Below are 144,179 nucleotides of genomic sequence, written 5' to 3' on the forward strand. Positions count from 1 at the left end.
TGCTGCAGTTTTTGAATGATGTATTTTAAAACTACCAGTGGACGTCGGAGCCGAGCACAGGAAGTCTTTACATTTCCAGGAGGGCTGTGGACGAGTGCAGGCCTCGGCTTTGTGTCATGCTGAGGGTGACAGGGGAGTGATGGGATGGTGGCAGGCCTTGGACAACAGGATATCCTGTTTGGCTGCTCAGCATGGAAATCCTACACAGCAGAGACGCATTCTCCACCTCCAGCCTCGTTCCCTGGTCATTTGTGAATCAGCAGAGTTGATCAAATCTGACACAATGGTCTTTTTTGGCAACATTTATTTGGAAACCAAAAAGATTCAACACTTGATCGACAAATTCAGCTTGAAGTTAAAAATGTGAGGAAAGGATTGAATCTTGCCGCACAACTTTAGTGATTTTCCATGATGTCATACACAAGTCTGCCTATTTTACAGTAAACCACAATCACCCAGTGTTAACTCTGGCCTCACTTCTCTCCTCTGTAATGCATGTTATATCCCTATTAAAGTATCAAATCTCTAAAAGCGTTACTTTCTTCTTTCTACTCCAGCTGCTGTGCACACCTTTCCATTTTCAGCATACAAAGTGCAAGACCCTCTGTCAACTACATGATTTAGGAAGGACACGTTATTTATCTTAAAAACATTGGTGCAATCAAAAGTTTGCTTTCAACAGTTAGGATTTTGAAGCTAGATTCTAGAATCCTACTGAGAGAGTGGGAGGTATTTAGCCTCACTTGTGAAATCAGACTAATCTCTGTAAATTGTAAACGGCAACATGAATGGAATAATCTATTAGCGACTCAAGTAAACATCACGTTATAAACAATGTCTAATGTCTACTATTGGTGTCCATGTATTTAATTAAAAACAAAAAAACGGAAAATTGAATCTTCTATTTATTTTATTGCATGTACTCTGCATAAAAATGAGAGTACATGCTAAGAAAAACATGTGAACAGACGCATCCGCCTTCTCTCTTCAGTCGTTTCCAAAGTCACCTGATCTCTGCCCATTTGAACACTTTAAAAAGTCTGTTCAGAGGAAAACAGACATGTCCGTGCTCACGTGCACACACACACGTGCAAACAAAAATCGTATACAGCACAAAAACCAACTAACTGTGACATCAGCAAAACAATGAAGATGCACATAAGATAAAATCAACGAGCACATGGAAAACAATAATATTTAATATCTATTATTTTGTCTACAACATTTCCCTGATTGCTGCAGCTGTTAATCCTCCAGTCATTAAACTGTTCATTGTTCACTGTTGAACCTCCCTCCTGTCACACAGACACCTCCCTTGCTCTCTGTCGATGCAACACTGAGTTGTAATCGTATTATCTGTATTAAAATGTGTTTTTTCTTAGATGCTTTTTGTTGCGTTATTGTTGTGCGCAGCTGCCCTCTCGTTCGTGCCCCATCCAGGGTCACTGCTACTGCCCTTTAGCAAAATCTGTCAGGCCCTCTCTGACGCAGATCCCTTTCCTGTCCAAGTGAGATTTTTATTGTTCCAAGGGTGCAGGCTCCGCAATCTCACTCCCACAGCCTTTTCCCGTTTCCCCTTGAAGAGGAAGTGCTGCTATGCTTCAGTTTTTTTTGCAGTTTTTTTCTCCCACATCTTCGCTGGGACAAATCTGGAACAACGACTGCGAAACTTTGCTTATGTCAGCCAAGTCTTGATTTCAAAGAATGAAAAGAGTTCCTTTAAAAGAGGAACACACACACCGATGCATTCACAAACAGGCAAACACTGATTTTGCATCCTATATTTTAATGCGGTTCTTCAGCACGTAGTAGCTCATGCAAATAGCTCCTGGAATGCAGGAAGGGTCAGACTGTTGGTCACTAAGAGCACTATTATGAACACTTTAGATACTCTAACAGCAGACACAGATGTAAACCTTAAAAAAAGACAGGTCTTTTAAGTTGAGGAGCCGCCCGTGTTCTGGTTCATGCCCTCTGAATCCCAGCCACTGAACCAGAACCAGTTACCACACATATGCACAAAACAAGCCTCCCGTGAGTATGTGTGCACGCTTGCTCACACTCACACACACACACTCAGATTTGAACCGTGTGAGACTGAGCGCCTGTTCTGCACGTACTTAGAATGACAAATGAGTCCTGGTTGTCAGACTAATCTTAGTCAAGCTCGGCTTCAAGGCAGAGGAGGGGCAGCCTGTCTGACTTCGGTACATAGCAGCTACCACTGCTGAAAGCTTTTCTACATTAGGTACCTGATCTGAACCTAGAGGGCCTGAAACCATCAGGACAAGCTCCACAACTCTTAACTAGAATGGTACTCAAAGCACACACACACACTTTCACCACAGCCCAAGAGTCTCCTTATGAAACCACCTTTGATTTCACTCTATGATTTTTATTTGCATCTGCACGGGGAAAAAAACAACTCATATATATATGCCTGGGTTTTTTCATCAGGATCCATGAATTATTCTCTGAGAAATCAATAAAAATGTTCAAAAACATCTCACAACTTTAAAGTAAATATGGGATATGACCCATACTTGTACCAAGACCTAACAGTTCCCTTAAATTCTACCAAGCTGCACCATATTTCACATCCTCCCTTCAATATGACTGATGTCATCAGGATTAATGAATATAACCTGTAAAAACTCCCTTTTTCAAAAGGTTTAAAGAACATTTAAAAAAAACACTCATCAGATCCGGGTTGCACCAAAATTGAATGGGAACCCATCCTTCAGCTAAATCTTGTGGAAATCCGTCCTGTAGTTTTATGCGTATGTGTAAACAAACCAAACAACAAACAAACGGACGGGAGTGAAAACACAACATCCTTGGTGGAGGTGAATAATTTGAGAGAATTTGTGAATCTGAGAAGCACCATCTGACCACATGTTTTTTTGACAGCTCTTTGCTTCAGTTTGAAAGCGGCAGAACAGCTAGAACATGTTGAAAGAGTGTTTTTGATTTTGAAAAATGAATTCACTCTCTATGGAAACTGCACTTTCATGAGTGTGAAGAGGTATTCCGAGCAAACAATGAACAACAAGCGTAGGCCATTATCCAGATCAGCACATGAATATCTTTTGCAATCCACAAAAACTGTCTGAGTGTGGATGAGTGACGGACGGTCTGTCTCTGAGCTGCAACAGAAGCTCACAGCGGGAGGAGGAGGGAAACCAAACTCACTCCTTATCAACGTGTTTGGCTTTAACAAGCGGCAATTTGACAGATTTGATCTCCCAGTGACCTTAAACGCTGTCAACATGAGCCTATACGAGCAGCCGCTGAGCCATTAGCGTCAGTATGTGAGACTACAGTGAGTGGGGTTCTATCCAGCTCAGTTAATAGAAATAAACAGTTTATTCCTGTGTGTCCTCTCTGGACTGTGAAGGACTGTGAGGAGCCTCTCGCTGCCCTCCTTCAAGATGTCGGATTGCCCCACAATGGTGGTGGTGGTGGTTGTTGTTGGGGGAGGCAGAGACATGCTTCAAAAAATCAGATTTGCGAGGCGGTTTGAGCAGGATGGAGAGTGTTTGTGCAGGAGTGGGGTTTTATCAGCGGCGAACACTCACAGGAAGTCCGCTTTGGGATTGTCCGTCCAATTCCTGCGTTCCACAGGAAGCCCTGCATAAAAAGCAAGTGAAAAACGCCCAAAGACATTTCATTTGCCACCAGTCCAGTCACCGGCAGCACCTCGAAGCAGCCCGAGAGCTCCTTTTTCCACATGAAGCCACCGAGAAGAGCTTTAAAAGACACTGGCACCATGGAAGAAGCCTCTAATGCACCGCTCCGGCGGCTCGAGCCCAGGGCCGCCGCTCAGCCTGCCCACGCACCCGATGACCCCATACTGCGAGGGTAAGATTATTCTCTAATTTACTGTTTATTCATCTTATTTCACGCTTTTCAAAGACTTCGTTCATCTCCAGGTTCATATGTCAAGTACAATTTTCCTTTATACTCAATTTTCAAGAGGTTGGAACGTTTCATTTTGGCTCTCGATCAATTATTTTGATGGAATACTGTTTATTGATACATGATTAGGAAACAATCACATGTTCAGCTAAACAAAACTAACAAGCTGATCATATAAACCTATCCACAAAGGTCAGATACTATAATGTAGGGTCAGTCCTACAGTGCAACACTGTTGTATATAATGCTGTCGATTTAGACTCTTGTGTAACAGTGGAAGAATCATTATGTGCATATTCCTGCACTATGTGTGCTACTGTAAAATATACTGCTGTGCCACAACAGATCATCACACATTTCTGTACAAATGTGAGAATTGACATTTAATTCAGGGACTGTGAACTGTAATCCTTTACTAATGGGACTAACAACCAAGTAGTATTAGTACTCTGCACGGGTTAACTAAAGTATGACATAAATACAGGCCTAACTTCTTCTTCTTGGATTGGTATTACATTTATTCATTAATTCCAGCCTGTCTAATACTAATTGAACTGATTGACCTTAAGCATAATTAAGGTTAAGCAAGGAGAATGATGGGCACATCAGCAATGACCACAAAAAAAAAGGAAACACCATAAAAGCTATTAATGAAATTAATTCAAAATAAGAAATTGACAACAAGGAAGTGTTTTATTCTAAAAGATATGTTTCTTAAAATTCACTTTCCAAGCAACAAAAAGAGAATTCAAAAAAAGTACGGTAACTTTGAAAAATACTCACTTATTAGATTGGAGGTATTTTAGGAAGGAATCCCATAATGGCCAGTAAGGTCAAGAGGAGTGTCCATACTGGTCATGCATACATGTTCAACAATTACAGCAGAATCATTCTGTATCAGTGCGACACAGACACATGTCCAAGAAAATATTTTATTTTATTTCTCTCTTTTGATGTATTTTCTAAATGCACCGGGATTTCCCTCTCGTTGAGGGATGAACACACACACACACACACACACACACACACACACACACATAGACACACACACAGATGAACTTTTCTGATGCTATTGGCAAAAGTGTTATTGCGATGCCAGAATTGATATTTTTTTATTGCTCAGTCCCATTTTACATCAGCTTCGTGCGTAAACCCCCCTCTGCAGTGACTCTGTACTCGACAATCAGCCCATAAACTCAGTGCTGGAAACGTCTCCGCAGGCTATAAATAAAGAAGTGAGGTGCTGACGTCACAGGGGGGGTCCTCAGTACAGGCAGTTTGAGCTGGGACCCTCAGCTGGAGCAGCACTAGTATAGTAGTAGTAGTAATAGTAATAGTAGTAGAAGTAGAAGTAGACGTAGATTTAGTATCAGGAGGAGGTGCTTCCATCACCCCCCACGCTGTGTGAGTGTGAGCCGCAGGACAAACCTGAGGAGCAGCGGACTCTTCATCACCGGACCCTCACACTCCTGCAGCGGATTAAACCGGGACCCTCTCTCCGCCTCATGCTCTCAACCCCGGGGTTCGGGCTGGATTCACTGTAGGTGAAGCTGATCGTTCACGTGCACGGTTTGTGTTCATTCATGTCTCCATGCATGCGCACCCGCGGATATTATTGGCATGTGCGCGCGTGTCCTGCAGCATCTCTTCATGGTCAGTGAAGGAACGTGTTTGTTTCTTTGTTTGTTTGTTTTTACAATTGCGTATATTTCTTTATTCGAGTTCGAGTGTGCATGTAACTTTGCGTGCGTGTGCGTGAGACGATGCTCAGAGTGAAGTGTGTTGCTCTGAAAGTATCCTGGTAGGCAATGTGCAGGACTGTAAAACAGCGCCCACTCGTGGCGAGTATAATGAGTACATGTGTCTGTAGAATTTGCTCCTTATGAGTCATTAGGCAAGAAGCCAATTAATCCAATGTCATTTAAAACCAAAGTCAACAAATTCTATAACAAAAAATACAAAACAAATACATAATAAAAATGTAAAGTCATGGAGAGCAGATAAAACAATATCACTTAAACATAACTGCTCGAGTAAATAATAAAAGAATCAAATAAAAGCCCTTTGGTAAAAGTACATTTGAGAAATCAATAAAAAAACTTCAGGTCTGATTTCATTTTGTAAAACTATTCCAAAAACTATTTAAAACTATTCTTATCCCCTAATTTATTAGGCTGAGCAACATTAGTTATTTGATTTGTGAAGAGTCACATGAGTTTTTAATGTTTGCACAGCTTCACATTACATCATCATAATAAAAACGCCTTAATCCAATCACACAGCCGAGGTATTTTTATACGCCACACCCATATAGTATAATCTTCTCTGGGGAAAAAGTTTCGCCATGCAGCACCTTGTGACACTGCCAATTGTAACACATGTGCACTCAAGCGCCGCACACACACACAATCACACACACACACACACACACACACACACACACACACACACACACACACACACACACACACACACACACACACACACACACACTTTGTCTTCAAAGCCCCCTCCCGCCCCTCAAACTCCCACTCGCTGCAGTAATTTGTCAATGAACACCGGCTTTAGATGTGCGTGTCTCCAGGCGTCGTGTCAGAATGGGATCAGAGGGACATGTAGACTCGTCCACTGAGGCTCAGCATCACCTCAGATGAGTCAACCTGCCAGCACACCGGTTTGCCTTAATGCCGACGGTGGAGGTCATTCTGTTAGGGGTTCTGTTAGGACAATATCGGAGCAGGTCCAATAAGCTGAGTGTGACACTTACTCTCCCTCCTCACAAACAGCCTGCTCAGCACTTCTTTTAATCCTGTAAAGTATGTAGCAATCTAATGTGGAGTGAAGGCATCCGGAGAGTTCTCTGTCTTTTGTCCCTGTCTTTTGTCTTTTCGTCTCGGGGTCGGTGCAGGTACAGGTCAGCGAGAGTTCAGCCTCCTTTTTGTCCACAAGAATTCATGACTGACTCAGGTTCAGCCACTAAAACCAAAGTTCTACATCTTTTACTCTTGACTTTACTCTAACTCAGTCGATCCCAACAAGTGTCCCCAGCAGCATGTTATCTTCTGCTGGGGTCCTGTGTTGCCTTGTGTGTGGTGTCAACATTAACCTCACCTAGCTGAGCTGTGGACCTCTCCTGAGATCAGCTCAGAAAACAGATCTTTACTGCTGCTCATAAAACGCTTTCAGACTTGAGGATGTAGTGCAACTAAACACGTACGATCACGCCTCCTAAAACACACTCTCCGTTTTATAGACTTTAAAATGGCTCACGAGGGAAAGACACTGAATCTATGATGAAAATAAAAAGTTAGAAAGAGGTTAGAATTTCAGAAATGAACAAATGATGGCAAACTGTCAAAGATTATAATTTAAGTGTAAAAACTAAACTAGGTATGACCAAAGCAGGGAATGCTAATAAAAATAGTGTTGTAATTCAATTGTTGGTTGGCGTTTTAATTCAAAGAAAAGTCCCACTTTAGAGTATAATCAAAATAATAACTTAATAATAAATTTAGTTTTATAACAGCTTTAAAAAGAGGAATTACAAAGTGATGACACAATTGATAAATAAAAGATCTGGGGCTGCAGGCTTCGGTTCATATGGGGCCAACACTTCTGCTCTTTCTTTTAAAGTGATCAGTAAAAACTGACAAACCACTGCAGCTCTTTTTAATACCATGGTGTCACACTGCACAGCTCAAATTCAACTAATGTGAGCCCATTTTTCATTTCACAGTGTGACGTGAAGACTCCCGCCTCTTTCACTCTGATTTAATGTGCACTCATGCTTCTGAGAGTGGTTGCATGGTCTCACAGACATGACACAGCTGACTGTCACTGTCCATCTCTTCACTGCTCTTCAAAAGAAAAGGAGTTTTGAACTGTGGCTGCAGAGGAGTGAACTTTCCATTTATGTTTCTGTGGGAACTTTTTAGGAGCTGTCCACTTGTTCACCTCATTTCTCAGCTCAGACCCCTGATGTGCCAAAATCTGTCCTAATCTCTCGCCTCCTCTCGTTTACAGGTAGCTGGAGTCGTAATCCTCCTGGAGGAAAACGTTAAGAGACGTTAACTTCTATCCAGCAACCCCTCCCTCCTCCTCCCTCGCCTTCATCCTCCTCCTCTCCTCTTCCCTCCAACTGGCCCTGAGACGAGTGTGAGAGCCGGAGCGAGGGGGAACGTGGGAAAGAGGAAGACGATGTACCAAGCGCTGCTTCTCTCCTCCTCCCTCTTCATCCTCCATGTGATGGGCACTCCCCAGTTCTTCGCTCACCACGGGTAAAGGCTCGCTCACTCACTCCTCTTCCTGTGTTACTTTCAGACTCGCTCTGTTTGTTTCAGCAACGTCTTCGCTCCACTCAACATTCTCTCCTGCCGGGAATGTATACAAATCGGTCAAATGACATTTAGATATTTAAGAGTGCGTTGTCTCTCGGGACCACAGCTCCGGCGGCTACAGGGAGAGTCCGCGGGCTCACGCTGTCACTTTCAAAATAAACCGAAAGGTCAAGTGGAGCCGAAGAGGTCAAAGATCAGCTCTTAACTCTGACACATTCAGGAGTGATAACATGGGTTAGTCAGGAGCAATTAGGCTAAAATCCAAAAGAAAAAAAACATTGACAGTTTAATCTGGACTTTCTCAAGCTTTCTGAATCCTACAGGAACGATCTAGGATCCAACCGTCCCTCACGAAACGTCTCGTCTCAACCCAGATGCTATTTGCAGCCCAAACTCTGAGCTCCAGGTCACTTTTTAATGTTTGATTCTCACGTCTCCCGTTATTCTCTGCAGGAGGAGGGTGTGTGGCCGAGACCTCCGGCACAGCGTTGTCATGGCGACGGAGTCCTACGTTGAACCGGTGCACAAGCCCTACATCACCGTGTGTCAGGGGCATCGCCTCTGCAGCACTTACAAGTAAGACGAGCTTCTCTCCCCATGCACTAGCACAACAAACACAACAAACACACACGGAGGTGGACACACACACGGATAATGTTGGCTGAACCGCACGTTCAGGCGTTCAGGGCACATGAGGACTGCGGTCAAAGCAGTGTCGAAACTCTGTTCTGATGAAGCCGTGATAAGATGTTTATTTGATGAAGAGGTAAACATTGCTCTACATGTTTAGGACGGGAAAGAAGCCATAAATGGATCTTGACTTCCTCACACACACAAACACACACATCCACATACACACACAGGTCTGCTCAGCTATCCTTATTAGGACTTTGCGTTGTCTTTCTTGTACAGTCGAACCAAAACCTTATCTCTAACCTTAACCAATTCAAACCTAGCCTTATCCTAACCACAATTCATATCTTACCATAACTTTAACCAGGACCTCAGATATTATGTTTTTTTGCCTCTTCAAAATATGCGATTTGTAACCAGTTTATGCTGGAAAATGTCTTAAGTCAACGCAAAGTGAACTTATTTGTCAATTTTCCTTTATGTTCAGGACATAGACAGGATTTAAATGCTGTTTCCTTGTGATCTCAGGTGTAAATATATCAGTAGACATAAGTACATAGTATGAACTCATTGTACAGTTCAGAGGACATTACATTGGCATACATTGGTAACATAGTTACTATTTGGCTATCGTTAACATTACTAAACTTAACCTTTACCTGAACCTGAACATAACCTTAGCTAAACCAGCACCTAACTTAACCTAACTTTTAAAAATGTCTTTACATTTAAAATGTAATGATTTGCTTGTTGTCCCCATAAGGAAGTCCACATATGTGCTAAATAGATTCAGGTCCCCACAACATGAGTAAAACCTGGACCACACACACACACAGACACACTAACGTGTTTCGCTCAGAACTGGGTCATGATGGCACATATTTGGGAGGAATCTAAATATTGGGTACTTTGTGTAACTATGGGAAATGAAGGGCCGGCCTGCAGAGACTGCCGCTCTGTTTGTTTTGGACTGCGTCTCCCTCCATACTTACAAACTCTCAATCTCTCTCCAGCTCTGATGCTTTCTAGCTCCCCCTCCACATTCCCTCCATTTTAATCCTTTTTTTTTCTTTCTAAACTCTTCCCTGACAAACCAAAGTTCACTTTCACTTCTGAGTTCTTGTGCACACTGTGTGGCCAGGTCTCAGACACTTACTCTAATCCCATCGCTTTGCTGAAACGGTCACTTTGACTTTTAGTTTTTAACCTCTTGCCTCAGTTTATCACCCTGCATCTCCTTTCGCTAACCAAACATACCAGAGTCCCAGCAGCCTGCAGCAAATCTCACATTTTACTACTGACTTTGCATCTCTCCTCCTGCCCCCCCCTCACTCCCTCCCTCCATTAACATTTCATCTCTGAAACACTCAGTGGTTTCTGGATTCCACTGAATTCCAGTTCTTTCATCAGTGCCCTGGCAGCCCGACAGAGCGGGGGGGGGGGGGGGGGGGGGGGACTGGAAGGGTTCCACCTCACACATGGAGGCGCTGATAGCGTGATTACCCAGAAACCCCCTAATGTCTGCTGGTGTCTGTGTTTTGTCTCCGCAGGACTGTGTACTCGGTGGCGTACCGGCAGGTGAGCCGGCTGACGTCACCTTCCCATTTCTACCCAGAGTGTTGCCCGGGGTGGCGGAGACTTCACTCTCCCAACTGCAACCAAGGTAACACAATGCTGATCCATTTTGGGAAATTCACTTGTACCTTAACATAAAGACTGGAGCCAGAGACAAACTGCTAGCCTAGCTTTATCTCAAGGTAACAATGAAAACTCATTTCATTTTAAAGCGTACATTTTGACAGGTTATAGTTTGATGTTTGCCTATGACTATATCTATTAGCAAATTAGCCATTCTTCAGTTCCCATAATGTTCATCCAGCTGAGAGACAGTCAACCACATACTCCCAGTGAAACCACAACTTTCCCACACTTCCCTTCAAATGTGTCTTACAGCCGTGTGTGGACAAACCTGCGTGAACGGAGGAACCTGCTTAAGACCCAACCAGTGCGCCTGTCCGCTGGGCTGGACGGGCCACCAGTGCCAGTCAGGTAAACACACATTTACTTGCACAACCACATGAGTTCCGTGTGCATATTCCCATACAAAAAAACTATTTCCCCATCTTTCCCTTTCTATCAGATGTGGACGAGTGCAGCGAGCGGAGGCCGTGCGACCAGGAGTGCGTGAACACAGCTGGCAGCTATCGGTGCACGTGCAGGCACGGCTTCAGGCTCGACGGAGACGGCCGCTCGTGTCAAAGCCTCCCTCCTCCGCCTCCTCCTGCGACGCCTTCCTCCCCCACCCAGGCAACAGTGGGTGGCCACACCGACACGGGTAAATGATCTGACGTGTTGCGGCCTTGGCGTGCGCTCACACAGTTTGTGTCTTGCAGCAGCAGCAGCAGAAGAGAGGAACCCAGCCAGCTTCGCGGTCCATTATTACTTTTGGTACGCGCTATGCCACTCTCAACTCGTACCGTGAGTAATAATGCACTGCGACTGGTGCAGACTCCAGACAGATGACTCGTGGTCTCAGGGACCAGTCGGACTCAGCGAGGCAAACATCTGCCTCTAATAGAGCTCCCATGCTAATACAGACATATTTCCATCCCACACACGCCATAAAATGCTGCAATGTTGTCTCCGACCTAGTGTCTTAGCAACAACACAAACCTCTCCTCCACCACGGCTACGTTGACCCCAGGTCAGACTTCTTTTTTTAATCCCTGTTCTCAGTCAGCTTTGTTGCTCTTTTGGGAATTTACTCAGCATGAAATAGAGAAGACTTCTCTCAAATCTTTTTAACCTCACAGGGATGTTTTTTTTATTGTGAGTGACTGTAAATCTGAAGGCAAGGCTGACTTGGGTAATGTCAAAAACAGAAAGATATATTAGTATATAATAGTGCCAGAGCGCCAAATTTCTCAGGCTTGGCTTCAAACTCCCTCATATTAATCAGCGTTAGGATAAAATCACACAAAATACAACTCCTCAACTGTAATGAAACGGCTCCCCCCCCCCCATGACTCGACATGATCAGTATTGCGGAGTCATCAGAAAAGGCACACAGAAAGAAGGGGGTGATGAATATGACAGATTTCTCTACTTGTTGAAAGCGGTGGATAGTTATCAGTTGGAGTTTCACCGCTCAGCACTCCGTAAAAAAAATGCAAAGCTGGTAAGTGGAGATGTTTCGCTCGAGGCTGCAACACTTTTATCTGCTCACAGATGTTTGAAGAGATGTAAGAAATGTAAACACAGGTTTAAAAGCAGACCCGACGCTTTGACACTGCCCCGAGCTGCTGCTGGAGGAGGAGGAGGAGGAGGAGGAGGAGTGTTGGACAACATTTCTGTCTCTCCATCTTCCTCTTTTTCACCTCCACGTCTCCCTCCTTTTCACCCTGCTCTTGGCCAGCGCTTGTGTTCTCATTCCAGCTCCGTCAACCCCTGTCTGCTGGGGGTCACTTCCAGACAACCCCTCCTCCTCTTTCTACGTTCTTTTTCCTTCTGACCCTGTTTCTCAACTCCTTCTTGTCTCATTAATGGGCCACATCTGGGAGAGATTGAGCCACGCTCGGTCTGCTTCCCTGCAACCGAAAGAACGGACGAGTCCTCCTCTATTTCTAGTGACCCCTCTCTTTGGGCTTGTGTATCAGCTTTTTTCGGCCCGTTCACATATCCGCTCTGTGCCCTGAATTTCTCTCTGACCTCCCTGCAGCTCTTGGGGCCTTTTTCCTGGTTTGTAGTTTTGAAACATTGCAGTGACCATGAATCAAGAAAGAAGACGGATTGCTGAACACAGGGAACTTCTAAGATTTAAACCTTGATGTATATGTCTGTATTTGTTTGGTCTGCACAGATGGAAGTTTCAGACAGGTGGAGAACGTGACGGAAGAGGTACAGAGCCTGAGGGAACGAGTGGAGCTCCTGGAAAAGGTAATAATACATGAACAGGTTCACACACACACACACACACACACACACACACACACACACACACACACACACTCTCACACTCACACACACACAAACAAAGCCACCCACCGTGATTCCCCCCAGTCGTGCTCCCCATGAACACCTCTGATCCTTATTTGATGGTCTTATGTAAAATTCTTGTTTCAAACCAAAGATTCTTTGAAATGCCAGACCAGCCTTTTAAAAAGTTTAATGGCTTTTTTTCTTTCATTGAAATCCCGTCTGTGTTCAGTGCCAGAAGCACAAAGGGTAATTGAGTTTTTTTTTTTTAGCTGCTTTAGATTTTTTATTAGTTGTTTCTTCCTCTCCTCCTCTTCCTCACACCGTGCAGAAGTTGCAGATGGTCCTGGCCCCCTTCACTAGCTTCTTCCCACTATCGCTGGACGAGGGCGTGTCCGAGAGGCCTACCTTGCTGTCCCACTCCTTCCAGCAATTGGACCGCATCGACTCCCTCAGCGAGCAGATCGGCTTCCTGGAGGAGCGCCTTGGCACATGTGAGTGACCGCGGGCTGATCTTCGGTGGTGCACGGATGAAATCGTAGAAGTGAGAGGAGGGAAAACCCGAATTTTAGTTGAGCGCCATTGAAACTTTGTGTGCTTCCAATTTAAAAAAGATCAGAGAGCAACCTTAAAAAAGATCAGTGAGTAAAAAGTCAAATTCTTCAGTTGTCTATAATTGAATTAAATCAAATGTTGTAAAACTCAGATTAATAAAAATCCAATAATATGATAAAATATTGTGCCTGCACTGTAAAAACATTATTTTGGCTGTGATTCGTCAAACGGTTCAATCAAAGTGTATCAAACTATTAGTGAAATCAAATATTTGCTTCTTAATTTGAACTTCAGAAAAAACATTAAAGATTCTTTTATATTATTTTTGGTCGTAAACCAAAAAATATTGGAGAAGTTCGACCTGATGAAGTCACCAAAAGAAAAGACTCACCCTGAGGAGTCTACACAAAGTTTCATGGCTTTCCATCCAGTAGATGTTGAGACATTCACAATATACTACAATTATCAACCTCATGGTGGCGCTAGAAGAACAGCAGAGGACCACCAGGTCTGTAGGAAAACACTATGTTTCAAATGTTATTCTGCATTCGGCTATTTCACCATATTTTCAAATGATCACCAGACAACATAAAAGCTGTGTACTACATGTGAGGATCAATGGCACTTGATCTGACCATGTTATATCTTGTGTCTTTTTCTTTTATGAATGTTTTCCTTATGCACCAAGTGGAGTGGCTCTATACATTCCGTTATATCACTATAACAATAAAGCTTTTCTATTCTATTCTATTCTAACTATAGGGGAAATTTAAATAACTCTGGGACTGGATAATCCTTCAGGTCGGTCGTATATTGAATTGGACCTAAATTTAATTTATTATGGTCTTTAAAATATCTTTATAATTTGTTGCAAACGTGTGAATATATGTAACACAGGCCATCTAGTTGGAAAATCTGTTATCAATCATCTTTAGACCATTTATAGTCAGAACATTGTTTGGCTGCAGTAACAACTGAAGCTGTGCTCCCAGCTCAGCCAAAAATATGAGACATCTCATCCCACAAACAAACATGTCTTGACAGTCAGAAGCAGAGAGGAGAGGAATCTAGTTTATTACATGGTTCAGGGAAATAAAATACCATGGTCATTTTCTCACTGACGATTTGAAAGAAAATTTTATCCACAGTGTCATTATTATGTTCTTCTGTGAGAGATAAATATGAATTATTGCCTTTTGCACGTTTGGCGGCCGCACCTCATCTGTGGAGAACTTGCATGCCCAGGCTCATGGTTTGTGCCTCAGGTTCCCAGATGGCGTCGTGCCAGGCCACTGTTCGTGTTCTCTGGCGTTGCATCGCGTGAGGCACCTCCGGGACATCTGATGTAGACATTTCACGTGTCGCTCGGATGAGTCAGGGAGCAGCATCGTCATCGCTATCGCTCAGAAAGAGATGCACCCGCGACTCCTCCAGGCTCAGCGAACACTGGAGTCCTACATATGAGCTGCCTTTTGTAAATGAAATGATAAATTATAGTGGGTTTATCTCGTATATGTCTTGTTTTTCTTTTAAATGCTGTAAACCCTTTGGGATCCTGAAATAAAGTTTGATTGAATAGGTATGTAATTCATTCAAAAAAAAAAAATTAGCAGAATTCATTGTGTTAACCTTTTCCCCCCTTCTCCCCCTGCAGGTTCTTGCCAGGAGAATTAGCCACAGAACATCATCATTCTCAGACGTCTCCCCCCAACTCATGGAAGAAGCACCACAGCATCCAGTGTGTGTTTGTGTGTGTGTGTGTGAGAGAGCGAGAGAGGGGATGGCAGAAAGCCGACACACAGCCTTGGTCTGTGTGTGTTAACACTGTGACGCAAACGATCTGTGATTTTCCTTATTCCCAACAGATTCATTTTACTTTTCTCATTGAATCACTGTCAAATGTGTGATTTGGTAACTGTATCTGTATCTGGGTCAGTTTCTCCCCCTGACATCATCCCTGTAATGTCTAAATCAAACCTGCCTGAGGGGCCAAAGGTGAAAGTGGCCACTTTGTCCCTGTGTTTGTTTTGCATCGGTGCAGCTGTGTCCTCTGTCGGAGCGCCGGGGCAGATGTGGACATCTGTATTTATCTATTTAACTTATGATTATGTTCAGTTAGACATTTGTACCTAGTTTTGTAACATTTTGTAATAAAAAAAGTCTTAATCGAAACATGTGTGTGGATCACTGAATAAGGTTTGCAGATATGTGATCATGTCGATGCTGCTGATATAAGATAATACAAACTCTCCATGCAGCTAACACAACACTGCAGGTCTAACACTGAACTCGACTATATATTCTCTAAACAGAGGTGGATGAAGACTTCAGATGCTTCACTTAGATAAAAATATCAGCACTGCACTCTAAATTACATTGTGGCTCAGGAGGTAGAGCGGTGCGCCCACAAACCATAAGTTGCCAGTTTGATCCCAGTCTCCCCCATTTCCTGTGCCTAAGTGTCCTTGTGGAACTAGAACGTCACTCAGTAGACTGCATACCTCTGCCAAGGCCCAACAGTCCCCTAATGAAACCAGATCAATATCGACTCCTAAACCTGCCCCAAGTTTTTTTCATCAAGATCCATTAATTATTCTAAGAAATTAAATTAAAATGTTAAAAATCTCACAATGTAAAAGAAATAGGGGGAAAAAAAAATCTCCGGGTCACGTCCCACCCCTCCACAAATATTTATGGGAGTCAATCAGTAGTTTCTGCATAACTTTTGTGTGTGGTGCTTTAATGAGAAAACATTCTGGTGGTGTACAAATCAATTGGAAATAATAACAGAGAAACACAAAAGACGATGCTTTGAATATTTTTAAAGGAAAATGTCACAACGTTCTAGTAAATCCATAAAACTTAATTCTTGTGAAACAGGCATTGGCAGACATTTGGAACTTAATAGAAAAGTAAATTAGTAGGAAGGAAACATTTGCAAAGTTTGAAGGATGCAAAATGTTTTTTGTACCGATTTTTTCAACCTTTCACACAGTGCCTCCATGGGCAGCCCTTTCTTTTCCTATTATGGGCAATTTGAGGTTTGGTATTTGCCCAAGGACACTTCGGCAGACTAGGGAAGATTGAGTTTGTACCAGCGACCTTCTGTTCAGAGGACAACCTGCCCTAACCCGAGCCATAGTCTTTAGAACTATGAAGTAGCAAAAAATCTAAATGCTCAGGTAACAAATTGACATTGTGCTTAGCTAGATTGTACCTGTCACTGATTTGAATATAAACCAGAGCAGAGAGCAAAACAACTTAAGAAAAAAAAGAAAATCTTTATTTATTCTTTTGCAAGGCATTCACGTCTACCCAGAAGAGCTGAAAATCAAGAACACTACATCATCAATGTTAACCCGATAATATGAGTGTCTATACCGTGTGTGTATTTACACACATATACAGTAAGGGACCGACCACACACAGACACACACTAACGGCTCTGCAGCATGTCAGCTCAGTTTCTCAAATCCATCTAAAGCTACCGCTAATTACACTTTAATAGCTTTGGTGAAAATCATAGATAAAAAAAACTTTGTCATCTTTTTGTTTTTCAACCCAAACTCAGCATGAAAAATGCTTTATTAAGGTTCATAATACTTTAAATCTTTTTCCCTACCAATATCTTACATATTAGCTTGTTAACAGGAAAAAAAATGAAATACAAATTGCAGGGTTATTGCAGAGCCGGTTTGGTTCAAGCCCATGACACAAAGCTCACAAATCACATGTTTGAATTACAAAAGAACAATGAAATTAATGGATAAAACACTCCATAAGCAAAATGTATATGGTACAATTCATATTTTTTGGAAGAAACCAATTTGGTACTTTTTAGACATTCAAACCACTTGTTGCAAAGGTCAATTCTGTTATTACAGATAAGAAAAAGTCAATAAATATTTTCAAACTAAAAGGGGAAAAACTAAATTGTTATAACAATTTTGATTGTTGTGGGTATATTTCATACCAGCCTTGAACTTAAACAAAGCTCGGTCCGAATGGGAGCTCAGAAGGTATCAATAAAACTAGTGATGAACAGCAGTGTACAGTATTGATTAAATCCATTCACAAGATGACCCGTGTGTACATCATCGCGTCAGTCCAGATTTAACAATTAATGCTGAAATAAAAACATTTCCTCGATTTAACGACAACTGTACTGAAGACAGTGCTCCACATTAAAAAAATTATAATACGTACATAAATATCCTGGATGCCGAAATACATTCTCAGAGGGCGTTTGATGGGCAAAATAAGGGATTTTACAAACATCGTAAAGGCAGTGAGAAATCTGAAATATAAGACCTGGATGAAAACTTAAAAAAATGAAATAAAAACTAATGTCACTTCTATGAGATAGACGTCATTAGTACAAATTAAAAAAAAAAAAATTGAAAACGATTAAAAGCAAACAAGCAGAACAATCCAAAGTACAACAACAACCACCAATCAAACTTAAGGCCAAAATGTCAACAACTTTTTTTTAGTTTTTTTTAATAATCTGATATTTTCTATAAGGTTAGGTAATTACTAAATCAGAAGATCACAACCAAAACAACTCTCATATTAATTAGTAAAAAACATTTCACATTTCCATTTCACAAAATACATTTGATGTAATTAAACTCTTCTGAGATGTCGGGGCGTTAGTAATTAGTGAATCTTCAAGTTCAGACCAAGTTAAAAGGATTCTTGAGATCTAAATAACTCCATATACTCTTTACTTACAGCAAGAACCACATCATATTTTGGTAAAAAGGTAAATATATTCTTGGTAAAGGGTCATCAGTCAACACACGACTGATTCAGAAGGTCAGTCAGTATAAGGGTCTTTACATCGGAAACCTCCCAGAAACCACTTTGTCATGGCACAGCAGGTGGCTTGCACTTTGGAACAATAATGTTGAAACCGTTGGACATTGCACTTTATGAAAATCACCCTTTTTTTTTGACACTTCTTAAATAGGTTCACTTGTGAGTTCCCTGCGAGGAGCAAAGAGCATGTGATCACTTCTTTGAAAGAAAAACAATAACCAACAAAAAAAATGTAAATGATTAGCCGACATGAAAATAAATAGAAAAACAAAAAAAAAAAAAATTCAGCCAGAAGACACTTTGGAGCTCGGTGCTGCACGCACGTCATTTCTAATCTTTTGGAGACATACTGAAAGAAAGCACAATGGTACATCAACCACGCACAACACTGAAAATGGATCAGTCCATTAATCCAGTGCAGATGGGTGCTATTGTTTATGCACTGGATCTCGTAACCTTGAATTCCTCGCCTGCTGACATCATTAGGTATGTCATGGAGCTAATGGTCTCAAGAGTTGAAGAGACAACATGGATGCAGAGTTTAATTTATAGCGACAGAACTAAAAGGAGTCCATGGTCAACCGTTGTCGACCTCTCACCTCCACGCAATCCAACGCTCGGAGAGACCCCGCTTCCTTTAATCTTTAGGCAAGAAACTGGAATGCAGAAAGGGGGAGAAGACACTAAAAGTAAAAGGAAGGAAGGAGATAGGGGTATGTTGAATGTGTCTGTGAGCATTCAAAGGTAACTAAAACAAATGCAGCATGAGCGAAAAACATAAATAGCCGCTGACGTTTATGAACAGATATAGAGAGAATGCAAAGTTCATCTGCGCGAGAGAAAGCCAAAAGACGGAGGGGAAAAAAAGACAAAGAAAATGAAATGGCGGTCAAACAAGACCTGGCGTCCGAAGCAAGAGAATAAAGCCAGGTAGAGGGTGGAGAGAGCCATCCAGAAGGCATGCATGAAGAACGACACACATCCATACTGTTCGGCTTGTCCGTCCGTCACTCCGCTCACGGCGTGCTGCTGCAGACACAGTGAGGGTCGGGACTGACTGTGCTGTATGGCCAGGCCAGATGCGGACTGGACCAGGCATCTACGAGACATTTCATGACAAGGGACCTGTGTCTTGTTGTTTCCTGGCCAGGTAATGGGTCAACCTGGGGGTGGGGGAGAGCAGGGAGGTCTGGAGGGGGGGGAGGAATGGGTCTCAGACAGGGACACGGGAGGAGGAGAGGCAGGAGTACGGTAAGTGTTCAGCGCATCGAGGGCCCGTTGCTCTGGGGAACAGAGTTGCAGGTGTCGAGGAAGACGGAGCGCATCGCGTTGAAGGATTTGTCGGAGAGGGACGCCACGTCATCAGTTGTCATCCCTTTTGTGTCGATCTTTGGAAGGATCTGCAATCTGATGGTCCCTGTGGAGGCACACAACTTTCCTGTCAGACGTCTCGCAGAACATCAAGTAACTGTTTGCATGAAAGTCAAACACTATGGGGGGTGGGGCACATCAGACTGGCAAATAAAAAAAGTTTACCTGATTTGAACTGCTTTTCTTTCCGTAGGTAGAAGCTGTTGTAGGAGGAGAAAACGATGGGTATGACGGGCGCCTGGAAGACAAAAAGGAAAAGAAGACTTACAAACTATTCATATATGTACGATCACCTCTAACACCCAAATGTATACTATCATCTCTAATCCCAACATATGCACTGTATTTATTATCACATCTTATTTTCCTAATTCAGAGTGGATTTGATTGTTGGTTTTTCCTTAGTTACTCAAAATATGAGAAACAAACAAGAAGAAATGCTTCACTGAACCAACATAACATTCTCACACACACCCATACACTCAGCACGACACTAGGAATCTTCATCTCCTTCAACACTGCTAATAGAGGCCGAGTTGCTCTCCCGAGGCACGAGTGGCCCTTCCACGGGACAGGCTGAGCCAAATGTGGCTCCCCCTGGGGGCTGTCCTGCTTCCACTCAATCAGGCCGGCTGGGTACAAATGGAAAAGGCTGCACAGTAACTCAGCAGAGGAGAATGCTAAGATCGCAACCATCAACATTCACACAGAAGTGAAGTCTGCCTGAAACACAGACCGTTTAGTGCAGATCTCAAATGAAGTTGTTCTGCCACCTAACGCCAACACATGAAACACATCCAAATCAGGTACCAAGATCAAGTGAAATGTACCAGATGGAATGAAATTTGAAGACATTCCCTCAAGCTGATCTTAAGATATTATGTTCAGGAAAAACATATACACTTACTTCATGAGGCCAGCGTGGCCTTGACCATAGGCAAACAAAAATGAAAATCCAAAATGAAAAGAGTGAAAATGGCTACTGAGAAATGTGAATATAAAATATGTTAGGCTCATTGTGAAACTGCAGTGGGTCCTAAGACGTCAGCAGGCAGAGCTTCAATATGGCCCTGGATGCATTTAGGTTCACAAATAAAAAAAGAATGTGTAGACATTGTCCCAGACCACCTCTGAACGTGGAGTAATCGGTTCTAAACTGTTAACTCAATGTGTTGTGCGTGCGTTCACACCTGAACTTGTGATCGGATCACCAGAGACAGATGTTTATACCAGGGCTAAAGTTGGGCCATAATGTGTTTGGTCATGAGGAGCAGCCCACAAGTGATATTTATCAGCAAGTCGTAAAATAATGGCCTCACAACTTGAAACACAAACACACGTCTGCTGGAGGTTAAACAAGTTGCAGTTTGTAGCCAGATCAGAATCAACAGGTTTTTTTTTTTTATTCGTCCCACTTGTCTGACCCTGAGTGTTCAGTATGAAACATCAGCTGAAGAACTGAAACCTTCCCATGAGCTGTCAATTAACAATCTATCACTAATAATCTGCTTGTTGGGAGCTAGGGAGTAAGTTACATTGTTTAGAATGAACAACCATTTCAGAGAGAACAGAAACACAACTAACAGAACCAAAGAGCTGATTATTTTTGAAAATAGTCTAAACTAATAAAACTATTCTGACCATTTCAACTCATACCGTTGTTGATTCCATTCCATCCATAGTGTGTAGTCAGTGGAATGCAGTCATCTTTGACTACCATCATTTTTGTATTAAACATGGTGAACTCCCACTTTTGCCTTGCTTGTGCCACATAAGGTTGCTAGCTCCCCCATGTGTCTAGAAGCAGCACAATGCTGACAACATGACCTCTCACTCTGTCAGGAGACAGAAGTTTCCAGAAGACTAAAACAAGCCACAGTATCATCAGGGCTGTTCTGCCACTGTAGTAAAGTATGAAGAGGATGACATCTTCATTCACATGTATCTTTAGTGATAAAGATAAAGTAGCTTTATTGTCAATTCCTTAACATGTTCAGAACATACAAGGAATCGATACAACGTTTCCCACTCTCCCACAGTGAAACATATAAATTGCACAGGCACAACAGATAACACAAGACATTTCCTAATACTAAGTAAACATACAGAATTTTTAGTACAGCAGCATAAGGTTCTCTAAAAGTGTAAACGTATTGATTAAAGCGATAAAGTGCAAACAGTACAAGAGACGACTTGGCATGTAGGACAGCTTAAAATCACCCTACTCAGGGTAAGGAAACCCAAAAATTAAAGTGATAAAGAGGAAAAGTACTTACTTGTGCCTGCACTGCCAGGTGGAAAGCGCCTTTTTTAAATGGCAGCAGGTCGCCTTTCTGATTTCGCGTTCCTTCCGGGAACACCCACAGACGAATCTGTGAGGGCAACAAGATTTAGTCATTTTATATCATCCCTTTATTTATCTTATTTAATATAAAATAATATTAAAACCCCAAAACAGATAAGATATCACCCCCGAAAGTGTAGAAATTGTATCTAAAATCATGGTTAACCAATTCAAAAAAAACGTAGCAACGTAAAACAAAACATATTAAAGATTAAACAATTAAATACACAAACAATATCAAATTTACTCTTCAAGATAAATGAGGCCAGAGGAAACTGATTTCAAGTATTCTGGCTTTTCAAATAAGCTTCGAGTCTGAATTTAAAGTGGTGCTTCCCTCAATTGAACACAGTACTGACTAAGAGTTGTTCTAAATCTTGAAAATAAATGATGCACACGTCTGTTCTTATATATGTAGATCACTGAACTGGCCTAACAAAAAAACGGAAAAAAAACGGGAAAAAAAACGATCAAATGAAAATGAATTGCATACTATTATATTATAGAAGGAATATTTATAATTCAAACTGTGAACCATTCTGATTTAAATGGAGCTTCATGCATTATTACATTATTGTATCTGGTTTTGACAACAGGCAGGTTACCTGGTCGTCCAACATGGTTTTGGCAGCCTCAGCCATGACACTCTTGGCATCGCTCGTCTTCTTGCGGTTGATGAAGACGATGCCGCCCAGCCAGCAGATGAGGCCCACTGTGCCGGCGTAGATCAACTCCTTCTTGGCGATCATGGTGCAGCGGTCTGGTAAAATCTCCATCAGGCCTGAGGAACAGAGGATAACAAGTCATCAGTCAGTCATCTTAACTTTTAAAACACATAAGTGTGTATACATACAGAGCTAGTGTATATAGACAACACTTTATTTGTAAACTGTGTCAGAGATTAGATAAATGTGATTTTATACATGTTATTTGACATAAAATTACTAACAAAATATATACGTTGTTTCTATGAATTAAATACATTCTGCATTAAAATAGCAAGAATAACAAAACGAAATGAGATAAAGATAATTTATAATCTAATTATTACAATGAATTGTATGCACCTCTCTGCTCTGTGGAGAATAATCTAAACTTTTAATTTACAAATATGTTATTAGGGTATGTTCAGGCAAACTGTTCCAAAAACTCTAAAGATATAAAGTGGATTAGAGAAATGTGATCTTCTACATACTACAGCTGGTTTATCTTCTAACCAGGTAGAGAAATAAAGTCATTCTAGCTTTGGATGGAATTTCATAAGCAAACAAGCTATTACAAACAAATCTGAAATGTTGTTTGGGAAACATTTTCATGCACAATGTTGGCCAATCATGAGTAACCCCTACCCCATCTCCATCTAGTCTTACTTACACAATAACTGCTTCAGTAATTTCTACTACCAGAAAAATATTTCAATATACTAGTTTAATCACATTCACAATTTTCTGTATTTCTATATATTCCTTACACTTAAGTCTTGCATGTTACTTATTACTTGCTGCTGTAATACTGCAAATTAATTATTATTTTTGTTTTCATTCCTGACAGGATGTTCCCTTAACAGTTTCATGTGACAATATAGAGCATTAGCAAAATGAATGAACCAAGTGTGCATAATCTTGGTTCCAGCAGTTCTTCAAACGGACTGATATCCTGAAATCCATCCTGAAGAAGTTGTGAACAAATTAAAGCTCCTGAACAAACCGGTGACCTGACCAAGATCTCCTCCCTTAGGTATATGGAGGTGATTTGTCTTTTATAAAGTAAAAGGACCAGTCTCGATCATCATGACTTTATGGCTTCTCTTTTTTTTAATCTTTATAATTTATCCTTATTATATAAATTATGCAGAACACCTAAATCACCACCCTAAAAAGAATGACCTTCACAAATGGACGATATATTTATGTAAGCTGCATTCACTGCATTTATACTAGAAGTTATCTTAAAGTATAAATCCTATCAGAAAAAGTGCATATAAGCTAGACTTAACTTTAAAGGTGATGTGAGGATTTTAATTCCGAACAGTCTCATCACATCAGCTCTACGATGTGCAGCTATTAATGTCTGGGCGTGGCTGTTGGCATGGTAACTTGGACGCCGAATCAGACTCCCAGCGAGTTTCTTCAGCACTAATTAGAAGCCTCTCTCTCCCCCTGCTGTCAGCACCCTGGCCTTGAGCCTGGCCTCGTCACTCACCAGCTCTGAACACAGACTCTCTCGTGTGCAAGTGCTCTCGCTCAGGCGCTGAGGACAAGATTACATACCTCCGCTAATTTACTGTCCTCAACAATGAGCTTCATTAGTGAGAGGAATGACGCAATACTGAAAGACATGCCCACACATGCATAATTGAAGATGAACACAGGATGAACCAGGAGTCAAAACCTTGCTACAACTTGATCCTATTCAATCCACACTGGTGTTTAATGGTATCGTGTAAATGCAGAACTGGCCAGAGATGCATTCATTATTTAAGCGATGTACATATTGATCAATGTGTTCTGTGCCAAATCAGAACCAACAAATAAGATGTTAAAATCATTTTTGTGGATGCATGTTACTCTTCTGCATGTTATTCTCCATTTTTCAGAAAAGTTTAACGTTTGGATGTGATTAATCTGATTGGCCTCACATGGTAAAGGTTCTGTCCTGACCTGCCGCCACTGAGTGAGGAAAAGTATTAACAGCGTTTTTGCCTTTGAAGGTCAGAAACAAGGTTCATGTCTCTGATGCATTGTTTACATTTGAAGTAGGTTCGGGATTCTCATTGTAATTTAATTTTACATAACTACGTCATCACTTCCCGGCTGCATCTACCTACACTTGACTTTGATTGGCAGGTAGACGGTAATGCGTATGATGTCCAAATGTCTTTCCATTTGAACAGAATGGAGCTGCGGCTTTGTCTTGTTGGTCAGTCAGTGGTGGCCACGGTCACTTGTCCAACTGTCTGACAAGGGAGTGCAGCCATTCTCTGCTTCATGCTCAGACAAGCCTGAAACAGGAGGTCAGCACTGACCAAATTGAAAATAAGGTAAAAAAAAACTAAATACTTCCACTGTATGACATCGAAAACATACAGTCATTCATGTAGGAGCATTTTCTCCCTCCACTTGCTTTCCTTGACACGAAAACTGTAAATGTTAAATGCACTGTATTCATGTAGCACTTTTTAAGTGTTATTGACTACCTTACAGTACAAGTTGTTTACATCTATTCATGCACATATTTATACAGCGCCTCTTAATGCTACTGTGAAATATTCACTTCACCAGGTTTCCATGAAGCAGGGACCAGCTGAGTGTAAACCATCCGTGTTAGTTTCACTGAACAGTAGCAGCTTGTATGTTTTATTGGCCATGGAGAGGACACTCGCCCTATGTGTGCTGTGGAACATATTTATGTGTAGGCAGATCTTTCAAACCGGTTCACAACTTCTCTAATGTATGTGCACCAGTTTTCAGTTCACCATTTATAAGGTTTCAAACCTGGAAATCAGACCAATGCACTTGGAAAACGGTGACAGATTTGAATTTGTAATATATTTTTAAAAAGAGAGCTGTGGTTTTGAAGAAGGAAAACTCAAGTACAAAGCAATATTTGTCAGGCCAATAAAACATGATGCAAGGCTTCATTCACCTTTATAAGATTTTAGGCTTTCAAAGCCTTTTTTACAGTTTCAGAATATGACATGATATTTGTCTCATACAAGACTGGAATGTTTGTATGCTCAAATTAAAGTGGACAGTAGCACTGTAGCCTAAAAGTTAGTTACATTCCATTTGTTTAATGTGTGTGTAGTACGGGACCCACCCAATACATCCAGGGAACTCTGATGGTTGGAGATGATGACATAGGGTCCCTCTGTCTGCAGATGCTCCCAACCGCTCACTTCAAACCGCAGACCCAGGAAATACTTCACGTGACGAACCAGGACGCGGATAATCCTGTAGGGAGGGAAAGGTTAATTACCGTCCTGAATTTGTATAGGTTACTGTTCACAGTCATGTGAGTGCCGTAGGCTGTGTGTTATTAACTAAAACCCTCGCTGGAAAGGTGAAGAGTTTAAGAGGCTTTTAATAATTAAAACATTTAATTTGACTTTGTGCTAGTCATTATTGTCTCAATGTGAAAAAAATCTGTTAAACAGCTTAACAACGTGCAATACTACAAACATCTGCTTTGTTGGTTACATGGTTGGTTAGTTAGATAATTGCCTGTAGTAAGTACAACGCTCCGATAACTTTGAAAACACTGTTTTAACATCTGCCTGTTTTATAGGGTTGAGGATCATGATCACAATATTTAGCCCAGATTGGGACTTAAAATAAAATAAAGACCTAACAGTTGATTTGATTGATTTGTGGCCACTAGGGTGAATAACAACGTTCAATTAGGCCGACAAATTTACCACCACCCCAACGCCAACGTATATCCTTGCTATGGGAAACAGCTGCCTAGTCGTCAGGAGGAGTTAGTCAGAATATTCACTCTCTGCTTTGTCCTCAACAGCTCTTGCGAAAAACAAATGGGTATTTAGCTGCTCAATGTTCAACTCTTTACCAGTTGTATTGCAAAATTTTCTGGAATTCACAGACTAAAGCTGTTGTGACATGTTGCGGATATCAAGTTACTTTGTCAAGGTTACAAAAAGAAAACGTCAACATTATCAGTGGCATTGTTTCCTGTTTATATCACTCTGATCAGGGTTCATCTTCTTGGACTTGATGAACCTTTGTAGAGGCAGAGATAACATCTGAACTCTGTTAAGACATATCGAAGGTGAACTCTGCCCAGACTTGGAAAGTTGTCATAGAGATGGTAATCTCCAAACTCAATACTTGTTTTTTAAAAGTGTTTCTCACCCACCAATCACTTTGGGACTTGATCCGGTCCCATTACGGCCATATCCAAATGAATGTGTTCATTTGAATATCTAAACATTCGCCCTCCACACAAACATTTTTGCTCAATATCAGAATAATCCCTGTCCATACTAACACACCCGAAAAATAATATGATGTGACCCTTCATTTACACCGGGCATATGCATGACAGTGTAAACAGAAAGCAGATGGATTACTCTGCAGTCGGTTGCTTACTCAAAGAAAATACTAAGAATGATAAATAACAATGTTGACGGTAAGACAAGTTATTTCTTTCCTGGGGCGGACAAAGAAATGGAAATGTAAGTCTTCATAAAGTTCTGTCCTCTACTTTGGTAGAGGAGTTGTGACTGATAATAATCTGTCGGAAGGCGAATGCAGGGGATTGTATCATAATCTTAAAGCCTCATAGTTTTGCCGGTCTATACTACAATGCAGCCCCAGACTTTCCAAACGTCTCCAGTGATGTTGAGGTCAGGTCTAAACTTAACAACTGTAATGCATTTTAAAAACTTAAACGTACATTTGTGGATGCAGCCTTAAATACCCGCACCTCAGCTCTATGGCATTTTCTCCTCAGCCCCTGCAACACTTTCAAAGGTCTGCCTTGTTTTCCCACTAGCACACCGTCTCACCTCCGTCACACAGAGCACAGCTGCTTACAGTAAACTCTGGAGCTGGAAAGACTGAGATGACAACTGTGACATTTTATATCCAGATCATTTCAACACTATAATGAACTACTTGTGTCTCCATTAAAATCCATTATCTGATCATCTGCTGTTTGTGGTTTTACTCTTATTCCACTTGGAGCCAAAGGCAGTAAAATGGTAGCAACAAAAAACAACTACTTCCAAACTGTGGTCCCACACAGTGCTTTAAGCAAAGATTAATGAATCTGCCGATTTACCCATTAAATTATGGAACATTTGAATTAGGCTCAAGAAACGTAAGTGCAAAACATTGATTCATTCAATTTGTTTGTAATTTGCCACTAACCCAAATCCTGAATGTTCCCAGGTATCAGCTGAATAAAGATTTTTCCTCTAAGTGAAGGGACATTCAAAATGTACAGATCACATATGTAAAAAAATTTAAGATCAACTGAAATGTAGAGATGCTGAAACGTTTTCTTTATAAAGTATACTTTTACTAAGAACGCATAAAACTGATGGTATTACATAATGAATAAAGAATAGAAACAAGATCACAGAGAAAATAGATTAAAGCACCGATATTGAAACTCATTGTCCAAACTGGAATGGCAAGAATTTTCCCATACAAATATGAACCACAAACTTTGTATAACAAACTAGCCGTTCTACCCACAACGGACTCCTACACCAGCAACTTGAATGACCTTTCCTTAGAGTCACTCCGAGAGAAATCATCTGATCAAAAAATAACCCTTGTCCCTTCCTCATCAGTGAATCATATCCCCTCTCAAACCTGTTCCTGATGTTGTCCCAATATGCCCTAGTTAAAAAAATGCCTTCCAACAACTCCTTTAAGTTTTTCCTGTGGTCATTTGCTTATAAGTTAGCTATCTAAAGCCGTTTTCGGACATGTTATGGAGAATTGGCTACAGAGTTTAACCAGAGTTTGCCTTTCACACATGCACAACACAGCGGGAGGTTCTCTGCACCGACGCGTTCACAACAGCAACACATCCTCCACATTATTCAGGCGAGAGGTGCATCAGCCGGGTGCAGCTGGCAGAGACAGGAATTGACGTATTGACACCACTATGGAGATCACGTGATTTTCTAGGCAACGCACAGACATCGGTGTCGACTCTTAGCACCACAAACTCTTTTGACATCTTTGTGTGTGTCTTCTATGTGACTGCTTTTTCAGCGGGAGATATTTGTTTTCCTTTGGTCGATCGCAGTGAATCCAGCAGGACAGCCCTACTGTGATCACACATCAGATTCTCATGGATTTCTCAGGAAAATCCACAGAGAGGGCAAAGCTTCTCACTCGGAAATTTGCGTTCACACATGCACCTACTGCAGAGTTCAGTCGGTGTCTGAAAGCAGCTTTAGAAGTTACCCTGAGAAATGCTTTCAATTTCTAACTTCAAGAATGCATGCTGCTACTCATTAATAAGAATCACATATTTCCAATATCCTGCTCCGGATGAAGGGAACCAAATGAGTGAGGTTGCGGTAATTCTGTGTGGTTTGGCTCACACTAACTACAGGATTGGAAAAAACACTAAGCACATATCAATAGACTTTACATCCTGATGCCAGCGCTGATAATGTTTTTAGTCAATAACTGAAGACGTACAGACAACTGCTAAGGGCCATCTTCCCTTATACCGCTCTACATCAAAATTAGCAGGTAAACGTCAGTGGGTAAACCGGCTATATTCCCATTGCCAGAAGAGATATTTAATGTCCAACGTGATGAATGCCCTGAAAACCAACTGAAGTGGGAACACAACAGAAGAAAGCACCATGGAGAACAGTGATAGTTACGGTGGTTTCACGTTCTCTCTTTTACTTCACTCCCTCTATCAAACTTAACATCAACTGAATGATTTTAAAATCGACGGAAGTTAAAACGCGTTATAACGCAAAGGGTGCAGCTTCAGCATCTAGACGGGCAAAATACAGAAAAGGAAGAAGAAATAAGCACTTTCAGGTTTCATGTTTCCATTTCTGCCAATTGAAGCCTTAGCAGATAAAACGTGAGTCTCCTGCAGAGTAATTTGATCCAGTAGTGAATGCCGATTGTATCCATTCCTATTGCGGACAAAAGCCAGATGGAAGTGCGTTATTCGACCAGTGGGCAGGGGGCCTTAGAGATTCAGTCCAACAAGTGGTTGGATTTTGAACTGGTCTGACTGTTTGTTTATTTGGTGGCAAGGACTTCTTGGGGTATCAATACATTTAATTTGGAAAACATATATAAATCTAATCATATCCAAACATGAAAAGGTTCTTTTGGAGATTGAGCATAAATCTCATCACTTGCACTCCGGAATTAAAGTTGAAATAAACTACGTTTAAATAGCCAGTTCCCTTTGAATAATGTCCTTACTATACATCATTTGAAATAAATTAATATGTGATGACCTTTCTAACTTACAAGATAATTTCTTCTTAGATATGGCAATTAATGATGAATTTTACAATGCTTTCTATTATCAGGTAGTAACTATGACAGATTATCACAATAGTTTCAAGGTCTGAACCCTTGTTTCAAGGTTCAACTCACTTTAAGCAAAGCTTGCACATATATATATATATATACACGTTTGATTGTCTCCCTATGGTAATATAACTTAATCGTTAGGCCAGAATATAGTTTGGCTTATCTTTCAACACAGACATACAGTGATAACTCAGTCAAGTGCAAAACCCACTGGTTATGCAATGACTCATCCAGTGTTACAGCAATTGTAAAATTGTTCAAGGGGAATTAAATGTTCTCGGTTGGATTATTTTTATGACCAATCCACTTGACTTTCTTCTAGTTCATTCCGTTATCAGGCTCTAAATAAGTTCCTTTGGAGCCTGCAGAGCATGATGACAGATTGATTGATCAGATACCAGGACAGGTCTCGTGCAACCTGGCTGCTCACAGATAAAAAGGCGAGTCTGACCTATTATGCAAAAAACATTACACCAGCAGACAAAGACACCAGCAGTGAATCTAAATCAAGTGTTAAATGTTCCGAGGGCTGTTCAGGACATGGGGATGGCCCCAGGATCAGAATGACACTGCAGAGGATAGATTCACTCAGAAATTCAGGGACAATGGGGAGAAGATGGGTAGTTTTTACAGTGTGGGTTTTAAAAGGTTAGTACAACAGACAAAGTGACAACACCACTACTTGGTCCAACAGACAGCAACACTGACCGTCTCCCACTCGTGTTAGAAGTCATTACACAGTACGGAATCTGAGCTCAAACTATTGTGAGTGAGAGTGTGTCTGTCCGTTATCTGTTGTCATGAGATCCGGACTGATAAATACCATTGGAGCCCTGGCCTCAAGTATTTGTTAACATAACTGACTGATAGTGTGTCACTGCATTTGCCAACAAGAGTGTTCAGGGAAATGCAAACACAAATGACACCCGAGTTCTTTGGCTCCCTTTTACTAACTGTACATGTAAACGCTTGTTACTTATTCTCATTCAAGTCTTCCATGTCAGCTGAGAAGCAACTATTCCATCCCAGAATACAAGTGTTTTACGCCCTTGTTTAATAGCCAACGCCTGGGACAGACTCCACTGTCCTTAAATACGCCTCCTTTTGCCAGAGCTGGCTACTGTGAAGAAGAACCAAGATCTATTCACCCCGGTTCAGTTACTTTGTCAAAGTCAACAGGTCCTGCTAACCTTTGAGCCATTAGAACGGTACACTGGGGCAACGTGACACCGCGACCACGAGTAACAGGACTGCGAAACAGTTATTCCAAAAGCAGCGCGGGCTACTGTTGTAGCTGACAGGCCTTTTGTCAGCAGATCCAATGCCAAGTGAGGTTGCACTGAGGATAGACCTCATAACTATCCCAAGTAACCCAGGGGAACTTGCCATCTGGCATCCATCTATTCAAGGTAATTACTGGAATGCAGTCATCTGTGTTCAGCAATTCATCCCTGCCATCTAGGCTTAACCACAACAACAAAAATCCCCACCCCCACAACAAAGTGGGCACTAACCCTCAAGGCGTGCTACATTTCTTACAGGACAGATATCGGTTGACTAGGTCAGTGTACATGTCAAGTATGAAATAATCTATTTCCACCTGTAGTAAGGTGGAGGAGTCTCTCATGTAGAGCTCAAGTCGCCATCTACAGCAGATGTTTTCAAACTGGGGGGCATGGACGACCGTGGAAAAACACCAAGTTACAGTCATGTGATTTACAGAAGAAAGAAAAAAGAAAATAAATGCTGCCATGTTGACATTTACCTCACTACAACTCAATTGGTATCCTTTTTTGTCAATCGCTTCCCCTGTTATTGTTAATGAAAACCCAGAATGTTTCAAGGGGTTTGAAGTTTTTGCAGCTTCTGAAAGTGGGCATGCAAGAAAAAGTTGGAGAACCACCGATCTACAGTATCGTATCGACCATTGGAGAGATGTGGTTGTAAGTTGTGCTGCATTAGACCGGATTGTATAAAATAAGAAGTTCTTATTAATCTGCCCCTCACATACAAGTAAGTTAAGGCTGAGAGACACATGTAAATATGACCTAACACCAACACATAGCCTCAAGGGCTCATTCAGACACTTTGAATAAACAAAACTGAACAAACTTAGGCTCCATAGAGGTCCGATTTACTGGAGGGGTGTTGGTCTGATTGTTTGCTAGTTTCATTTCGAGGTGACAGCCTTGCTACTATGTTCAAACTGATTTAGCTAGCATGCTCTCCAGTTTCACCACATGCAGCGCCCGTGAGAGTGATGGGATGTGGTGGAGTGGTGTTCAATGGGCAGATGTGGTGAGCTAACACCACCGGACATTCCTGGTAGTTAATTGGCGTTATTTAAGGGAAGCACTGTCAGGAACCCATATTGGGACTAGTCTGAGCTGAGCCGGTTTCAACAAGAGTAAACACGACAATGCTAGCAGTGTTGTTTTCAGCAAACACGGTGCTACAGCCGGGGAGTCGGGGGGGGGGCTAATGTTAGCATGTGTGTGATTTAAAAGCATCAAGTATTTGACTTGTTTGGTTTTCCTCTACAATGCGAGACATGCATATAAACTACAGGCTCCTCGTGGGAGAAGTGATTTACCGTCATGTATAAGCTCTGCGATGAGAAAGCCTTTATTTCTAGCTAATATCTTAAATGTATATTTATGAATGTTTCACACCAACCCGCGGCTAGCCAGTGAACTCGCCGGCTAACAGGCTAACGCTGGGGCTAGCAGCTGGACGTGTGGCATTCATTACGCCAAAAACCACCCCCCCCCCAAAAAAAATCTCACCTCATGTTCTCTACGTCTCTTCCGCCGCTCTTCAGTATGCACATAGGGATGGCGACCAGCCCCAGTACCATCATCCAGGCCACGTAGAAGCACTTTTTGAAATAGAAAACAAACGTGCTGCTGGTCCACATCAGCAGCGGCACCAGCAGCAGCGGAATCGCCCACAGCGCGTCCATAGCGAGTCGCCGCCACACCGACCAACTCGCAACTGACAGCGGGAACACACGAGGGGGCTCTGGAGAGGGAGAGGGGGGGGGGGGTAAACCGTTAGCTCGCCGGTAGGCTACGGTGCGAGAGGCGAGGGAAGCGCCGGAACCCTGGCGAACATCACACCGTCGAACAGCACTCCTTTACGGGCACGGCGGCAGCAGCTGTGCCGAGGCTCGTCCGCAGCTGCCCAGGAACGATCGCGAAGTTCATCTGTTGCTGAACGTCATCAGGAGGAGGAGTCTACACTACGTCATCAGTTGTATTTTTTTCTTCTATTTCCGGTTACTGGACCATTCTGACGTCAGCACAACTATCCACTATCAATGCAATCTGGTTATTAGAATATATCGAACTAGTTTGAACGGTTTGCTTTAACTAGCAAGTCCTCCTTTTCCAGGATACTTGATGTTGGACCTAAGTGTTTGACCCAACATCCAAATGTCCCTTTGCCTTATTCAGCCCATGTGGCTTCACTCTCTCCAAAAGGGCTGTCCAGACCAGATTGACGGCTGATTACTTATGTCTAAATGGATTAGCAGTGATAATCCAATCCTTGGCTGTAATCTCACACTGTCCGGTAGTCTTGACTATGTTGTTTCAGCCCATGTGGAGGAGCTCTACTTGACATGATTAGGAAGATTAGGATGAATGGGTCGTTAATCCTGTTGTAATATGTGTAGTTACCCTGATCATTGGCTGAACCCAGTCTACCTAGAACAGGCACAGCTGATGTGTAGCTCTTTGTGAAATAATCTGAAGCAAGAGCGTGATGGAGACTAAAGAAACAGGTTTTACAGAGGGCCCTTTAAAAATCAATCAACGGATCAAAACCGTTTAAATTTGATTCAGGCAACTTTTTAATCCCGGAAGGGTAAGTCACTGCACAGGCTAACCCATTCATGTGAATAAATAAGAATGAATGAATTAGTAGTCACAATCAGACATAAACATGCCCGTGACCAGAGAACAAATCCTCTACTTCAAGCATTTACTAACTTGATAGCAGAAGGAATTAGTTTAATGATTTGTTTTAGAAGCTCATACATAACAGCGCCAGCCTGTTGGCATGACATCCACCCCCTGATATTGATCTGCAACCAAATTTAAAGAGTTCTTCCCTAATGCATACCACATCCTACCTCCAAGTTTCATGGTTTCCTGTGATTTTTGTGTTATCCTGTCAGACAAACACACTGCCACACCGGCCCATGTGGACCTGTGTGACAGATATTGAGGATGGATTAAGTGATTGACCAAACTGACATTACAGTTTGTGTCTGTGCCAGTATAGAGTTGACATGTCTGACAGTGCTGGTCTTGTAAACGGTATGTAGTGGCAATGTGAATACGTTTGTTTAATATATTGGTGGTTTTGTGTATAAATGCGCTTGAATGGAGATATGATCAAGTTTGAACAAGGTTACTACAAGGAAAATACTAACTTTGACGTCAACTCTCTAATAGCGGCATATGTGAGTGAATATCAAACATAATGCACAAAATGAGTTGCTGAAATTGAGTATACAGTGTCAGTACAGGCAGGTCCCAGCCCCATCCAGTGCCTTAGCAGACAGCAGCAGATGTCTGTCCCCGCCCACATCAGCTGACTGCTCAGCTGACCCCCTCCTATACATTCATTTGGCAAAGCTCAGATTGCAACACTCTATTTAAGCTGCGTTAGCTGTCTGCTCTTCATTCTTCCACTGCGAAGCCAGTTCGCAACCCACCTCCACCCCAGCACCTCCTTATCACACGGAATCTGACATGATCAACGTCATGTAACTTAATTGTTATCATTGTTGCCTTCCTCTGTACCAGAGTCTTCTAGTTGCTGCTCTCCATGCCCTTACTTTTCATGAAGGCTCATGGAAGTTTAGAGGGAGATCCAAGAACAGAGTCATACTACCAAATATAACTTATTGTAATAATTGAAATCAAATTGATTTAGACTAAAGTGATCACTACTGAAATAAGATCCATAAAACCTAATTTATGCAGGGAATTTTTTGAACAGAAAACAGTTTTTAATTAAGTTAACGTTGAGTTAAAACCCTTGTTTCTTCTGAAAACATTTTATTTAGGACATTTAGCATCAATTGCCATGTGCATGTGTAAGTTTGTGGACTGTATTTCTGAACGGAGGGATCAGTCCCTGTCTTAATGTAGATAGCTGGCCCTGGGGGTGCATGCTTTGTGGGCCCGTAACTGACAAAGTATGCACCAAATCTTTAATGAACCGTTACAACTATTGTCTCTCCACCACACATTCATGACAAAGCTCCCTGTCTAAGCATGTGGGTTCGCTGCTGACACAAATGCAAAGCATATACTGGAGACACTCATGTTTTAGGTCGGTAGTTCCCTTGGGGGTCACGATATATTTAAGAATGGTCACAAGATAATGTGCACAAATAAAATAAAATTTGAAAACTCATTGAAAGGTCTTATTATTGCTAGTATTGTTTAAAAAGCTAAAGATATTTTAATTAAATGTAAAATAAAACCATGCAAATAATCACTAGCAATTATTTTCTTTATCTCCATGATCATGGTGATGACAGATTAGCAACGGTATCAGTTACATCAGGTTTATTTACAGCACCACATGAAACACTTTGTGAAGTGGCTCCAATCAATATATTTTTGGATTATTGGGGTCTCGGGGACGGTTATTTTGGGGGGTCATGGGTTGAACTTTTTGGAAACCCCTCTTTATGTAATACAAACTTTTTTAGTCTTGATAAAATATATAATATCTTGCCTGAAAATCATTTGTTTGGATAACTTGTAAACTAGTGAACCCAAGCACAGTATCGAGCTGGGAACATGGACTGGGAATAAGTTAATTAGGTATTTATGGAAAAAAGTTGTGGGCAGGGAATCTGTGTAGACCCTTGAGAGCCAGGGGTTTGTGGCAGGCAACAAGGAAAATCTGAATTAATAGCAGGAATAGCTTCAGAATTAGCCAGAGAAACACAAGGCTGGAGCATAACAACACTAACTGGTCGCAGAGAACATGATGTGGAAGACTGGAGGTGGTGGAGCTGAGTATCAGTAGGAGGTTTGGTTGTGGAGATCGGGTACAACACATGTACACACACGAACACATGCACGAACACACACACACACACTTGCTTTGATTTCCTGGAGACTTGCTCTAACCTCCTAAAGCCTAACCCTAAACAAAACCATAACTTAACCTTAGAACCTGTCTTCACCTTAAAATGTAATGATTTACATTATGGGAACTCGCTCTTTTTCCATAAGGAAACATGAGTAATGCCCAGAGCACAAACACACACACACGCGCACAAACTGAAACCACATGCTATGGAGATTTAACAAGAAGGAAACTTGATACACTTATACACCTATACTATAATATATCAACCAGCATGGTAGTGCTTATGTCATCTGTGTGTTTGTCTTATTGTTGGAGATGAAAGTTATGATACATGTGGTTGTGATGTATTTGTGTCTATGATGGTGATGATTTTTGTGGAAAGATTTATGACATGTATATTCTTTTTCAATGTGTGATTATATTGTGTATTTTATATGCTTATTTGGTTTTATCAGATTTTTGTATTTGTTTACAAAAATCCTATCAAAATCCTATGTAAAGTGTCTTAGAGCAATGCGAATCTTTACAGACAGAAATAAAAGCGCTATTCAAATAAAATATGATATTATTATCATAGTGCATCAGTGCATCTAATGCACTTTCATGCATTTTAGAGGATCATAGCGATACGTTCACCTGATGTAGCATCAAAAACGAGCTTGTTGACCGATTAAACCAAAATATGACTCAAGTTGCCATTTCCTTTTTTCCTCACCATAAATGGAATCTGCTGTAACACCTTTCACTTCTGCTTGCACTTTAGCACCAAACCACTAACCCGCAATAGTTGAAAACTCGCTGGAGGAACTAGATGGTTACGTAGCATCCTGAATAAATTAACAAGATATATCAGATTGAACTTTGAACGCTACCATTGATATTTATCACACCAGCATTTCTGCAGAAGGGCTTCCTTTCCACAGTCATTATCAGATATACCTCTGAGTGTCCATTAATGAGGTGTAAATGTGCAGTTTACCTGATAAAACTAAATCCCTGTCCGTGTCAGCTGGTGCTCCGTTAAACCAATTACGTTTTCCTGACAGCACTGTGAAGTAAGTGCTGATTCATCTCTACCTGACAGTGTGGAAAGTGTTCTACAGGGGAATCAAACGGGGATGCAGAGATAAATGCTTTTCAATTTTCCTCTGCAGATAAAATATGTTCTACAGAGGCCTTTAAGGAACAAGCTTTAACTGAGCTAAGACAGTTAAAAAGGCCCAGCTTCACATTCGACGACTAATTCAACTAAAACTTCTGAATCCCCAGGAGGAAAGCCGGGTGAAAACTGAGCGTGCACTGCTTGCTGGGAAGCTGTCATTTTCAATGTGGAAAGAAACTTCTGATAGGGGAAAGATCCAGCTGTTGTGGTTGGGTGTCACATCCAGGTTCTAATCACCAAAAAGAGTGTAAAAACCCAACAGCTGTATGGAAAACTCAGCAGCCTTCAGTGCCCACACAGGAAACTCCTGATAATCCTTGAGAAAGGCGATCCATCCATCCATGGTCATCCGCTCATCTGGGATAAGGTGGCCGGCCTAGAAGGATCTGAGGTGTCCCCAGGCCAGATCCTCTCCCTCCAACAGGTTCTCTGTCCACAACTGGGTCTCCTCCTGGTTTGGCGTTGCATGCAAACCTCCAGCAGAAGGTGTACTAGAGAAATCCTGATTAGATGCCCCAACCACCTCAACTGTCCTCAACCTTGTGAGAAGTGATCAACAGAAACAGGTTATTCATGAACATGGCTTGTTGTGATAGGACATGTGTCACATGAGGATTCACAAATGTTCATTGTATCAGAAACCTTTACTTTGGAGTTGTTTTATGAGATCTGTGCAATTGGAGGATTACAGAAGCTAACCTGAGGGTGTGTTGAATCAGAGGAAGAGCCACGACTGGTAAAAGCTGTTGATATGATGAAAGTATCTCATGTGACCCAAGTCACTGATCCTCCTGCTCTCGTAGGAGCTGTTTCCTCTTTCTTCTCAACATCTCAAAATACTCAATTTCAGTAGTTTGTGGTTTTGTGTTACCACACCTGGTGTCTGACGTTGACAGCGCGGACGATCCTTGAGCACCCCCTGCTGGTAGAAAATGTGTTATATCAAATGACCTGATGTTTCTATATGACAGCACAAACCAAGAAATGTAGATAAAACAAGTTGGTCTATTATACCAATGACTCCCAAATAACCGGGCTGACGCTAAGACAGCAGAAAAATCCATTTAGTGAAATATTTGTTTCTTATTGACGTTTTATTTCAATAATACTTGTGGGCTGTAATATGTCTACAGTTTAAGTAATCAACAGATAGAAGATGGCAAAATATATGTATTTTTAAGTTTTCACTAAAATCTTAATCTCCAATTATAAATACAAATACAGTTGCAACATGTACTGTACATATAAACATGTCTTCATTAGGATGATAATCAACATTATTGCCAACCACACTTATGACTTCTTTGGTTGCACGTGCTCTGCACATGTATATACATTAGCAGCTAAATGGAATCCTGCCAACATTCATTTAATTATTTACGCATGTTTTCTTTCCCATCATCACGTGTTAAAATGTTTTCCATGAAAAATGGCTCTGTAACCCAAAAGTTATTACTTGCTTATAGAAAACAGTCTGTGCCAAGTGAAGTGTTGTAGCAAATACATTTTGCAGTTTGACTGCATGGAAACAAGTGGCTTCCTCAAACAATGTAGGTATAAAACGAGTATATAGTCCCCTTTGGGAAGTGGTAAGCGGGAATATGAATTCAACATGATTTCTTGTAAATTAGCGGGTATGTGCAGAAACATGTTATTATCGTAGGTCAGATCTAATGCCGTACAGTTTTGGAAGCAAAAACCATGAAGTAGCTGTACATCTTCCAACTGTCAACAGGCCACTAAAGGGGAAGGAACACTTCCTCTCAGGTTTTTATGTCTCACCCGATGAGGTGAGCTGATTCAGGTAGTGAGTAATTTCAAAAGATCAACTTACTTAGCTTTAAGTTGGTGTAATATTCACCTTAAGTTGTGTAGTTGTTTATTATTTAGTTGTGTTCTGTCTTTATTCATCAAAAAGCCTTTATTTCTTCAATTATTTATCTTGCATGTACAATGCTCCCCGTGGTGTTTTTCTGTTTTGAACACATCTAACCACTAGATGGTGTTGTTGTAGTAATACTGGCCAGAGAACTGGCCATAACCCACCCCAGTAAAGATGGTGGCCATGATGATTACAACTGAGGTGTATGTCTCATGTCTGGATCACGTGTTGAGGAATAAAAACACAGTACATGGAGGTAACTGACTTTAAAGGCTTTTTTTCACAGCTGGTGTCACCAATAACATAAAGACTCAATGCTGTTTGAGCCATGGCATCAGACGCTGTAGCATTGACTTATTTTCATAAACATGTTATATTCCCACTGCGACAGGCCAAAATGTCACCTTTATGGTATAAATGATATATATGCAGCGCTCTGAATATTTGCAGCATCTGAGGAATCTACAAAGGAATCTAAGAGAAGGGCACTCAGGAGAGTGCATACCTCAGCTAAGGCCACATGATTGTCTAGTATTTACAACAGAAATATTTTTTTAAATCAGCGATTGTACAACCAATACTTTATTTATCATATAAAATATAGTTGAAGAACTGAAAATAAAATTCTGGGTCTGCACCTTAATCCACATCAAACAATTTTATGAGTTTTTCCACCAAGCCCAGGCCTCATCTTTCAAACAGGTTTTTGTGGAAATCAGTTCAGTAGTTTGTGCCTAATCCTGCTAATAAATAAACCATCAAACAAACAGATATCGGTAAAAACACTAGCTCCTTGGCTGAGGTAATAACAAAGAGCTGTTTGAAAATACAACAGGGAAGAGATGGAGCGATATAAGAAGGCAAAGATTTTTTTAAAAACTTTTTTTAATATATCAGTGCACTGAATAGTTACAATTTATTAATTCTGGAAATGATGGGTTGCCCATATTTACTTTTACATAAAGAGGTTCAGCCAATAAGCTGAAAGAAACAGTTTCATCACCATCTTAGCTGAACCATAGACTGAACAGATCTGTTAAGATTCTTGGTGCATCAATGTTTCTAAACGCTGCACCTCCCATCGCAACATCCTGTGTGGTTAGTGGAGGCTTGTGTGTCTGTGTGTGTGTGTGTGGGGGGGGGGGGGGGGGGGGGGCAAGTGCAAATTGAATCTAGGGTGCTGTTGCCTGCATGGTTAGAAAGACACAGAGAGAGAGAGGAAACATTTCAGGGTAATATTCTCAAATACACGTAGAGAGAGGGTTTGCCACCAGGGCTCCAGGGCTCTGGAATGAATTAAAATGACGACTTTCAAAATAATACATAAGTCTGACACGTGTGTTCTTTTAAATATTATCTAAAATGTACTTTTTTGGGAAGGTTCCTAGGCTATTTTGGGCTTTTATTACCGTTACGATTTATGTACCTCCTTCTGTATTCCAACCAATTGCTTAAGTTATAATTATTGTTATTGTCATTATTAGAGAGAGAGAGAAAGAGAGAGAGAGAGAGAGAGAGAGAGAGAGAGAGAGAGAGAGAGAGAGAGATGAGGAAGAAAAGAGCAAGTAGTGTGTATGTGGACCCTCTGGGGGCTGCTCAATGAAACATCTGCCATGGGTGTGACCTTTGAGACCTACCCACCACTGCCCGGAGCTCCTGGTGCCACACTGCGAGACAGAGAGAGAGCATTAGTTAAGACATAACAGCACAACCCTGCAGGGACCCACCACCATCGCCACCACCACCACCACCATCAACCTTTCTTTATCCAGCCTGTGCGCGCGCACTAGCAGCTGTCACTGGGTTTGAGGCGGGTGCCCGCGCAGAGCAGAGCAGCATATAGAGACTCCCCCCGTGTTGAGATTATGCCGCAGCTCTTGGCCATCTTGTATCAGACAGGATGAGACTCTGAAGAAACTAAATTAGCCGTGAGCTGAGGAAGCTGAAGAAGAAGAAGAAGAAGCAGCGGGGCTTGTGTTTCCTCTCTCCCGCTGACTGACACCGCACAGGCACAAATTAGGTCTGCGTGCGCGGCTGTGCGTGCGTGGGAACTGAAAACACCTAGTTCACGAGCTGTGGATTATCCCGAGGACGCCGCATTGAAACCATGAGCTGGGGGTCAGAGCTATGGGTGAGTCCGGCACTCAAGCCGTGCGTGTGTGCGGACATGGATGAAGCTAACGGGCTTGTGTGGGGGACGCAGCGGCTCCATTTTTTTTAATTTTCATTCGCCGCTAAAACGACGGTTCGCTCTGCGCCGCTGTGTGGATGTTCAGCCCGCGGTCATGTTAGCCGACAGGGGGCTACTTTGTAGCGGTGATAGCCAGAGAGTGCGTGCGTGCGTGCGCGTGTGTTTTCTAATGTGTGTGTGTTGAAATCCACCACCAAATATCGGTGTAACATGGTGTTGTTAGCAAGAAGTGGCGTCCAGAAACACACGCAGCTCGCTCCACATCCATTTTAAACCACGCACTGCACACAAAACACACACCCCCTCAAGCCGTGCTGCCGAGGTTGTGTGTTCATGTTTTTGTGACACTTGTCGTCAGTAAGCGTCTGATAGACGTGTAACAAGCTGGTGCATCTCACAGGTTGTGTCCTCACTGCCACCAGAGGAGGTGGGTAATGAGTAGGGCTAAGAGATGAAACGATAATGAATTGTCGTCATGATATTTTCATCCATACAGTTATAACGACTTCAGTACATATCAATACATTGATCTCGACCTAAACAAGAAGGTAAGAAGATATGATACCTAATTGGCTTTGATGTCCTACCGCAGATTAGTAAAATATTTTAGCTGTATAGCTTTAGCGTGTCATCAAAGGATAATGTGAAGGATATCTCAATAATTATCGTTATCGACTTGAAAACATGTGTTTCCATATTTCCCAGCCCTAACGTTGAGTTTACTTGCACCACATCGTTGTTTTTTAATTTCAAATCTGTGCTGGAAAGTTAACTGATTAATGAATATATTATGTTACGTCTGAAGTTCAGTACAACCTTATAAACATTACCATCAGAGCAATTGGATATTTCATGGTGTGAACCTTTGGTATCACGTGTTTAGTGACCAAAATGATCACAATTATCAGTATTTACATGGTCATTTGGTCATGTTTATACTCATTCGAAATAAAATACAAATATATAGCAGCATGTTACACATTTTCAATTGTGCAACATTAACATTGTAGAAGGTCAGAAGTCATTGAAGAATGATAAGACAGCAAAAATAAAAATATTATATTTCATATGTTCAGTTCCCCATGACAGCAAATTAGACTAACTGACTCAAGACTTAAGTTCCATAATTCACTGAACTTCAGACAAATACAAATAGTGATGTCACTGACCTTATCAACTGCTACTAACTAACTATCAATTAAATCTCCATGTTAAATTCTTTAATCAAAGATAGAAAGCCAAATGAATAATTGCTTACAAATCCGGGTCACCACCTCATTAATGTCTGATTTTATTCATCAGACAACCAGAGCATACCCCTGTTTGTGAGCAGCACTAGAAGACAAAGCAGGAGCCGAATGATCTTACTGCACTTCATTCCTGTGCTATGATGTCATTTCTTTTTTTTTCCAAACCCATCTTACATTGACTTCGGAAAATCTTCATTTATCGGATCTTTGTATTAGCTCTTATCAAACCACCCTGCTGTATCAATGGTCTCCCCCCCCCCCCCCCCCTACCTTCACAAACTGTAAACTGCAGCATGGTGACGGTGAAGATTACAGGAGTGTGTCAAACTATTTTTACGACTTGATAATGAGCAGTTGGGGTGGTTTGGAATTTCTCCTGTCAGGGTTTTGTTTCAGTGTTTCGTGTTGTTATTTTGTCGTGGAAATGATCTGCTGGGAAATCATTCTGCTGTCTGTGTTCTGACAAACAGGTGAATGGAGGCACTGGCTTGTTGTTGCAGTATTCACTTCAGATCGACTGAATAGTATGTGTGTAGTTGTGTGTCAGTGCAAGTGTGCAGGAGTCTATGCGACGTGTGGGAGTTACTCCGTGGAGTTTCCATTTGAACCTGAGGGAGGGGAGACATTTTATTTACTTTAACTCATTTTGCACCCCTTATACAGCAAGCAAAATTTTTTCACATGGCTTGTTCAGTTTAATGGATATCCTATAGGGATTATTGAACATCAATGATCCTGCACAGCACCTGATCACAATTCTTTCAGTGTAAAGCACTTGTATTTCTTTGATAAACCTGCTGTCTTAAGTTAGAGTTGTTTCTCTTCTACCAAGCAGCAAAGGGGAGATAATTGAGTGAGGGATGTGTTTTCCTTTCTAAGAAAATGAAGAAGGAGGGGGAGGCTCTTCAATTAATTCTCCAGTAATTTACCTGGTCCAGAGTTCACAGACAAAACCACCAATGCCCCACATTCTTTGCATTTTCCCAGTGTTGTCAGTGTAGTTTTACTTTACTGCTGCAATGCTTGACCGAGAAACGCTGCAGCCCAGGTAGTCATGCAAAGCGAATCTAGCCTTGAGGCACTTTACAGCCTTTCATGTGTACGTCCTCCAGTCTGGAAAACGTTGTGTGCAGTTTTTTTTTAAAAACAGAGCCAGAGCTTGTGCAGAGAATAATGTATTACAACCAGATGCTGGCTTTTTCCCCCTTTTGCGGGTTGAATGGAATCCAGACACTTGTTGCTTTAATCTTAGTTCCGTCTACAGTGCTGCTGAGCTGTAACTCTACAGGTGGCTGTTGCTACTGCAGAGTGCACACTGTTTACTTTTTGTTGTCCTAAACATAAAATCTTATCAGCACTGTGGCAGCACCCTCACTTACATGCAGTGCAAGATTAGGATGTTGTGGGTTGTGATTAAGGCTACAAGTTAATATAACTAGGGCTACAACAAAAAATGATTTTATTAAAAAATGTATCAGCAGGTTAATTTCTTGATTGAGCAGTTTATAAAATAAATATAAGTCCATGTCTCAAATGCATGTTTTTTTCAATTAAAAGTCCAGAACACAGAAAATGTCGTTAATAGTTGATTCTATAAAACACAAATAAACAGCAAATCCTCACAATTGAGGAGTGAAAAGTGAATTGAGTGAAACCACAGATGAGCAGATGTTTCTCAACCTCTCATTGCTGATGTGAAGCAGGACAAACGCTGTGATATTCATCCCCATAACTGTATAATGGCATGGAATGGAAATTTTATTGATGTTGAGTCTGAGCTTAACTGAATCAAACTACATTGATCAAGAATAGCCCATTTGAGTGGATGAATGTGGGTCGAGAGATGACTCGAAAAGAGCGCTGACATTCACATAAACAAAGGCATAAGCAGAAATGAGTGTGGTGGACCTTTATTGTTTAGGCCCTGTGAGTCACCATGCGTAGCCCGCCACACTCAGTAGATGCACTGCAAAAAGTCGAATGCCTTTGGTGCAACATCACAGCACTAATAACAGTCTTCACTGTTTTCCTAAAGAGAGACTCTGGGGATGTTTGCATGAAAATTATGATCATCACTGTCCCATCATTACCAACATGGCACAAACAGAGGTGGTGCAATTTGTTTTCTTTTTGAGCAAGCATTACCAATAACACTAGCATGCACAGAAAGGACCCCAAATTCCGTCCACATGAGTCTTTTATGCACAAACGCTACCAGGAAGAAGGAAGTTGAATGTGGTGAAACGCATGACTGTCTCTGTGCGGAACAGAAGTAAAAAAAAAAGGGGAAAACTTTTAAATGAGTATTTTGTAATTGACTTTAGAGGCATTACACACTGAATTTAACCATTCTAAATCAGGCTCAAATGTTTCGAAGGAAGCCTGAAGAAGGGAAGACCACAAGACCTCAGAAGTATTTCCTTTTTGGGCTTGAATGTCAGTGCTAGAACTGGCCCTGTAAGCAGCAGTTCTAGGTGCTACTAACCAAACCAAACCTTTATCGTGAGAGGAAATCAAACAGACAGGTGCTTGTGCCACACACACACTCACAAACAGAGCAGATCAGATTGAAAATCGACATTAAATCTAGCTTTGTGTCAAACAATGTGACTGCTACACCTATGACACACCTTGAAAGTGTCACTTCTCTTGTGTATGATTTGGGAACAGGATGTAAACTTTGTTTCACACCCAGTGTCACACAGGAGTTCCCTAACTCTCATCAGATGTAGGATGTAAAAGTGAATCTTTCTGCTACACAAACTATTAATGAGGCAACATGGACAAGGCTGAGACCCTTCTCAAAGAGCAGCTGCTTAAGGTGAGTTAAACCAGCAGAATTGGCGCATGAGTGGTCCCTTCCTGGGCCTACGTGAATATCCCCACCAGGGACAAATTCTCTCGTCTTTTGAATTGTATGCACATGATGTAATTGTAAACGGAGAGTGGTATCGTCCGCAGAGGCCTTTTAAATGTCACTCCTTTTTGTTCTTGTCATTAAGTACTTTGCCAGGGGGGCCACAGACACAAAACCTCAGTCACAACGTCGTGGTCTATCTTGTTTGCATGGATTTTTAGCCATGCATACACGGCAGTGAGGCATCAGGGCAGATCTCCTCGTGAAGAGTTTTATTCTGAGCATTTAAATAAAATCTGGTATTAGACTGAGATTTCCTCAGTGCCTGCCAACACCCCCCCCCCCCCCCCCCCCCCTCAACCTCATCTCTTGCTGCTCGCTTGACATTCAGGCCACTTCCAGAGCTGAAACCCGAGCTAGTTTGTTTCCTTCTGTCAGTGTGTAGGACTCAGGAGGGGGTGAGACACTGCAAGACTTGGCAGACTTCGTACAGACCTGTACACCCTCACCCCCTTCACATTAAATCTTCCACTCACCTCCACCCACTTGCTGACTCAGTGAAACTACCCCATGCCCATTATCTCCTCCCCTCTATTCTTCGAGCTCCAGTGTGACGGTAAAATGGAGATGAATGGATCCACATAAGATCTTAAGGCTCCGGACTGCACCCTGGGGAGTAAAGAGAAGAGATAAAGGAGACAGAAAAAGGGGGTGGGTGATGGGGTTTTCAAGCAGTGAAGGGTCACAATGACAGATGTAATTGATATGCAGATGAATTGTCATGAAGAAGCCTTTTTGTTTTGTAAATTGGCAACTAGTTTGATCATCAAATGAGTCATTAAGTAATTTCCTTAAATCAAAAACGCCCATAATTTGATAGTTACAGCTTCTCGAGTGGGAGAGCTTATACGTCTTAACATTGTAGTGATTTGTTCTTCTTTTTTCTTTTTTTTCAGTGTGTGACGTAAAGAAAACAATATTTAAAGTGATCTCCTTGCAGCAAATATATCTATTTATCTATGTTTTATTCCACGATTAATAAAGATATTCTGTCCAAGTGTAGTCCCTCTACTTCGTCCAAACTGAATAGGGGAGGTCAGCTATTTTATCATCCTCCTGTGAAACGGTGACTCATTCATTCCTGGCACAGACTACTGAAGCCTCTAATTTTTAGTCATGGTCTTTTCTGTTATTTGTGTTATCAGACTCTAATCACTGCTGGGACAGTGGAAATTATAGCTTTGATGGGCCTCAGTCACATGACCACTGGCATTCTGTCACCTAAAGCCTTACACACTTCCACGTTCCCCTAATTACTATTGTATTGCACTACATCCTGTTCGTTTTTTTTAGTGTGTCCTTCGAAACTTCTGCTCATTGTAGGCAACACAGTGTAGCTAATTATAAAGTTATATGGCAGTGATAGCATGTGAGTAGCATGACAAAAGTATTAAACATAGACTGTATATAAAGATGGATGACATGATGGCTAGACGGCTTAAGCCAAAGCATGTCGGTTGCGGTTTGGTGGCTGGCAGTATAGGTCATTAACCCCGCCTCCTCTATGTTCGTGGATTGGACACCCAGCAGTCTACAACTTTCTCAAAGATGGTTTCCCTGTGTTGTTCGAATGTTTACTTTTCCGATAAGTTTGGTTTTAGTTAGTTGTTGCTATAAAAATGGAGTCAAATGTCATGACTAGCAGTTGAGACTGATGGTCAAACGTGTGTATCACTGGACCTCAATAGTGCGGCTCCATGCATCATCCATCTTTATACAGATTATGATATCAAACTACAGAAAAATCAATGAAAAGACACATACTAATGAAATTGGTTTGGTAGCATTTGAGTTTATATAGTAAAGAAAAACGAATAGCATTGTACTCACATGTGATTTGAATATCAACAAGAAACATTATAGTAACTGTTTTTCAAACATTCTCATCTCCACATGAATTAAGTAACAAATGAGCAGGACATTTTCCAGAAATTTAAAGGTAATAAGAAAAAGGTGTGTTATGCCTGAATGAATTCAGAATTTAATTTTCTTTTCTTTGTCCAGACGTTTTATGACAGCACAGTCTTTGGTGCAGCTATCTAGCAAACACATCCACTGCAACTGTGTGTGCCAAAGTGCTAAAGATACTAGTGTCCATTTGACTGCGTCTGTTATTTCAGTTCTCCATCTGTCATCTTATGTGATCATGAAGTGAGGGAAAGTTTCTTAGGCCAAGAAACCTGAGTTTGCTGCCTTTGTCACAGTAATGGTCGTTTGTTTTGCTTCCTACAAATGTAACAGATGTGGTCAATAGACATGGTCCGTGTTATAGCTTTCAGTCAGAACTTTATGGCTGCTTGATGTGAAATGAGTCAAAGCCAGTGTAAAAACTGGCTTATGAAGCCAATGCTTTTACCACATTTCATATCATTTTTTCCACTGCTTGAAAATATGAATTGCCAAAGAGTGGTCAAGCATTTACTCCAACCCCCTCATGCTCTGTTTACATCATGCTGACTCACTTGCACTCCCCAGGCTCTCTGAGACAGATGTTCATGGATACACATTTATTGCGATATAGGATGACAGAACTGCAATAGACCAACTCTTTTTTTTTCAATTGTAACACCCGTCCTCAATATACTGTATGTTAGCTTAGAAATCACTGGGGGCCATACAAGTCACAATGAGTGATTTGAGTCTCTTCTTTTTGACATTTAAGTAGCCCCATCTTAACTCATATCCTACGATGAGGCATGTCAGAGTCAGACAGTGAATTTATACGTATCTCAAGTCCTCTGAGGCCTCCTTCCCTTGAATATAGGATTGTAAAGAGTCTCTTTGAGTATCAGAAATAAAACCTTTAGTTGTTTTAAATGGAGAATAGAGCTGTGGCCTACCAGGTCCTTTTTGGTTAAAAAGTGTTTGCTTTTGATTCAATAGAATAAAAGCAGCTGATGAACTCAAACAGGAATTAAACATGTTTTCTTATTCCACAAAACTATTTAATTTAGAGTTCATTATTCTCGAGTAACTCTGAGGGAGAGTGAGACAGTGTTCAATCTACTGTAGATTTGCCCAATGATTCTTACCATCACTCATGCTATCAACCACAGCAGCTACTGGAAATATTAATATGTGTTAACTATTCCAACAAACTACAATCCAAGGTTATTCTAGCCGTCCATGCATGACTTCAATCTTGTCTAATGACATCATTCTACAGTATGTATACTAAATGAGCAAAATTATTTAGGCAAACGCCGCAGCATTAAATAAGTCAGTCTTCTTCGGAAGCTGAATAACTAACTGATTGTCAAAGAGAAAAAGGCGGCGGTATGCCACAAGACGTTTGAGGGTGAAACATTCAATTTATGTGTCAAGTTTGGCAGTTTGTCATGTCCGACTGAAGCTCTGTTGCTCTAAGGGCGGAACAAGAAGGTGACGTGGATCACGTGAATCTTTCGTAGACAAGACTGAAATTTCAGTTCAGCCTTCATGGTCTCGAAAGGCCCTCTCCTTCATGGGCTGTGGAGAAAGTGCCTTATAGGAGGCAGCCCCTGAATTGGGACACCTCTAAACAGAAATGCAATACATGGTTGGTACATCGGCCACACAGGACATGAGTCCTATTGCAGTTTGTACTGTATGACTTCATCTTCAGGCAAGTGATTTGACTCTTGTCATTTGAAGCTAGGTCATTAAGCGGAAGCTGCTGTGAGTAAAGAGCAGTTACACGAAGAGATGCCACTGACAGAAAAAGCATCAGACTGATCTATTTATGAAGCGAAACTGTGAGCAAGACACATAGCTCGGGTCGGTGTATGAATAAAGCACAGCTATGTTTAATCTGGTCTCTCATTTACTAATATCATGTTTGCAAATACACTTAATTGTAAGCTAGTCCCGATCCCCCAAATTCATCAAGATCCATTAAAGCTGTAATTCAATTTAATGAATGTATATTAATTATAAAGGCACCAGTTTGACCAACGGCAAGGGAACATGTATTTATTACGTTCTTCAGCGGAAATTGTGTATGTGGGACATACCATTGTAGCACCTAGCCTGAGTTTCTTGGCAAGAGATTCATCTGAACCATGTATAGCAACTATACTACACTTAATTCATCATGTTTCCTTCCTGTATGCAATAAAAGCTTGGCTTCCACAAATGATGAAAGCAGCGTTGGATCATGCTAGGTTCAGACAGACATTTTCTAATTATATTCTTGTTTGAGTCGTGTTTGGACAGCTTCTGGACATGTTACCAGGGGACTGGCAGGAAACGCAGTGGTAAAAGTCCAAAGCAATTGACTAAAGACATTTGTTTTCTCACATACAGCCCCTTCAGAAAATGTCAGGGAAATGTCTGGTTTCAGTGCATGTCTGAAAGCAGCAATACTGTCGCCATGTCAGTCAGTGCCATTGCACCACTACTTATATCATCAGTCTGATGGGCTCAGGACTGGCCTATCACAGGCAAATCTGGATTGCCTCCAACTCATTAAAACAATAACCAGGGATGGATTTCACTTGAAGCCAATGACTTACTATAATGTAGCAGTTAAGTTTATATAGTGTCACTGCAGTTCTCTCACATTGCGCAAAGATTTCCTTGATTGCAGGGAAAATGTTATATAAGAATTAAAGAGCTTTATCCTCCAAAATGAAGAAAAGCAGGCAGCTCAACAGGAACAATGGCTAATGTGTGCTTGCTGGCCGAGCACAATTAATCCACCTAACAGCCTATTGGGCGGTGAAGGCAGTTACAAGGGAGGTGTAGTAATCAGATTAATAACAGCGTCATCTAATCAGTATTCTGTGCTGGTTCAAATATTTCTGTTGTTCCCTCTCATTACACCTTGGGTTCTGCCTGGAGTCTGTGTGCTACGAATGATGAAAATGATCTTGGATTAGGCATTATGAGGCTATATGATGTGTTGAGATCCCGTTTTTGCATTACTTTTGACCAAGACTTATTCCCCTGTGGGATGTCCCACTGAGATGGATTAACTACATTCTGGACTCCGTTTTTGCTACTTTGAAAAACATGACCATGTTGCGCAGAAAAAGTGAGTTTTTTGTATTCCTGGAGAGCGTTCGTTTTGTGAAATCAGAAAAAGAAGAGCAAAAGGAAGAGAACCCGCTTAGCCCTTACGAGGAGTATCTGCAGGTGCTACTGCAGATGAAAATGACAAGTGAGGTAAGTGAGCAGAGACGTTTTTCTTTCCATTTAAACAGAAAGTATCATGAGTCAAGCAAGAGCAACAAAGGCTGTTTGCCAGTGACTCAATGTCTGTAGCATCTAGAGGTACAATGGAACATCATGACAAGCAGTGCGTTTCCGATTTTTAAATCAAGAACTTGTTACACCTTTGCCCATTCATTTAACAAGGGGCAGAGCCTAAAGAAATGCTGCAGTAAAAGTCTCGTTATGATGTGAATGAAAGAGTTGAGCATACTTCCAGTCACAGTGACTCACAACAGAGAGGAGGCAGTTTCCTGTCGCTTAACCGCCATCAGAAAGTTTGATAAAGTGAAGTGACGACTCGTGGTCGACACGTGGTCACTGCTCACAACTCTTGCCTGACACGAACAGAGGTACAGGGAGTTGAATACCAACTGGGACCTTGTACTGGCAGGCCCAGGCAAGAAAACATTTTAAGGACACATGAGCACGATATGCGTGTGCGCATATACCAACGTGCATTCTTAGATTTCAGACAGGCAGAGAGGTTGTTTCTATAAATATCTACATGGCATGCAAACAAGAGCTCTTACACCTAAGGTCACCCACCGCCTCAAACAGCTGTTCATATTTTGGAGAAAGTTTGTGAGTCTGTACATGTGCATGTAGCATTTGCCTGCAAGTGGACTTGTGCATGTTTAGTTCTTTCAGAGCACCTAACATCAGTCAATTGGTGACTGATCCTAATCACCCTTGCATAAAGATATATAGGGGGAGGGTACAAATAAGTCATAGTCAACCCAACCTTTAATAACCTGGATTGAACAAGCTGTTGGCAGCTATTCAAGCACATGATCATCGTCAGTCTTTGTTTATGTGTGTGCACATGCGTTTGTGCCCACTGTCTCTTTTGCCGTGACTCGTCTCTGACACATGGGTTACACTGGGCTATGGCGTCGTTGTTCCGCCCCATCTTTCTCTAACAAAGCCTGTTGTGTGTCCGAGAGAGGGCTTGGCATCTCCCCCAAATATTTGTTCTGGCTGCTTAACACCCACTGTTGCAAGATACAGTGAAGCAACACATTGACCAACTCAAGGACGACAGTAGAAATCAGTGGTTCTGCTTTACTGAACACAGAGCGTTAGGCCTTTTCCACATCTTTGGCTTTATCCATCAAGAGAGAACTAATTTCTCCTGGAAAAATTGGGCTATTTATTAGTGTCTGAATTGGCTGCACCTTCACAGTCTGATGAACAGTTTTGGATGAGTGTGCAACTGCAGTTTTGGGATTGTCAGCAAACCAGATTCCTACACACATCAGAATAAAAATATCTTTGAAGATTTTCAGTTATCCAGGTCATGGTTTCTTCAGGAGTATTACAAGCATACAGGCAACAGGACTTGCTTGTGTTTCTTTCAGACGTTGCCCTTCTCATCCAAGATGCTTGTACAGTTCTAGTATAGTACAAACTATACTAAAACCATTTCTCTCAGACTAAAGAAAAAAGATCTGATTTATGTGGGTTGGATATGAGGCAATCAGTGCTTACACTCTTCCTCTGTCACAAACGGTTAAGTACATGTTCTATGTGGGGGCTCAATCCACTGAAAAGAAGTCAAGCTCAGTAGGAGGGATTTGAGTTCATTTTCTGAGCTGTTTGCCAGGGTTCAGATGTTTTTCAGCACAAGCACACCCCCTCCAAAACTTTCCAACTGTCCTTGCTCCTTGCTCAACACCTTAAGGAAGAAAAAGACAAAAGCATCTATAGGCCCTTTCGCTCCATTGTCCTCCCCCTAGCAGAACATCTGTCCCCTCAGCCTCTGTGGATTAACCCCTACTCTGGCGTGACGTCAACTTTTCTTCATCTCAACGGGTTTCCTGTCAAGAGTTAGATCTCATAGCCATCACTGATACAATCTGAAAGCTTGCAGCTAAGTTTAAAGAGTGTGAATCATAGTTGCCAAAACCAAAATTTTTCTTTTAATAACATTTTCCACATCAGATAATTTAATTTGTATCTGGTTTTAATGCTGGTAGGTCAACAGTTATATTGATCTCAGTAACATTTTCATGAGCATGTAAATGGCCTGTCAATTATATGTTGCCGTTCAAGTAGTAACTATGTCATGCCTATACTCTTGTTCAGTCAGGCAAACTATGCACCTATCTGAAAAATCGTCTTTCCACTAATACAGTACCAATTACAAGTTGATTGGACTAAAATAACATAATGGTTGGCAACGTACCAAACAATAGAAAAACATGTTCTAAGTTTTTTGTGTTAATGGTGCATACATATGGGTGGACATCATGACTGTCTGCATTTATGTATTTATTTCGACTTGAATCAGTGATTTCCTTTTCCTATTACCTGTTCATTCCCTGCAGCTGACCAATGATACAGCTAATTTTGTTCTCTCTTCTGGAGTTTCTAATGGTTTATTGATTTTTGCTATGATCGCCAGAGCAGCAAACCAACCCCTGCCGAGGTGGTAAAGCTGCAATAAAACAGGAAATGTCCCCTGGAGCATTTGTTTAGAGGTTTTATGTTTAATTTCATTTTCTGACTTTTCTTAATCAAGCAAACCTGCCTGTTTTTGAAGCTCATTATCTTTTCCTGTATGTCTTGAAAATATGATTTTGTCTTGCGATTTATGTCCTAAACCCAATTCCTGCTAATGGTGAAGGACTGTTAATACCCTCTGCCGCCCTCTGTGGTAGAAAAGAGAAAAGACAGCCAAAAGCTTTACTGTGGAACTCAGATATGAACTGGATTTGTGGTCAAGTATCAATGTATTTTTCTGAGATTCAAAATTACACAGAATGGTACAGCACTGTATTTTAATGTCCCCATCCTGTGAGAATAGCTATAAATTAATGGAAATTTAACTATTTAATTTAGTTTTATATAATAAAGAATATCTTGATAATAGTCTGAAGACTTACTATTTAAAACAAGAACTGAATTTACATTTGTAACAGCCAGGGACAATCTATTAGACTATTGTACTAACTCTTAAATCAGACTCATACTCAGCCTCCCAGCTCTGATCTAAATATGAAAGGTATGTTCCTGAAGATGGATCATTAGATTCCCTCATGCTTTAGTTAGAAATCTGAATCAAGTTGGGAATGGCATACTCTGTCTCTACTGTTACATATACTTTGTAAAGAGGTAACTAGTGAATGTAGACACACTGAATGCTGGACAATGCAGACAGACATTTGATATAATGGAAATGGATTTAATGGTATTGATTATATATATAGTTGTTGTTCTTATCAGCTTACTTGTGGACAGTATTTATTTTTCTCAGTATTTGGTCACCATCAGGAATCCGATGTATTGAATAGCAGCAGCAGGTCTGTTATTTAGGTGTAGGAAAACCACCATTCATTGTATTACACACTAAATTATTTGTTCTTTGATATATTTTATGTTCTTCTCTTTGTGTTCTTCTTTTTATGCATGCATCAATATTTTATTTATGTTTTTTTTTACCAGAGACTGCAGATTAAAACTAGCCTGCATTGCTAGATATGGCAGATTCACATGTTGGACTTCAGTGCGCATGTAAATGAATGCACACAGACCCTTTTAAATAAATCAAAATAAATATAAGGGCCATTCATTGATTATTAACTGTAGCTGTTGTGGGGCAAAGATGACCAAGACATGGAAATCCTATGAGACCATGTCTGTCTGCTCCAGTCTCCTCCCTGTTGCTTTATTCCATCAGTGTTAAACAGAACCCCCCCCCCCCATTGTAGGGATAGAGGTCAATCGGCCCTATAGTATGTCTGTGATCTGAAATGTTAGCCAAATAATGTGCATTACTTCAGATTAACCAGCAGTCCAATACATTAAACTTGTACCATAATCCCCATCAGCAGTTGGGAAGGGTTGGAGGTCAGGAGGCTGATCCCTAAACAAGCGTGTATTTGTGTTTCTTTAAAACAGCACATGAGCAACCTATATTCATGTTCACTAACTGTTAGGTAAGGTGTCTCCTTTGTTCTCAGTTTGAGCCTGCTTCCCATTTCCTGGATCGTAACAAATATTTTGCTAAGTAGTTGTATTTATTTTCCTTCATGTACTACCACAATAGTACGCGCATCAAAGTGAGTGGGATTGTGTCCTGAAATAACAAGCAGAGTGGGGCTGGTCCGTCCCCTGATGGGATCCCCCGCTTATTCCCTCCCGCAGAAACAAGGTCATGTGTCAGGAGGCCCCAGATGACAGAGTGGAAGTACGAGCAGGAGCAGCAATTATTAGTCTTTGGTAACAGGCCCATAAGGAGGGGGCTCACAAAACATTCATGTGCAGGTTTGACTTTTTGTGTAACTACTCTTTAGCCAGGCACCATATAATTTGCATGCAGTGCACACATGTTAACATGAGAAATTTGAAAAGGGATACATTTTTCACACTTTTTTTAATTGATATTTTTATAAAAGAAAATAGTCACACCTGTCCTTGGCATCCTGCCAAGACAAATTAAATCAATGGAAAATATTTTTTGTCCGTAGAGCTCTCTGTGTTTATAGTTACCAAGATCATGGCATATTTAGACATGTGGAAAAGCTGCATCATAACATTTAAATAGAATTCATGTTTTATTTTTATATTTCTATATATTTGAATCCCTCATCACCACTTTCCGACGAGCCTTTTTGGTTTTACAGGACTGCAATTTATAATTTTTAGTAAAACTCCATGTCTCGCAATGTAAAAAAAAAATCCTTGATGCTCTCCTGATTCTGTTCTGCAGCCAAAAAATGTCCTTGATTGGCCCACGTCCCATTTTACACCAAGTTTCATGGTATTCTGTATATATATATTTTTTGGGTGAAAACAAATATCAATATTGCTGCCTACTTATCTGTCAGGTGGCCAACTTCGTCGTTTCTCAAGTTTGTACCTTTTGTCCTCTCTGTCTTGAATTCCAACCATTTACTTATAGATTTGTTAGAAATTGATCTGCTCACAAAATGTACAAACTGTCTGGGGAAATTTCCTTTTGAAGCTGGAGTGGCTCAGACGAGACGTCTTTCCTGTGTCTGACACAGTTTCGTCTTCTCTGATAATCCCTCCCTCTGATTCATCATTTATTAATCAGCTCTCTCTCTTGTTGCTGGGGAACATCTCTGTGATTTTCCATTTTACTCCAGAACCTGCCTCCTTTGTCCCATCTGACATTAGCAAAGATTCTTGAGCTCTGGGACTCATCAAGTTGCAGATCATAACCTTAATGGTGTTGTTTTATTTCATATATATATATATATATATATACTTTATGTTTATCACATTTGAAATACAACAGAGGCAGCAGCAGAGTTCATGAGGCCCCTGCAGCGTAGTAGGCTACCTCCCCCCCTCCAAATCTAATCCCCTCCCATGTAATCCCGCCTCTTCTGTCCTTTCAAGCCCCCCCTCTCTGTTTTTCTGCTCTCTCTCTCTCTCTCCCTTACTGTCCTCCTCTCCCATCCCACTTCTTCCACCTTACGCCTGATGGAGCATTAAGCCTGAATGCTGTGGGCAGCCGCGGCCTCAGATTCAGAGTGGTGTGTGTGTGAGAGTGAAGCTGTGCTGCTTCGGTTCCTCCCTTGCTCTCCTCTTCCTTCTTCCAGACATTTGGGAAAATACTCTGTACAGTTTCTTTGTTAGCTAGTGGGAGAAGGGGTCAGCGGACATTGCTCCCAACCCACTCTCACTAAACTGCACTTGCTCCAATTTGGATACCTGGGAAATGTGGATGCCTTTTTTACCCTAACTTCAGCCCTTTGTTGTGGAAGAAGACGAGTTGGATGGACTTTTACTAGATTTCAACAGGGTCCACATCCCACACACTGGATAAGATGGTGCCCCTGCAAAAAAGGGTAATCTGAGTTATGCGTGCGAAGGAGCGTGTATGTGTGTGTCAGGGGAGGATTTCATGTGCATGATGTGGCTACAGTGACGTTATTGTGCATTTTACTCCGGTGATTATGAAGTAAATGCTGTGTGATGACTTTAATTGGCACATGGGGTCTGAGCATGCTCCTGAGAATTAAAGGGGAAGAGGTGCTTGTTGAAGAAGCGAGAAAAAAGAAAAAATTGATGTTCGATGGCAGAGAAACTGAAAAACAACAACAAAGAGGCCAAGGAGGTGCCTCTGTATTTCAGTAAAATGTCTTAATTGTTAGCTTTTCTCTCGTCATTCTACTGTTGAGTGGCTTGTTGATGAGTGATTGCTCATTGAAACTGACTTACAATGCAGACTGGGACCCCCTCCCCACTCAAAGCCCTCCCTATTGTTTCCTTGAGTGCTTCATTTGGAGGTTGTGAATACAGTTTCAAAAGATGTTCAAGAGATCTTACGCTTCATGTGTAGACAATGCAACAGTTTATTTGATGGCGTTTTCGTCTTCTCTTATTTTAACCCAACCCCTGAAAAAGACATAGTTACACATGAAGTGCTGCAGTACTGTGAAGGCTATCGCACACTTTTCTTTGCCACAACCACTTCCTGTGTCATGTGTACGAAAGCAAATGCTGATGTGACAGAGAACATCTCATAGTTTGCTCAGAGAAGCAGTCAAGACGAGCTTCGAGTGTCGTGCTCGAAGAACGATTAGCTCAGGAAGAATACAGACATGGTAGAAGAAAGGATGGGGGACTGTTGGAGCCACACCAAGGTCGTGCTGTTTTTTGGTTCATCTCTATAAATTATAACAACACTGTCGTAAGAAGATTGTTAAAAGTAACCATACAATTGTCAGTAAATCTCAGCTCTGTGTGTGTGTGTGTGTGTGTGTGTGTGTGTGTGTGTGTGTGTGTGTGTGTGTAGTAATAGATATTCCAGGTGAAACTCTGTCTTTCCTGAACTGATGAAATTCAAAACATGACCTCAGCCAACTAGTTGTGCATTTTTTCCTCACATGTCATGAGCAGATCGTGAATAATGAGTTCAGCCTGAACAGCTGTATTTGGTTATCAGAAGTGGAGACTCTTAGTGTCTGTGTTTAGGCCCTTCAGTGTTTCCCACAGAATTAGATTCTACTTGTGCTGATAGATGGAGCAGGGGGATATTCCAAAATACCCATTTTGTTTGTGCATCTTCTAATGTAATACCAGAGAATGCCTTCTTCTATGACTTTCTCTGTAGAGCATATGCAATGTCTGAAGACACATCTTTTGTGGATGGTGGTGTTCTCTTGGACCAATTAAAATATATAAATGAAAAATGCAAAAATGGGTGATTCAATTTCAGGTCTTCTTTGGCAGACCTCACAACAGATTAGGAAACCCAGTTGTCACAATCTTTTTTTCATAGTCATCACATCTGCAGTGGACGGGGTCAATCATGGGACAGACTCGCAGCAGTTGATGCTGTTAAATGTCTGAACTGCAGCCAAGAGAGTGGGCCAGATGCTTTCGTCTGTTCTGTGACTGAGAATAAACACACTGACTGACATATGTGTACATGCCTGACTAGTTTGGTTGAGAGGAGTCCGATGAACAATATTTCCACAACAAATGAGGCACTCAGCTGTAGTTTAACTCTCAGACTTTTAAAAGGACGCAATTATTAAGAATTTCAAATACTCAGGTATCACGCCTAATCGAATTTGATGTGTATTGGAATGAACTACATGCAATAGGTCATACAGTGCAATGAAACGTCCTCATCAATTGATTCAATCTTTTGATATGCTCTTTTTGAAATGTAAATGATGATTAATGCCACCTCCTTTGTACTTGAATGATTTAATCATTACATTGTCTTCTTCTTTTCTACAGGATCAATTTGACAACTTGGAGAAGCACACACAGTGGGGGATCGAATTTGTGGAGAAGTACACCAAATTTGTCAAGGAGAGATCAGAGATCGAAACCAGCTATGCAAAACAAATTAGGTAAGTGCTCAAGCTGATGCCTGATATTTTGGGCTGCAGTGTAGTTATATCGACTGTTCACATCCAGATGACTTGGTTAAGAACCCCCCCTCTCTACGGCAGGATCTGATCTACTGAAGTGTCCTTGAAACAAGAGACAGGATCCTCGGCAGCTCATTATTTAGCTGACCGTGACCTCTGACCTCCCTCTGGAGGAGGAAACGGAAACGGGAATTCCCATATGGAGCGTTGTGTCTTAAGACTTATATTATTATTCAAATACAAATCACTGTTGCTGCTCTGCAGTGAAACAGAATTGATTATCCCAAGTGTAGAGGATGACTAACAAGCAGAGGAGGACGTCTGCTCTCTCTTCTCTCCTTCTCTTGTTTGGTTTTATAAGAATCTCTCTGTCTACCTCTCTTGTGTGTGCGTGCTGTCTGTTGTTGTCGCTGGATTCCGCCTCAGACAAGAGGAAGTCAGGGGGGGGTGGAGCTTCTGTTACCATGGAGACTAGAAGGTATCAGCATTTTCAACCCCAGGTCTGACCCAGATTTATTTTTCCCCCTATCCAACCACGAGTGTCGGCCCCGCCCCCTTCAGCTCACTCCACACACACACACACACACACACACACACACACACACACACACACACACACACACTCTGTTTTTTATGGGAAATGATGTCAGCGAGGATCCATCCCTTCAGGCCCTCTGCATCCCGACTCAGCGGGGGATACCAACAAATCCACAATCCTTATCTTTAAAGAGGCCACTACAATATGGCTAATGCTCTAAGTATTGACCCCAACCCCCCCATTTCATAGTGACTAGCCAATACCAATCAAGCATTCCCATTGCAACCCACTGTAACTGCTTCTCTACAGACCCCGAAAGCCCGCTTTTTGAGAATTAAGTCAGCTTGAGTTAAGAGGACTAGCTGACTATGTTTACATCCAAGCATTACCCTCATAACCCTGCACCCATTAAGTATATTTCTCTTGGGTACGTACGTACAGATGCTGTTTTATATTTGTGGATATTCCTTGAAGATAATATACGTAACAATTCTTCATTAAAATGTCTGCAAACATGGACAGAAACTTGCATCATCCCCAAAAATTTCCAACAATGTTCAAACCTAGAGAAATTGCCAATTTTATTCAATGTAATGGAATGTTTCACTTAAGTTGCCTTACAATTGCATTATATCCACTTTCCCCATGGCTCTGCGCATCTCGGTCAACTTCTGGGGAAAACGACATTTGACAAATAAACTTTTAGCCAGTCAGCTGTTTTCCTTAAACTGGATCACGATTATTCATTGCCGTTATTGTGCTGAAGCTCTTTGTTAAAGTGCAAATGCACAGAGGACCAAAGAAAAATGTATTAAAAAAGCTCCAGAGATCCCAAGCTGCTTCATGATTAATAAGCTACATATTGTCCATTTCATTTATCCTTTAATTGGGTTTCTTTTTAGTTTTTCTAATTGCTTGGATTTGTTCACATCTGGACATTTTTGATAATGAAATCCTAAATACTCTCCTTTAAAGCCGACTAATATGTTGTTTGGACAAATAAAAAACATCCTTGCAGATTTACACTTGCACTTGAACACATGTAGACATCCCATGATGTAATCGGTCAACATCTGTCTACAGTATGTCTGACAAAAGGACAGGGATGGACTCATGTTGCCATGGAGGTTGGCTTTTATTGAACTTCAGGCCCCACAGATGGTGCGGATGTTTTCAGTTACTGTGATTACACACAGGGCCGGCTCCAAACTGGGTCTGTTATCTAGCAGACGCACACACAAAGCCCTTCCAGAATGTCGACATTTGTACACTTGTCAGAAGAGGCTAAAATAAGGAAATTAGGACGTGCAGGCAGGATATCGTGAGTCAGAAGGTTTTCCTGTGTTTCTAGCACACTATACGTCTTTGTTGTTGTGCAACTAGGCCAACTAGTTATCCCCTTTAATCAATTCATAAACTAATGGAATTGGTGTTTTTGATTTAGTCGTCTGTTCTCTCATCTGTGTAGTTGATGTCTATTTCCTCTATTTAAGTGAAAATAGAACTTTTTATGGTCAATTTCCTATCGTAAAATATTTATTTGTTATCGATATTGTTTACTCAGTGGTGCATATTGTCTACTGGTACATTTACTCTACCATCCACTCTACTCCAGAGTTTTTCAAGCGCCTTAAAGTCTTTAATCTGAAAACTCTGCGGCTGTATTCTAGTCTGGATAGGCAAAAAGGAGATGTATGGAAACTATAACGCAGTTCCCTGCATTTGCTTCCTGATTTGTTCTCATCAGTCATGACTCAACTATCAGTGTGGTCACGTTAGTTGATTTACAGAATAGTAATAAGCTGCTTTTTTGATTAATGATTAGCGCTTTCGGTCATATTTCAAGAACAGAAAAAGAACATATTGAGGCTCTAGCTTCTTCCTCGGGCAGATTTGTTGCTTTTTATTATTCACACAATTGCAAAGAAGGTTTTTAACATGAAGAAATAGTCCACATACTTTGCCAATTTATTGGCATCTATCCTTTTTATCACCACAGCAACTCCACACTGCCCTAATCCATAGATAATCCTCTTCTCTTGCATCGGTGTAAACATGCACAATGCTTCGGTCTAGTCATTGCAGGGCAATGTACTAATGCCTCCTCCTCCTCCTCTTCCTCCTCCCCCAAATTCTAGTCTGGAATAATCCATAACACAGTTGGAATAAGGCCCTGCTAACAAAAGACACAGGGTGAGGATGAAGAAAAACAAGTCTGGGGTTATATGATCTATATATGCATGGACATTTTCTTCCAGTAGGTTTTCAGTAAGATTTGTACTGAACCATTTACCAGAAAGAGACACACACATTGGCACAGACATAATCTCATGACACACATGCACCAAGATACACTTAATCCCAGTCAAGTGCAAACTGCCACTGTAATTTAGAAAATTCTATAAATCCATAGTTACGGTCAGCAGCCTTATACGATCTGACAGTTGACATCTGACTGCGAGTGAATGAATGAGTGAGTGGGAACCAGGGCTATAATTAGAGATGGGCTCAGAAGGACAACGAGAGAGATTGACAGATAAGTCTACCTAGCAACAGTGCAAACACCACCAGGGAGGAGGAGGAGGAGGAGGAGGAGAGGTATGGGGGGGTGGTGTGGGCAGAGAGAGCTGGATGGAGGAGGTCCGACACACATTACACTTCGTTTTTTTAAGTATATGCATTATTTATTTCAGCAGCAATTAAGCATGGCTCTCTGACAAGTTGTACATGCTGAGACATATACATTCCATCAGTGAGTAAAGGGCTATAATCTCACAACTAGGGCAACTAGCTCCCACCATCACCTGATCCCTTTTTTCTAAATAGGTTTACCTGGCGTCTGATGATAAACTAACGTGTCGATAGCCCAAAGTCAAGCAAGTAGAACAGCAGAAGATATTCTCTGTAAACTCTGGCCATTGAGTGAAATATGCTCATATACTTGTTTAGCTTCTTTGCCTACTCTGTCACGTTCTCTTTTCTTCTTGACACCGTCCTCTCCAGGTTCTTACGTGGCTCAGCCATAATATCCACACTAAGAATGGCAATCTAGTTGTACTACTGATAGCTAGCTGCTAGCTTGGGCTCTGCTTGTTGGTGTATGATATATTCATTCTTCCTGTTATGACTTTGTGATCTGTTAAAAATATTTTTAAGCTGTTTTGAGATATAATAACTACCCAGAGTTGCTTTACGATTTTTTACAAAATGTAACGACTTTTATTAGTTTGTCTAAACATGTATTTCTTATAAGCTCTGGACAGAGTGGTTTGTCTTGTGTGTGTCTGTCGTTTTTTGTTTGTACATGCGCTACTTTTCATTTGAAATTGACAACAGTGCTCTTAAATTACACAAAGAATCCAGAAGGCACATGTACACTGTGTGCACCCATATCGGTCTGAGCAGAGTGCTTATTATTATTATGTTCTGCTGACATACACTGTCATGATCAAACAAATGTGACATGATCAATTGTAGCCTGACAAACATCACAACCAAGTGGAGAGCAGGACATTGAACGCATCACCGCTTCACCTCCAGCCAGCAAAGTGACACCATACATGTCGTTATTTTCTTCTCCTCCTCCTCAAGCCGCATTCATCTCCTGCCACTGACACACAGCCGGAGTCAAAACAAGGGCAATGGCTGCATGAGAAAAGCATACTTGTTTCTGGTGACTGGGTTTGCATGAATACTCCTGGGGGCGATGATTTACGACCCTAAGAGAGGAGGGCAATGTAGTAGCAGGAGCAGAAAGCACTCTGCCTGATTGAATGGTGTTCTGGATGATCCTTTGGCAGGTTCTTAAGGGCCGTGTCAGGGAAATATAATGGGAATGGTGCATTTCCCATCTGCAGACTGGGCTCTTAGGAGCGATAGACAGAAAGAAATATCTGACAATGCTGAACTCTTTGTCCTCACAGGAATTTATCAAAGAAGTATCAACCCAAGAAGAACTCACGAGAAGAGGATGAGAGCAAGTGAGTCACAGGATACCACACATAATAAGAAAAAAAGATACTCTCATATCTGTCTGTTATATATAAACTACAATCACCCAAAAAGTGCCTGAAAGGTGATGATTTTATAAACTAAACATAAGTGATTATTAAAAAAAAGAAATTCACGATGTTTTGATAGTCACTGCTTTCAGCTATTAAATTCTGTAATTGATAATACAACATTTCCCAATGATTTCTGTGTGTAATTGCCTGAGAAATAAATTAAAGTAATTTTGAACGAACACAAAACAAAACCTAAATCGCCTCTGACGATTATGATTGAGCTATGATAGACTTTTACCATTTCTGAGCAAAGTTGCACTATGTCAGACAAGTTGTGTACATTAGATGCACCGTGTAAGCTTTGAGTGGTCATCAAGACCAGAAAAGAACTCTGTAAATACCGACCCTCTATCATTTCCTCTAACATGTTCTCCTGTGTCTCACCAGGTACACCTTCTGTCGAGCCTTCCTGACAACACTTAATGAGTTAAATGACTATGCAGGTCAACACGAAGTCATATCGGAGAACTTAACATCTCAAATCATCACCGAGCTGTCACGTTACCTGCAGGAGCTCAAGTCTGAGAGAAAATCGGTAAGGCATCTTTGTTTATAATATATCTATTACCATATTTAGTTTAGACAGCAGTATAGGGTAAAATAAAAGAGACACAGTGGTGTTGAAGAAATTAATTAACCCATTCTCTCTCAACTGAGGTCACTGCTGAGTAAATATAGATTCACCCAAAGGCTCGCCAGAGGTAGAGAACGTGACTGAGTGAATCCTTTTTATGGAACAAAGTCATCGTCTCTCTATCGTTACGGCCTTATTTCTCTTTTTAAAAGCCCGCTTGTAAAAATATTGTCTCACCACATGCTATTCTTAAATGTTGAAGTCACTTTCATCCTCGCCATTAGAAAGCGATTTGGAAGAGAGATGGACCTGCACGTTGCACAGTTCATAGATAACAGTGTGGTGCTCACAAAATGAGAGAGGAACACTCAGCTGGAAAACAGTACTCTCTGTTAAATCTGTCATGGACCCTTGTGTCTCAGAAGTCCAGCTGAGGGAACTGGAGTGGAAAACCAAAACCAGAGGGCACACAGCAAAGTGACCTTTTACAAAAACGTTTTTTTAAATACGAGTATATGTTCATGTGCACAGCTGTTGACACATGAATGTTGCTCTCCGTAAACACAGAAAACCCTCGGTCACATTTTAAGTGATCAGTTTTAAATTTTAGGTTCAGATTTGGTTGCACCAAACACAGAGAAAAGGGGACTTTCCAACACGTCTGAAGGGGAATCGCGCATTAGTCAAGGCCTGTTTTGTTCTTTTGGCTTTAGTTTAGCTTGGCTTGGTCGGGCCTTTGGATAACAGCAGTGTCTGTCTACTGTCCAGATTTGGCTCTTGTCACAGAGGGTCACTGGACAGACCCCTGCTGCCCCGCGGCTGCAGGATGTCACACTGACACCCCTCTTCCTCTTCATTTCTCCGGTCATTTCCTTTTCTTTTGCTCTGTTCCATGTATCCATATCACTGTTTCTCTTTCTCCCTTCAGTCCTTCTCTTTATGTCCTCACAGTGTCTCCTTCACAAACTTAGTGCCCCTTGTTTTCTCAGTTCTCTCTGCATCTTTTAGATATGGTGAATAGCTTGTCATGTGTCTTAACTAAAGAAACCCACAACAGTGTTTCTTCAGTTAGACAATGCAGGGGGGGGAGGGGGGAATCCCATAACTTACAGTGTATTGTGTGAACAGAGGACTCTTTCATTTGATGGCATTGGGTGAATGATTTCACAGACATATTAAGAAAAGTGTCCTTGTTGGTTAAATTAAGCTTTTATTTTTTCTAGTCCCTCCCCCATAAAATCACCCCTGGACACTATAAGCTCATGAATGATGAAGAACGATCCTCTTCAGAGCCGGACCAATAAGGATTTTTGGGGGCTGATGCCAACATTGATATTAGCGAGTATGAATATTTCAGATACCAATGCATCGGCCTATATATATATTAATACAAATCATTGGCAATGATTCTTAAGATGTTATTATGAAGCCCTTATGACAAAGAAATGTAATTGATGCTTGATACATAACAATTTAACCATAAAGATTATTACAAATAACTATAACAAAAGAAATACATATACAACCAAAAATATAGAACTTGAATTAAGAAAAGATATAATAATAATATATTAGCACCAGTCCATTTGCAAACATACAGTAAACCCTGGTACTGAAATGTCTGTGGAAGCCTCATATCAGTTGGTCAGGCTCCACCTAGGTGAAGGCTTCAGAGAAGAACAGCAACCCCTAGTTACAAAGAAAAAGGCCTTCATCAAAATAGGTCTTTATATGTGAATATATATATATATATATAAAAAAAAAAAATGTTAGGGTTTAGAACAGTGCATACTGTATACTCTTGGTGCCATTCTTCACCCGATCTCCTGCTTTGTCTTTTTATTGCTTTCATTTCATTGCATATGTGTCTATAATAGGAATACTGTAGAAAATGTAGAGGATATTCTGAAAGGACAAGCCTCATAACTTCCCCAAGCTTCCTTTCATCATTTTCTCTCTGGTTTCATTTACATAAATTTGTAGGCACCACTCATTGTGTTTTTCTGTTGTTGCTTTTTGATTTGTGTCTGTCAGACACAGCTATGCAGGCAAAACCCAGACAGTGGGATTAGAAGAGGGCCAGGGTCTCCTGGGTTTACAGTGAGCTTACTGGACAGGTACAGTCCACTTTGCAAATCCAGACATAGAACAAAATAATAATACCTCATTAGTTTCCCTGGTGGGGTTTTGCAACTCTCCCCACCTCCCTGTGCTGTTTCCCCCGAGTGAGCCTCTCGCTGAGCTCAGCTTGGGGTGGCAGAGGAGGTGAAGCCAAGAATGTTGTCTTAAAGGATTTTATTTCAGGGCAGATATACTTGTTTTTACTGAAGTTGACGCTTGTTTTATAAGAGAGAATATACTTGATTTAATGTGTTACGCAAATATATTTTACTTTAGAAAATACATCATGATAACATCAAAAAGTTACTTTCTCATATGCCATGCATTGCATGTTTATGCTGTACTTAATATTATAATAGGTAAGCATTTAGAGCAGGCAAGGTTAATATGGGACTGTGATTGTGCTGAGGAGTCACATAAGGTGTTTCGGTCAGTATGCTGCTGTGCACAAGGCCAGATCAACACCATTAAAGCGATACAATTTAAGATTTGCTTTAATCCGGTGTTTGCGGTCCGAGCCCCCCCATGCACACATGGGCATTCACACTTTCATGCTCACAAACTTTTCCAGATTTGGCTGTAAACATTCACTGCATTCAGCTCAGATCAGTACAGTAGCATACAAGCTTACACAACAAGCAAGGAGCGGACACAGTTATCAATGTCCGAGCAAGATGTGTATCAAATCACATTGAATCATGATTAGACTAAAACCTCTATTGGAAAGGGTTCATTGGCCTCTGATGATAAACTAGTGAGTATATGTGCCATCCTCCGTGATTTTGAGGCTGTTATCCTAAGGTATAAAAATTAAGTAGTGTTGCTTTAAACACTCTGCACCACCTCCCAAGATGTAACACATATAATGCTTGTAACATTTATGAAAGTCAATACATAATATTAACTGTGTGTATCAACATGTGTTAATGGAAGAGTCCACTCGAGCGTTAGTTCTGTGTTTATCCATTCTCAGCCACAGTAGCACATGATGATATCTTTTCTTGTTGGGAGGGAACTTCTATCTTCCTTATCCTGCTGTGATGTGACATGTGCAACCAGCCTGAACCAGCCCAGCCTCTCATTCTGCCTCCCTGGCTGAGAAAATAAAGCACAGCATTCAGGGTAAAGTCAGCTAAACACCATAACCCCCTGTAAAACAACCTTTTTTTCACTGGGTGGGTTTGGCAGAGGATACCGCCCTCATTTGTCTCCTGAGAGGCAGAGAAGAGAGATGCAAGGACTCTGTTAGAACAACGTGTCTCCCCGGGGTGGCCTCAAATGCCTTCTTCTTTTTGTTGAGTGGAAAGACATATAGGAAGCTGAGAGGGACAACTGATCACTGGATCCTCACAGAGTAACTGAAACAACTTTAGTAAAGTATGAATAAAGAAACATCACGTAATCGTCTAAACATGAGGAGAAAAATCTCAGTGGAGCTTTCAACGTCTCAAGATCTAGTTTGACTCATGGCCATTTCTAGTACCTAATGATTATGTGAGTTGACATCTGCACAGGACTTCAGGTGCACATTCCTACGGACTAAGTCAGTTGGAGTTTGAATTCTCACACAAGTAAAGTGTAAAAGTGTTTGTTCCGCTCTTGTTTTTTTCTCTCACCTCACGTCTCTGTTTTGCCCAAAGTGTGTTGCATATTTTTTAAATGAACAGCTTGTGAACCCCTTAGGGTTTACGTCACACTCCAGAGCAGGTCTGTCCCACTTCAGCTCGGTCTGGTACAAGGACGACTCTGGAAATTAGGAAGGCAAAGGTAGAGAGAAGATAGACTATGCAGAAGACACTGAATGACACACACTTGGAAAAGTGGTGTTTTTCCTATCTTCAGCGGGATCTTTCAGTCATTGATTTCATGTTCAGATTTTGTCCTGCTTTCACTCTGCTCATGTACTCTCTTATGGAATTCTTAAAGCTTAAAGCTAACAAGCACGAGAGCGAGACCAATTCATTTGTCAACACTACACCTGGAATTCCATTGGTTGCGGAATATTTTGACAGACTTGTCTCACCAAAATAATCTGATTTGAGAGCAGCAGCAGCAGCGTGAGCATGACGAGAAGAGCTGAATCTGAGTGCAAGCACACAATTTGAGCACATGCACATCAAATCTAAGCACAAGCAGGGGCTACTTGAGTGAAAAAAAAACAGAGAGCAGGCCTGTTCATCTTATTAAGTAAATATTAAATCTGCTCTCTCTCATGTAATGTGTTTTATTTACTTTAATAACAGTTACTATATTGATTTATTTCCAATGTCTCATCTGGCTCATGAATTCATTAGTGTGTAAGGTCAAGTTTTTTTGCCCCTCACGCTGTCTTTTCAATGCCATTTGGATAAGTGAAAGGGAGAGTTGCAGCGTCAAGTCACCGACCTGTTGAAGTGGCCCAGATGTCCCTGGCAGTTCCAGCAGTCACATGCTGTTACTGTGAAGGATGGGTGGAAGAAAGACAGGGTGTGTCGTTTCTCTCTCTTGTGCTGAGGCAAGAGAATTTAAATATTTAGGGAGGTCAGCGCTGCAGAACATCAGCCGAAATGACAGCATGCATTTACCTGCATCCCTGAGAGTGAGTGAGCCCTGCATGTTTTGGTTTGGTCAGAGCAAACACTGATGTGGTCAGTAGATCTTCATTCTATACGACAGATCTGAACCTGACGGACGTGTTTGGGTTGAGAGTGTCCACGTAGTTTGTTTATCTTCATAGTGATTGAAGGTTTGTTGATGCAGACAGCCTGAGATGCTGGATATTGCTCAGAAATGTTGTTATGGAGACAAATATTTGGTCAAAAGAATGCCTCACAGTAACAATGAAGTCACCCAGTCTGGTGAGTGTGTGGGGAGAAGGCTTTATGGCATCTTCCCTGCATCTTATCATCATTACTACATTTTTAGATGTAGTCATTGAAAAGATTGTCCCTATCTAACAGGATTTTGAAGGTCTCCGCTTGAAAAAAATTAAGAAAAATGAAGCACTCGATCATACATTGGTTTGACAGCACCACCATCACCTGCTCCACAATGTCCCCGTTTTCTGTCTGAGCTCAAGTACTTCCTCTGAAACACTGGAGCACTTCCTTATTTTCTATCAGCTTCCCTCGAAACTTTGGGAAATGAGAAGTGCAACATGCCTGAGGTAAACTACGCCATGTTCTCACCAACTCCTCTTATGGCCAGCATTGTTCAGGTAACATTTAACTTTAGGCCTCCTGAATTAGTTTTAATTTCACATCTCTGTGTATGCATTTATCGGCAGAGTACTGAGGACTTCCGTGTGCGGTCCAAGATACAGCTTTCTGTTCTTTATAATGGTTCTTTAGAAGGGCTCGGGCCGTTGTTCATCGATATTCAGCTCAGCCACAGGCCCTTGCTTCCGCAGACTTCGTAACCAAGGGAACATTCATTGATATTCAGGTCTCCTATGTCATTTCCTTTCAAATCTGATTCTTTTGAGACTTTTTTAGCAGATTAATTCGACCACAGGTAACAAATAAATGATTTTGCATGTAGTATAAGTAATCACAATTTGATTTAAACCTACAGAGGGTTAGAATTAGTCTGTGTTTGAGCGTCCAGGGGATCTGTCTGTGAGCCACACAGAGGGACTGTAGAGTGATGTGCTCTGCCTCTGGGCCAAGTCCTCTGCTCTCCTGGAGTGAGATAAGCCAAGCGAGGCCTGTTGCAAAAACACAGGCCTGTGTGTGTAAGTGTTTTTTGGTCAACAACTGCCACCTAGCTGTGTCCGATATGACACGGTTTGCATATTCCAGAACCCACTGTGGCCTGTCTGTCTCCCTGTAGTTTACAATATCTGTCTCCTCATAACTACAATGTTATTTTCATGGTGGTGTGTTTTACTGTAAGCTGTTTTCATGTTCAGTCACCTGGTTCATTTCTCAGTTTCTTTTTCTACTTTCTCATCGAACAGTTTTCACTCTCTTGTCCTGAATATTTTCTGTCCCTATTGCCATACATATACGGTCCCATAGCTTAAATCAGATGTTTGTTGAGAGGCAGACATTTACCAAAACATGAACCTATCAGCAGTCACAACAAGTATGTTCTTAATGATGCCAACATGATCACAATGGCAGTGCTAACATCCTGATGTTAAGTAAGAATAATGTTGACCATGCTTACCATTTACATAAAAACAAAGTACACCAGAGGCTAATGTAGTAGTTGATAAGAATGGAAAAACATGATATGGATACAGTGCAGTATATAGATAATGCGTATAGATGCATTTACTGGACAATTCAAATTTTGATCGAATGATTGCTCTGGAGGAAAAGTCAGGGGATCACCAACAGTTGATGAGACATTTCATTCAAAACCACAAATGCCACCTCATAGGGGCCTTTTACAGAAAAGTAAGGGGAACTCCCAGACTGCCATCTATAGAAATACGACTGCTCTTTGGACTGAAGCCATTATGTGCATGTCTTTTTTCTATTACCATCACATGACTGTGATGGGTTTGCCAAATTGTCCCTCAGGGACATTAAAAACTAAATATACAAACCCTTTCTGTTTAAATATTCCTTTTAAGGAATTGCATAGATTTCATGGTTACATGTACTGATTTCATGAGATAACTGAAGTTTATCTTTAATGTTTGCAGCAACACAAGCCATTGGCTTCATGCTCTTTTACAGGAGATGAGATGTTATAGCTATATAAACAGCATCTGTACTATGTGTCTAACTGGTCCCTTGCTCATCATTTTTACTGATCTCCAGTATTTTTAACTTTTTTTTACTTCGGTGGAGTTTCCACTCAGCTTCCTCATTCAGTAGGTTTTTATTAATGGTGCTAAAATGTGTGTTACTGTTAGACACACAGTGTTTCTGCACCTGCGTTGCACTGTTGAGATAAAATGTGGTTGCTCTTTAATCAAATAGACTTATAGCCATCTGCTGCAGCTTGAACAAATCTCTGGGCGTTAATCCTGTGGTTTATGCCATCATAATTTGTAATGTAGTCACAGTATAGTATCTATTTGAATTTGCCCTACTTTCTCAGTTCACATTAATACTTTCCTGTCACAGTGGGAGTAATATGCATGGTGTTTAATGGTATGGTTCAGACCTGCATTCCCAGTGCTTTTAATTTATAATGCTGACTATTTCAAGGTCAAGTTCACCTGCTTTCAAATCCCTGAAGCTTGTGCAGAGTGTGATAATATTTCCATTTTCTCCAACTCTTCTTATAGCACTTCCACGATGGGCGTAAGGCACAGCAGCACGTTGAGAGCTCATGGAAACAGCTGGAATCGGTGAGTGTGTTTATGTGTAGTACACAGTATCACCATGGTTACAAGTCACTCCGGAAACACATCAAATCAAAAATAGAAACTAAAGTGACATCCATCTGCAGTTTACTGTATCAATAAAGTCATAAAGTGCAACTTCATGTATAGTCTTAACACTTGAATCACTTAAAACCATTAATGGGAATACAAACTCATTCATGACATAAAATGTAATATACTATGTATGGAAAAAAGAAACACACAAGACCACAGTAATTTTATTTTATATATATGCTTTCATTTGCTAGATGTATTAGTCAAATTATACATCAAATACATCAAGGCTCACCACTGCAGAATATAAGTATAAAAACACACAGTATATGAAGCTGTGCAAAGATGGTCCAATGACCTTACTCGCTCGAGGCCTTTTCATTCAGTTATCAACAGCCTTACAATCAGTCCTGAACATCAGCGGCATGTAATACAAAAGCACATGCTACAATAGACAGCAAGGGAGGAGTCTTGTCTCCATAAAATATATTATCCTTTAAAATTGAGGGAGAACTGAATGAAAGCATTTTGCATTCACTTGAGAAAAAAAAAAAAATCTGCTGTTTTTTTTAGACACTCAGAACGTTATCTCTGAATTCTGAGTAAAGTCATCATGAGAATAAAGATTCAGCTTGTTTTTTCTGAATGTATCAGATAATGTCACCTCAAAAAATCCCTAGAGATTTGTAATCTAGTCGAGTTTAGAGGGGGGAATCAAATATCCTGCCTGTATAGTTTGAACTAGTTTTATTTTGGTTTGGATTTGAGACATTCAGAGATACAGTTGCCATTTGAAATATGAATGGCATCGTTGTTCATTTGTTGGCTTTGCACAGGCACCTCAGGACTTTGAGGTTATTCAGATGGAAAGTACAAAGATTTTGATCTATGTCGCCAATTCAGAAAAATATTTTTTTCTCAAGTGAGTGTAGTACACTTCTGTGGAACTGTCTGAAAAAGAAAAAAACTAAACAAAACGGGGCTGTTTACAGAGCCCTGAGGGACCCCATGATCTGTCCTCAGTGATTCATTTATTTTGCTTGAAACAGAGACATAATAGTCTTTTATATGACTAACAGGCACTACAGCCTGTAACATTAAGATATATATATTATAATGAAGCTGCAGCTAACTATTACGTAATGTGTCATTACATAATGTATCTGTGTCATCTGCTGCCTGGATGACACACTGATAATGCTAAGAATGTATGAAGAAAACAACTCTCAGCTAACTAACAAGAACTACTGGCAGAGGTAAATCGAGATTAAAAAGACCATTGCCTCAGAAACACTGAAGTGTCCCTTAATATCAGTTTTGTCAGTTTTATTAAATCAGTTGTAGACCAAACTTTGGTAGATTGTTAAACATCATTGTTTACTACTGCTCTACCACTAAAACTAGATAAAAGCAGTTCCAGGAGTGTCAATGTTATTTATTTTAGTTTAAGAGCTAAAAGGGAGATTGCACAGGACCACCACCACCACCTCTTATCTCTGCCTGGCCCCTTTGGTTGGGGAGATAGAGTGTGAGAGAGATGCATACCCCTCCTTGTCCTGCCACTTCTCTGCGAGTTCAATGATCCCATTGTGTGTGTGCGAGGCCGATAGGCATAGTTCAGAGTGCACGCTGGCCCAACAAACACTGATTGTTCAGTTCGAGGGGTCGAAAGAGGGTTGGATGAATGCTTGTTTTTCTGCACACAAATGACCACTATGAGCATTTGTTTAATCTGCAGGCTTCAGACTGTGACAGACCCAAAGGCTGTCTCATTGACACAAACTAATCTCAGTCACACACAATGCCGGGCCTGACATGTATATGACGTATGTGTACATGTTATGACGTCTATTATTATGCTTATTTAAAAGGTCAAGCTACTCATTCAATATCTATGGTCATATTTAATTTGGTTTTCCATGTTGTTCTTCAGTGTAAAAGACGGTTTGAGAGAGACTGCAAAGAGGCGGACAGAGCACAGCAGTACTTTGAGAGGATGGATGCTGACATTAACGTGACTAAGGCTGACGTGGAAAAGGTATGTGTCATCTCGTGCAGCAGGCTCCAATCACACAAGCTTGTCCCGTCTCCTCCTTGCTTGAAACACAGCTTCCCCTTTGATTGCCTGGCCTTCCTCACTCTCCCAAAGAGCACCCTCCCCGACCTTTTCATTGTTTTTCTTTTGCATTTATTGCCCCCTTTCCATGCCCCCAGCCCCTGATTCCACTGAGCTTCAAAAGACAGTAAAGACCGAGTGACCATGTGCAAAGGCCCTGTGTGTAAAAGCTGGCATTGTCTCAGTGATCTGCTGCTAAACAAAGCTGATGGTGGCACCGGGTCCTCATTATCAGTGTAGTGCAGCCACCAAAACACTCTGCTTAGCAACAGAGAGGAATAGACTGGGTTTCCATTGTAAGTGCTTGTGTGTGGTTGTGTGTTTATGTGGATATGTATTATACATATACAGAGCTGGCTTTCCTCTCTCTCAGGGACTCATTTTAAACTTGTACTTGGGTGATTTTGTGATCCTCTATGATAAATCAACACATGTAGCAAACAATCCGACTCTTCGGACTTGCACACCAGAGCCCCTAGGGTAGCTGATGTCATTTCCTGTTGTCATAACCAATTAAATGAGCCCTTAAAGCCTCAGCCCTTAACCCACACAGCTCCCACGCCTGCAAGGCATCATGGGTCAGCAGCGCGTGCTCCTGCTGCTTCATCAGCTGTTTGAGCAGAGCTGCGGCTCAGAGTCGACACAGTTCAGACCCGATTATTATGCAAATACAGGTTTGAATAAAGAGTCTTTCTGCGCTCAGCCAGAGAGCTACAGTGGGCTCAGGCTAACACTGAACTCAACTGGAAAGACCCGGCACAACAAGAGATGTGTTGTTTCCGATTACAGTTGTTCCATTTATTGAAGCATGAAAGACTCATACATTACACAGAATTCTGGTAAACGAAGAGAAACAAATCTGCATTTTTTCCCGCTTTTCATTTACTCACTATCACGGTTCGTTTAAAGTAATTATGTAAACAACTCCGTAATATAAGATCAGATAAGACTTTATTTTTCCTGAAGGTAATTTGTCTTGGACACATACAGAATCTGCTTATGTACTTAGATTCAATTGCTTTCGCCTATACACATACACTCACATAGCACACATGCTGTTATCAACCAACACATTGCAAACGGCCCATTGTATTAATCGTACTTTTAACGGCAAAATGTTAATTAATTACATTTCTGCTGACAATTTTCTGTTAACTGATCAGTTTTGCGTTAAGGATGAAAGACAGCCAGTGTTTTCCATAGAATGGATTCAGTCTGTGGCGGTAGCGTTTGTTCACCTGCACTTACATGCAGTTCAATGTCACAGACAGCAGATCCCAAATGACAGGTTTACAGACTTTTGAGTTAAAAAGGAATTCTGGCATGTGAGAGCTGCACTTAATGCCACTCGTGGGTACGTACACAGCTGCAGCTGAAACTATGATGTCTGACTATCGGCTTGTAAGTTAAAAACTTTCAGGGCGCAAGAATGTGAGAGGCTGAGACCAAGCAAAGGCAAATATCGCTGCAGCCAGCTCTACAAGTAATGACCCAGAGCAGAACACTTACTGAGAGATCTATTATATTTTTATAAGTGTAAATATGTTTGGATATTCTGAAACTGTGGTGGAACAAATTAGAACATGGCGGGCAACAGACTAGATAATTCATGGGAAACAGTCAGATTCTAGAAAGATCAAATAAAAAAAGGAAACATGACCCTTTTTAAATGTCCAGATTTTTTAATTAAAGGAATATAGTTGCACGTTCACCCAGGTCTTACCCTCATCGTAGTTGCCAGTCTGACCACTGGTTGAAATAGTTTTGCACTCCTTAATTTTAGAGAAGTATAGTTGAAAAGATCAGACACAGAGATAAACCATTTCATGTGCTTAGGTGAAAATGAAGTGATTCCTTTCTTGAAAAGTTTGCAAATCTCTAAAGCGAAGGTTATGACCCATAATTAGAGGCAGTGACAGTAAATTCGCCTGCAATTTCCTCTTGGTTTGACCAACATAGTGATGATAGTAAATGTGATGCTCAATATATCCCTTTCAGATAAGCCTCAACAGCATCACTTTTCAAAAAAAATTGTTATTCCTCTCTGTGTGGGTGTTTCAACTGACCTCAGCTCACTTTTTCGCCTTCTCACATTTCCGTTGTTCAAAAATGAAGAGCTTATAATAGAAACGACTGAAATCCCTCATATCAGTCACTATGGAGAATGATTGGATTAGGGTAAAACACAAAAGTATTTCTGACAGGTACCTAATTTGTGTATATTTCAATTGCTTTATCTGTAGCATCAATTTGATCAACTTTAATTTTATAACTGGAATCTTGAAAAAGGGTGTGAATTTGTCGTGTATGTTTTCTGTACATCTTCAGTGTGCCATCATTGGCACATCATATTCAGATTAAAGCAGCGTAAATGGTCAAGCGCCCACTTTAGTTTGATGTAATAAGTAAATTTGGTCATAAAACTAAGCCGCAGGACAGAACTACATCTCAGTGTGTTTTTTACTTTGCGTAGTCATATTCCTGAGTATCTTTCAAAGGATGAAATGTAAAAACTTTTTTAAGTATCTTTGGTCATAGTTGAAGCCTCTTGATATAAGTAGATCTGGTACGGGAAGGACAGATGCATGATGGGAGAAGAAAAATAAAGCAGAAACATGAATATTTGGCATATTTGTGTGTGGTATTGTGCAGCTTAAGGCCCCAATAGAATTTAATAAGCTACAAATAAAGTTATTATATTATTCTACTTCCTCAACAAATGTAGTTGTCGCTTACAATTTGGAAGAAACTGCAAATAAAGATATGTTCTGACAAGCTAAGTTCCAGGAGTTAAACAATGTGTAATGTGATGTCTCCCACTAATTCAGAAGAGCTGCTGTTTGTCGAGCTGAGGTATTGTGGTTACTGCTCAGCTGGAGCAAACCTCTAACTGTTCCCTCTTTGATTCTGGCAAACTAAATCCTATAATTTGGGGTTTGGAGTCACTGACCAGATATCCACAAAAGCCTGCTCCAGTTTTCTGAGGAACCCCTGGCCCTCACACACACTCACAAACTTCCCAACTGTGAAGATCCCCAGTCATATAGCAATTAAGAAATAACATTGTAATGCATTTCTAGAAGCGTAACAGAGTGTTTTGTAACCAGTGTTTTTTCGCTGCTACTGCGTTTGTGTACCGTGATACCAGCTTCCCCTTCTGACTCATGATAGGCCTGGTGGTCTAGGAAGTGCATCTATGGCAACTTCTTGTTTAGCTGTAAACGGCTAACAAACTTTTTTTTTTGTTTATGTGTGTGTGTGTTATTTTGTGCTATGCCTTGAAGCGAAGTTCACTCAAGGTAGGTCAAGCGGAGAGAGAGTCTTTTGTATCTGTGGGATCGCACACTGTCTCTACAATACAGCCTCAACCAGATATCACTGTTGACCCAGCCCTGTCCTGCCTGCCCGTGATCAGTGGCTTGCCTCTTTGTCCTTCTGCTGAACACTGTGTCACCCTGAGGTTTATATGTGTGGTGGAAAATGAAATGAGCGAAAATGATGACAGATGTTATGTAAGCCTCCAAATTGCCAACCAACTTTGATTTTCTCTTTGTGCTCCATTCTCAATTTTGTTCCTAGATTGGTTGGTATGTTGGTAGGTAGGTGGGTAGATTGATAGATTGGCTCATAGGTAGGTAGATAGATAGGTAGATTGATAGGTTGGTAGGTAGATAGGTAGATTCATAGATATACAGGTAGGTAGATAGGTTGGTAAAGAGGTAGGTAGAGAGGTATATATATATATATATATATATATATATATATATATATATATATATATATATATATATATATATATATATATATACATATAGGTAGATTGATATAAAGGTAGATTGGTAGGTAGGTAGATAGATAGGTGAACTGGTAGATTGTAAGTTGGTGTGTGTGACAGCATAGCAGTAACAAATGACAACAGGATGTGAAGTGGCTGCAGACACAGTGGCTTGTTTTGTGGGTTCGTCATCCGCCAGGTTACCATAGCAACGTTTCTTTAACCTCATCATCTCTCAACACAACACATTCACTTTGCATGCACCTATACCAGTAAAGCACATTTCCATTGTCGCATGCTCATATAGATTTAAAACAGCTGGACTTTCACATGTGCTTTTTAGCTCTCCCCTGGATTCCTATTTTTTTTGCAAGCAGTGACTATCATTTTCCACCATGGTATTATCTGTCATCCCTCATGTGCCGGATATAATGCACCTTTGTGTCTGACGTCCTCCGTTTCTTCTACTATATCATCTATAACGAACCCATATGTGTGTGAGTGGTAGAGTTAGGATGAAGTCCTTTAAATTTTTCCCCTTCATGACTGGGGCAGATCAGGGTCATGTTCCATGTTCCGTCTACCGTGCCGCACAGTTATGTGGCTCCAGTTATTTTTCCATCTGCATTCAGTCGGCTGAATGTTGATTGCAATCACAGGTTCATAAGGTGACTCTTTGTTACAGATAGACCAATGAAACCAAGATTTATGTGTGGAAAGGCCTTAGATCCAATTGAAAGAGGAAACAGATATGAGTACTTAGCTGCACAATCGCACACATACACACTATGCACATAAACAGACACATGCTGTCTAGCTGAGATAATCTCATCTCCATCTGTTAGCCATGGAGCTGGAACAGGCTGCTCCCGCTGTGTTTCTGACTGCCCGCTACCCTTCTTAAGACGGAACTAGCTTAAAATAATCAACATTGTCAATGGTGAAGAAAGACTAGACTGGGCGGGCAATGGAAATCCAAATCCCTCCTTTTTCTGCAGATATTGCAGGCTACCTTTTTTATATGTTTGTCCTGGCCTACATATAGTCTAATGCCAAAGGCTGTTGCTGCTGTCGGGCGTCGATGTGCAGCTGTGACCGTGCGTCAACGACCTCTATGTTTATATGTGCATGCATGAACACTCATGTGCACAAATGTGTTAACCCATGTGGGTCGTTGTGCTCTGGCTGAGTGTGTGTGCGTGTATGTGAGTATGTGAGTATAACCCATATGTCTGTGTTAATCAGGGAACACTGAGGTCTAATGAGGAGAGTGTGTTTTTGATGTGCATGTTTGTGCTCTTTAATTTCTTCAGGCACGACAGCAAGCTCAGATGAGACACCAGATGGCTGCTGACAGTAAGAGCGAGTACTCCTCCTATCTGCAAAAGTTCAACCAGGAGCAGAATGACCATTACTACACAATTATCCCCAACATATTCCAGGTAAATACAGCAGCACCGTAACAAATAACATGCTTCAGTTGGTTTGTTATTGCAGATGCTTGCACTTACACCTCGTTAAACAAACATACATTTTTCGGGGTAACCAAGTTATTTAGTCTGCCTACCCAAATAGCTTTGCCTCCACCCAGGTCTTTTTGGGGGATTTTTGTCTTTCAACAAGCCGTGCAAATGTAGCCGGACGCGCACACTGATTAAGAAGTTGGCCAGAAAGGTGCATTTGTGTGCAATCATTAGTTGGCTTGGGAATTCAGTGCCGTTTGCTGGCCACCACCCCCACTCCCCTCAGGTCTAACAACTAAAAATAAATTCCCAACATGTGGTGAAACACGGAGGATAACAAACCAAAAACATTAAAGAGTGCGGCTATTTTGTGCATTGTTCAGTTTGACAGCTTGTGAGCTTGGAATCAGTGTTAAGGATATAAAAACAAACTAGGCTTTCCAAATATATATATATATATATATATATTCATGATCATGGCCTCGTGATATTCAAGTCAATCAATAAAGAATGAAAAGATAAAAATGCATAAAAGATTTACCATATTCTACAGCTCTTGCACAGTTTCATTTGAAGCTCAGTGTATGATTTCCTAAGCAAGCCGTGTCCACTCAAACTTTACCCTTTCTCTAGTAAAGCTTGTGTTTACGCATAGATAATAATTGTTCCGATTTTAATGTAGAAACTTCAAGACATGGAGGAGAAAAGAATCGAGCGGATAGGAGTGTGCATGAAGACGTTTGCAGACGTGGACCGCCAAGTGCTGCCAATCGTGGGGAAATGTTTAGACGGCATGACGAAATCAGCGGAGTCCATCGAGCCCAAGACTGTGAGTACACTGAATGAGATATATGCACACACACGCACAGACACACACACCACCATATGGGCCATATTACTCACTCAGCTAGGCTGTCTGTCACAGCCCACACACTGCCTATTAGGCTTCACTCAAGCAACAACTGAGCAGGCGGGGTGGTTCTCCTGGGGGGCTTTTTGAAAAAGCAAACAACCCACCTGTGAACAACAAAGTGGTGTGGGAGGGCAGCGTTTTAGATCAGAGTTTAGCCAAACCAAATGTTTGAATCTGTTTGTTGACCTCCTCTTTCGGTGAGAAAGTCAATGACCAGCGAGCACACACTGTATTCCCCCCCGAACTACTCTCAGTGATTGTTTTAAGTTTCAGAAAAATGCACACTCCATAGTTCCCCTATAAAAGGGACGTTCCACTGATTTTAAAAAGGAAGTTCAGTTCATCTTTCTTATTACTTAGACAGAGAGATTTGACTGATAACATCAGTGAACAGTTTGGGTTTGAAACAGTTGAAGAAGCCCATATCAAAAACTAGAGGTGAAGGTTTGAAATACAGAGCATTTTTGGAGCTGATGCACTGTCTAATTAAAGATGCCACTGAGATGCATTATGGGAAATTGACTCTAGACCTGTACTAGGGTCAAACAGTATATTGTAAAATATATTTTGATATAATTATTTTTATAATCTTAGTCTTGTGAAGTGGAAATGAAGTACAACACTGAATCTCAGGGTTTCACATTCAGTTTCAGAGGTGGTTCCTCATTGGTGCCTGTCAATAAGCTCAATGAGCTCACACCAGCAACTTTCACACGGTGCTGAAAATATGAAGAAAACTGATTTTCTTCAGAAACACTTTGTTTCAAACCCTAACGTGTCATTTTATGTAGTGTTATGTTTAGCCTAATTACTGAGCTTTAGAGGGGATGGTAGGCACATTTAGTTTTGTTAGCTAGAGGCTAGCTGTCTTAACCCGAAAAGACTCAAAATCATTTAAAAACTGGTACCCGGATCTGGCCATAAGACACAGATACGATTGGCTATGATTTCACATCTGATCACTTTAGCATTAACTGATAAGGTGTCTAAAATGTAATTTGTGTTTTACCTAATGTAATGTAAGCAGCCTTCTCCCTTGTATAATCCATCCTTCTAGAAAGACTCTACATAAATTTCCTCTTACATAAAGGTTTCCTGCTATTCATCTCTTGTTGATTGAAATAGCAGGATGGCTGACTTAATCTTTTCATGATTTCAAATTAAAAGTCTATTTGTCATTGAAACGGCCGACAAATGCGGCTTTTTTACACACTTATCTCTGTAAACTGTAACTGTTAAACATTGATCTGAATTATGGCTGCCCGATATATCAAAATAAGTGCCATATACGTATCGCAAAACACGTCTTGAAGTACGATAAATGGTGTTTCATGTGCCATGCCTTCACACTGCATATCTTTGGCCAATCAGATGGAATCAATGAATCATTTTCGGAAAAAGAGAAGAGAGAGGACAGAGAATTGCGAGGCGGCTCGGTCAAATCTCGCTCCAACGAATTTCGTAGCTTATTTATGATAGTCCCAGAACATGAGGGGAAAGTACGTGACCAGAGTAAATGGAAATACGGAGTTTTAAGCTCCTAAGAGTCCTTTTATTTTCAATGTAATATGTTTTCAAAAGAAATATACTGTTATTGGCTTTATGTCTGTCTCATGGCTTATTTATTATTTGGATACTGAGAAAACGGCCTGATTCTACAATGATGAAGAGAAATATGGAAAAAATGAACAGTCTGATATATTGAGATGTCACAAATTGGCCGCCTGCCGGATGACCAAAAACAAGATTAGCTCCAGGAATCACATACTATGTGTGTGTATGTGTGTGTGCATGGCCTGGCTCCAGGGAGATGACTCCAGCCGGTGACTGTCTGCTGCAGTAAACAACAGCAGGGAATAACACATCGCATGTTCCTGTCTTCTCTGTATCTCTCTTCCTCTCTTGGTCTCTCATGTATACATATATATCTATACATACTATATCAGCACATATTTAGACCTCTGATCCTATAACTCTAACCAGACCCTCTGCCTTTATCAGCACAGATAGGTCGATGCACGCTGCACTTGATTAATGTGCTTCTTCCTGTGTCTGAAGAGCGTGGTCCTGTCCCCGACCTCAGTGTTTTGTCATACGTCCCATGCCTGACAGATTTAGGTCTTTTCCTCTTTCTGCTGTGGCCCACTAACAAAATCATGGCAGCCGCTCTCCTTTCATGGTACACTCACACAACTGTTTTCAGTCAGAAACTACTTGACAACAGGAATCACAGAGTCCCGCTTTTGTGTTGCTACTTATCTCCAGACCTGCTGATAAACAGGACAATCTTCTGAACAAACAGAAATCCCGGAGTTTAAACATTGCTTATATTTAATAGGAAGTTTTCAAAAGATAGTGTTGTATTTTTAATAGTTTTTAAGGGCTGTCAGTATAGCAAATACCTCTGCCAAGGCCCATCAGTCAACTAATTGCACAATATTGTTCACTTGTAAAAAATCTCACAATGTTAAACATAGAGAAAAAATTGTGCTGGCTCTGCCCCGTGATACAGATCGACACCAAAATCGAATGGACTCTTTTCTGACCCCTTCTAGCAAGTTTTGTGGAATTCCGTCCAGTAGTTTTTGCATAATCCTACTAATTAATAGACAAAAATATGAAAACATAATCTCGGCCCTGATTGCTGTGACCCCTCTGTTCCCCACCAGGACTCTCAGCAGGTGGTGGAGTCCTTCAAGTCTGGATTCGAGCCCCCTGGAGAAGTGGAGTTCGAGGACTACGGCCAGGCCATGAAGAGGACGGCGTCCGAGACCAGCCTGTCCAACTCCAAGGAGGGCAAGGAGAGGCCTGCTGGCAAGAGCAAGGGCAAACTGTGGCCTTTCATTAAGAACAAGAACAAGGTAACACGTGAATGCACACTCAACGAAGAGTCACTTCTACACTCGAACGTATGGCAACACCTCACTGGTCGCAGTGAATTACCTTTCTGCACATTTGGAGGACACTTTTACCTTTGGGGAGATTTTAGATGGTCGATGGTTACTTTATGTTGGTTTTGTCTCGTGATATAGTGGCTATAAAATATATAATCAGTGGAGTGTCTGTTACATTTTTGTAATTTTTCTTTGACTTCTGTTGAGCTGAAGAACACTTTCGCCAGTTCTCTGTTAGTATTGCCATTTTTGTTGTTATTATTTGCCACCCCCTATTTTCTCCTCCCTGGCAATGACCCTCACCGATTGTGGAGCCTCCCTCCTGTAACACACACTAATGCATTTCCACCTTCAACTTGTGGACGGACTCATCTGGCAGATATTAACCTGATCTAGCAGTCTCTCTTAACCGTCTTTCCACTGACTGGGGATCGGGCCTTGAGTCGCCTCCTTCAGTTTTCTGCTTCTGTACAGCATAAACTGATCTCTGACTGCCTCACGGGCTGGTGGCACTGTTGGTACTGAATTAGATCAGAGCATGAGTGAGTAACTGGGGGTGTGTGTGTTTGTGGAAGAGGAAAGATGGAAGCAAGGGGGTGTAGCTCTACATGAGAAGCCCCAGCTCACTGACTTGACAGAATAGGGAGCTTGAACATAAAATACATATAGCCTACAAATCATATGTATTTCTTATCTGTAGCAACCATAGATTGTATTTAAAGATGGACCACATGACAGCTCTGGAAAAAATTAAGCCAAAGCATCTTGATCACCACCTGGTGGCTGGCTTCAGTACAGGTCATAAACCTCATCTGTGATAGCGAATGTGAATTGGGCCAAATTAACAAGCCAAGGTACATGTCAAATAAATGTTCTCAAAGATGGTTTATTTCATTTCAAGTAGTTCTTATCAGACTCATCTTCAAGTTTTGATATTTCAGTATAGCACCATGACTGTCCTTAAAGAACAAGGGTCTATGGCGATTTCTCAGGCTCTGTTTCTGTAGATAAGGCCAACTAAATCTCTTGCCCATGCATGCGCACAGTGTGGTATCCACGAAGTTGTCACTGCTCATATTCTTAACTCCTAAACTGGTCCATGAATTCAGCAGTCGCATGTTTTAGGACAGCGATAAGCAATTAGCAGTCTCTGATGATGACCTCAAATGCAGCGGCTGACATCCTAGGGGATGTGCTGAACTCTCATCCTAACTGGCATGTTACAAAGGAGGGGTAAAAAACGGAAAAGGATTTCTAAAGCAGAAGCCTGCATGTGCTTTGACTGAAGCTCTTTGCTGTTTGCTGCGTCGCAGTCGCTTGCTCTAACACAATTTACGCTGCCTACTCACTCTGGTTGTTTTTCTTCTTTTTAACTGTTTTTTTCATGTTTTATGTGTTTGACATTTTTTTCCTCCACAACTACAGCTACTGATACACTAGGTCCGATGGCCCTTCAGTCGTCTTTTATGTTCTGTTTGGGTTTTCTGTTATGTGATTATTTTTTAATATTTGTCGGAGGCTTATTTATTTCGTTTTCTGTTCCCTCCTCCTTTTCCTCCTTTGTCTTTTGTGTTGGTTTCTCGCCCCCTTTCTTCTTCTTCTTGTATGTTTTTTCCTCCTTCTCCTCCTCCTGTCCGTCTCGGCTCCTTTATCTTACTGGTAGCTTATGTCCCTGTTAACGTCCCCCCACCAGCCCCCACCTGCCCCCCCAGCCTCATCCCCGCCCTCACCCTCTACTGTTCCCAACGACCCCCAGTCTCCCAAGCAGCACAAGGAGCCCCTCTCCCACCGCCTCAACGACTTCATGGCCTCCAAACCCAAAATGCACTGCCTCCGGAGCCTGAGGCGAGGGGTAAGTGTGTGTGTGTGTGTGTCCGCCAAGCTTTTGTGCAAGCATGTCCATACACCAGTATGAGCTCAGAGCTGTGTACCTGCAATTCTGTATGAGTGAAGTAATATATTACCTCTGTTACCAGTAGCTGAGTGCCTCTAGATGTCAGCAGTGGGACCATATTGAGCCACAACTGCTTTAATTTTCACATTTTGTTGTCAAAATCAATGCTATTATCACTGAATTTTTAACTATATATATAACTATTGAATATAATTTGTACAACAGGCCCCTCACCTACCTTCACTCATACAGTTCTCAGGCTTTGTGCTTCGCATGCTTATGTAGCGCTTAATTGTGAATCCATCGTATGTCTGACTCACTAGTAGTCTCTCCATCTTGTCCCTTCATCTTTCATATTAACCGTGCTCACAATGACAGTCCCTCCCTCCCACCTTTCCTCCTTTATAGAAATGAGCAAAAACTCTGAGCAGTAGCATGGAGGCAGCCATCGCTCCTCTCACACTTCTCTGCAGTCTGTGCTGGAGGCACCTTTTGTTTTGTTTAATTTTGCATATGATTTGAGAAAAAATAAGAGGATTTAATATCACAAGAGAAAGCGAGTCAGGCGTTGTGGTTTTGGCAGAAGCCAAGTGAGAAGGCCAAGTAATTTAAGAAGGCTTCCTGGAGAGCAGCTATGTCACAACCAGCTAACGGTGTTGGTGGGTGTCATCACCCGTTCCTCTTCTAGAGTCCTGTCAGTGTGTGTACAGACAGGGTTGCTGGGCAGGAGTTAAGTCATAGCGCGCCTTCCTGTTCTGGACCCCACCCACCAACTCTCCCTGACCTCAGGAACGGGTGGCAACTTGCGTGTTCTTTCCAGGCCCCACAAATAGATTTTTATTTTGAAAGGGTAGCAGGTACCCAAAGTAAAAACATCAGTGTGAATGGGTGCTAACATGACGTCTGAAAAAGGCCAAAAGAACAATGCAGCGCTGCAGTGCAGTGTGTGAGCATATTGTAGAGGAAATGATTGAAGGTCAGCAGAAAAAAGGGAAGTGTGTATTTTTTTCTAGCGCCAGACAAATCTAGCAGGAAGTGCCTGTTTCTCACAGCGGAAGTGCTGCAACAACCTGAAGAGCGATAAAAAAAAATTCAAAGTTAAATCACCTGGATTGTATTCAAATAACATAGATTAAAAAGATTAAAGTTTGACCTTAGTTTAACATTGTATGCACACATATAAAGTTTAATGATGTTTTTGAGGCCATAAGGTCAGAAACTGTCATAGCAGAAAATCTAGTTCTCCTTTTTAAATTAATTCTTGCATCCATATCTCATAACAAAATATTTGAATAATTTCTTCTCCTCTTCATGTCTCACAGTTTCCTGTTTATGTTTTTCATGTATATAGATGTTGTTTGATTTAGAGTACATTTTTATAAATTTGCCATATGTCATAGGTGCATAAAAGGCAACAGAAGGTGTGATAATCGCGTAAAATGACAAGAGGTCCTGTAAGGACACGAGCTCCATTGCCTCACTTACAGACAGAAATGGATTAGTGGCTCTTAAAAACTGCTGATGTAAGAGCAGTTCATCACCTCCATCTGGTCAAATCAGGATAACTAGTGTTAATACTCTTACACCAGTACTACAGTGTCTTTTGTTCTTGTGAGAAGGAAAGCTTACATTTAACAGGTTATCTGCAGGTGTTGAGAAGGCTCACAAGCTTTATTTAAGATTTTAAAATGTCTATGTATTTTTCACATAGGTCTTGTGACGACAATTGTACGCATTGTCGTTGTCTTTTTTCTAGAATGGCCCCTTAACATTAAAATACTTAGTATTTACATCGGGAGCAGGTCCGCGATGTTTTACACAGTAGCCCAGACTGGACAAACTTAACACCTTTTGAGTTTTTGTGACAATTGAAGGTTACCACAGGTTCTCCTTTATGTTTGGAAGGGGGGGTTGAGGTGAGGAGTATTTAGCTGCAACATGCAACTTCACCACTAGATGTCACTAAACTCTACACACTGAACCTTTAATTATAACGTCCTTTTGGAGCTAGGTTTAGGGTTAACCTAACATACCAACTGTTTGTAAACCAGTATTAGGACATAATGTTCACATGAGTCATAATCAGAATATGCTCTGTAACAATTTAACAGGAATATGAATGGCATATTTTTTTAGCAACTCATGTAAATATCATAATCAAAATAATGTCTCATTCAGAATAAGGTCAATCTTTGAAATATTGGTGCCCATGTCAGTGCTGTCAATTCTCACCAATATCCTATGTAGGCTCCCGGTGCTCTATCATGCAGTCATACTTAGACAGTATGATCATGAAATATGTATTGTTGTACTTAAGTTGCTTTAAACTGATCCTAAAAAGTCTTAAACCTAACTTAGTGATCCCTGAAGAAACCCTCTAACGATTTCCAGTAACAAAAGCAAGATATAAAACATACTTTCAGTTTTATTCACATAAATGGGATTAGATTAGTTTTACCATTGGCGGTGTGGTGTTGCGTCTCTCTACACAGTGGAAGGATGTCTACCTCTGCAGGAGATCCAGTTAGTGTTGCATATTAGCTGTGTAATCCATTCACAGTCGCTGTATATGTGCGCGTTTGTGTGTGTCTGGGAGTCAAATATCCGGTATAAACGCATAAGAGTACAGTATAAGAGCTTTAAGACGTCAGTGCTGTTTTATGAGCTCTCATTGACCAAGCTACTGTGTATGTTCTCTCTGACGACCACCACAGCAGCAATCCCCGCACTCGCTCAATTGTCACAAAGAGCTAATGAAGAGGACTCTGGGCCGGCCCACGTATGCTTTCGAAGCCAGGCAATATGTTGTAAGTGTGTGTGTGGTGGACGTCAGTGAGTACCAGCGGCTTGTATGTATGTGTGTGTGCAGGTGCATGGTCGGATGGAGGTATGAATGAATGACTGAGTGTGTGATCAGTAAAAGCCATGTAAAACACAGACAGCAGCCTCATTAATAACAATTTGTTGTGTGACACGTTCAGTCCCTGTGACCAGATTGTTTGTCACAATTTATGATGATTTAGTTTCCCCTCACAATGGAAGCTAGTGTCTGTGCCTGGCTCGGTATTGATCACATGCTGCTGACGTGTGTAGAGCCAGGACGAATGACTGCAGAAGATGATGACTTCATCCCGCATCACATGTTATCAGCTTGAGGTTTCTTCTCGCTCGCCGTGTCCCGCAGCTGTTTCAGGGCTTCCCCCATGGAGCATCAATAGGGGGGGGGGGGTCAATTCTCAAAGTGTCACAAGCACCTGTAGATGTGTGTGTGGGGGGCTCTGGGTGTGAGGATCCCACCCAGCACTCATCCCCAAGTGTTGGTCACACGTTGGACTTGGGCTCAGCCTACAGTACCCAGAATTCACCCCTCCAGGGCTTTCTTTGTGCTGATGTGCCATACAGCAGCAGTGTTATCTGTCTGTAAGTACTTTGATATACCTGTATATCCATGTGCGTCTGGGTGGTCGGGAATAGTTTGTGTACATTATATCAATATATTCACAAGAATCACATGTAGCTATTTACAGAGAGTTAATAATTAAACGCTTATTATGCTCATAGGAATCTGCAGCTTTCATCAATGTTCAGAGCGAGAAAAGCCAATCAGAGACAAGGATTTCCGCAGCATCTGCCTCGATGTTCATTCCTTCAAAAATACACATATCAGTAGCATTTATGATTTAAAATTTTGACAGAACAAATAATTTGTGTTAAATTCCAATGTCTTGATATAACTTGAAACAATCGATAGGTTTAGAATACATCAATATATACATACAGATTAAATATTTGGAGTAAATTAAAGTGAACCACTCTGGCGACCCGTCTCGAGTGTATCCTGTTCTCTCCCAATGTCAGCTGGGATTGGCTCAGCCTCCTTTGCTGCTCCTAAAGGATCGGCAGAATAGATAATAGACGGATAAAGGAGTACCAAACTAGATCATAAAAGAAATGCTGCTGCTGGTAGATGGGAAACGTTAGAGATCATCATTCAAGAGATTGAAGGCAACATGACCCTTTATATTTCGACCTGACAAAAGCAGTAAAAAAGTTATTAAAAGTGGTCTAACATCATATTAAATGCAAAATGTAAAACTAGTCAATTTTGATCCCATATCCACTCATTCATATTGATTATTGGGTTGATGAGTAGGAGGAAATGAAAAGAGGAAGAAATCATTTCTACCTTTTTCTTTCATTCATCTTTCTTTTATGGCCAAAATTGACTTTAACAAGAAAGTCAGAATGTCTCTTAAAGCCAGGGTCAGACAGTATTCAGGCAGTGTGAGACGTGTTATATCAGTAGGGAGGCGAGTTGGAGGATCACAAGGCGTCGTAGTGAGAACGGGCCCCTCCAGGTGGATGATTTGATTAGTGGACTAAAGGGAGTGGAGCTCCTCAGTGCACTAGCTTGTGAGCCTCTAACAGGATTACAAGTCATCTGCTGCCGCTCTAGCAGCCAGTGGTTGTTAACCTGCTCTCCTCTCTGTGTTCTATGTGTTCAAAACATAATCTCTCAACCATGAAGATCCAAATTACACACCATCCTTTCTTTTGTTCCTTTCGTTCGTCTTTTAGTTCACGGTTGCTCTCATTCGTTTACCGCAGTCATTCAGCTGCTTTCATCTGAAGTGTAATTGAAACCTGGATATGATTTACAGTCATAACAAGAAGCGTCTCTCCAGCCTGTCTGTGCACAGTATACCTGCCTCCATGTCAACAAAGGGATCTGCTTTGGTTACACATGCTTTTGTGGCGCCATCTGCTGTCACTTACATGGTAATGGCAGCATGGCAGGATCAATAAGTAAAGGATACACATATCCATCCCTGTCGCAGTCAATATCCTTCTACTTCTTCCTCCACTTTTATATTCATCTGTCCTTCCTTTCATACTTTATTACATGCTTGTGTCTTAGGTTGGTCCTTTCTCACCAACTCATTTCTCATTTTTTCATTAATCCATCATGTTAGAAATGTTAAACTTCACCTCATCAGAAAAGAGGGGGGGCTCTAGGTTTAAAGTTGCCGTACCCTCTTTTCTGTTAAACGGTGAAGTTTGGCAAAGCATCATCGTAAAAATACCTGTGTACTTTTTTTTCGTTTAAAGGAATATGAAAGAAATGCTCGTGAGTTTCTCCTGATGTTGACTTTTGTATGTTCTTTCTTTCTCTCTCCTCGCTCCTCGCCATTTCTATCTCCTCTACCCCCCTCCCCCCACACATGAAGCTTTCTCTCAAGCTGGTAAGCATGACCGTATAACCACACGACCTTAGCGGCATGACCACAGCACGCATGTCACGTCCTCCCAGTAACAAATTGATAACAACGCCCTTATTGCTTTTTGTTTTGCTCTTTTTGGATTTGAGATAATGGTATTACATTTTTTTTTTTTTGCTGTGACTCAACGATGGACCCCCGACTCATGTCGTTGTCTCATTTACATGTCATTGTTTTTTTTGTTTTGTTTTTTTTATGTTGTGGTCGTGTTCTCGTCATGTCTCTGCCCATAACTGTGTGTGCGGTCTCTGTGGTGCAGATCACACTAAATTCCCACGTCCGGAATCTCATTGAGGTGATCAGATTTACTCTATGTCTTACCTGTCCGTCTTGTAGCCTGGTCTGGTAGTCCCCACTCTCTCGACAAATTGTGTGTTTGTGTAACAAATACTAATCTGATCTGACGTAGTGGTCGCTCACTTTTGTCCTTACACTGCATGCCAAGTGTCATTGAGTAGAATGCTGTACTGTAAAACCCATCAAAGCTTGATTATATTTTATGATCTTTTCAGACCAGTACACTTAAAATATTTAACTATGTGACATTTTGGGAAATGCGTTTGAAGATTCCTTACACTCTCATGTTTGTGCGATAAATATGAAGCCACATCAAGGAAACAGTGGTCTTAGAGTCAATGTCAACCTGTTATTATTATTCCCATCACCTCAAAAGCCCATAAATCAACATATCATTTCTTGCTTGATTAATTGGTACAAACATCAAACTCATGTGTCAAGTGTAAGGTTCTCGTAGGTTTCACGTAGAGGATGATACGTGACAGCGTCGGAGAACTCAGACGTAGCTAAGTCATTTTCTCATCGCACGTCATCATTGCTGCACAAACATCAACATTTTCCCACATGGCACTAGTTTTCTTTCACATCATACAGCACTCTCTGTACTGTATGATATCTGCACCCCCCTCCAACCCAATGCATGATGGTATATATTGACCATCAGTTGTACTCTATGTACATTTGATTGTCACGAATTGTATCCCACAATGCATTGTGGGATACAATTTGTCCACTATATATGGTCTAAAAAAGTTCTCATTAAACATTCAGGCAGCGCTACAAGAAGTCTCTGCTCCTGGTTAAAGAAACAATTCACTGGTTATATTTGACAGATTCCAGTGTTGATGCTAAGCTAAGCTAACTGCCCGCTGGATCTAGCTTTCCATACACCAGAGCGGATCTCAGCAAGAACGTGGAAAAGGGCATTACACCAAAATGAACTGAAAATCAGGCCTTTTTAGTATTTGTGTAGTTTCAGTATCCTTGTATTCCGTGTGAATGTTTCCATACAAAACAATACATTTGTGATTTATCCACCCTAAATTAATCATACCACAAATAACAGACATATCAGGCCTGTTAATAGCTTTAGCTTTGATCATGTAGAGTTGAGATTAACCTTTGTTGTTTGTCCTGGGAAACAAAGAATGCAAACTCTAACATGTTACGTTAGTAGTGTAACTTGAGTCTGAGAACGGAGCATGTACCTGCATGATGAGTGACAGATGTCTGTTATGTTGCATGCCCGGTAAGTGTTGCATGCTGATGCAGGGAGAAAGGGGTAAGATCGTCGTGGTAACCTAGCTGATGTGACCTTTGAGCTGGCTCATGTGCAGTGAATCCTGACATTGAAGTCTGTAGCTCCAGCAGTTGTAACCTGTGGTGCCGCTGTGACCCATCTCGACGAGATCTAATCGCAGGCCTTGATCTATTCAGTCCCCACAGCACACACTTCTATTTTATTACACTAAACAAATTATTAAAAGAGATTGGAGTCTCATTATTAAGAAAATCTATAAATGTACTGAGATGAATCAATAAGGAATTGGAACCAATGAAGGTGAACAGTTCACATAGCATGAAAAAGTGTTTTATTCTAATAATATCATGGTTAGAGTTAATCTTATTTACGTATATACTTACCTATAGAGATTTTAAAATTCGTATCAAACTTTTCTGTCCTTGTGACAGTAAAGAGTTGTCCCCAGTCCCCGCCCCCTCAACTCTCAACTCACCTGTTGGATGGTTATTAATCTGGGGAAGTTTAACAGAAGTGCATCCGTCAAACCAATAACTTAGTCCTCACCCTCTTTTCTCTCATAAGAGAAACAGTCCCCTTATAAAACCACGTTGAGACTGAATAGATCCAGATTCTTATTTGGATCTGCACCAAATTGAACACACTCAAACATGTCAATACCCTAAACATGCTTGATATAAATTTAGAAAAAAACGTAATGTGGAAGAAAGCTCCCTGATCAGCACCAAAATGTAATGGGGTTGTTCCCTGATCCATTACCACATCCTTCCACCAAGTTTCATAGCAATCTGTCCCGGAGTTTTGAGCAGCGTGACTCACCAGTTAAGTGTTACAGCAATGAAACCTCCTCATCAGGAGATATGACCCATTAGGAAGCCAAAACAAATAAGCTCCCACCCACCCAGCCTTCTGGTTTCAGAACACACAGGTCTGTCAGACAGCTTCAGACGCATTAGCCAGCTCACACTAAAAGTCTTTAAGAGCATAAGATGCATTGAATATCATTTTCCATTTGCGATGCATTCATAGTTTAGGTGTGGCGGCTGAATAGGTGAGAGGCCTCGCGTCTATATGCAGACAAACATCCCAGCTCTCAGTGAGTGTGTGGTAGAGAGCGGCTGCAGTATCTCCTTCAGGTTGAATTACGTGCTCAGACCATAACATGAGCTCCATTTGTGGAGCTGTCATCTATTTATCCCAGAGTCTTGGTTCACAGGGTTTAAGGCAAAGGGAGATACTGCACCTTATTTAGTAAAGATCCCTGTCCAAACAGCAACACAACAAATCATGGGTCATAAAAGTTCTTTTTTCTTTATCTTACAGTTTCTTTTTCTCCTTTTTTGGTTCTCCTTCCTTCCTCCCTCTTCCCCCCCCCCCCCCCCCCCCCCCCCCCCCCCCCCCCCTCTCTTAGGGTTCTGGACCAGAAGACTTCAGCCACCTGCCACCAGAGCAGAGAAGGAAGAAGCTCCAGGGAAAGATTGATGAGTTAAATAAAGACATTCAGAAAGATATGGATCAGAGGTATACTCCTAAAGTTTCACACCATTTCCCCTCCACATATGACAAGTAATATTTGTGCTTAAAATACTGAGTGTAGCAATTTGCTCTCGCAGGGACGCTCTTACTAAGATGAAAGACGTGTACGTGAAGAACCCTCAGATGGGAGACCCCGCCAGCGTGGACCCCCGACTATCAGAAATAGGCCAGAGCATCGAGAAGCTCCAGTCTGAATTGCAGAAGTTCGAGGTAAGTCCAATTGGTGCCAGTCGCAGCTCTCGTTTCTGTGTGAATGTGAGTGTTGGCAAAGTTATCTTGTTTAGTTTATCTGAGACAGTAAATAATGGAGGAGCTCTTAACACACACACACGCACACACACCCAGCTGGTGAAGTTCCAAAGAAGACTGGTGCTCGTCCATATTAGGAGAAGATGTGATGCAGCTGGAAGGAGCAGACCGACTGCATGGTCCGCGAGGAGGCGAAGAAACATTGGCCTGGTTTAACCCTGTAAATCAATGGCAAACGAGGTGGAGTGCAAGAGAGAAGGGTGTTATCCCTCTGAATTCTGTTGCCAAAATATAAATCTGATCCATGGATAAACAGAATACCTATACACATATTTTTGACATCTTGGTATGATTTTAAAGATGTCATGCAGAAAAAAAAAAAAAAGCTCAGCTGCAGCCAACACACACACATAATCCTTGCGTGTGTTTCAGGGCTGGTTAGCAGAGGTGGAGGAGAGGATGCCATCCAAGAGCGACACACACCGGAGAAGTGGGTTCTTCGAGACGCAGAACAACACGACAGTGAGCAACAACTGTGCGCAGGACAGAGAGAGGTATGGTATACTATGACAAACAAAACCACACGGGTCCCACGCGCCCCGGGGGTGTTGCTCCCCTTGTTCGTTCGAAAGGAAACTATGTATGTTTTCACAGTTTATTTACTGTGTGTGTTGGCCCTTGAGCAGCCCGGACGGCAGCTACACGGAGGAGCAGAATTCAGAGACTCAGGTCAAGGTCAGCACCCACCCCGTCCCCACCACCAGCACGCCGGAGTTTGACGATGAGTTTGACGACGAGGACACCTTGCCCACCATCGGCACCTGTAAAGCCTTGTACCCCTTTGCAGGTAACGCTTATATTTAAATTAGAAACGTAAATCCCCAAAACACATGAAGCTTGTTGGTTTGTTGCCACACACGTACTCTCTATTGGTCGACTGCTGGTGACGTCATACTCAAATAGTTTTTGCACTGGCTTACTACAGTGTGCATATTGAAAATCTTTGAACACATGCTTGAAACAGTGTGCATGAGCTTCTGGGTACGTTTTCTCTCGTTAAGTGGGCGTGTCAGAGCTTTTGCCCACTCACAGGATTTCCTTGAGGTCATGAAAACTCAAAAAAATCTATCAACAGAATTTCAGGCCATAAAAAGTCTTAAATATGTCAAGATATTGCATCCTAGATATGTGTAGATACTGTGACATCAGGTGTATTTTTAAATATCAAACATATATTTCATCTACCTCTGAGATTTCTTCAACAAGAACACCAAGAATGAGCCTTTCAGCTTCCACATTTGCTACAGTTTACGTTCAAATAAACGTTTTGCGGGGATGAACGCAACTCTGTTGTTTTAGGAAACAGACTGAGCTGGGCCCTGACTTTTACAGATGGAGGAATGTGATTTGATTTCTTTCGAATGAGTTGGAGGAGGGCTGTGACCTCCCTGAAGAAATATGTGAAGGAGAAGAGTGGATACATAATCGTTTCTGTGGCACTCATTTTCACATTCGAATTCTCAAAGGTTGACAAATATAGTGCTGGGTGTAAATCAGAGAGAGAGGGATCATAGTTATTTTGCGAAAACTTAATATTACATGTCATGGCTCTAACCATGGACAACAGGGATGCACACTTTTAGTGCTCGAATATGTTTATCTTCTCAATGAAGATTGTGAAATAATTTCATATTTATGGACAGTTTGTATCAAGTTAAGCACATTATTAAGTACAGTGATAAACACTGGTAACCCTAACCCTACAAATCGGCATTAAATAAGAGAAGAGGCCCAGCAGGAATAAGTGCAATGCCAATATTAGAAAATTTGGGGCAGCTTGATTGAATTTGAGGAGTTTACTTAGTTGATGTCTTGTGACCCCTTGAAATTATGTTTAATTGTGACAACATTGTGGCAATGTGGTTTAGGGTTGTGTGTCTTTCTTGTCTCATTTGACGTCATTTTGAAGTTTTATTTAGAGACCAGATTTATCGCAGGCTCCCTGTGGAGGGTGTCTAACCCCTGCAATGGAACCAGTGGTGTTAATTATTCATTTAATATTTGATCTGAATCATAAACTCCTGTAGTTACTAATAAATAAAATCATCTACAAATGCTTATTACCAATTTTGTTTAGAAATTGGTTGAGGAGGCTTCCACCTGCAGACAGTCTGTGGTCGCTGCTGAACCTTTAAATGATACACATGGAAATATTAAGTGAGAAGAAAAACAACTGCACAGAAGAGTGTTGCAGGTTGACCTATTTGTGCCAGTAAGCAGAGTTAGTCGGCTGATGACATTTTCTAAGCAGCATCATGGCCCGTTTTGTCGTGTGACTCACAAATACAAGTCTAGTCTAAGCGAAGTTAGTCAAAGGTAGTTCATATCCTCTTACGCCTCTTTTCTATTCTTTTTTCGTCCATGTTTACAGGTCACAACGAGGGCACCATCGCCGTGGCCGAGGGCGAGCTGTTGTACGTCATAGAGGAGGACAAAGGAGACGGGTGGACGCGAGTGCGCAGGAACGAGGACGAGGAGGGATACGTCCCCTCGTCCTACGTCGAGGTCTTTTTGGAAACAAATGCCAAAGGTGCTATGACATACATTTAACTCAGCAAGTCAATGTGGTAATGTTCCTGTGAGTCAGCACGTTTATAGATGGTTACTGGTAGCTCACGTAAATGAATACCCTTTCTCACCTCTCACCTCACACCCACACACTCTGTCGGACATTTGTCCATTGTGCCTCATGACAGTTGGGACAGTTGTGGCAGATTGTGTGAGCGAGTGTCACTGAGCTCTGAACAAAACTTAGTGACCTTAATGATGCTGAGTAACAGCTGAGCCCAGAGGATGTTGAGCTCAGCACTATGGGAAAACTCCTGTGTACATTATAGAAAACTATACTTGATTTTTTTTTCTTTTCTTGTTAAGATGTAAAATGTCTGATCACCATGTTCTGCTTTTAATCGAGAGTCAGATCCATGACTTGTGACAAATGTTTGAACCTAAACTGAGTGAGTGAGCGTGTGCACCATCTGTAGTGGACAGCGTTTCGGTCACTTTGTTGGACTGTAAAGGAAAACGCATGCTCCATGTGCAATCGTACAATGTAATTTTAAATCTGCTGTAACATATGAAAACATATTTTTGTAGGCTAAAGAGGAAAAAAAGAGAAAAAAGCCCCCTTCAAGTGTTGCATGCTGTTTATTGATCATAGTGCTGTAACGACATTAAGAAGTTGATAAAGCAAGTATTCTCTGCTGCTTCGGGTTTATTTTATGAAATCAGTGATTTAATTCGTAACTAATTGTCCCCTTAAGTTTATTTTTTTCCTTTCTATTTGAATCCACCTTTTGATAATGAGGGCGTTGGGCTGTTCTGGACCTTTTTTACAGGCCAGTGGTAAAAGGAATTAAAGGACGGAGCATTAGCTGTTCTAAGCTCTATGGTGAGACTGGGCTGAGATACTGAGCTGGTCGTGACTTTAAAGCTTTGTGGTTTTCTCGCACGTGTCTCTGAGCCGCAGCTCACTAGAAAAGCATGGTGTGTGTGTGTAGCCTCTGTCGTTTCACTTCACTGCTACTGATCCCGTTCAGACCTGGTAGTAACGTCCGTCCTGTCGAAGGCTTGGGTTGATCATTTGGAAAGTTGAAGTGGAATGACATTGTCCAATAATCTGGATAATTCCTTAATTATAAGTATTTCTTATCAATAAATAAATAATCACTATTTATATGTCATACTTGCTAGAAAAAAACCCTAGTAGGAACCACTTTATCATGGTTTATAACAAGTCATTATTTGTCATGACACTATGGCTATTGGCTGGAGATTGTGCAGGCAGGTTTTTATTACCACCCCCCCCCCCCCCACTAATAAAAAATCTTTTAGTTGTGTGTACGCAAGGACCACCTACTCAGTCCGCCAGAGTTTCACAATGAATCAAACGTATTTTCTCATTACCCATCCATTATTTGATCTCTCTCTCTCTATATATATATATATATAGAGAGAAACAATCACAAGTGGTCGTAGAAGACACATTCAGGACGCATTGTAATACCTGATGTGAAGAGACAAACTTAGCGTTGACCACTTGTAATGGGATCTCTCAGGAGGGATGTAAATACCAGGTGTGAACTGGGCCAACGAGACAATCCGTCCTTTACAACACTCAGAAATCATCTCTTTAATTACACAATGCACAAGCCTTCGTTGAACGTCCTGTCACACTTCAGCCTTTTCAACTTGCTACTGGCACAGTATGAGGTTCAGGGTGTAATTTGACATGAGTGACATTAATACAACATTTCTCACAGCCTGTAGTTTTAATAGTAGAGCATGTGGCAGTGTTGGTGGGAGTTTCCCTCATGGTTCCCAGCATGTTGTGACCATGTCAAGAGGCTGCACTCTAAGATGTGTTGGAGCCAGATGAACACTTAAGTGGAACGAGCTGAAAGGCCGTTAGTTAAAGCTCTTTGGGTTAAATGAGGTCTTTGACACATTCATTATTATCAGTTTACAAGTTGTTTGAACTGTCATCTTTCTTCTTCCTTCACATATCAGAATTATTGGGTTGCTGTCTTTGACTCATCTGTTTTTAAAAGCTATCTAACTTTGCTTTTGTTATTTTTTTTGTCTGTTTGTATTTTTTTTTATTTTTTTTAGTTGCAGATTCCTAAAAGTGGGGCTGGCTGAGGAATGGCAGGGCAAGCACGCCTCGGAGATACCACCACGTTCCTCACACGCTCAGAGTGAAAGACGACCTGAGTCTAAAGAGACGACCCATAATATCACATCTCAATTTCCAAACTGTTAAAAAAAATTCACTTTATCATCACTGTTGCGCTTCCTCTGCTAATCTCTGCAATGTGAAGCAAGGATATGAGAATTTCATCAAAATTTAAGAGCTCATAACCTGTACCTTCTTATTAACACCCATTCAGAAGTCCACAGAACACACCTTCTTTGTGTTGCTTTCAGCAAAGCTTCGCTTCTTAATGTAACTAACTCCGCTTGCATCACACGCAGTCATGAAATTTGGCTTTTGGCTTCCTCAGACTGAGCGTCGCCCCTCTTTTTCCTTACCTTTCCCCTGTTACACACATGGCAGAGGGTGTGGTCAGAGAGAAGATGGAGACCACCAGGAGCCTGCGGACAAAAAAACAGCGGGAGAACCCATGACACCCCTCATCTAGTAGTGTGTGTGTGGGGGGGGGGGGGGTCATGAACTCCTCACTCACTCACTCATTGACCTCATAGAGAATCATCCAAGGATCATCCACCTTCTTAAGAGGCTGTAAAAACCTCATTCACTTCCTCTTTACGCCTACTTCCTTCCCACTAAAGTCACTAAAGTCCACATTTGCAGGTTTCACCCACCTGACAGGACGGGAAGTGAAGGTGCTGATCATTGGTTTCTGTGTCATGTGCTTCTGGTTTGTTTGAGAGACCTGGATGTTATTTTTAACGGAATTCCAATTCAAGTATTTTTCCAGTTCCAGTATTTTTCAACCTAGGCCCCATATATATATATATATATATATATACATATATATATGTGGCACTATATATGTGGCACTTACAAAAACGTTGCCTCCACCAGCAGCTGTGACAGCAGTGGCTACAATGTAATCTTATGGGGCAACTGCGACAGCAACTAAAAATGTCTGGTAACATTTTAGATGTCGCTCAACGAGAAGTCCCCCTCTGACCTGTGCAGCAGCTCGTTGTCCCTCTCTTAATTTGTGCTTCAGTTTGTAGGAGATTTTCGTCCATATCCTCCAGCTCCAACTTTAACAGGACACTTTGTGGACTGACGCAGTTGCCCCATAAGATTACATTTAACCCACTGTTGTCGAGTTACGGCTGCCGGCGGAGGTGATCCTTTCTAAAACGTTTTTTTTAAGTTAAATTGTTTAAATTCCCCTGTAAGGTGTTGTGTGTCGTAAATGTCCAGTTTACTCCACTCCCACATTCCCAGGACCAGCTGGAGCGAAAAACGAAGTGATGCATGATGTTGTCATTCACCATCACTCTCATCATCCACCGGTCTTCCTGTCTTGTCACTGGTGCTTGTTCTTCTCTCTGACCACACCACCCTAATCACTTCCACGGCCCCTCCTCCCTCCTTAGGCGGCTCAGGCTTACCCTTGGCTGCTTTCAGCCCCATTCCTCCCCTGCCCCTCACCCTCTTTTTTTTTATTTGCAACAGCTCAGGGGCGTTGTGGTGTGCTGCATGCTTGCCCTGTCGTCCTCCTCGCCCCCCTCTGCTGGTGGCCCGGAGGAGTTGGTGCTGGGCGTGTTTGGTCAAGCTTATGCGCCCCCCCTCCCTCCCTCCAGCCTTTCTGTTCAGTTAACCCTCATTGCCTGGTCGTACTGTTTGAATAACCTTGATGCTACTGTTTGGGTTCGGTGCCTGTGGTTTTTTAAAATGTCTTTTCTGTTCTGGTTCAGAAAGCATGTTTCCCCTGTTTGTTTGTTTTTTAACAGCGAGTGAGTGATCACCTCGTCCACAGTTAAATGTCAAAACTGCAAAAAGGACCTGGGTTGTCTTTCTTTTTCTGAATGATCTTATGCATAGATAGTTCATGAAAGTCTTGTGCATTTGTTTTACAGTCCAGTATGTATGTAAAAAATGTTTGTAATGTATGTTTTCGATCGGAGTGTCTAACGCAAGTTGTTAGTTTACAGTTGATCACCTTGTGCTTGGTCCAAGCAGCAGTCAACCCGAAAAAGAAGAAGTTATGATTGACACCTGATGTGTTTTTAGGATGGCCCGCCTACTGCCTATTCTACTGTATATGAAAATATACTGTGATTCATCGTCCTGTGAACTTGTGACTGAAGTGTGACAGACATCACCTGTTTCGGGGCTTTACACCCGTTTTATGTTCGACCACTGCGAGAGAGAATGATGCAGGTGTTTCCTGTGATGTGGCGAAAGGATCAAGATGTGATTTATCTCAAAAGTCTCGGGGGCAAATTTCAAGACTTTTTATTTTTAAACAATCACGAGGAATTATGCCCACCCCTCCAACCCCCCTTCCTGCTCAACGGCACATAATGTATGTGATTTTTAAGATTCCTGTTTTATAATTTGAATGATCTTAAGTTGAGATTCTGCTTTCCTGGTTTTATTTTAAGCTGGAAATTATTGTTGTAGCTTTTTTTTTCTCTCTGCCTGAATGGGACTAAAATCCCTTTTAACTGCAAATATAACTTAACTGTTGCGTTGCTTTTTTTTCTTCTTATTTGGATGAAGCCATTTGCTGAATATTCATCTGATGCAGAATATTATGAACACTTCCCGACATCGACGAGTGATGGACGCCAACAGTTTGGACTCTTGATGGAAGGAAAGATCAAAGCCCTGCTGAAGCTTAAAAATTAAGAATACCATGTTCGCTTTTTTGCCACCCGTCTCAAAAATGTCAAGATATCAAACACTTGCGTTGTATTAGTTTTCTGAGTGACACATGACAATATAAACCTTACGAGGTAAAGACCACCACTTCAACGGCAGCAATAGTTTTATAATGTCTGCCTTTGCTCTACGACAAGACCACCACAAAACTTTCAGTTGACGCCCCTGAATAACCGCCTGTACAGAGGAAATGGCGTGATGGAATTAGAGAGAGTATATATGAATATATAAATAAAGTTTAAAAAGGACAAACATCTATTTTAACTATTGGAGAGTCTTGCCATGACTTCTGCTTTGCAAAGTAAGACTTCTTTTTCCTTTGTGAGGTCTACCAAATGGTGTGTTTTGCACTTTTTCGTTTGTGTTCCATTTGGTAGCCCATGCTTGTGTTTTGGAGCACTGAATACTTTGTATTGTGTTTACTGTGCCAATTAAATATGCCTGGAAAGTAAATGAGGGGTTGGGTCTTTTCTTCTTCCTCTGGGGATTCAGACTCAATCATGAGCCTCATGCAAACGCCCACAGTGTCGATCATCAATAACAACAGCTCTAATTATCCAATATAACTCTGTTTATGAGAACGCACTACATATGTTAACAGCAGTAGTGCTGGTTATGATTGATGACTTTTAATCATAATACTTAATTAAGTGGATGTTATGCTCGCCACAATAGAACCACCTCCTTGTGTCATAACTAAACTGCTAATTATATTATTTCTATGGTCAGAATCTTGGTCATGTCATTTATTTGTATCAATATATACATTTATTTAGTCAAAGTAACATTTTAGTTTTGACAACTCAAGATGATGTCTCTAAATTTATTTTGAGACTGACCAATGATCCAAAACTCAAAGACGAATCATTTAGAATATAAACAGACATTAAGAGGAGATCAGGAATTCTTTTCTACGAGTTTGCTTGATTGATATTTTTAACAACAAGCTTTTGCTTCTGGATTTTCTAAATGATTATTTTGTCTCCCAAGCCAGCAGTTCAGAGCAAGCTGGAAAGAAAACAAAAGATCACAGACAATTCATCTACACATGTAAAAGACAAGACTGGCAAATTCAAAAATATTAATATCTGACATGGGAAAAATTGTATTTTTCTGTTTAACACATTAGTGAGTCATGAAATTGGATTTTATTCTGAAAGCATCATCAGTCAGAAACTTCAACAGTGGTCAAAATCAGTTTTGGATGTTCCTTCTTTTGGCCACTAGGGGGTAGGCATGTTCCATCATAATCTGGTAATTTGGTGAGAAGGAGTTTCCAACAGAACCCTGTGTTCCTCTTTTCTTTTTCTGTTCAGTGCTTTTTGAACATGAGAAAACTTTCACAGGTGGGTGTTGGATTTCAGAAACTGTATTTTAGAAATGTTTAACACTTTACTCTCTCCTTTTTGTAATTTGACCTAATCTATCAGATTCTAAATCTTAGAATAAGATATAGTAAAAAATAAAGTTTCCTTCACAGTGTTTTTCCTCTATACATTGTAATTATTCTGTCTAATAACTTGTGTAAATTTAACCTCCAGTCGCTGCAGCAGTCACATGTCTTGATCTGGACCTCAGATATATCTTATCTCCACAGAGCTGCAGCTGTGATCAGTCCCTTCAAATAAACACACCTGTGGAGCAAGTGGACTTTCCCTTTCAAACACGAGTCTGAACTTTGTAATGGGTTGACACAAATCCTCCTTCTGTCTGTAGGCCCAAGTGCTTTGTGTTCTATTACAGTTTTTCACAATTGTTAACACACGTTTTTCAAAACAATAACGGCTTTCTCAAAACTGCACACAGACAACTGAAAACCTCACACACAAAATGCTAAACCTGACACTCCCTTTGCAAGATGACTCTTTGCCATCAAATCTCTTACCTGTTCACAAAATGGAACTCGTGTTTTCATTTGGTACACACAGCCATATTTTCAAATGACACACACATACCATTCATTGGGAACACACAACTAAGCATTTGCTTGCACACTACCAAGCATTTACAGCACACTGAAGTGCAAAATTGAAAACACAATCATCAAAATGGAACACACCATATGAATGAATGAGCCATTTCTCCTTTTGTAAAATGTCTCAGTGTAGGCCTACTTTTTTCATAGTCAAACATAAAACAGCACACAAATATGCAGCATAAAAAGGTTTATTTCGGTACACACAGAGAACAGTACAGAACTGTAAACCGGCCTACTCAAACCCCCCCTTCACAAAAATTACAGTTTTTCACAATCGTTAACACACGTTTTTCAAAACAATAACGGCTTTCTCAAAACTGCACACAGAAAACTAAAAACCTCACACACACGATGCTGACAGGCCTCGACACTCACGTCGCCACAGGCCTCCTCCATGGCCTGGAGCAGTGGGACCAGGTCCTGTGGGTTCTGTTCATATACCTTCCACCTCCAAGCTGAAAATAACTCCTCAATGGGATTCAGGAAAGGAGAATAAGGTGGAAGGTATGGAATGGAAAAATGTGGGTGGTCCTGGAACCACTCCCGCACTTGAAAGCTCACATTGTCCCGGATGACAACGTGATTGATCCACTGTGGGTCATCTGTCTGGTCAGGTGGTACCAGCAGGTCATGCAGGCCATCCAGGAAGACGAGGAGACGGGCAGCGTTATAGGCCCCTAGGTTGGCATGACGGTGCAAGATCCCATGGTGATTCATTGCAGCACACATTGTGATGTTCCCACCACGCTGGCCAGGGACCTCAACAATGGCCCGCTGGCCAATGACGTTTCTGCCCCGTCACCTCCTCTTCACCAGGTTGATTCCCACCTCATCAATAAAGATGTACTGGTACAACACATGAGCTGTGTCATGCTCCTGGATCAGCATGAGAATGCAAGTTACAGTATGGACACAGAGAGGTCAACACAGTGGGCTACAGTGAGACACTGTAGAAAAGGAACAATATTGGATTACAGGTACAATACATGCATGTGTCAGTGCTGAATGTTGGTACTTACAAGCACAAACTCTCACCATAACTCCTTGATGGCTGTGTTCCGTTCAAATGGGACCCTGAACACTTGTTTCATCAGCATGGCATTCCTATGAGGAATACAGTCCAATGACGGTCTGGACGTTTCTAAATGTAGCACGGTCAGCCAGGATCCTAGTTTTTATTTGTCTGAGTGTGATAGAGTTGTTCTCACGAACCATATCTACAGTTTCAGTCTCCTGTTCGGCTGTGAAAATGCTGTGAAATCGCTCAACAGACCTGAATGTTTAGAGATTTGTGTATTTGTGTGTTGTAGGTTGATGCTTGGAGATTTTACTTGAGAAGTGTGTGCAACAACTGAACATTGTGTGTAGTGTTTTGACAACAAGGTGATGTGTAATTGACATCAGAGTGTAAACAAGGAAAGTCAGAGTCTAATGCAGATAAGGGAGTGTGAAGTAGTGCCAAATTGGGTCGAGCGATTGGTACATGAAGTGAAGGTTGTGCAAATTGTGCCGAATTTTCGCTTTTTGTGTGTTAACAACTGAGAAAAACTGTAACCTTCATGGTCCCAGAACTGTGAATCCTGAAATATTCTGCGAGATTGTCTCCCAAAAGAAACAACATTTTAGTCCAGTGCACAAACATAAGCTCACAGACAGAGTCTCTGAGTTTCAGCAGAAGATACTGAGCTAATTTTAGGAGTCTGACCTCGGATGCCGTATTTATTACACTAAAATATCTTAAGGATTGGTTTAACATAGTGTTACTCAACACAAAGCTGCAGTTTGTCTGTCCTTGTCAAATAATATCATGCTCTTGCTGATGATATAATAAAACCAAGCTTTTTGTCCATTCATAAATATCACTCTCCAGAGGCTTATATTGAATAGCCTCACAGCTTGAAGTGAAACTAGTCTTACACAACCAGCTGTAAGGAGATCAAATAGGAGATCAAATATGTTTTTTTGTTGTTTTTTTTACTGAATTCTCATTTAGATTTGATGTTCAGTTCAGGATAATTACTTTTATCAAATTTTGGCCCAGAAATTCTCCAGTCATCTGTGCTTATCATTGATTATTGGGAAAAGGGGAGATGTATAAGTTGTATTTCCCACATGTGTTTTAATTGAAATGTGAAGGCAGCTGCATGCAAGACATAAAAACACCCAAATTAAATTTAAAACATTTTATTCATTAGTCGACAACATAGTACAAACCCCAAACAGAGTAAAGACATTTAGCAGGGCATGATGTCACCCAGTGTACATTATACAGAGTAGGAGCAGGGGTTGCAGTGGGGGGTTTCTGTCCATTTACAAATATCACTGTATAAGTTGTATAAGTTGTATTTCTCACATGGGTTTTCATTAAAAACTTAGTGGGGGGTGGAGCCTGCCCTCTTCCGTGCATCCACTGTGTCCTTCAACAAAAGGGAGAGCCTTGGTGCCCTCTTCCCTTCCTCTGCGATGAACCTCAGCTGGTTATAGTAGGAGTCCAGAGACGTGACCACCTCCAGGTCCTGCTGGATGAGCTGGAGGAGCTCACAGAGGCTCTCCAGAGATGGCCCGTCTCCGTTCTGCAGCAGCCTCCTGATGCAGCAGTGCATGGCTTTCTCCTGCAGAACCTTTGAGAGGAACAGCTCCCCAATAAACTTGATGCTATTGAGGAGGCGTCCGGAAGGTTTGGCGTTGAGTTGCTCTTCCCTCAGCCGGTCGATGACCCTCACGTCCCTGACTGGCTCCAGGCAGGACCCACTCTTCGGATAAATGTCCTCCCTTTCAAAGTTCTTCCTGAACTCTGCCTGGCAGTGTTTGACCAGCAGAGACCTGAAGGAGACACTGGCTGACGAGTCGGACAAGGATTGGACCTCCACCTGAAGAGGAGAAAACCATAAGGAAATATTAACACTAATGTTACTCACATACATACATAGTGATCAGTGTGTGGTGATTTGAGGATTAAATCAGCACACAAATGAATGAAAATAAATTAACTCATTATTTGATTAAGACAACATGGGTCAAAAGTGACCCCACTCAGTTTTTATTATTTATATCTTTGCAGTAAATTATTTACGTCATTCAGTATTTCAGGTATTCTTCAAATAACTGTTTTTTTTTCACTTCCCTTCTAATTCACAACATGGGTCAAAAATATTGTGTTGTAAAATATATTCTTATTAAGTCTTATTTACAATCTAACCCTACCCAAGGGGTTTGCATAGCTTGTATATCAAAGGGTTAAATTAAGGTTACAACCTGCATATAAAAGACAAGCTGTCCAACTAAGTAAGAAACAGGATAAAGTAGCTTCCAGTCATAGATGCATCACTTACTGTTGAGAGGTGCTGGCACAGCTCGGCGAAGACTGCAGCAGAGTGTGGCTTCTGCACGGCCCTCTTGAAAACAAGCTCAACCATTTCCTGCAACTGCTCCTCAACGTCCAACTCCTCGAGACTCAGATCCGTCATGAAAGCTTGGAAGTTTTCGGTGACGCAGCTGACGGACTTCTTCCTCATCTCTCCCAGCACAAGAGGAGCTGGCTTGGAAGTTAATTCCACGCTTTTCTTTGGTTTTTGGATCATGTTGATTCCAATAAATCGTAGCTGTCTTCAAGGCAAATCCAAAGAAACAAGTTCCGGTGCAAGAAACAAGTTCAGGAGCAAGAAACGAGTTCAGGTGCAACCAGCCAAGTAGTGAGAAGACAACTGACTGAAAAATGAAAACTGATGCTTAAGTAACGACAGACTTCAAAGGTATAAGGCTGTTGCCTTGGTGATCTGCAGTGACATACATCAAAGGAACAAAGCCTGATAATGTAAAAACAAAAAATGCAGAAAATGCTTATTTTTTTTTTAAATGTACAAGAAGTTTAATTTAGATATACATTAAATTCAAACTTAATAACGGCTTGAGTGAAAAATCCCAGAAGAAGTTTCTGAAACTTAAAAAATATAATATATTCAGAAGTGTTACAAAAATAAAGTGCATCTATTTATCTACATCTATTTAGATCTATCTATGGGGGGGGGGTATTGGGGAAGGGGGGCTATCATACGCTAATAAGGAATGATAATGCCTGGTTCATATTGGTAAATGTGTCGCTTTCAGGAGTTTTTACAACAACAGTTTTAATTTTGTCAAACCATCACGTGGAAATGTGTCCTTCGGAGGATAACACTGACACTAATATGGCAGGCAAAACATGTGCAGCGCTGTTTGAAGTCAGTTGGCACTGTCCTTGTACACATTGAATACACTTTCTTTTTGACTCATTTCAAACAAATGATTTTGCTTGAAATCTGACCCCTAAATAGGATTATTCCCTAGGAAATCAGCAAAATGTCCTTTTAAAAACCCCGTTCAAAGACAGGGATAAATCTAGTTAATCTAAATTAACTCCATTCATTCAAATTGGTCTCCCCAACTTCTTAATGTTTAAATTGTATTCTTTCATTTATTCATTCACAGCCTCACACTGTCCTGCAATTTCAATTTATAGATTCTCAGTTGCTAATTTTTCAGGAATAATCTCAGTTATTGGTTTGTCTATCCTATTATCTGGGAACTCATGAAGCGATGAACATATTCTTTATACATGTACAAATGAGAGAAGTTAATCCTTAAATCACTGTTGTAATATGCCTTTATTTTAATGCCTATGTCGGGATGACTATATATTTACATAACTCCAAAAACTCATGGAGCTAAGGAAGACAATCAGTGCAGTTCTGCCTGTTGCACAACTTTTCATGAAGTGAGTGCATAGGACATTTTGGCAGGAAGGCCCCTTTTTATCCATAAAATATCTATATTGCAAATCCTTAGGGGTTAAACTGGATCCCAGCTCACATTAGGTGAAAGGTGAGGGTACACCCTGGACAGGTACGTCACAGTACGTCACACACAGAGTCATACATTCACAATTGCGTTCAAACCTACAGGGTCAATTTAAAGTCTCTGATTCACCTCGACCTGCATGTCTTTGGAGTGTGGGAGGAAGCCAGAGAAAACCTACGCAGACACGTGGCCAACATGCAAACTCCACACAGAAAGTACCGGGATTCAAACCTTCTGCACAGCTGTTGGATGGAGGTTGATGTGTAATTAGGTGCAGATATATTTGTTCTTAGAATGATTGGTAATAATGTCATCGGATTAAAACAGGATTTAGTGGCAGTGTTGTTTGTTCATGTGGACTAGTGGCAGAAAGTTGGACTGTGGGCCGGAAATCCGACGGTGGTCTCTGGTTCGAATCCACAGAGTGACAACAAAAACAACATACCTGGACGGACAACACCTGGATCTGTTCCACACTTTCAAAGTGCCTACCCCACCCCACTGTCTAAGTGCCCCTGAGCAAGGCACCTTACTCCCCTAACACCTGCTCCCCGGGGCGCCGTGCATGGCTGCCCACTGCTCTGTGTGTCCTCCTGTGTACACCAGATGGGTTATAGCAGAAAACAAATTTCCCCCCTTGCATGTGTATGGGACAATACATGTCTCTGCACAGTTTCTACAAATCAGTCTATGTTTTTAATCAATGTGTGAGTTTTATTTTGTTGAAAAACTGCATCATTTTGATTGTAGGGAAGCTCATTTCTGCCACTTTTTAAAAAATGTATTAGAAAGATTTAATCTTTCAAAATAACGAGTTAGTATTTAAAAATAATTACTCAGGATCTCATCATTTCGATTAAGCGTTTACCACTTTTTATCTTTAAATGGCAGAAATGCACGTTCATAGATTTGACCCTGCTCTTGATATGTAACATTTTATTGACCCGTTTTCTGCTCCCCGATATAAATAAATCAAGTAACTGTGGACAGATGATATGTCGGCCTGCATGAGTCCTCTGCCTTCCCCAGATGGGAATTACATTGTTGCCTCATGACCTGGCCTAAAGTTACACATTCACTTCACTCTGAAATCCAGAGATTCAGCTGTGACTTTAACACCACTTTACTGGGGTCTAACTATACGATTTAAGACTCTTCACAAAGCTAAAGTAAAAATATCTCCGGTGAACCAGCAGCAAATTCAAGAAGTCCATGAAATGATCATGATTCAATTTTCACTGCTTTGAAAAAAGACTAAATGTATATATTTTCTGAAGGTTTTCAAAAGATCAAATCTGCATCAGCTTTTTCTCTCATGGTTAAATCATCTTCTGCAGAGAAGGAAGTAAACACTGCCTGCTACTGTGGCTGTGTTTTTTTCCCTAAATCAATAAATTCTGCGGCCTGTTTGAAAGGTTTTGTAATGTTTTTTTTGGCCTGTGGTCACATTCTGTTCTACCTGCTGCTTTCAGCCTGTTCCATTACTGCTGTGTTCCTGCGGCCTAATGAGGAAAGCACACCTCTGGAGATCCGCCCAGTCCGTCCCGTCATTAACTTTTGGTTGGTGCCGCTGCCAGACACATCCAGGCCCTCACCTCGTGCCCTGTACGTGTGGGTGCGTGTTTCAGCACCTACGCAACTTGCTTGGGTGTTGTGGATTAGGAGACTTGTAATTTATTTTTAAACACTTAAACCTTTCTTTGTGAGTGTAGTCATTTATATCTTAACTTCCAGTGAGTACACACTAGTAGAGGAAGTACTTGAACATTTTACTTCACTAAAAGTAGGAATAAAATCGACAGATACTGTACAAATGTACTCAAACTGTTAAAGTTAGCCAGAAGAGCCTGAGGGCCTCATGGACCTCTTTCCCCTCGGTTTTCTGAAGAAGATCCAGCATGGACACTGTGCAGGTGTGTGGAATGAGCAACATTATTATTCACAGTCTTTGTAATGGCAACGTCAAAATCAAGCCTGGAATGAGTAAACATCTTTCAATGCTGAACAGCCCTCAGCTGCTGGCCTGCTGCGGCCCGGAGACTCAACTCGGATACATTTCTCAAAAGCCAAAATATATCCAATCTAGAACATATGAGGAAAAAGGAAAAGAAAGAAACCAGCGGTTAACAAGAGACACTGCGACTCGTCCACCCCCCGGACGCCTGCTTAGCTCAATGTCACAGTTACAGACAGACTTTAATTTTAGACACAATGGCACACAAAGAAGCAGAGACCACAGACGGTTTGCCCGTGAAACAAAGAAGGAAAGCAAGGAAAAGGAAGAATGTGCTAAAAAAAGAGGTCAAAGAGAAGCTGGTTCTTGCTTTTGGATCAGATATTCTGTCAGCGGGCTGAGCTGTGATAATATACTTGAGCTGTGGCTCCAGTTTTCTGAAATATGCTGCACTATATTACTATTTAGCAAGAAGGGCGACAAAGTACACTAGTTTCTCTGCCGTCTGCCGGGGAGAGTCCGTGAAGAGATTCCAGACTCATCCATTAAAATGATCCTGATATGTTGACGTGGTGAAAATATTATATGTCTAATATATCTTATATTCACATCAGGAGAAGTATAGAAATATGTCAAATTATTCCAAGGGATATAAATGAGGAGGTTCCTGGAATATTTTCCGTCTTGTAGGGGGGTCCTCTGAGAAAAAACACTTTAAAACCTCTTCTCCATCTCTCATCTGTATTTTAAAAAAGCATAAAAGACGAAGAACTCTGGTGCAGAAGGAGAAAATGAGCCCCGAGTCGCTTTAACAGAGCTCTCGTGTTGATTCAGGGCACCTCCCGATTCCAGCAGTCATAATTTTCCCGGAGCTGAAACAGCAGGAGGTTAAAGCACCACTGATGTGTGCTATAAGTTTACACTGGGCCCGGGGGCGTGTCGGCAGATACTTCACTTTCCCCACAGCCAGCCCCGGCTGCATGCTACACCCACACAGCTCTGCTCTTCAATTAGCTGCTGCTAATTACAGACAGAGGCATGCAACTGCGGGTCGGAGACCATAAAACAATTACAGAAAATCTCCCTCCCCTCCGAGGTGCATTCTCACTTTCCTTTCTTTGTCTTTTGTCCGTCTCCCCAGGCATCAGCAGCAAAAAAATGATGATGATGGAACCCATTTATTCTCTGGTGCAGTAGTGGAAAATATGCTGCCGCTGAGTTGGGGAAAATTTCAGCTCCCAACCAGAGTGGCAAACCGAGCGCTGCTGCATTCATGCTCGTATGTAATTTTATGCATTTCTCCAATCAAGTGTAGGGGCCACTCCAAATCTGCCAGCTCTCTTATCTTGTGTTGATGCTCTGGAGCTAATTCAGAATTGTAGTGAGTCAGTTCTCAAACAGTTCCACAACAAACTGTCACTTTTTATTGTTTGTGTGCTTTTTTATAAACAGTCTATGTTTTAGAGTGAAAAATCCTCATCATCCTACCAGGTTTATCTGCAGTGAGGATTTTATAGTCACTGTCAATGACAATTGACAATGAGAATTTGCTTTATTACCGTTCACGTGTGTGGTTTATATCTAACTTTGAATGATTTACTGAATCGATAAACAATCTGGAGACGCAACTTCACAACTTTTCAGAATAAGAGCTTTGCAATTAATATCGATATAAAGCATTTCAGTAACAAAATGAACGTTGTGATTTTACTCTGAGGACAACAGGCTAAAGAGAAGTAATTCATAGAATCTTGGCGTCATGATGGAGATCAGCACCCAAGACGCCTGAGAGCTGGTGAAATAAAAATAATCCGATGAACGAAAATGATGTGGCTGGACAGATATTGTTGGTTGCAGTTTACCATTTGCCAAGCGTTCAACTCAGACCGCAGACTGAAGGTACACGGCCTCACCCGCTGACTGCTACCGAGTGCTGGTCGCCTTCTATTAACATTTTATTAATTTTGAATGTATCGAGATCACACCAACATTGACACCGCACTTCCCCAGGCCATTAAGAATACACAGGCCAAGTGAGATGAAAGTTACATGAAAGTTACATGAAAGATACATGAAAGTTACATGACATATGGTATAAGTTCTACCTATAGAAAGATGTTTGTGATATTAGTAGGTAGGTTTCTCTAAATGGTCTGAATGCACTCTGTGAACAGAAGCTTGTTCTTTGGACGATATGGTAAACATCAATTCAATGGAAGGAAACCAAAGGAGACAAAGCCTCTGACGCAGGGATCCAAAATATGCCCACATGCTCTAGGTTTTCAGAAAAAAGCAGTAACCTGATGATCTCCATATTTCCACTGGTGGCTCAATGAGTGTTTAAGTCCTCTCTTCGTGTGGTTTTGGAAACATGTGCTCGGGAGTTCCTGTGAGAGCGCAGGCAACAGCGAGCGAGCAGGCCGTCACCTTTTAAAAAGACAACCCCCAACACTTGTTAAAAAAAGAAAAACAACACCGGCCAACAATGAAATTCCTCCACTGACCCCTCCACCTTGAGTTGTAATTTGGTTTCAACTGTGACTCACAGCCACATGGACAGATTGCAGTGTGACATTTTTACCGGAGGGATGGTTCATTTGGAGCTCAAGTGTCATCATCCTCTTTTTCTGATCCAACAATAAATCACACACACACGTGCGCAGACACAGCTAAGGAAAATGTCATTTGGAAACAGACCTATTCACAGTGAATACCACAGCGTATGAGTGCAAGGAATGCCTTCACCGCAGGACAAAGGAACGTCTGTTACCCCGGCCGTTCTTTGTAATCTTTGGACAATTTCATAAAAGCCTTTTAGTGCACGGTGTGACGGCAGCTGCGGCAAACGTCCAGACCGTTCGACCACCTCTGACTCCGAGCAGCCGGACCGCAGAAAACTCATCTCGCAAAACCAGAGATGGTCCGACCGCGCTCACATGGAGCCAGCAATGAACCCACGGATCCTCCCCCAAACCGTCAAAACCAAGGACATGGATACATGAAGACAGGCAGAACCCTCATGGATGAGGCTTGTAAACAAACCATCATCCGTTCCTCCATGACCGTTTACTTTATGTCACGTGGACCACAGTTTTTTTCTTTTTTTCTTAATTGCTAGGGATTACTTCAGTTCACCCATGTATTCTGCTTCTAAATCGTGTCGATACTTATACCTCTGCAATGGCAGCATGTTTTCTGTCTGTCCTGTTCTTGTGAACTCAATAGTTAGGGAATTGCTTCAAATTTGGCACAAATGTTCAGTTAGACTTTAAGATGACCTAATTCGAATTAGGTGGTAAAATCCAGACAAATATTATTTATTTTCCCCCATTGGGAATTTTCTCCGGGGCCAAAGTGCTTCAGCAACTTCATAACAGAGGTCAACGTTACTGTGACCTTACAAAACACATTTCTAGTCACAAACAGGACTTGACCTCAAAGAGGAAGGGATTAGATTTTGGTGGTTAAATGTGACCTCATCCTTTGTGAACGTTGATTTTATCATGAACACTTTTTTACATCTTGCACAAACGTTCATCTGGACTCAAGGATGACCTGATTGGAATTTGGAAAGATCAAAGGGTCAAAGTTACTGTGACCTCTCAAAACCTTGTCCACGACCTCGTAAACAAATTATCTTTAGGTCTTCTTAAAATAATCTGTTGAAAATGGGCACAAATGTTCACTTAGACTCATTGATGTGGAAGGAAACTGCATTTTAGAAGGAACCCAGCCCCACCCACCCCCAACACCCTGAGAGACTCCCCAGGCATCACTGCGGAGTCCTTCCATTTCCCGGGCACCATCCTCTCCAAGGACCTCAAGTGGGAGCTGAACATCAGCTCCCTCACCAAAAGAGGTCAACAGAGGATGTACTTCCTGCGGCAGCTGAAGAAGTTCAACCTGCCAAAGACAATGATGGTACACTTCTACACCTGCATCATCGAGTCCATCCTCACCTCCTCCATCTCGTTCGCTGCTGCCACTCCCAAAAGTTGACCCTGCACGCCTCAGGGTCCTAGAGGCAAACATCACCTTCTCAGCAGAACGGATGATACGCTGCAGCCTGCCATCTCTACAGGACCTGTTTGGCTCTAGGACCCTGAGGCGTGCAGGCAAGATTGTGGCCAATCCTTCCCACCCGGGTTACAAACTCTTTGAGGTTCTTCTCTCTGGCAGGAAGCTGCGGTCCATCAGGACCAAAACCTCACGCCACAAGACCAGCTTCTTCCCGGCTGCAGTTGGCCTTATCAACAAGGCCTGGGACCCCCAACTGACTTGGACTTTCATTCCGCCCCCACACCTCAAGGATGTGTTAAATTAACACATATTATATTGTATTGCATTACATTGTATGTTGCAATTTGACACTGTTCTACTGTTGCATTTTGCCTTTCACTTTTTACTGTACTTTTTATATCTTTTATATATTTTTATTTTATATATTGTTTTTTTATTGTTTTTCTTATGTGTGTTGTATTTATTGTGTTTTAATGTTCATTGTATGCACCAATAACCAGAGCAAATTCCAGGTAGGTGCAAACATACTTGGTAATAAATATCTTCTGATTCTAGTTAATAGATTAGGTTAATAGGAAGTTAACAAGTCTGTTGGGTTTCCAATATTCACTAGTCCTATGAGAAATTAGATTACAAATCAGACAAAATGAGCTTTTAAATAGCTTTTAATGAATGACCAAGGATTGTTAAGAGACAGTACACTGCATTAAACCTGGATGCCGGTCCAGCTTTTAACGAAGTCTCTGTGTGCGACTGAGGGATGGCCTCTAATTAAGAGGTCTTGTCACCAGTGAAGTCCCCGGGCACCTGTAGAGCGGCAGAACTAATTTCTTCCACTTAAACCATGAGGTGACTCTTACCTCGGCTGGTCTCACATCTGAACTGACAATTCATCACAGAAAGGACACCCCAAGCTCGACTAACGAAAATCTGCCTAAAACCAGTAGGCCTACACGCATTTAAATTAGCGATCGGTACTTTGCTTTTCTCCTCTCGGTCTGTGGGGAGTCATACCTTTGGCTCCTCCTCCTCTATTCCAAAATATACCATATTACAATAACTCTAAATGTTTGCTTTGTATTGTAATACAAATATTGGCAACCACTCTTCTGCTCCTGCAACATTAGTCTTCTTGCTCCACTATGTTCGCTAGCTACTCGCTAACGCAACTCTCTGAAACGTTGGATGAAGCAGTTTGTTGACTAGAAAAACATTCAATTTGACTTAAAGACGCTAAAACCCTCATTAGACCACAAACTGATATTTGTAGGGTGACATTGCATTTATGAAACACATTACAAGATGAAGGCTCGTCCAGGGTGCCCAATAAAAAACTGGGTAGGCCTTGACCAAAAATACCCATCCATGTCACTGTGTGTGTTATGGTGCCTAATTCATTAGTCATTATTATATTGACTAGTCATTAGACCTAATATAGATGCGGTATTTGTGTGACCATTATAAAGTCAGTTTACAGAATTAATGACTTTGCTACTGTTACTCAAAGGCAACCATTTCAAAAGGTTTTATCACAAAGCTAAACCAGACTGTAAACTGCCATATTCATCTCACTGTACATTCACAATGCTCCTTTGAAGGTCTTATTTCCAAAGCCGTGAAGTCGTTCTTTTGACTTCATTGTATAAATGTGCTTTGAAGTCAATGGGGAAAAAAACATGAACACCATTAACAAAATGTGTTGTATTTATGTATTAACACAGATCTTTCCAATTTTTTTGAAAATAACAGAGGGAAAAGAAAAGAGATCAGATGTAATTAGCATAAATATTGACGATTCAATAAAAGAATACATACATTTGCAAAACATATTGGCGTTAGGTCCTTGTGAGAGATTGACATGCAGATTGCAAGTGACTAAAGTGTCACCTTTGACATAAGAAGCTACTAATTAGACCCCATTGTAAAATTATGTTAATTGTTTTGAGGGTGTTAGAAGTTTTGTCCGACTTCATCCAGCGCTGCAAAATGTCACCAGGTCACGTGACCTTAAACCATCTGGGGAGCCAACCACCTGCAGTCAGACAGATGTTCTCCTCCAGCAGCAGCACCTTGGGGCCGCCTCTGTAACTTCACAACTCTGCTGTGATTGGCTGAAGGCTTCATTGACATGCACAACGTGTTATGTTTATATTCTATAAGAATTCAGATGTGATTTCTGCTCTGTATATCCATAACTGTAAGGCGTTAAAACCCCAACCTTCTCTCTGTACCTGATTAAATGTTCAACACAGAAATAATTACCACCTCTTACCTCGGAATTACAACTAATATATTACATTTAACCCGTTAATGCCTGAATTAATTTCCAAATATATATACATTTTTTTTATTATTTGTGTTTTTGGCTGTCATACAGATGCTAAATTAATTGGAGATTGTTAATTTCATAAAGCATATACATTAGATATGTTTGTGGCAAATTAGCGACACTAGGCATAATGGGGCATAACCTTAATTTAACAAATTTTCCAGTCTCTGGTATGTAGATTGATGCTGCTTTTGATTGAAATTGAATAACAACATATGTTTCTGTACAATCATTGCTGTTCCATCATCACAGTATTTCAAATACAGCTTAATACCTCAAAATAACTTTGCTGCACAGTCCCAAGGGGCTAGTATGTATTTTCCACTCCGACCACTAGATGTCGGCAGAGTGCTTCCAATACCTTCCTTGGCATGTGTAGTATTTGCACCATCAGGCACAATGGTCACATCGGCGGCATTAAGACCGGAATGGGATTTGAGGCAAATTCGCGACATTCGTCCACAATGGGTTAATTATATATACGTCTGAGAAGAACGTCTGATGGAGTCGATGAGAAAACAAACATGTGACAGATGCAAAAATAAAAAGCAAACCATAAAGAAACATCCTTTTGTCATAATTATCAATATAGATGTTCTCCTCCATTCTTATGCAGACGACACATGATTTTAAGTAGAAATTTCGACAACAGAACCTTTACATACAATATGGCAGCTAAACAACCCTGATCCTTTATTTGAGACACAAACACATAAATGAAAAACTTCTTTCCTCTTGACGCAGGGGATCTTTCGCAGCTTTCATCCAGCATTTCCTCTCTGACAATCTCATAAAAAAGGTAAAACCCAAAACAAGCATATTTTTTCCCCCTCCCATCTGGAAAGCATCTCCAGGATTACACATTTTGTCTTCTTCACTGACCCAGAAAAACATCATCCGGTGCAAGTACGAGTTCCTGGCTCAGCTTTCCCCTGTGTCAGAAATGTCAAATTCTAGTTGAGTTTTAATAGCACACATTTCTCTCCCGTCTCTGCCTTAAGAACTATTTAATCCGAGGGGGACAACAAACATCCTCCTTGTCTTCCGCCTTCACCTGGCAACAGCAGCCCCGTGTCTGGTTCCCTTCTGTCTTCTCTTCTCTTCTGTTTGGTGTCTTCGGCAGATCAACACGACATATTCCGCAATAAACAGAGTTTGAGACAAAGTGGCAAAACTCGCACTTTAAATGCTAATTCATGAACGTTCAGCAGGACAGCGGATTAGTTTGACAACTGTGAGCCAACATTGCCTTTTTTTTATTTAAATCAAGATTGTAAAGCTTTATCCTTATTTGCTCTTCTCACTGGGATTCAACTTGGTGGTGCAGACCCATTTAAAAAAAACAAAAGCATCTCTTTGGCTTTGTTCGTGGGAAGGAAACGTTTTAAGAGGCACCACATAAGGTAATATTTACATTCACTAGAGGACCCCGCAGAAATGTTAAAAAGAGGTCGATGCTCGTAAAGGATTTGCAACAGGAGATTTTGTGCGCATTTTGGAACCAATTTGGTTTACGTCGGTGATTATTAGCTGGCAGAACTCTTTCCTCATCTCTTGCTACGTTAGCTCCACCAACCAATGTAATAGCAGGAAACCATTAAATCTGCAACAAAATGGAACACACTCTTAAACATTGCCCCAACCTTGCTTATAGTAAAAGCTAATTTAATTAGAATCTCTCCAAAAGACCCTGTTTTAACTCGGGTTTGTCTGTAGAGTTCGTGGACAAGGAAAGATGGAACAAATCAATCCTGTGTTTACATGGATAACAATATGGCCTTATTTGGAAAATGACATAACTCTGATGTTTACCTAAGTTGCAAATTGAATATTGCATTAATATTCTTGTTTTCCATGCTACAGGGTAAAATTCTGATTGTGAATCAGGTCAACGTTACGTCCTGTAGTTGGTCAATGATGCATGTCCCAAAATGGTGTGAAACCTCCACATGTCTAAATTCAATTATTGCTTATTCCGTTCTTTTTCAGGTTAGGATATTCAGAAAATACTGTTTACATGACAGTGTCTTATTCAGATAGTAGTCTTGATCAGGTTAATATCAGAATAAAGATTTTCATGAATACCTGTCAAACTGTGTCTAATAAACACAACTGGTAAAAAGTGTACAATATGAACAGGCAAATACCACTGCAATCTCTGGGTTCAGAAACAGACAAAGGTCACAGGGATCCACTTTTTAGAATCCAAACTGATTACAAATGCAGGAGAAGCAGGAATCCAGTATTTTCCAGAGTAAGAGTTTGATGCAGTGCACTTATAGACAACACAGGTTTTTAGCAAGAGAGTCTTGCTAAATAAAGTGTTTCATCAGTGACGTGGCTGCAGCATGCATTGACCACAGAGGTAAACTGACAATGTGGTGGAGCCTTGATGAATGAGCCGGGGCTCAGGTGAGTTGGAAGGACGCCCAGCCCAGTCAGCCGCACACAGGCACTTATGCACGCATTTTCTGAGTTGTGAAGTCGTTGTTCCGCCTACGATGTGTTCATGTGCTTTGAAGTCTGAATGTGGTAACAAACAAGGACGCTGTACACAAAATGTGTGGTGTTTATGTGTTTAAAGCATTTAAACAACTCCCGACACCTCTGTAGAAAAGTTGCTTGATAACGAAAAGCAAAGAAAAAGGATCGGTTATTTAAAAATCTACTGAATGTTAATCATAAAGTAAGAAAGACTTACGCGTGAATTTTCCCAATCAGAAACTGATTTCTCTGATTATTCCGACACATTCCACACGAACACACTCCCAGCACAGACGTGTAACATTTGTGAATGCTGCACTATATTTACACTGTGTGCTGAATGTGATCCAAGTGGAAATATCAACATAATTATTGAACAGAAGAATCCATTGTGAGTAAGACAAATGTTCGTGATTGAAATAGCTTATTGAGGAGAACAAAAATGATTCCATCAGGTCTCAGGCGTCTGGAGAAGTAAGTGAACTATTGACTTTGGCTCCTGTGGAGAAACTGTCGTACCAAAATGTCTGGCTTCTTATTTTACTAATGGCTTTTACTTCCGTCTAAAAATACATGAAAGTGTTATTAAAAGGAGCGAGACTGGCTACTTGGGAATGTTTGAAAAGATTTCAAATGGCGTCTGAATAATTTGCACTAGTGGAGCTCTCTGTGATTGTGTTTGCTCAGAGGAATCATGGGGAAAGTTTCCCCCAAGTTTCGACGCAGTCACTAAATGTACAAGCCATCTCCTCCGTCTGTCTCCATGTGGTTTGAAGTTCAAAAGGCCGATTTGAGCTGGTGTTTGAATTCACTTTTCACTATCACAGGAAACTAAAGCCAGATGTGTGACTCTCCCCTATTTCTCTTCTCCAACACGATAAAGCAGCCTGGTGTCAGCCCTAGTCAGAGATTATGTCTTAAATCTAAGGACTACCACAACATCATTTGATTGTGAGCTGAAGCTGAGAATAACAGAGCACCTAAAGGTGCCACACAGATCAGGGGAGATTACCCTGAGCTGGAAGATCGGTGACCCTGCCTTTGTAGTGAAACCGTCCAGCAGGGGAAAACATTGAGGGGATTTGGATTTAAGGGGAATAAAGCCAAGTTTTGGTTTGCATTTTTAATCACAACACAGAGAATCAAATGCAAATGTCTTTGGGTCGGCTGGATCATTTCGCTTTGAGTTTCGTGTCCTCACAAGATCTTTTTAAAGAAAAAACGTAGATTTACGGACACACACACCAGGACTGTGTTGTACTGTATGTGGGTGGGCTCGGGGATGTGATCTTCATGGCTGGAGTGAGGTAATCTGATTAAAGTCGGCGATTAGCTGCTAAATTGATCCACTCAAAGCTGTTTTAAACACTTTGGGATAGAAGAGAAAGGAGTCATGTGCCAGAGTTTGACTCGTGGTGGAAGAAACTCTGGTGGAACTAATGACATTCATGATCCCTCTGTTCCATTAGGTGTCCCAGTAAGTCATAGCACTGAGTCATCATGCAGAAGGGGGAGATGGATTGTTGCCATTGTAATAGTATTAGTTTCGCCAAATGTCCACCCTGAAGGCGTATCTGTTCTATTGTCCCAATGTAACATACTGACTATCTATATGTACTGGGCAAGAATCAACAACTTCTTCAGGGCAGCACAGTGGAGCAGTGGCTTGGAGCTGTTGCTGCACAGCGAGTTGGTTTGCGGTACGGATCCCGGTTCACTCAGGGTTGTTCTGGGTGGAGTTTGGACGTTCTCATGGTGGCTATACATCATACTACTACAGTTCTGGATGGGCAGAAACAGAGATGTTTGGAAATGATGGCGCAGACACTCACAACCGCTGCTGATTGAGTCGTTTTGGCCAAGTTGGAGCCTTTGCCAATTCTTCAGGCTCTTATCAAATGACCCCCCTTCCCAAAACAACAACTGTCATGAGCCTTGGCTACTAATGTTGAACACAGCATGGATAATCAATTACAAGCATTGCTGACCCTGTTGTATTTGCTAACAGCTGTTGTGCAGTTAAATTCTGTGATTAATATGATAAAACTGCTTATATCCTTAGGACACAGGCAATTTGCAACAATTATATCTAGTGGGACACGCATGCTTTAAATGATTGTCTCCGATTGGCAGGGATGGAACAATGACAGCTGGGTTAAAGCGCTAATCTGTTATTTTTCAGAAGTTGATGTGCATTGAACATCCAACCGTATATAGCAATGCACACTTGTTTTTAAAATCGTGGTAACAATATAGACCAGCAATTTTGTTCATTTTTTTGTTGTCTCTTTCAAGATGTGATAATGGCAAGACAGTCAAGTGAGAGAGCTTATCAGTTTACGACACATTCATGGCTGGTATTGGTGTCTAAAGGTGTTTAAAAACCTGCATATACCTGCTGATTTTAGTGAAAAGAGGCGTATGAAGGTTCTGAGATACCCTCAAAGGATAAGTGTCATAGATAATGGATGGATACTCATTTTTGTTCAAATGATACGATATGGGTTGTCTCTTTTTTCCACAGATATAACTGATTTGTCTGCGGAGGTCGTCTGGAGCTGTCTCACCACCGTCCTCTATTTGTTTTGAATGTTTTGCAGCTGTGAGCAGCTCTCCCATTTCTAAGCTTTTTTTTCCTTTTTTTCTACAGACACCTACTTAAACCTGCATTAACTGATTGTGTGGCCACATTGGGAGCAACAGAAACCCGGCACCTGCATTTTTAAGGTTTGTACAAAGTGAGTTTGTTAGTCGCTTACTTCCACATTCAGCTGACGTGGAGCGGACGAGCATTCATTCTGAGTCTTGTTTCTGTCAGCTGTGGAAGTCTCACTCTGATTTTATATTTCTCTTTTAAGGTCTTTAGCTGCTAAATGCTCCGTCAGGTACGTTGTCTGCAGCAGGCAGCTGAAACAGCTGAAACAGCTGCCTGCTGCCACATCAGTAAACAACAGGGGAGAGTGTGATGGTGAACCATAGACCGTGGGCTATATAAAGATGGGTGACATGATTGCACCCCAAAAGTGAAGCCAAAGCATCTCTTTTTCCTCCTGGTGGCGGGCTGCAGTATTGGTCATAAATCCTTCCTCCTCCATGTTAGCCAATGGAACATGGACAAAATTAAAATGTGAAAGTACATGTTGAAACTGACTCACAATTGATTAAGCACATTTATCGTCTAGACCAGCCATTCCCAGACTTAAGAATGCCGCGGTCTAATTTGAAAACTGAAAAATGTGTGCGGCCAACCCACGACTTTAATCACAAATATATGATCCCCACACAGGAATAGAATCAACTATCACCATACATATTATACATTTTATAGCTGAAACAATTGTATATGAATGCAGGCATATGCAGTGCAAATTACATTACATTACATTTCATTTTGCTGATACTTTTATGCAAAGCGACTCACAATAAGTGCATTCAACTCCCCCGAGGGTACAAACCCAGAACAACAAGAATCAATCAAATCCAATAACATTCACATTTAAGCGTAACAATAGGCAAAGCAACCAATGTAAAAAAACATGAAGTGCAAATAGTGGATTGTTCAAAAGATATGCTTGCTGTCTGTTAAACAGAGCACAACAAGAATATCCGGGAGAAAAAAAAAAACATTTGAGGCATAACCAAATATACTTAAGGCGTTTAAGGATGAACTTGATTAAAAAGGTTCTGATTTCATTGCATGACTTGTTTCAGTATTTAGTTCTGTTGTCCTGCTTTAGTCGACAAACATTATTGGAAGTATTTTGTTTTCTTTACATGGAACAGGATGGTAGTTGAGTCTCCGTCTCTAAGCTTAAGTGTGAGGCCCAAATTCCAGTCCAGGTGGGGCGTGTAACTGGGTTATGGGCAGCTCATGTCATCCCTCACTGGTCACCCCCCCCCCCCCCCCCCCCCCACATACACACACACTTTTTCAGGTTCTCAGCAGAGATCACAGACAGGTCTCACGCTGCAGACCAGAGTATACATGGCTGTTCCTTCTCTCTTGCAACTTATTTACAGTGCAGTCGTCTAGCAACCACCACAACACTCACCATCTCCTCCTCCTCCTCCTCTCTGTCTCATTGGTAGTTAACCCTTATGCACATAGCCACATCTGCAGCGCACTGATGGTCACATGTTTTCGGATGTTCGAGAACGATTGGTAATTAAGGGCAGCGACATATGTAGAAAGAGAGAAATAGATATGCGGATCCAATTTTCCACAGGCTGTGGGGTCAGATGGTGGATAAGGTGTGGTGGGAGTTCAATGACAAACAGGCCATGACTCATAAAATCCTACCCACACCGCTAATCAGAGGGAGATAGCTCTGCTTTAAGCATCGAACACTCACAGTGTCGTCTGGGAACTTATCGTCAACACTTTGCTTCTTGCTCTCTTGTCTGCGTTCAGTGTTTTCTGGAGAAAAAGAGAGGGGATCAGAGTCCAGTGCCTCCAGTCTGCCATGACATCATCCCTGCACACATCTGGAAACGCTAGAGCGAGTGTGTGTGTGTATGTGAGAAGGGGGAGCAAGAGAAGAATAGGGGGGCTGGTGACACATCAGCAATATGAAGGAAAGAAATGGGGGAAGAGCAAAAGAAAGAAGAGGAAATACGACTGTTTATCTTAGAAACATAGACAACGTTGAGATGTATAACCAAATAGCGTAAACACCTTTTCTTCCAGGGCACAAAAATCTGCTATCACAACCTATGCAAGGACAAGCACAGAGTTTTTCTCATCGAGGAATCAGTGTTTTTAAGATTTGCAGTCAAGTAACATGGTGCTGGAAACCAATGAGTGACACGGACATATTTATGCATCTTTTTTATATTTATTTTGTTGTTTGCATTTTGCCTGCTATCTGGTACATGTTTTGCTTCTGGAAATTAGGGTTAGGGTGAGAAAAAATTTAAGTTTTGGCAGCGTCATAAATTTATTTCTCATTCTCACCACTAGAGGGAGCAGCGTTTTATTCTCCAGGTTCATAGTTCCAGTCCTGGGATGTGAGATCAGTTGAGTCAAATCGTGAGAACTGGAACCTTTTCATGACTGTAAAAACGGCTATAAGAGACATATTAGACTGATACTAATGCGACTTCTCAATTCGTACTGTCCTCGTGTCGTCTTTTGATGAGTACATTTAATGGATCTAGCACATCCGCTCGGATGAAGGCAAATAAAAAGGGGAGTAGCCCAAAGTACAGCACATGTGCACGGTTCAGCAATATCTTAACTTCCAATCCACTTTTATACAGAGCTGCAGAGCCGTGAAATGTTGAGGGGAAAAAAAGGAAATGCGAGAAAGAGAAGATGGAGGGGTTAGTGGTTGTAGGGATGAGGGGAGAAAGCTGTGTGCCAGATGTTTGTCACAGCTCTGCAACAAGTTCCCGACAAACACAAATTTGAGCCTCATTTAGTTTTTTATGATCAACTTTGACCCTCCCTTGAAGAAAATCAACCGTACAGACTCCAAACTTTCAAGTCAATAGTCAAAAACTGGACTTTTCTCATTTCTTCACCCTGTTGTCTGGCTTTATGCTGTGTTTTCATGACATGGCCGGAAGGGAGAGAATTTACAGTAAGGAGGAAAAGACAAAAAGCTCAGTTGATGTGAGAAAGGGGGGGGGAAGGAACAAGTATTAAGAGGGTGTCCAAATGTGTTTCACAAGAAAATGTGAAATGGCCGGAGAAACAGAAAGGAGGGAGGGAGGGAGGGAGAGCAAGTTGGATAAAAAGTAGTCTCCAGAGCCCAAGTGTGCTGAGAGTTCACCAACATGGTGAACTCTCATTCGGAGCAGCGCTAGTGTGACCCATTAATCCAGCCACGGGAGCCTGTCCCTGTTGTCGTCTCCAGCGGAGCCTGCGGAGCACAGCGGACCACAGCCGTGCTCTCCAGTCAGAACCCTGATCCTGAACTTCGCAGAGTGAGGATGTGTTACCGCCACAGAAACAGACACTACCCGGCCACATGACCAGTCTATCACTCCCTCTTTTCCTCTTCCTCCTCCTCCGCTTCTTCTTTCTCCTCCTCCCCTCCTGTCTTGTTTGGGGTACCACTGCTTTAACCAAACATCATGACTAACTCGTCTACGATGTTCACGTGGAGCGTTGTACTACATCTTTCTTTCCATGGACATCATCCACCACACTTGATTGTATGACTCCTCGCCCCCAACCCCCCGTCCAACAGTCGGAACAAGGCCTCCACCCCCACGGGCTTCCTCCAGTCTGGAAGAGTGGAAAAGGGTCTGACTCACACAAGGTGATAAATTCCTTTCCTATGTTGGAGGATTCCCCAAGGAAACCATTACTGGCATGAGTTACCACAAAGTCGCAACAACTTTTGAGTTTAAATAAATAAAACCTGGCTTTTATGCTACAATTAAATAATCAGCCATGCCAGCTAATGATTAATTTGCTCTGGGCATTTTGAGCATGATGAAAAATGTTGTACGATTTGGCACTCAAGCTTGTCCCATTATTTTCTTTATCGCTTGTTTGAGATTCTGAGACTGTCTCATATTTTCCATGTTATTGGATTTTATTCTTGTTGAATTATTACTTTTCTTCAGTCTGTGCTGTTGAACACTTGCATCAGAGCTTGGCTTCAGCTGAGGCATTACACTGTTGTGTCATGCCAGGCAAGATCCTTCATGCTACACTGCTTGAGCTTTTATATAGTGCTACAGGTAGTTGATGGCATTATTAATGCCCAGCAAATTGCTTTTGTACTTGGCCTTTTTCAAGTAATTTCTCAAACATGTTCTGTCCGAGCAAAATGAAAAATGTCTAATAGCGGTCGATTTATACACACAGCTGTGAGTTTATGAATCATCTGAGAATATTAGGAAAAACGGTGGAACAAAATAAATTCTCAGCTGCAGTCCTGACTCAGCCGTACCTTCCCTTGTCCTCAGAACATCATAGTAATGAAGACCAACCAGCTGTTTTCAATCAAACAACACAATCCGCATCTTGCATCTCGCCTTTTTCCACTCCTCCGTTCGTATGGGGTTGATCAAAGTTGTAAAAACTGCATTTCTTTTATTGACGGAGGGAGGAAATGGGCAGAGAGCGCCTGGTGTTGACTGGTGAGTCATGCCCAAATTCAGTGCCACGCGAGAGGGGTCTGCTAAGACTCGCAAGGTGACGCAATCAGATTTGGCAGAGGGGACTCTATGAGTGAAGGTCCATTACCGCTGTTTGGACAAATAACAGAACCTCTAAATCAAGAATGAGGATGTTTTTAACACGTGAGCATTGGACATTGTAGGATATTTTTCTAAGCTAGTAACAACTTTTCCGTTGGTCTTATCTTTTGCTGTTCTGCTTGCTTGACATTGGGTTGAGTTGTCGCCTCGCTAGTTTATTATCAGAAGCATGGTCAACCCATTTCTATAGAGGTTTAGCATCTTAGCCAAACGTAGCCAAAATCAACTACTTGCTTGTTAGCTTGTAAACTACCGTTCCACTGAGATGAGTGCAGTTAAGGTGAAAACATTTACTTCCCGACCAGGAAACCTTGTCAGTCGACGTGGTTCTTTGGCTTCCGATGTTGCCAGTATTCTCTGCGTCTGCTTGTCAACAAATTTCTGTACAGTTGTGTACACGAGGAGGCTCAGACTGCTACTCATATTTATGACAGTGCATTACACATCCCACCTGTAGGGGGAGCAAGAGTAAAGACTTAGTGAATATATTTCTGTTAAAAATTTTACCCAAAGAAATGGGCTACTCAGTTTTTAACAAATTGCAACAACAATAAACAGTGGTTTTCTTTATGTTATTTTGAGCTCTAGTCTTGTCAATGATGTAATCATTTGACATATCTCATAAAGCAATTACTACCTTGTCTATAACTCCTGGCTGGATTTTGAAGGAACATGTTCCACGGACGTCATTGGTTGGACATGCACTTTATTTCATTATAAATTAGCTAATGGTACATCCAAGTACATTGTGGCCGAGACAGGAGCCGAACATTGGTGGTAAAAAGCTAAAAGCGAGCTCTGGGTTTGACTGACTCTCCCTGAAATAATTGCTTTTTCTCCCTTAAGGGACAATTAAACTTTCCTGTTAATGAGCTAATCCATTTATTCAGCTGCTGTCTTCAAGAAGCAAAAGTTTCGGGTGGACTTGACACTCTAAAAGGCTGAGTCTCACTGTCCAAGAGAACGTCCCACAGAAAAGTCAGTATCAACAGTCAGTGACCACAAACTGGAGCCACTCTGTCGACTCTCTTGACCATTGGTTTTGGCTCCTGGTGCTCAGATTCCTGTGGTTTTTTATTACATGTCTAACATCAGGAGCTGATTTAGACTTAGGATATATAGAACAACAGAAAGCAGCAATATTCAGTATTTCAATAACAGGAGTCATGTACAAGGAATGAAACTGCTGAAGTCAAAAGATATTTAACATTGTCTGCAGATAAATTCACTTCAATTGTATTAATGGGTATGTAGATTACAGCGTCATCAGCATACGAGTGAAACTAATGTCTTACATTTAATGCTTGTTAGCTTAGCTTAGCATAAAGTCTGTCCAACAGTACTAAAATCGGTCTCCTAGCACCTCTGCTCACTAATGAACATGTTATAATTTGTTTAATCTTATTTTTGCTGAGCTAAAAAGAAGTTTGCAGTTTATGGTAGGATAGGCAATGGTTTAAGTTATAGCTGAGGCATTCAAATATGGCAACAATTATCAATCAACAAACATGTGGAGGAGTCCTGTCGACAGCCAAAGCTTTAGAAAATAACCCTTCTCCGATGTTTCCATGACTTTTTTTTTTTCTTTCCTACACTTTCCCGCAAATCTGTGTTACCTCTCAGCTCCGAGACATCCGAGCCAATGTTTTGGGCCTTTTTCAAGCGCCACTTTTGTTGAGCCTTTTCTGTTGGATTTCATTTCTTTGGAAAATAAACAAAGGCACAATATAACTACTCTTCAAGGAGAACTACTGTTTTACTCTCCTCGTTGTCCTCCAATCCCAGGTCGCTTGAGTAACTTTAAACAGCTTCGGTCGGTAGTTAGATGTGTGTCATTCAACTCGTGTGTCTGTGTGTGTGTACAGCAAAATGATGAAGTATGTTTTTGTACAAGTGGGTTTACGCCTGAGGGTAGATTATAAAGATACAAAAGCGTGCTCACTTTCTTTTGACGGAGATAAAAGCCAGAGGAAGGATTTCAGTGCTTTCTCATTACATGCTGATTGGTAAATGCATGTTATTCACTGCATCCTGACGTTACCCTCATCCTTCCCCATTTCACTTCACAGCACAAATCCCTGACCTCTTGCAGTCCGGGACCTCAGGCGAAAACAAATGAGCTAACCCCCCTTTCCCACTTTACTACATGTCTCAGGTTGTGTAAAGAGAGATTTCAGTTACCGCGGATATCAGTCAGGGAATCTGAACCACGCTAAATAACTCTAAACTCTACCCCCCCCCCCCCCCCCCACACACACACACACATACACACACACACACACATACACTGGACGCAGCTCTTCCTCCGTACTCCTCAAAGTGTTTAAACCCACTCTACTTTAACTCACATCCTCTTGTTCTTCACTGAGGTGTGTGTGAATTTCGTTGACCGCCTTTGGGGATGATCAGCTCCTCCATGTTGATGTTCAATTACTCAAATGTCGTTTCAAGGCTTTGTTTCTGTGTTGCCACATCACAGATTCATGACCCACTTGTCCAGGCCAAAAACTTAATCAGAACCATTTCAGTAAAATCCCGAATGGACAGCAGAACAAGAGGCGTATACATTTTTTCCCCCACTGTTTCACAGAGTTCATGGTTCGGATTTCTTTAGATTTCTGACACGCTGCAGCTTTTGGATCGCCTCGCTTGAACATTAGTCAGTGTCTGTTCATACCGGTGATTACTGGGGGTTGATGGAGTGTTTAAACCCACAATGAGGGAAATGTCTCCATAAGCACACTATGAGTCACTCCTGTGGCACAGTACGTCTCTATTCGCCGTCTCATGATGGCTTTAATTCTGTCGTTCCTCCAGTTGTGTGTTCGCTGACACGACAGACGGGGAGATAGCGTACTCCTAATAAAGTGAACAAAGCAGCCGAGCAGACTCTTCAGATGTTTAAATATGTTAACAAAAGAGATGCTCAACACTCTCCAGACCTCCAGTGTTAATTATTGCTCAGCTATAAGAGGATTTGTGAGCTCATTTGTTAAAATAGCTGCTTTCAGACTTGCAGGCCTGGAACGCTGGATAATCTCCTAACATAGAACTAACTAAGAGGTGTAGGCTGTATGTGAAAATGCAACTGTCCGACTGAGATGCTCCTAAGTCTCTCCTACCAGGCCCCTTGTAAAAGCTCTGGGTAATGTCCAAAGGAACCCAAGTGAGAACAGAGGCGCAAAACTGAATAATATAACAAAATATTTCAGGCTAAAAGAGCGTAGCCACATTCGTAGAAGACATATATGAAAAAGGGTTGGGCTGATGAGATGAGGATGAAGAAGAGGGATTTGGGGATACAGGTCAACGCCAGTGTTAATGTGTTGTAAACAAAGACATGTGATTTCCTGTAGTGGAATTAGACCGTACAGCCTCCACATGCTGAGCCACCCCTCACCTGATCGCTCCAAGATCTCTATGTTGTTGTGTCTAAGCGGAGCATCTCCCTGCTCCATTGTTCATATGTGAAAGGCAAACTCCAGAAGAAGTCCAGACCCCATTGTCCACATTTTCTCTTGGGTTCACGTCATAAAACGGACTGTGTGTGACAGTCTGTGAGAGAAAGAAAAAAAGACATGTTTTTCCAGACGTCTGCATTTATTGCAGCCGAACGAGCATTCCCCATCTTCTCATCCATCCCTCAGTCTTTCCATTCTGACCATATCTATCTCCTCCACTCCCCCTCCTCCTCTTGATGCTGTGTCTTGTGTTGTAGCTGGCAGACATAAATCAAGTGTCTGGAATGGAAACACTCACGTTACTGCTGTGCCACATGTGTTTATATTTAAAACCTTTTCCTCTTTTTTTTTTCTAACTCTTTTGCTGAAGGCACCTGAAAAACACAGGAGGGGGAAACCGCTGGAAACTGTGATTCAAACGAAAATGTCGCCCCCTCCCCAACCCTCACATCTGAGGCTCCCACTCCCATGGCAGCTTAGCAGCGTCCGATCTGTGTATTAACCAGGAGAGAGGGAGAGAGAAAGAGAGAGAGAGAGAGAGGGGGACAGAGGAGAGGAGGTATGGTTCTGCTTGACCCGTGAGGCCGACAGAGGTGGAAAGAATGTGCTGTCCAGCCGGTGAACACGTTAACATAGGAGAGGGGGGGAGAAAAACTTCCTACAAAAGGCTTTCCCACCGTCCCAAACCCCCTCACCAGACCTTTACACATGGAGAGGAGGAGGAGGAGGAGGAAAGGAGAGAGGAGGAGGAGTAAAGAGGATGAGGAGGAGGGGAGTGAAAACGGAATGGAAAAGGTATTGGGTGGCAAAAAAAAACATAGGGGAGGAAGAACTCGGTAACGCTTTAAAAGAGTAGTCTTTAAGAAACTATTCACTTCTCCTATCTGTTAGCTTAGCTTTAAGTCTAAATAAAACTGATGACCAGCCGCTCTGAATCTCATTTATGTGAGGCTTAAGGGTAAGTTGTGTAGATGATGGAATGAGTTTGGCAAGAAAACAACTACCTCAATGTCACACAATACATCTGGACGAAAGAATGTTCAACCATGTTGTTGTTCATCAAATCTCATGAAAAGGTAGAAGCAAAAATTGTAGCTTTCATTCAAAATACATATCTTTGAAAATGAAGATGCATCACAAATGTAACCTTATCTAAAAAAGCGCCCACTATGTGCACAACAGAGCCTGATTCCTGGAGTGAGGAATCTTGATCTGCTCCTCAATACGAACAACTGTTCTGCAGCTGCAAAATGTGCACTATTCAGGCCTAAGTGATATATAATGATAAATGGGGATTTATTGCAAAGTCTAACTGAAAAATGAGGCAGGCTGGAGGAAACTTTCTGCTTGGAGAAGGAGCCTCTTGGAGATGGACAAATATGTGCCTGCCAGTGCTTTAAAGGAGCACTGAGGCTTTGAGAGCTCAGCTCCAGCAGACGGGGGAACACCGTTTCTGGAAAGGCACGGTGGATTTTTTTTTTATGTGGCTCGTCAAAGATTTGAGCTTGATGAATTTTCCAAATTCCATTGACCTCCTTTTTGTTGAGGGACAAGCAGGAATCTCAGCAGCAGATAGCTCAAAGCGTCAGTAGACCAAACTGAAGCACGTGCACGTGTGAAATAATGTTGTTTGCAATTTAGGTAGGTTGTGTGTGAGGTTAAGGCAAATGGAGAAGACAGACGGTGAACTGAAGACACAGAAACAAATAATCAGAATGCTGAAATGGTGACAGCCATGATGTTTCCTGTTGTTTCAGTAAACAGGCCCACCCAGCCAGCCTGTGTCGTGTGAGTGCCTTCAGTTACACACACATATGTGTAGGTGTCAGGCCTCCACTGGGGGTCCCTTGCCCTGTTAGAGCCACTTTATGGGGAACAGACCCACACCTGTTTGCCTGTCTGCTGTTTCCAGCAGGAGCCAATGGTCGTCCTCCACCTCCAGGACAGGAGACCCGCTCAAGTTCCACGTTGCCAACTTCCTACTGAGGGGGGGTGGGGGGGTTGACTTGTTGTCATGATTTGGGACGACCTCCCAGGAGGGGGCATATCCAGTGTATCAGCAAGGAATCACTTTGGACAGTGTAAATCAAAGGCAGGGAGGGCACCAGGGGGAGAGCCAGGGAAGGGTCAGAGGGGCCGTGCCTGCCCAGGGTACGGCCCTCCCTGCTTGGGATGACTCAACTGCAAAGCATCCCTGTCTAGGCAAAGCATCCACGTCAGCACTCTCCAAAAAGACCACTGGATTTTTTTAATTACAGTCTAAACCAAATGTTCCTTATCTGCATGATTCATTAAATCCAACTCATATCTAGGAATTTGATTTCTGGGGGAAATGTGCCAAATGTGTTGTTTGTGAGAGCGTTAAATCTGAGTTGGTATGACTGAGATTATGCACAAACTGTGCTGGAGGCACTGTTAGCTGAGGGGAGAGGGCTCTAATGTCTTTAGCAGACTGTGGAAACGAGGCCTTTCAGTCCCCTGATCCTCTCAGCTCTGCAATTCCACAACCAGCTTCCTGTCCTCCTGCGGGACCCTCTGCCCCTCTCTCATATAATCCATCTTGTGCTTGACCCCCAGACACTTCTGTTTGTATTATGTTTGCTGCTTTCATGAGATCTTTCTTTTATGACAAACTCCCCCTGACCCCTCAAATGATGGCTACTTTGTGTTGCCAAAGATCTTCATATTTCCACGATCAGTCAATGTTTCTCTGTATTCACACAAAGCAGAATTGTCTCCATTCAAAAAGACACGTCCCTGCGGTGGGAACAAATCAACCGTGCAAACAGATTTTACAATTCTGGAAAGCTACCTCGGATACAGTTACCTCATGTTTGGCCATGGACATCATAAGATAGATATAGAGATACAGTTTTGGCATTACAATTTCACTTGTAATGTTCACTTGCACCTATAACGGGGAAAGTATAATCTGCATGCGTTTACAGATGACGTTGAGTTTATATTTAGGAAAAAGATGAGCCAAGCATTTTCAACTTTCTCCCCCCTCAGCATCTGGACCTGAGTGCATCAATGAATAAAGGTGTCTCACCACATATTTATATTTGGACACTTTTGACCTCTTTTACTAGGCTGCCAGGCTCACCATTACTGGCGATGTTTATCTTTATTTGATCTTTAAACCTTTTATGCATTTTGTATTCTTGCACCGCTTTCACTTTTTCTTCAATACCCTTAACATCTGCTTGATCACAATTTACAGTCTATGTTAGTCTATTGCACAACCTTTGTATCATTTCATTTATTTGTCTTTAAAATTTGTGTTTATATTTGGTGTCAGTACTCAGGCTCATCATCTTATATTATATTGAATAATATCTGTATTGTCAATATCTCCATTAGTACATACTTCTTTACCGTGAGCACTATGTAGTAGTTCTGGTAGCTAGACTTTCATCTCACTGCAGAGTGTGTAAAACTTATTTCTTGACTTTTTATTTTTCTAATGCTCTTGTTTCTGTTTTGTGTGCTACTGGATGACTAAATTTCTCTAGGGATCATTAAAGTATCTATCTATCTATCTATCTATCTATCTATCTATCTAGACCGACTTACAGTATCTGTTTGGATCTTTCTATATACAGTTTATAATTTAACTTTGCGATGCTTTCATGCAACCTGATGCACATTTGTAATCTAGACAGCTGATTGTAATCTAATAGGTCACGCATCAATCATTTACACTCACATCAAGGTGGGCCATTCAAATGTGACTCCATCCTCACAGATTCCCGCTGCACTAATGCTGCCTCACACATATCAAAGCTTTGCCTCCACCACCACAGCCTTCACCTTTCTAGTTCAGTTTAATATTGTGCTCACTGCCTTGCTTTAGGCTCAATGTTATATGCAGACGTTTCTGCATTGACTGTATATAAAAATAGACGACATTGCTGCCCCTAAAAGTGAAGCCAAAGTGTAACCCTGGTGGCTGGTTGCAGTATAGGTTATAAACCCCGCCTCCTCCATGATAGTGACTTCATGTTTCTTGTAAGTTTGGATTTGATTAGTTATTTAATGATATAGAAACAGGGTGAAGCAGCTGAGACTCACGATTGGTTGAATGCTTGTAATGCAGGGACCTGGATACCGCGGCTACATCACTGGATTGCTGCTGCAGAGACTCTGGCTCCAAATGACGTCAAAGATGCAAGATGGCGGCATTTGTATCTGGGATATTTTGGCTTCATTTCTGGATAGGCGTCATCCATCTTTATGTCAAGTCTACGATTGCACTCCGTGTTTAGCTCAGCATGCTGCTTGACGCAGAGCCATCAGCGCATAGCCTAAACATCACTCCATTTGTTGCAATAAACTATTTAATTACGACTGAATAATCCTGACTGAATGGATGTCAGTAAATACAGAGAGGTTTACTCCAGAGAGAACAAGCATGTTAAGCCAGATTTATATGATGCCAGGAAAGGAACATTGTGTCATCTGCCAACAAAAGAGGGGGGAAGAAAAGGAAATACCAAAACAAAAAAGCTTGAAACCATTGGTATCAAAATGTTGTTTGACAGGATCTCCTTGATGTAGTTTTATTATTGCGGACGTGGAAACTTCCTTTATTCTTGTACGATAATAAATAGATTCTAAACCCATGGATTCCATGAGAAAAGCCATTAATGATGTATTGGTTGGCTTTACAGCTTGCTGCATAAAAGGCAGCTGAAGTCGAGGCTCATTAAGTGGTGCCAAAGACCATGTCCCGGAGCTTGGGTGAACTTCAGAGTAAGGGCAAAACATGCCTGCAACAGCCCACATCACATAACGCAAATATGTAGCCACAAGATGCCTATCACCTTACGTCAGGGCTTGAAAGTAGGGTGAAATCGGAACAAAAAGGGATTTTCAATGTTTGACAGGATTTCAGTGATTAAAGCAAAAGCTATTTTCTGCCATGGCCGTGTGATGCAGCCTCCGGTTGACTGATTTATTTTATTGTAATGTTTCGCCATAACTCGATTTTTGGAGGCCGATAAAAAAGAACCAGCTTGCTGAATGATGGAAGAAACTTTATTGCAGAGATATTGACCCCCCCCAACCCCACCCGCCCCGAGAGAGTTTACCACTGAATACAGGATGCGTTTCCTGAGAAAACCTCTGTTAACAGAAGCTTTAAAACGGAAAGTAATCTGTACTTTGTTCAGCAGTTGGGAAAATATAAGGGAACATTTGCATAACACGGTTATTTGTATGGGCTTTGAGTGCTATGTCTGACACTTTTAGTTGAGGTACCTCATGAATACTATACTATTGGATTATTGCTTTGGGTTGGTGGTGCAGGGAGTGAGGGGAGGTGGGGATGACAAAGCTAATGTGAAATGCTGACCCTTGTAGACCTGCAGCACTGGGCCTTGGCCTCAGGCTTTGCCGGTGGGCAGGACCAGATAGAGCTCAGGAATCCAAACACTCACTGAGGTGAACAAGAGAAGAAGAAAGAGAAAGTCTATGGAGGCATTATAAAAAATATCCATTCTCTCACGGTGTTTGCAGCAAGAGATAAGAGACTTTCACAAGATTTTTTTAAGTCTGGTCAGACCCACCAACTAAAATACAATTCTCGGCAGCCCCAGTGTTTCCATAAATCAGATTTAATGTCATATCACCTGACACCTAAATTGAGTGTCGACTACCAAAAGCTGTGGCTCAAAACAGGCAGCGTCGTGGCCACATCTGTCCTGCTCCGTGACCTCAGCTGCAGAGCAGGGATAAAGATGAGCGTGATTTAGAGCCTGGTTTGATTCCAGAAGCTAAAAGTAGTTGTAGTAATGAAGCTTTAACCTCACACGGGTGCGGTATTCCCCCGTCATGTGCTAAATTTAAAAACAGATCCTAAATACAGTAGATGGAGGGTTGTTGTTCTTTTATCAGAAACGTTAGAGGGTTAGGGTTACCACTTGTTTGTCTATGACATTAAACACTTAAATGCAAAACAGCCAAAGCAAAGATTGTTTGGGGAAAACCTCCTAAGTTTTTATTTATTAAGAATTTGAAACTTACAAACTTTAGTATTAATTGATTAGAACTGCATATGAGTGGCTTCATCTACTTTGTCTGAAAGTCCTGGTAACATAAGCTAACAACCCAACAGCTGTCATCACATGTTGATTAAAATGCAGCTAAATCCTCACTACAGAAATCTTTCCTGAAACAAAAAAATGTGCAGTTACATAAAGGGCCATTTAATGCCAAATTTTTGATAATATGAAAAAAAAAGCTCACTGCTCATTTCGTCTGTACTGGTGCACGCCTCTGACAGCTTACTGGTACACGAAACAGAAGAAATGGAGCAGTTCAGAAATCTTGCAGGGGGCAGTGTAGCCAATACTTCAAGCCAGATGAACATAGCGCCCAAGGAAGTAATTTCAACAATGTCAGAGAGAGACGTTGCAAGTAAGTACAATACAAGGCTGTTCTTGCCTCTGTCTGAAAAGAAACATCACCCACCATCAACATGTTTGTTGCAAGAAACTCAACTCTGCACCACCCTACAGTGGATGTAAAGTTTAACAAACACGCCAACGTAAAGGGCGCATAATGCTGCGTTCCATTAAACCTCGGAAGTTGCAACTGGAACGCCCCCTCAAGTTTGAATTTCGACTTGGAAGGTCGGAGGAATCTCACCACCCCGGACTTTGAAATGCTGCATAATGCGTTATTGTGAACAGATTTCGCTAACAACGGCTAGCTGGTTAACGTATTCATTGTTCCTGTGCAACTGTAAGGAGCTGATTGGGATAAAATAATTTCAGGGCCTTTCCTACCAAAGTCTCCTCTCTTATTTAACACTCACACATGCACTAATGTCTTGTCTTCCACCTTTGCTTACTGATCAAGCCACTTTGCAAGCACCCACCATGGAATGTGCATGTGTTAAATCAGAAGAACCTTGAAATAAGATTTATTGTGGAAGAGTAGACTTTGGCACTTAGACCACAGCAGGAAGTATAACACCATGGAGACAGTGCTATGAATTATGGGCTTTGGATCAAAGGAGACTTCCCCCAGAAGCCTTGACATTGGAGGGGATGATGAGGAATCAAGCACAAAGTTGGGAAGTCTCATGAAGGCTTCTGACCTGACTTCCAGAGTTGAGGTGATGCAGGGGTGGAGCTTAGTTCACCCAGTGATCAGAGTATCGAATGTCAGCTGAATGACAGGAGCAACGTTGCCAGATGAGAAATGTTTAAGTGTCGTAGCGTAGAGGCTTAAAATATGCGTATCTTGGGAATAGTTATCGGATAAGTCGTGTAACAAAGAAAACGATGATAAAGCATAAACAATAAATAAATGTATAAATTATAAATAACTAATACTCTAATAGAACACAAAGCAAATCTTTAAATGCACGAGTATTAGCTGGAAAGATGTCATGCTAGATCAGATGGGTAAAAAAAAAACGCATAATCCATATTCACAGACATAGCATCGATAGCTTATTTTACTATACTGATTATTATAACTTCCAACAATCTGAATAGAAGATGGAGTTATCGGATATTATAGAATTGTTTGTATTATTGATAGTACATTGTAGAAAGACCAAAATTATCGTATTATCTGGCAAAACTGGAAAGGAGGGAGAGAGAGCATTTTAAACTTTGACAGCTTACAGATGATAGGCTCCATAGAAGCCTCTCAGGTTGTGATTGGATGAAAGGAGAGAACGAACTGGTGCAGACTATGGTGGACGGAAACTGTGCATGTGATGTAGGAGGTAAATTTAATTTTGCAGGCTGGTTATCTAATGTTAGCTCGTGAGACCTGTAAATACCACATGGTTATAAGAAAATAAAAAGAATGACATGTACATAGACTAGATTGTTTGTGTGTATTGGCTGCAGGTTCCTCAGAAAAAAATTGTACAGTCTGAGCAGAGAATGATAATTAAATGTTCAACACAACATATGATCAAAACAATACATTCACAATAGAGGCCACATGCTGCCAGCTAGACAGTACTATACGAGAACATGCCGTTCTCTCTTCAGAACCTCTGTGCTGCCTACAACACACTGTCTACTCATGCATGCTTATATACGCTGCAGTGCAAGTCGGTTCAGTTCTCCTGTCGGGGCTCGACACACACGGACATGCCCCTTCAGCTACTGAAAGTAACACAGTTATTTCTGATATCAAAGAGCTTCGACTTCTTCTTCCTCTTCCCCGTGGACGTTCAGAAATTACAGTCTGATGCATTATGAAGAACATTTATCATAAAAAGGGCAGTCATGTGGTAATAACTTATTGGTTGCCATCACATTTAGCTTGTTTAAGAGGAAGTCTTGAAAAATGATGACACACTCTCGTAAAATGCTGCTTGTTTACATTCCCCCCTGGAATGAATGTTTCTTGTCCCAGAGACCAGAGTCGTCCTCCCTCTTTTTAGTAAACACCCGTGCAGCCAAAAAGTATACACTAATGAGACAGGCTTTAAAGAGGGAAAGCTTCCATTGAGCTACATCAGACGTATCTTTAACAGGCGTAACTCCAATTGATTGAACATCTATCGTCAGTCTGTCCATCATTATTATTGAGACCGGTTTCCTCTCTGTCTTTAAAAAATAAATTACAGTCCCACACGTTTTATTTTCAGAAATGGGTAGAGATATAAGAAGAGAGAGACGTGGTGCGGAGGGATCTGGAAGGAGGGGTCATACAGTAGGGGAGAAAAGAAGGGAGGGAAGAGAAGGAGAAATAAAGGAGGCAGGAGGGGGAAAAAATTGTCGGAAAGAGAAAACGTGGGAGCTGTGAGAACGTGAGGCAGGCGGAGCAGCGAGTGATGCCGAAGGGTGGGATGGAATTTTCTCAAAAGAAGGAGCCAAGGCGAATGTGCAGCTGTCAACGACTTTTGTTCTCCTCAAAAAACATCTTTCAGCCTTTTTGCGACTTGTTTTAAAACACATAGGGCAAAAGCTGAGACTGTCAGGGAGGAAAAGAGAAATCGAGAGAAGAGAGAAAGGAAAGGAAGGAAGGCTGCTTCATAGCAAATGGAAAACAAACAAAAAGGATGAGACAAGAGGCAAAATGAAGATCAACAAGTTTGGTTAGATATGGAACGAGCTAAAGGTGGGGAGGGGAAAGTGGGAGATATTGTGCACAAAGTCAAAAGTGAAAAGAACATCACAGCAGAGAAGAACTTAAGGGGGGAAACAGGCAGAAAAAAAGGGGAAGGAGGAGAAGAATTAATTGTATTTTTGCAGTGCACCATGTATCCCTCACCCTCCCTGTGGACCCAGGGCCTGCGCACATGTCAGCACACCACTGCGCATATGTTTCTGCTATTACATGATAGGCTGTGGAGAAAATATATGAAAACCGTATCTGTATGTGCATTGGGAGGGTGCAGAGAGAGAGAGGGAAGGGGGTGGAGTAATATCGACAAAGCTGCCTCTCCAACAATGAGCTCCACCTCCCTCTGCATGTGTATCGGCTCGCCTGAAGTTTTCCAGTCATGGCTCCGGAGCCTGGCCCCGTCCCAACCCCTCTCCCCTCACTGCTTTTTTCTTCACAGTGACAGAATAACATTACACATCAGTGCCGTTACCTCCTGTTCTCTCTCAGATCGTGACGGCCCCACCTGTCCAGACCCCAAAAAACTCATACAGAGTTAAAAAGGTATATTTCTGTTTTGACAACATGTGAAATGTGGCTTAAGTGGTCATTTCAAATGCCTCTGGGATGTCGTCAAATCCGTGTGAGAACAATTTACCCATCATTACACTGTACATCAACAGTGTGGTCCCGGGGTGAGGACAGCGTGGTGATGTCATTACATGGAAGCCTTTTTAGTATGTGTCATCCGCATGTCAGTCCCATGATACTGGTGTTTTTTCACTGCCGTGTTACAGCCGGTTTGGCAAAGTATGTTGAGGTAACGGAAAGACAAGGGGGGCTCACAAAAGTGCTGCTGTGATGTCATTCTATGTGATCATCTATGACCTTATGAAGTGGTTGAACAGATGTGTTGAGGGGGCATCCTGGTACCGCAGTGGTAAGACACATACTGTAATCATAAAGCCCCCGTTTGGTCCCCAGCACTACATTCCTTTGTGGCTACACAACATATTACCCAATTTTTACAGTAAGTCAAGCTAGTTTCAAATAGTTAACTTAAATTAAAGTCCCCCTCCAGGGAAAATCAAGTTTTTAAACATTTTATCAAGTCTCCTTCTTGCTTTTTACATGATAAAAAAAAGTATATTATTTTCATCTTTACATTGCAGTAAACAAATCCACGTCTGAAAAATGGATTCCGACAGTGAGGTTTTGTGGGAAACAATCTTGTCAACCTATGGGTGGAGCTCAATATACAAAAAAAGGCTCCTACTGCAGGTGAGCTCTGAGGGTTGGGAGATGGGGAGCAGGGTGGGGCCATGGTGGCATATTCATACATCCCTGTCAATTAATGAGGAGAAAAGGTGTCGAGTTACATTTCAGCCATTTTTAGGCCACATTTTTAATGACAAACTTATACTTACTTTTGAATGTATAAATCTGAGGAACAGAGTTTTAGGGGATGCTGGAGTAGGTCTTTAAAGGACCCATCGTATGCCCCTTTTACCACAGTTGATATGGTCCCTTGGGGTCTTAATGAAATGTCTGTTACATATTTTGGTCAAAATACCACAAGGATCATCTAAAACAGCCCCTTTTTACCCTGTCTAAAACAGCCCTCCTCAGATTGACCTGTTTTGAGTGCCCCCAGTGTGAGCTTTACCCTCGGCTAGCTTCCCAGCTAACATCCGCCTCCCGAGACTGACGTAAAATCGGGTCGTAATCCCATTGGACGCACTCTAGCGTATCGTTTCTGACATAGAGGAACCACAACAAATCGCGGGCGTTGTTTTTTTCCAGAGTTTTGGGGACGGTAGAGGTGCCAGATACCCACATTAACGTGTAGAAGCACAAAAGTGGAATTTTCATACGATGGGTCCTTTAAGTTACAGTAAGCTAAATCAGGGACATGTGAAAGAACGGATAGCTTATTTCAAAATTCTAATTACAAAGGTGTTACGTTTGGATTATTACACAAACAGTATGTTCAATTTATACATTGTATTTAGTGTGTCTTGTTCCAAACTTGCCATATTTGCCCGATGTGCCTGGATGGGGATCCAGCCAACACATAGAGGTTCAACGGTACCCAATGGAACAGACATTTAGCAACAAAAAGATTCAATTGGAATTAGGACTGGCCATGATGTATTTAAGTCCAATATTCTACTTTTAGCTTTGACCTTGGTCTCTAAAAGGGGGAAATACCAGACTCTGTAGCTACTAAATGCTTCACCAGCAACCAGGTTACTTCTACCGTTTGTTATCTGGTGCTACTCAGGTAGAATAAAATTGGAGTTTATTTCGACTGAAGACATCTTTACGCCATGGCTGAAAAAGTTTGTAAAACCAAAACAATATGCTGAGAGGCTAAAATGTATTGTAGATCTGGGAGGGAACTGAGAGTGTCTGCAGTTTCCTCACTGCAAGCAACTTATCTTATCTCAAACTTCGGGTTTGTATATGTTAAATCATTAGAAGCAGCTGATCTTCAATACGAGGAATCCTTCACATCCGCTACAAGGGCTGAATATTCCAGAGGCAAAGGAGAGGAAATAATTACATGCACTTGTGGTTGATGAGCCTGTCAAACACACTGTGTGTGGGACTGGATGTATACAGAAGAGTGAAACAAAAGTGTCATAGAGCAAGCTGCAGAGAAACGGAGGAATTCCAGATCTTGGGATTTATACTACCACAATATAGGCTTGTTGTGCAAGAATACACATTTATTCGACTGTATAAGTACAAAGAACTTTTCTATTAACATTTGAAATTTTGAAATTTGGGTAATAAACATACTGAGCGTTTGTGTGTGTGTTTGAAACGAAGTTGGCAAAGTTACTGGGGGACAGTAAAACAGGGCTTAAGGGTGTCCCATGTCAACGGGCTTTATATTAACAAGTACTTTGTATATAGTGCACAGACAGACCATCTTAAACAAATCGGAGCCAACTTCTCTATTTCTCTTCATCTGTCTTTCTCCTCCACCAGACAAGCAGCACAGGTGGAGTCTTATCATACGATAAAGGGCTTGTCTGATCTATGATTGTTCCCAGGGATGTTTTGGCTGTAGTCGGATCTCTCTGTCTTCAAAGGACAGACGAGCTGAAGGCGTCAGAAGGTTAGACCAAAATTAAGGTGCAAACAACCACTCCTGACATAAGGTCTCTACTGCATACTTTTAATGTAGCAAGATATAGGCAGCAAAATTGCATCATCTTAACCACAAGCGTGTGAGGCTGGATTTATGCTCAGTTGAAGCGGTGGAAGCTGTTGTTTCAAATTAAAAATGTAATTCCTTTTTTGACTCCATTTTGATTCTATGACCACCATGTTCACACTAGGTTTACATGGCTGACCAGTCCTGTAAGTACATAAAGTCCACAGCCATCAGCACGGATGTGATCATGATTTAAGTGGTGGTGAGGCAGAGTGTGCAGACTGACCGCAAGCTCTTTGAGCCAAAAAGACCACTGCGTACACACAGTGAGGCACACCCGCTTTCCACAATGTGTGTTCGCTGTTTAGAATCAGAACAGGCCTTCATACATGAATGTGTCACAGTTCCTCTATGCCTCCAGTGCCCCTCCCCTCTCGTTTCTCCTTTTCCACAGGTGCTGTACATCCCGGTGATGACCCGGCTCTCCAGGCGCACCTGCACCAATCAACTCCGGGCTTTATCTGCCCTGGCTGTGCTGCGAGTCATCGCCAGTTTGTCCTCGTTACTACAGTGATAGTTATTCGTTCTCGGCTCAGTTAACTATCTCTGGATTAGAACCCTGTATTCTAACCCCCGTGTCTTTCCCTCTGTGCGTCAGGAATTAACCCTTGGACCCTCGTGTCTTCCTTAACCCTGAAGATCTCACGGAGCTCTCAGCCGTCCTGACTATCACCACCCTGAAGATCTCACGGAGCTCTCAGCGGTCTCGTCTACCACCACCCTGAAGATCTCACGGAGCTCTCAGCGGTCTTGTCTACCACCACCCTGAAGATCTCACGGAGCTCTCAGCGGTCTTGTCTACCACCACCCTGAAGATCTCACGGAGCTCTCAGCGGTCTGTCTACCACCACGCTGAAGACCTCACGGAGCCATCAGCGGACCCGCAATTCTGTTCTCTCCTACGATCAATAAACATCCTTGAACGCACCACCACCGTGCTCTGTGTTTTGACTCTGTTCCAGGGTCCCTCTCGAGACCTCAGGTGTCACAGAATGTGTTCTATTTTACACTTTATATATATTGAAGCTTGTGGAGGCCATTGCTTAAGTCAGAAGATGATGCGTGGATTTAAAGGAACAGTTTGTTGGATGGAGATGGACTCATGCGTATGTGTTAAATTAAGGTTGAGGGTAGGCGTGCAACGCTTAGCCCCGGCTAGATGGTCCCAACAACAAATGAAGCTTCAAACGCATACATGTGGCTGCAGCTTTAGGCCATTTGCTTTCTTGTCGAGAGTTAAATGGGATCAGTGGCTCTCTCATACACACAGTATATGTCAGTTGCTGGCTGCGGCTTTGTTTTTATCTTTAGACACTGCCAGACAAGCTGTTTCCCACAGCTTCCAGTCTTTGTGCAAAGCCAAGCTAACCAGCAGCCAACTGTTGCTTCACGTTTAGTGTACAGGTATGAGAGCAGGTATGATCCTCTGGTCTACCTCAGCAAGAAAACTATTCTAGAGCAGTGTTCTTGTTTTCTCAAAAAGCAATGCAGAAACTATAGAAATTGGTGAAACCCTTTGTTTTGGACTTGTACCAGTTCTTGTAGAACTGATGCCTGCACTCATAGTGGATTTGGGTAGTGTGACGTAGTGGACAACTTCCACCACAATCATGGGAAGTGTCTCCACAATGATCACAGCTTCACTTACTTCTTCTTTACCTTTGATCCAGGTCTGTCACCCTCATGGACGATGTGGATGGAAACTACTTCTCCCATTTTGACAAGCTATCTGCCATATTTTTGTGCAGCTTTAACCCTTTCATTTCTATTTGCACTTTACCGAACCAAACACCACATCATTAGGTGACTACCTATAACATCCTTGCAAGTAGCCTACAAGTAGTAGAGGCAGGTTGATACAACCACCATCGCAAGAACATGAAAACACGAGAGCCCTCAATTTGCCATATCGCCTTTGGCTTTCTGATATGCATTTCCACTCCACTCTTACAAACTAAAAATAATGCAAACTACTTCAGAGGGAACCACCCATCCCTTCTGGCTACAGCAAGGCATTGGGACTATTTTGATCTTACTTTGATATATTGATTCAAGAGTCAGTTTATGTCGAGAAAACCTTTTGCTGAAATCCGGGCTGATAAAAAAAGGTCTGAAAAGTGAGGAGTCACAAGGTTGTGGTGCCAAACATATGGTTGTGTGAATAAAAAGGTTGGAGCAGGAGAAAAGGAATTATCCAGTTGGCTATTGCTTTGCAATTCCTTGGTCCTCTTAATGCCATCTTCCTGATGCCTCTATTGATTTTCTGCAAGGTTTGCACTATTTCCTGCTGTTCCCATCTGCCTTAGCAACAGATTATACTTTGCACCGCCTTTGCTTTCCCATGAGCTAGAATCAATGTTGGTGGCTATTTCAGGGTGATTGACCACCTCTTCAAAGTGACAATTGACACAGAATTTAGTGATCCTGTCAAGAAAAAAGCCAACTGATGCCATATCCTGTGCAAGAATGGGGCTGCATTCCTCCAGCAGAGGTCCAGATGGTCAGGGAATCAGTGCCAGTGTGTGCTGCAGGTTTCTGGCAGTCACAGCGGCTCACAGTCTTATTAGCACACTTTCGATTTTTGTGGCTGAGTATTGTGATGGCTACCTGCTTGTGTTTAGATAATGTGGTGAGAGACACAGTTGGGTTGGTTCAGCTTGAGTTAAAAATTGTGTCACCAGAGTTTATTTGTGGGTCCGTTTTTGTGAGAAGGGTCAATGTACCACATAGGAATGTGGAATTTTTTTTCAAACATCGCAAAGCAGGATCACTAGAGTGCTTTTATGATCTAACTGAAACGCCACAACAGACATCCTGTCACCCAGCGCATAGATGACTTTTGATACTGAAATCTGTAAAGCTGTGAAGAAGATGAGCGTTGCACACTTCATGTCTTTATCCTGTTAACTGCCGAAAGATTAGACTTTATATGCCAGGATAATTACGAACAGAGGTTTTCTCTTGGGGGGGTGTCATGTGCAGAGCTTTACTGTAATGTGTAAGGACTTTGCTGGTCCTTTGCTTTGTTGGTTAATGTCTGACAGAAAAAGGTTAATTTATAACAGATTTATCATCCGGGTGGCAGATAATAATGTGGGCCAGTCCCACAAGCACACAGGCCTTAAATTGGAAAAGAAAGAAGGTGAAACGACAAGACAAATAATATAAACACAAATCTTTTTTTAGCCCATATGTATCCTTGAACTTTCCCGAAACAATAATGTGGTTACTCCTGATAATAGGGAGACCCTGGTGTAGACAACTTTCTTTAACACTGCCTTCTCTTGAAAGAA

At 41.5% G+C, this 144,179-nt stretch overlaps 3 protein-coding genes across 14 annotated transcripts; 2 read left to right on the top strand and 1 right to left on the bottom strand.

The window, feature by feature from the left end:
- The first annotated feature begins 3,317 nt into the window (after window positions 1-3,317).
- Window positions 3,318-15,590, top strand: egfl7 (EGF-like-domain, multiple 7). 5 transcript variants are annotated; one of them, XM_053411433.1, is made up of 9 exons: window positions 3,318-3,861; window positions 7,942-8,195; window positions 8,709-8,831; window positions 10,439-10,551; window positions 10,842-10,937; window positions 11,029-11,223; window positions 12,748-12,824; window positions 13,195-13,357; window positions 15,073-15,590. In XM_053411433.1, exons 2-9 carry the CDS (start codon window positions 8,116-8,118, stop codon window positions 15,090-15,092), a joined length of 867 nt encoding a protein of 288 aa, XP_053267408.1. In that variant the 5' UTR covers window positions 3,318-3,861; window positions 7,942-8,115; the 3' UTR covers window positions 15,093-15,590. The 5 variants fall into 5 exon arrangements, with proteins under 5 accessions (XP_053267408.1, XP_053267409.1, XP_053267411.1 ...); XM_053411434.1 differs by lacking the exon at window positions 3,318-3,861 and adding an exon at window positions 4,967-5,487; XM_053411436.1 differs by lacking the exon at window positions 3,318-3,861 and adding an exon at window positions 4,967-5,462.
- A 1,089-nt stretch (window positions 15,591-16,679) lies between these two features.
- On the bottom strand, window positions 16,680-33,190 carry agpat2 (1-acylglycerol-3-phosphate O-acyltransferase 2 (lysophosphatidic acid acyltransferase, beta)). The gene is made up of 6 exons (XM_053410996.1): window positions 32,795-33,190; window positions 25,774-25,907; window positions 22,560-22,735; window positions 21,887-21,982; window positions 19,776-19,848; window positions 16,680-19,656 (listed from the first exon to the last, which is right to left on the bottom strand). The coding sequence occupies exons 1-6, from the start codon at window positions 32,968-32,970 to the stop codon at window positions 19,499-19,501; spliced, it is 813 nt and encodes a 270-aa protein (XP_053266971.1). The 5' UTR covers window positions 32,971-33,190; the 3' UTR covers window positions 16,680-19,498.
- Window positions 33,191-40,803: 7,613 nt separating this feature from the next.
- LOC128424462 (formin-binding protein 1) lies at window positions 40,804-100,755 on the top strand. 8 transcript variants are annotated; one of them, XM_053410652.1, is made up of 17 exons: window positions 57,184-57,340; window positions 58,446-58,561; window positions 63,044-63,100; window positions 63,572-63,719; window positions 71,104-71,166; window positions 73,130-73,234; window positions 78,401-78,529; window positions 79,233-79,379; window positions 82,133-82,324; window positions 84,114-84,209; window positions 89,480-89,494; window positions 92,500-92,609; window positions 92,702-92,834; window positions 93,306-93,427; window positions 93,560-93,720; window positions 95,305-95,463; window positions 97,545-100,755. In XM_053410652.1, exons 1-17 carry the CDS (start codon window positions 57,299-57,301, stop codon window positions 97,556-97,558), a joined length of 1,809 nt encoding a protein of 602 aa, XP_053266627.1. In that variant the 5' UTR covers window positions 57,184-57,298; the 3' UTR covers window positions 97,559-100,755. The 8 variants fall into 8 exon arrangements, with proteins under 8 accessions (XP_053266629.1, XP_053266626.1, XP_053266630.1 ...); XM_053410654.1 differs by lacking the exons at window positions 57,184-57,340; window positions 97,545-100,755 and adding an exon at window positions 40,804-41,303 and having other exon boundaries at window positions 95,305-97,498; XM_053410651.1 differs by lacking the exons at window positions 57,184-57,340; window positions 97,545-100,755 and adding an exon at window positions 45,282-45,434 and having other exon boundaries at window positions 95,305-97,501.
- The last annotated feature ends 43,424 nt before the right edge of the window (window positions 100,756-144,179 follow it).

Source organism: Pleuronectes platessa, chromosome 19 (assembly GCF_947347685.1).
Source record: "Pleuronectes platessa chromosome 19, fPlePla1.1, whole genome shotgun sequence".
Lineage (NCBI taxonomy): Eukaryota > Metazoa > Chordata > Actinopteri > Pleuronectiformes > Pleuronectidae > Pleuronectes > Pleuronectes platessa.

Excerpts from the sequence above, each read along its gene's own strand:
- egfl7 (XM_053411433.1), top strand. The coding sequence starts at position 8,116 with ATGTACCAAGCGCTGCTTCTCTCCTCCTCCCTCTTCATCCTCCATGTG. Across the intron at positions 10,938-11,028 it reads GGGCCACCAGTGCCAGTCAG|ATGTGGACGAGTGCAGCGAG; the intron begins GTAAACACACAT and ends CCTTTCTATCAG. Across the intron at positions 12,825-13,194 it reads GAGTGGAGCTCCTGGAAAAG|AAGTTGCAGATGGTCCTGGC; the intron begins GTAATAATACAT and ends CACACCGTGCAG.
- agpat2 (XM_053410996.1), bottom strand. The coding sequence starts at position 32,970 with ATGGACGCGCTGTGGGCGATTCCGCTGCTGCTGGTGCCGCTGCTGATG. Across the intron at positions 22,736-25,773 it reads GAGTTCCCTGGATGTATTGG|GCCTGATGGAGATTTTACCA; the intron begins GTGGGTCCCGTA and ends TCTGTTCCTCAG. Across the intron at positions 19,657-19,775 it reads AGAAAAGCAGTTCAAATCAG|GGACCATCAGATTGCAGATC; the intron begins GTAAACTTTTTT and ends GTGCCTCCACAG.
- LOC128424462 (XM_053410651.1), top strand. The coding sequence starts at position 45,393 with ATGGACAAGGCTGAGACCCTTCTCAAAGAGCAGCTGCTTAAG. Across the intron at positions 63,101-63,571 it reads CGAGAAGAGGATGAGAGCAA|GTACACCTTCTGTCGAGCCT; the intron begins GTGAGTCACAGG and ends GTGTCTCACCAG. Across the intron at positions 92,610-92,701 it reads CAGAAAGATATGGATCAGAG|GGACGCTCTTACTAAGATGA; the intron begins GTATACTCCTAA and ends TTGCTCTCGCAG.